Raw genomic sequence first — 121,896 nt, 5'->3', positions numbered from 1 at the left:
TGTACTTCCAGGACTGTTTTTTCCAAGTCAAGTTGTTGTCCTTTCCATCTTAGTTGTGGAGGGTGCAGCTCAGCTCCAGGTCCAGTTGCCATTGCTAGTTGCAGGGGCACAGCCCACCATCCCTTGCGGGAGTCGAACCGGCAACCTTGTGGTTGAGAGGACGCACTCCAACCAACTGAGCCATCCAGGAGGGAGCTCAGCTCAAGGTGCCATGTTCAATGTTAGCTGCAGGGGGCGCTGCCCACCATCCCTTGTGGGACTCGAGGAATTGAACCAGCAACCTTGTGGTTGAGAGCCCACTGGCCCATGTGGGAATCGAACCGGCAGCCTTCGGAGTTAGGAGCAAGGAGCTCTAACCGCCTGAGCCACCGGGCCGGCCCGTTTTTGTTTTTTTTTAACGACTGGAGTCTGGGATTCTTCTATCCTGGAATTCATGCAAAAGAGGAGCTGTGTCTCCTCCATGGCTTGCTCAGTGGACTAGAAAAGTCTGAGACTCAGAAAGAACATGACCTTTTTTATACAGCCTAAGATCCAGTGCTTCCCAATGTTTTAATGATTCGGGGGCACCAGTGAACCATTTGTACAGAAGATGCCCTTTCAAACTAATCCCCCAGCGGGAGCCTACCTAGTTCACTGCTGCAGGCTCGTGTAGTCTCACAATGGCCGGTGAACAGCTGTAAGCTGTTGCTTTACCCTTCTGCTCGGACTGAAGCGTATATACTAGCTGAACTGCTTTTCTTCTGTCATTTAATGTCTGAGGCAAGAGTATGAAATGCAGGGCAGGTAGCTGTTAGCCTCAAAGGAGCTCAATGACATGAGGAGTCTTCTGGGAAGAGGGAGAGAGCACGCATGAGAAATGAGCTTTTCCAGGCACCTCAGAAAGTTCTGTACACTGCGGGTAGCCTCATTTTTCTGAGGCGACATAGCACACAGCAGATTGAAATTTGATTTTCCTGCTGTTTCTAGATGAGGAACAATGTCTGTCTCCTAAAATAATAGTTTCCGTTTACTATCTGTGCTGTGTGTGAGGGTCATTCTAAATCTTTTATGTATCATCTCCTTTAATCCTATTGTCCTACTGTTACTATCCCTATTTAACAGATAAGGAACTGAAATGCGGGAGAGGTTAAGGGATCCAAAGATCACACTGGTGGTTCTATTAATTGGTGAAGCTAGGATCCAACTACTGGCAGTCTGCAGCCACAGACCACAGCAGTTTAACCGCTTTGGAATTCATACAGGGTCCATCATGGGGAGACAGAGTGGGTTGCGCCTCTGGACACAATGTGAGAGGATACACAAAACGTCTTAGCTAGAGCACAGTGGTTGAATGGCTCCGGGAATTAACTAGCAAATCTTGGCTGTTGATAACTTTATTCCTGATCTATGGCTGTCCCCTGGTGGTTTCCCTGGGAAACTCACAAGCCAAAGAAATCCAAGGGTCTAGTGAAATTAGTGGGATGAAATGAACTGGACCAAATAACTTATTTGCTGTATAAGCAACCCAACAAAAAACAGATAGCCTTTTGAGGTCCACATTACTCAGCTCAGTTGTAAATAGGGTTGTAATCCCTGCGACAGCTAAGAGCTGATGGACAGCACATTAACTGAAACAGGAAGCAAAATACATGCCCCATGATTATACTTGTACTTCCAAAGGAGGCAATTCTAAGATTTAATGAACTCAGCCATTACTTGCAAGATCACATTTCATTTTTAAGCTTCTAGGCTTTCCTCAAGACAGAAGGTTCCCAAGACTACTATGCTTCATGCCAACTTGTAACGTCACTCCCTGACCCCCTCCTCAATTCAGTTCCCTTGACCTTTCAAATGTTATTATTCAACTAGGTGAAGTTTGCTTTCACTGCTTATTTCAAGCATACTTGGTGGTATGAGATTATACAAAATAAAGCAAAACAAGGTCATTTTGTATAAAATAGATAGGTAAGGTCTACCAGGGCAAAAAGGGGAGAGAAGGTAGTTTCTGAAGAGTCATGTTTTTCCTGCTCTCTGGGATACGGGGCTGGGTGTCTACCTTCCATGGATCTGGGGGAGATACTCCATCTGAAAGAAGCAAGTGACCACGGCACAAATACAGAACACTGCCATCTTTTTATTTATTCAAAGGGACATTTCCAGGTACAGAAAGAAATCACAAGGTAATATTAGAAAAAAATAAAAATCAAACACCTGCTAATCAAGTGTTGCACTTAATGAAAACTACCTAAGACAGAAAAAGAGCCAGGAGATCACCACTGAGAACCAGTCACCCAGAACACCTGCCTCCACCGAAACGCTGGTACCACTGCAGAGCAGGGCACTGTTGTTGTTGCAGCGGAGCTAAAGGTGCTGTCAAGAGTCAGCAGACTTGTGGGCCAGATGCACTGAACTCAATGAGGCACTTGAAGATGTACTATGACAGCTAGAGGAATGTGGTTTGGAACCTGTCCTCCACTGCAAAGGCCGCTAACCCCAGGGCAAGTCAACCAATATCCCTAAGCAGCCTCATTTGGGTCCTGTCTGGCTGGACCCTCCTTATTCCAACAGCAAAGAACACTGAAGACAATTAAATCAATCCCTACAGTCTCTTCTTTTCCTTCAACCTTTTTACAAAAGATGTTATTACAATGGCAACAGTTCTGAGCTCTCAGGAAACAGGGTCTTAGGTGCGGTTGGAGGTTGAGACGCATGAAACAGTTGTCTAGAAATTCCTTTCATCTTATGGCACTGATTTAGTTTAAACTGGACTTCTCTTTCTCTCCCTCCACCCAGGTGCTCTCATCCCCAGATGGACATATTGGCATCAAACAGCTCTAGCTTTCAATCTGTACTGGGATTTCCCAGCAGAAGAGACATTTGCCTTTGTCATCCTGAAGTTCCCACTTCACCACCAGTTTTATCTGGAGAAAGAGAAAAAGAATTGGGAAAAATGAAAGTAGGACCTCAACTCAATCCAGAATTGCTTTAACTACGAATCCTAGATGTACACTGAAACAAACTGCCTAATTCTTGATGCTTTTCTTCTTAAATCGTACCATTATGAAAGCCGCTACAGCTGTGGGCACAGCCTGTGTCCCTGAACTTAGAAGAGTGAACCAAGTTATACCTACGATTTGGTGTCAGCACCACATACTAACCTAGCTAACTTATCAAATATAATTTCTAAAGCATTGTTTTTCCATTTTAGATCAACGGTACATACACAAAGGCTTACATGAAAAATAATTCCATGTTTAGACCATTTCTCATGTATGTGGAGATGTGATCCAGCTTTTTCCGACTGTAACCACGAAGAGCAGAGAGTAAAAAGTTAGATTCTTAGGTATAAGGAAACTTACGTGTTAGTTGGAAATGGAAATGTCAAAGCACAAAGGATGTCCAAAGACGTCTACTGTTGTATGGATAACTTCAGGAACAAGAACGCGTTGTAGTATATTGTTTCAGTTAACTTCCTTACACTGCTTGTGATAATAGTACACCTCATTAGATAGCTCTGCCTTACCTTGTTACATTCATACTATGAGCTGTCCTTTCTAATTCTTTTCCTTTGTGCATTTAAAAAAATGTCTTTATTTTTTTTTCTCAGTCACAGTTGATATTCAATATTATTTTATATTAGTTTCAGGTGTACAGCACAGTGGTTAGACATTTATATAATTTATGCAGTGACCCCACCCCCCCATTAGTCTAGTACCCACCCGGCACTATATATAGTCGTTGCAACATTATTGACTATATTCTCTATGCTGTACTTTACATCCCTTCTAATTCTTAATAAATCACTGACACTTTGCCAGTCCTTCCTTATGTGGACATTAGCTTACTTGGTATTAGTTACTACCAGTCTTTTGTACTCAGCTGTTTCTTTACAACACAACATTTGAGGGACCCAGCACAACATTTGAAGGACAACATTTGTGATACCCAGCTTTTGGCAACTTGTTTTATGAGTTTTTCAAGACAAGTACATATTAACTATTTCATGTAGTGCTTAAGTTAACATAGCTTAAGCTGTTTTTCAAATGAAACGCAATTCACTTAACAATAACTACCATATATTAAGTGCCTACTATGAATCAGGCCCTAACTTGACACTGTATAAGTAATGGAGCTCCGAGATACCCATGATTATATGCAAATTAATGTGTAAATCTACCCCTGACCTTTAGGGTCACTGACATCCCGTAAACACAGACTCCCTATGTTGGAGACTCTTTAGAACGTTCTTTACTTACTTGCTGCTTCTAGAAAATAAATGGCTAGATTGCGCCTGGTTCTATTTAATTTCCTTTCAAAAAATGTAACTCTTTTTTCTTCATGGAAAAAAGTAATCCTTTTACGTCTCCATTCTCATCAAGATTCATTTCTTTAATACAGGCCCATTCCAGCATTCTCTACCTTACAAATGTTAGGTAGAAAAAGAAGCAGGTATAGCAGAGTGAGTCAGAGGTGAAGGCAGGGGTTGGAGGGGGGTGGAGGGGAGAACGAAGAGTGGAAAAAGCTACCTCTGCTGTGGAGCTAACAAGCTACTTTGAGCTCTCTTGTTAACAGACAAACTACTTACAGCTCTCTTGTTAACAGACCAGGATTTTCTGATGACAATGCTGTAACAGCTTGAAATCCTGAACTATCTGATAACTGGCTAAAACCTTTCAACACTGCATAGGTTTTAGAGTCAGAAAACCTGGCTCTAAATCTAGGCTGCAATATTTCTTAGCTGAGTGGACTCTGTTCATATTACATAACATTGGAGGCTCAAATTTCTTCATCTGTAAAATAGGGATAATACCACCCCTGCACAGGGTGGTCATGAGAATCCAGTTAAATAGTAGATATAAAAATGGCTAACCATTAGACTATAGACAAAGAACAGGGGGACACAATGGAAAGTATCTGCCACACCTCTTGGTTCCTAACACTCCAGCTTATCTCCTTTCCCTCAGGCTTCTGCTTCTTCCTCCTAGAGATGAAGGACTCCTCTAATCTTCTCTTCTACCTCATTCCTCAGATACGTAATCTAGTCACAAGGCCTCCAGTGTCCTTAAGTCACTTACAGAGGGGTAGTCACTCTTCACTGGTAGTTTATTCAGGTAGCTGTAGGTCTTGTTTTCTTCAATGGGGCAGTTGACTCCACTCTTACAACCATCAGACTCAGGAATGGGAAAAGCAACTGGGACGCCCATCAAGATGCCATATACCAGGGCTTTGCTCCCTTGAGACTTAGTACCTGTGAGAGAGAGAGAGAGAGAGAGAGAGAGAGAAAAGAGAATCAGATAGTGGAGGAAACAGCCTATTTCCAAACTCTAAATAAAAAATTCAGATACATTCTCAAGCAATGGCATTGCTAGGATAATACGTACCTCTTAATTCCTAGGGTCTATATCTCTTTGTAGTTATGCTACAGAGCAAGTATTCACTCCAAAACCTGACAAATTACTGAATTATGGGGGGAGGAAGGAATCATTGGGGGTTGTTTTCTTTGCTCTTAACCCCACCTTGCTGTTCACTGCCTTTGTTTCTCAGGAGAATCAGAGCTACTTGGATAAATCACCTAATCTGACAAAGTAACTGATTTTTGGCAGTACACTTTCTATTTACTATTTACATCAGCTTCTGTCAAAGTGCATTGTGTATCTTAAAAAGTGTTAGGAGATTGGTTTCTTGAATTCTCCAACACTCCTGCCTAAAGGATTCCATTAGAAATTAAGAATAAAATGGAAAGCGAAGAGGGAATAAGGAGTCTACACGGACATGCCATGGATTGTAACAGTAGAGAAAGAGGCAACCTTTTAGAAACTAGGTTATTAGGTTGGTGCAAAAGTAATTGTAGTGGGCGTTGGCTCGGTGGCTCAGGCAGTTTTCTAACTCCGAAGGCTGCCGGTTTGATTCCCACATGGGCCAGTGGGCTCTCAACCAAAAGGGATGGTGGGCTCCGCCCCCTGCAACTAAGATTGAACACGGCACCTTGAGCTGAGCTGCAGCTGAGCTGCCGCTGAGCTCCCGGATGGCTCAGCTGGTTGGAGCGCATCCTCTCAACCACAAGATTGCCAGTTCGACTCCCGCAAGGGATGGTGGGCTGCGCCCCCTGCAACTAGCAACGGCAACTGGACCTGGAGCTGAGCTGCGCCCTCCACAACTAAGATTGAAAGGACAACTTGACTTGGAAAAAGTCCTGGAAGTACACACTGTTCCCCAATAAAGTCCTGTTCCCCTTCCCCAATAAAATCTTTAAAGAAAAAAAAAAGTAATTGTGGTTTTTGCAATTATTTTCAATTGCGAAAACTGCAATTACTTTTGCACCAACCTAATAGAAAGAGGCACATTTCTTGCTAAGCTCTACTCTCCATATAGCAAGATGGGTAGGAGGAATAAATATAATAAAATTAGGGTAAACAGAGTTACGAGCTGTTAGGTTATTCTGGAGATCCAGAGTATTGGCTGTTCCCTTCTTTCTGTCTGGGTTGGTGATTACTTTTGTTTAGAAGGTATTAATACTGTTTTGGTTTGGAACAATAAAGGGGCCCGGGTATCATCTCGAAGCGAAACTAACTCTACTACTTAGAGCTGTCTTTAGGCTTAAGAACAAGAGATGGCAGGAATGTTGAGATTTCTTTTTTAGACTGTCTAGTCCAGTTCTATAGGATAGAAAATGAGAGAGGGATTCTAGAAATAAAGACTTTGCATTTGTCTAGATTCCTGGGAATCTGAAGGTGATGAATGCGGTACCAGAAAGCAACAAGTTCCAATAATATTTCTTCAAGTTGAAGAAAGCTCTCAGATTTCTCTCTCTCTCTTTTTTTTTTTTTAAGGGGAACAGGACTTTATTGGGGAACAGTTTATACTTCCAGGACTTTTTTCCAAGTCAAGTTGTTGCCCTTTCAATCTTAGTTGTGGAGGGTGCAGCTCAGCTCCAGGTCCAGTTGCCGTTACTAGTTGCAGGGGGCGCAGCCCACCATCCCTTGCGGGAGTCAAGGAATTGAACTGGCAACTTTGTGGTTGAGAGCCCCGCGCTCTGACCAACTGAGCCATCCAGGAGGCAGCTCAGCTCATGGTGCAGTGTTCAATCTTAGTTGCAGGGGGCGCAGCCCACCATCCCTTGCGGGACTCGAGGAATTGAACTGGCAACCTCGTGGTTGAGAGCCCACTGGCCCATGTGGGAATCGAACTGGCAGCCTTCGGAGTTAGGAGCAAGGAGCTCTAACCGCCTGAGCCACCGGGCTGGCCCAGCTCTCAGATTTCTTGATTGCTTCTTGGGTCCCCAGTGAGTTCCCTAAACCTTACCAAGGCTAAGTATTAACTGCTCTTGTATTTTGAGGCAGAACATAGGTATTTTGCTTGAAATAACAGTATGGAGAAGTTCCAAAGTCTACAGATTTGGGGTCTGTGCTAATACTCTGCAGTCTGTAGGTAAACAGAACTGACATTTCCATAAAAGCCTACTGTGCGATATGATCCAAAATAGGAGAGAGAGAAGCCAAGCTGTCTTTTCTCACCTGTAACACATGGAAATCTCTCTCTTTGCTTAAAGGGAGTCTGGACTCTAGGAAACAGACATAGGGGAACCCCATTATGAGAAGGGTATCTAAGGGCACAGTGAAAGCTAGCTTTGCACAAGTTAGAAGAGAAGGCACAGAATTCTTGATTGCAGTTCCCCTCTCCCACATCCCTAAGCTCTTCCAATACTTGAGACTGATGTCATGCTTTAAGATGAATTTGAAGGTAACAGTCACTTTTACTCACTACTAGTGAAGGTGACATTGACGGTATAAGACTGGCTTTTCTGCAGATGGCAGGGCTGGGTGGGGCATGGGCTCACATTCACTTCCTTTATAACTCCAACCTCGGAACCTGCAAAAGAAGAAAAATGAATTGGAAAAGGAGGAAAATAAACCACCCAGGCTGTCCCTACTTAATGAGATGATGCTCTGCTCCCCCAATGAGGGTGAGCTCGTTCTCCAGGAAACTGCTTATATTTGATGGGTGAAGGGGAATTAAGGGAATTATAAAGTATACGAGGTCTGATAATTAAGTTCACGAACTCATTGCAATGATGTTGCTAACCGTTTTTTGCTATCAAAGGGATTATTCATTATGAATCTGTACCAACTGGACAGTTAACCAAGTTTACTATTTGGAAGTGCTGAAAAGGCTGCGTGAAAAAGTTAGATGACCTGAACTTCTCGCCAACAATTCATGGCTCTTGCATTTCAACAATGTACCAGCTCACACGGCACTGTCTGTGAGGGAGTTTTTAGCCAGTAAACAAATAACCGTATTGGAACACCCTCCCTACTCACCTAATCTGGCCCCCATGACTTCTTTCTTTACCCAAAGATAAAGAAAATATCAAAAGGAAGACATTTTGATGACATTCAGGACATCAAGTGTAATATGATGACAGCTCTGATGGCCATTCCTGAAAAAGAGTTCTAAAATTGCTTTGAAGAGTGGACTAGGCGCTGGCATCGGTGCACAGATTCTCAAGGGGAGCACTTTGAAGGTGACTGCAGATATTCAGCAATGAGGTATGTGGCACTTTTTCTAGGATGAGTTCGCAAACTTAATTGTCCACACATAGCCAGCTCCCCTACTCTACATCCTGGGAGAGCTATACCATGGAAAATCATCTCCACCCCTTTCCACTCCGGCACAGGATTTTAGAGCAGCACACATATGGCACAAGTCGCAGTGCTACTGTTTCCATTTGGAATCTTGAGAGTGGTTGCTCCCAAACTGTCCCCCCACTATCTTTCAATCCTGTCCTAGTATCTCTCCAAATCAGTGGTCTCCAAGCTCTGTATACCCCCACCAGTGAGAACAATTTAAGCAGGCACCTGCAATATACAGATGTACACTCGACTTTGGAAACCCGTGTTCTTCAAAATACGTATCGTTGAGGTAGGGTGGGTATCTTTTTTTAAAAAAATTTCACTTTAAATAAGGAAAAAAGTGCTATTTATTCACAATAAATGCTTGATCAAAAAAGGTTAAGTACAAATCGTTAAAAATCCTGTTATCTCATCCAGGCCCCTGAAACTGGACAGCTGAATAGGAGAGAATGCAAGTGAACTGCCTCCTACCACTGCCTGTAACAGGGTCAGCATAAGCTCTTCAACTCAGCCATCACTGTTGAGATAGACTCTGGGACCTGATGCCTGGGTTTGAAGCCTCACTGGCCGCATTACTTACTGTGTAACCAACCTCAAGGCGACATCCTGAACCACTCGGGGATACTAATAGTACCTACCTCACAGAGTAGGTGAGCTAACACACATATAGCTCTTAGGTAAGTGTTGGGAACACAGTAATGCTATACAGTAGTCCCCCTTATTTGCTTTTGGTGGTTTCAGTTACCTGCGTTTAACTGTGTTCCAAAAAAGATTAAATGGAAAACTCCAGAAATAAACAATTCATAAGTTTTAAATTGAGTAGCGTGATGAAATCTTGCAGTGTCCCACCCCATCCCGCCTAGGAGATGACTCATCCTTTTGTTCAGCTAAGCACTTAGTAACCGACTGTTCCGGTCCCCGTATTACAGTGCTTATGTTTAAGTAACTCTAACTTTATTTGATAATGGCCCCAAAGCTTAAGAGTAGTGATGCTGGCAATTCAGACATGCCAAAGAGAAGCCATAAAGTGACTCGGTTAAGTGAAACAGTATGTATGTATAGGAAAAAACTATATATATATATATATATATATATACTATCCCTGGATTCAGGCATCCACTGAACGTACCCACCTCAGATAAGAGGGGACCACTATATAAATGTTTACCATTATTGTCATTATAGCAGGATTCAGTCCATAAATTTAACCTAGAACAGCTGCTCCTGGGTGGGTTAGCACATTCTCTTTTGACACACAAGGTGGGACTCTCACCTCGAATATATTTTGTGGGTAGAAATTATGGATCCAGCTGATAGAATGGGCTCTTTGTGACTCAAAAGTAGAACACAGGAAGACAGAAAGCAACCCGCAGGTTGGCAGCACATTTTCTGCTTTGCAGTCACCAGGGTAGCCCAGTTCTGGTATGAACTGAGCAGCTCGTGTGGATGCTCTCTGCTTTCTCAGCCTGCGCCCGCTCTTAGGTGGAACAACTGAATCATAGTGAACAACACTGCTCCACTAGGTCGGTAAATATCTTGCAGTCCTTTATCCCCAGCTTGTTTCTCCATCATGGCAAAATTCTCAAACTATACAGGCAAGAATCCTCTTCTCTAAGACTCTCTCCCACTCTGTCCTATCGTCTATGGACAGGAAATAAAAAAAAAATCCAGAACTTTAAGCAACAACCTATTGAAAATCAGTGCTTATGCTAAAGCTTTCCATGTCCAGCTTCTACCTGCTTCTTTCAAGACTGGGTCACATGATCTAGTAGGAATTGAGTAAAGGGTAGTACTTGTAGCTCCTTCATCCCGTTTTTTGGTTGACAAGAGGTTCTTGGACTTCCAATGTCAGTAAATCAAACTCCTTAGCCCTAAAGTGCAAAAATTGCAAAACTAGTTTGCCTGACCCCATTTCTCACTTAAGGAAATGCCACTCCAGGGGAAAGTGGGTGTACAGTGGAACTCAAAAACTTTTGATGTGGGCACTGAAGTTTTTACATTGTATTTCCCAATTCAAAAGTAAATTGAAAATCTGTAACTGAAACTCTCCTTCCCTTAAGAAGTTCCTGCCATTGGCCTATGCCTGCTTTTTTCAAATAAGTAGAGCAGTCTCTGGATTTGGTTTCTTTAAGTTTTTTTTTTTTTTTTAAAGTTAATGTTACCATTGAAACCAAGTAGCTCAAAAACACACACTAGTTTCTTATTGCCTACTAGCTATGAGAACTTGGGCAAGGTACTCTATGTGCCTGTTTCCTCATCTGTAAAAAAGACTGTGATGGTTGAATGAGTTAATAAAATTAATACAGTGTCTTCATCCAAATGTTGGTAACTAAATTTAATGGAGGGAAAGGCAGTAATTTGAGGTAATAAAAATATCTTTCAAGTGCCAGTCTCCTAGTTGTGGAATAGCGTTTGTTAAGAATTAATAGGCTAGCAGCGTTTATTCCTTAATTAATCTATCCCCTATTTCCCATCTTCGTTTTTGTCTCAAATGAATTTTGATGACATAGTGGAAAGAGAATTTATTCCCTCATTTACTTTTAAAACAGATATTTATTGAGCAGTTACTATTCCCTGGGCACTGGCTATGGAGGAGCAAACTTATTCTGGTTCCCATTCTGCTGTGTGACTTTGCGTAAGTTACTTAACATCTCTGGAATTCAATGACTGAATATACGATCTCCAAGTCTTCTTCCAACTTACAAATTTTATAAAATCAGTTTCATGCTTCTTTCATTTATCATTATACCTCTCCACTTCAGAAAAGCATGGTTGGAACAATTCTACACACCTGACTGAACGAAATCACAATTTCTACAGCTCACCCCTGTATTTCCCAACATAGATTCCAACCACAGCGTCAAGAGGGGGCTATGTGTCACAAGCTGTGACCGGAAACACGAGTTTTATCGACAGGAGTAATCACAAAACCTCCATAGCCCAAGGGAAACGCCAACGAAATAAGTCTTGAAAAAGAGAACTGACTTTTGACTTGTCAGTAAAAGGTAAATTAAAACAGAGAACAGAGTAGGAGGGAGAGGTCATCCAAGATACAGACAAAAAAAGTTCTGCGCCTCACCCCTCACTCCCCGCGCTGCATATGGAGCTTCGGTTGTCGGCCCTACAAACTTTAGGAAACTTCAGCAAAAGGCCCACTTCCAAGAATGTCCAGGGACCCCAAACACTCGTTCCAAGGAAAGACACAAAGCTGTGAGCGGTCGAGTTTCCTCGAGGCCGGCACCTTCTTCTCTACCCCAGCCCACTCCACCAGGCATCCAAGGCTAAGCCTGGCCGCCCCCGGGATCGGCCCAACCTAGCCCCGGGTCTCAGCGCGGTGTTCTGGCGGAGGCTCCCGCAGAGGGCGCTGGGACCCCGGGCTAGTCCCGGACTCACCACAGTCCTTGAAATGCACCGGCTCTGCCAGGGCGGAGGCGCTGAGAGCCAGGAGCAGCCAAGCGGCGGCCAAGAAACGCATAGTTGCTACAGAGCTTCCAAGCGCAAGGAAGGAAGAAGCGACCGCCGTAGTCACAAGATATATGGGCAGGGGCTGGCCGGGGGTGGAGCTCAGTCAGGCGACTCGGTACCAGCAACCAAAGCAGAAGCCCCGCCCCCAACTCCTGGGAGCTTGGTTCTGCGGGATCTCGCCCGGGCGCCCCTTTCTCCGCCCATGATGTCCGCTTTGCGGGGGGGTGGGCTATGATACATCTCCACCCCGCCCCTCTCTTTAGCGCTCGGCTTTGTTGGTGCGTCCCCACTTCCGCAATGGGAGCTTTTCTAGCCAACCAAATTCCTTCTTCTCCCGCACCATCCAATAGGCGTGCCCGGAGGCGGGGTCTCTGTGGGTCCTGCCTTTTGAGGTCCAGGCGAAGAAGAGGATTGGAGCGACGCGAGGGGCGGGGTGTGTGGAGAAGATGGCGGCCGCCTGGGGCTTATCCCTAGCGGCCGCGGCGCTGAGAGCGGTCACCCCCTGGCCGAGAAGCAGGTACCAAGCCTAGAAGGGCAGCTGGGAAGTGTTAAGATTTGCGCCTCCAGGACTAAGCAGAAACTAAGGTCTGCGGGGAGGTGAGGGAGTGGCGTGAGGTTGTCCAGTTGGAGGTCATTAGGTTTGGCGTGAGCCAGTCCAGATGGGGGTCGTCAGGTTTGACTTGAGGCTGTCCAGGTGGGGGGTCGCCAGGTGCCCCTCTGCTTTGGGTTCATCCTCCTCCTTTGCGCGCGGCAGGCTCCTGGCGGCCTCCGCTGGACCGCGGGCGCATCGGGAAGCGTCGTCTTCCAGTCCCGAGGCTGGCGAAGGGCAGATTCACCTCACAGACAGCTGCGTCCAGGTAAGAGCAGCGGCGGTGCCTGGACGAGGGACGGAAATGCGGGGACCTCCTCTTGACCTACCCTTTTTGTTCCCTTTACCCGCCATTCCTGAGCCTCTCTCCCTGCATTTCAGAGGCTTCTGGAAATTACCCAAGGGTCAGAATTCCTCAGGCTGGAGGTGGAAGGAGGTGGATGCTCCGGTTTCCAATACAAATTTTCACTGGATACAGTTATCAACCCTGACGACAGGCAAGGAAAAAGGGGTGGGTCCTCAGAATGTGTATGGGGGGGGGAAGTGTCTCCAGTTTGACGTGCACTTTTATTCCAAATTTAAAAGGTTTTCTAAGGATGCTTAACACCACCCTTCTCACACAGTAGGGATACAGTGAAGATACGTTGTCTTGATTTAAAATAAGTTATAGGAGGAAAATATGTCCATAGGGTAGTTGGTAGAGAGTCAGGCTGGACTAGATTCCAGGCCTAAATCCCTAAGCATTTCCCAGTATGCATTCCATTGAATCTTTTTGCCTCAAAATCAGCACCTGTTGGAAGTAATAAGGGTGCTTCTTCTGTATTTCAGAAAACTGAGGGTGTGCACCTCTTACATCAGGGTACAGAGGGTGTCATGTTTTTGGTGTTTATGATATTCATTAATGCTTTCCTCCTGTCTTTTCAGGGTATTTGAACAGGGTGGGGCAAGAGTGGTGGTTGACTCTGATAGCTTAGCCTTCGTCAAAGGAGCCCAGGTGGACTTCAGCCAAGAACTGATCCGAAGCTCATTTCAAGTGTTGAACAATCCTCAAGCAGAGACAGGCTGCTCCTGTGGGTCATCCTTTTCTGTCAAACTTTGATGCGATGACTGGTGCCTCAGAGATTGCCACCCTTTGTACCAATTTGAGGAACCTGGGATTAGTGGAATTCTACAGGTTTCCTTCCAATCATGTTCCTCTCTCAGTTTTATTTCCCACAGTCCAGGAGTGTTGTGTTTTGCCACTGTTATTTTTAGAATGTGAAGCTTTTACTCTTGACTTAATTTCTCCTGCACAATTCTAAAGCTAAGCTTCTAGATGCTGTTACCTAAAATTTAATAATTGAAACCCAGTATAATCTGTAGAGCCTCCAAGATTCCAAAATTGGAAGTTACTTCTCTGGCATTCAGAGCTGCTTGTACATATGTATATAGCTACGTATAAAAGCTTGATTTTAAAGAAAGTCCTCATTCAGTCATGTTTTCGATCCAAGTCAGAGAATAGGTAGTTTGAACACTGGTTACTAGGCTAGAAAGGATGAGAAAGGCAAATGAAATGTTCTTATTTTCATCTCACCCTTCTTGAATGTGGTAGTTGACTTATCCTTATTTTCTGTGCAACACATTCTCTACCTCCCATTTGTTAAAGCAGATACGTTTTCCTTTCACACTCATGAATCTGCTAGATTCACAAAACCAAAAGCCCATCACTTAGAAAGCAGACTTAACTCCCACTGATAACTGAATCACTTGAAAAATAGCCTGTATACTCCGTACTCCTACAGACATTTCAGGATTCTATGATCATTTAGTGACTGACTCTTTTTAAGACATGTTGCTTCACTTACCTTATGATGTAAGATGTCTCTGGTCTCCTGTATGGCAGGAACCGGTCCCTTTGTTGGTATAGATAACTTAGAGATTTTCTTTTAGGTTGGATTACCAGATAAAGTGAAGTATGTCCAGTTAAATTTGAATTTTAGATGAGTGACATAATTTTTAGTATGTGTCCCAAATACTGCATGAAACATACTTATACTAAAAATTATTTGTTGTTTATTTGAAATTCAATTTTAACTGGGCATCCTGTGTATTTATTTGTTAAACCTGGCAAGTTTATTGTAGGGTCAGTGAAAGAAAAGCATTTTAAGTCACACATTCCAATGAATTCTAAAGTACTTGTTTGGGTATGGCACTTAAATAGGCTACAGAGCTAGAAATCGTTGTGGTATGTGTATGACAGTGCTGGACAGCCAGAATTGCACGGACACCTAAAAATGGACAAAAATACCATCACCATGGTGAGTGACTTATACACGCTAATGTTGGGGAAACCACACCCAACTTTCTTCTGAGAATTGAGCCGTAGTCTTTTGGCCTTCTGTTATAAAGCATCGAGTGGAGGGTCCGTATTTGGCAGGAGCATCCTATATAGAGAAGTGGGTAGCACTGATCATCACAGTGTAGCCCTCCCTTAAACTGTGGCCCTCAGGTCATGTCATGCAGCTCAGGCCCTAACACTGTCCAGAAACATTATTTCGGTTTTGTGTGTTTGTCTCAAGGGCAGGAAAGTACTTTTCTAGGAATCTAGCATTGATATTTATGATTACTCTTAAAATCCCTGTTTGCCATTTCTTCATAGAAATGCCACAGGGCTGCTTAAAGGAAGTTTGCTTTTAGAAGTTTTGAAATAATTATCATCTGGCTTTAATTGTAAAATAAGGTCAGGTAAATATATAAAGAGAGGGAACATTTAAGCAGTCTATGGCCAGCAGCTGTATTTAAAAATATTTTATTTTTTTTGGACTAGGTAATACATACATATGGTACAAAATTCAAAGAGACACAAAAAGGGATACAATGAAAAGTCTCCCAATCCTGGACCCATCCACCCGGTCACCCTCCCCACAAACCACCCTTATTTCTAAGAATTGAACCCATAGGCATACCCCATAGATATAATGTGAAATAACATTTGCACAAGAATATTCATTACAGCATTATTTTTAATAGCAAAAGATAGGAAACAATGGAAATGGCCATCACTAGGAGACTGATTAAATAAATTATGATTTATCCATTCAATGGAATAGTATACATTTGTAAAATAGAATGAGACAGCTCTTACGTGCAGGTATGTATTAAGTGAAAAAAAGCAAAGTGTAGAACGGCATGCAGAGTAGGCTATCTGTGTTTGTAATACAAGGAAACGTGTACATGCATGAGATATCCCTGGAAGGGCAAGCAGGAAGGTGAGGGTTGGGAGGAGGGACAACGGGAATAGCATTTAAGAAGGCGCAGAACCAGCAGGATATCCCAAGGAATGCTAAGGAGTTCTGTGAAACATGGGGTGTGAGGTGGAGTGCCAAGGTGGAGGTTAGCAGATACCCAATTCTCTCCCCTTTAGACAAATAGCAGCATATGTTACACTTTGTTATACAACCCTCCTTTTCCCCTTAATCTATTTTGGATATCAAGGCAGTTAGAGCCACTTTTTAGGGCTCTATAACACTTCTAATCTTTTGCTATTACAAATAATGCTATAATAAATAATCTCTTACATATATCATTTCACATTTGGTGAGAATGTAGCTGAAGTTTCAATTCCTAGAAGTGGAATTATGGATTCAAGGAGTAAGTGCTTTTATAATTTTGAAAGACATTGCCTTATTATCCTCTTCAGAAATTGTATCAGCTTGTACTCTTTCTCCAGGTGCTTGCCAACCAGGAGTCTTAACAAACTCCTTGATCTTTGCCAATCTGACAAAGTGTCTGGGTCTGGTTTTAACTTGCGTTTCTTTTGTTATGAATGAAGGTCAGCATACTTTCATACATTTAAGAACAATATATTTTTTATCTGCTGCAAACATCTCAACTAGTATAGTGACCTAGAGCAAATTATTTAAACTTCATGTGTCTTCATTTCCTCAGCTGTGAGTTGGTAATAAAAATAGTAAGTAGGATTGTTGGGTGATTAAATGAAATTTGTGTATAGCATTCAACACTGCCGACCTAGCACATAGCAAGCATTCAATAAGTTATTATATGGTGGCTGACAATCAGAGCAGCAGGTAGGACAGGACAGATTAAATTAAGAAAATAGTGTTCATCTCCATGTCTCCAGGGACACGGAGCCTTGTTTACTTACATTGTTATTGATAAGAGAGATACAAAGTCAGAGTGTTCCTTGTCTTAGAAGAGTAAAGAAGCTTTTCTCATTGGAACCCAATCATAGAGCTGGCAAAGGGGTAGGCACAGCCTCATTTATAATAGTTAGACTTAGCCAACATGGTAAAGAAATTTGGTTTAATATGAAACAAAAATGTGAGAGACCAGATGAACATTTCTTTATTCTATCGTGGTTCTAAACCAGCTAGCCAAGGTTGGAGTGGGTCTTGACTTGTAAACTCGGAGAAATGCCATCCAGCCATTTTATGAAGGGGAAGAGGGCAGAGGCTTCTGGGTAGAGAGGAGAAACAACAAAGGCAATCTGGCTTCCTCCAAAACATGACTACACTGCATTTCACAAGCTAGAAAATAGACCTCTTTATTTTTAGCACATCAAACTGGTGTCCACAGAAGGAGAGGCCAGGAGAGAGTTGCGTCCTGTAAGGAGCAGTATGCGTCTAATGCAGGTCTTCGGAGATGGGCCCGGCCCGTGGCAGAGCCCCTCATGCATCAGGTGCTGTACTGGGTAGGTTTTGAAGGTTTATTTGCTGGAAGCTACTGAATATTTTCTAGAGACTGTGTAAAGCCCTGGCTCCCCCTGTCCTATCAATTCCCCATACGTTTAGTATTGCCCCCTTGCTTTCTCAGGCTCCTTGCTCCCCTTCATGTCTCACACTTCAGCAAGCTGGCAACAGTCTTGCTTCTCTCAGATGAGGGTATCTCCTGCCCCTCCCTGGGGCCACAGAAGTGACTACAGGATGGAGATGTGGCAAAATCTGGTCCCGACCAGATTGAATAGCAGTGATGGTTCTTGGGGGGAGGAGGCACTGGAGTCACTCCCCAAACTTCCTCCAATCCTTTTTTGCTCCATGGATTCGGAAGGACCAGCCTCTGACTCAGTTTTGGGATCATCAGGAAGATCATCGTGGCTGGAAAGGGGTGTCTGTAGTGTGAGGCCGGAGGACCTCACATGTGTGCACAGCTTGAAGGGGTTCAGGGGTGGATGAGAGCCATCCTTTGGTACGCATCCCATAGCAAGGCCAGGACAGGACAGATGGCAAACTGGGCCTCACGGCCAGTGGCTGAAGCATTAAAGCATTTGGTGGTGGTTGAGCTGAGCGAGGGCGTGGTGGCATGGAGGCTGTGACAAGCTCACCGCCAGCACCGAAGCTGGGAGAGATGGAGGCAGGGCTGGCTGGGTGTGGGGCTGCAGGGCCTCCCGCCTGATGTCTCCCCAGCTAGGAAAACGTCCTCAAGGCCCCTGCCTGAGGCCAATTTCCAGGTAGCTGCCCACACTGACTTCTCACTGCTACTCCTTGGCGGTGCAGTGTGGGGGGCCTGCCTCAGCCACATAACCTGGGGAGCAGTGGCAGCGGTAAGAGCCCTCAGTGTTCTCGCAGTGACCGTGGGCGCAGAGCGCAGCAGGCCCGTTCAAGTCATCACACTCATTGACATCTAAGGAAGGAAAACCGAGCTGGCTGGAGCTGAAGGGCCTCCGGTCACTAAGCCCTGGCTCCCACCCTGTAGTGGAATCCTAGGGATGGCAGCCAGAGGCTGAAGTGACTGTCCCAAATGAGCAACTCGAGGACACAAATTAGGTGGTAAGGAGCCCATACTGTGCCCAGGAGAGTGGTCTGCTCCCTTGTCCCTGACGTTTTTTGGTCAGGGCACCTCCATGGAAAGGTCTTTCTAAACCCAGCATAGGCAGTCCCACTAGGGGGCAGTATGGATTTTCCAGCTATCCTAAGTTCAGACATGCATTCCTAACGTGAGCAGTGGGCCAGTCTGACCTCCACAGGGAATCATCAGGGCCAGTTTGCTTCCTGGGCATTGCCACTCTGATGCTAAACTTACCCACACAGGCCATTTGGGCCATGTCCAGCTGGAAGCCCTCAAAGCAGTCACAGGTGTAGCCCTCCTGCACGCGCACACAGCGGCCATTCTCACAGCCATTCAGGATGCCACACTCCTCTGCCTGAAGCCCTTCGAAGCCGGCCTGGTGTTCTGGTAGAAGGAAGTCAGAGAAGGAAGCTGAGGCCTTGTGCCCAATCCCTGGACGCTCACCCTCTGTTGAATTCCTGGGGTGGGGGTGGGGAGGGTCTTAAAACTCATAGAAAGATGCTAAAACAAAAGACTATTCTTAAAAAATAAGTGTGTGTCATTTTAGGTGGGTGAGACCTTTAAATGAGGCCTCCCAGGAAGGTTGGGATTCACTGCTTTTACAATGCCAGGCTCCTGAGCAGCTGAGTGTCTCTGTGCATTTTGGGTTTTGTTGTGGTTGCGGGGAAGGTGTTAAGATCTTTAGATATATAGTTTTTTGCTTTGTTTTGTTTTGTTTTTGCTGGGAGGGGTTTGACAGCGAAAGTGGATTACCCTCACTCAACACCAAGCAAAACTACCTCTTCTCTCTAAGCAGCTCCCCACCACTGAAGACCCTCTCCCGAATCTCAGTGCCATCTTGATCAGTCTGATCAGGTGGCTGTGTCCGGGGCAGGGACCTGTCCACTGCACTGATGCCAGGCCTGAGCTCCTCTTAGCATCCAAGTCCTGGGTGCTGGAGTCACTGCCCCTTACAAATCAAGTCACCACAGTGGGCTTTCAAAGTGATTAGAAATCCTTAATTCACATTTCAGGTCACAAGTTTGAACCTGTAGAGCAGGTTATTCTGCATACCCTAGGTGGTGTGGAGGGGAAAAAACAGACAGTACCCGAGGGCACCGGCTAATGGTGTCCCGTTCCTTTGTGTCCCCTGTGCTAGTTCATCAGAGGGAGTTGTTAGGGTCTGACCGGGCATTTGGAGCTGTGCCCTGAGTGACCTGTGAGAGGGCTTGGTGTGTCTTTCTCTGTCCTCACCCTGCTGGCAGCAATTAGCAGGTGGAAGAGATGGAAGTGAAACAACTTTGGTGCCCCACCTCTTCCCCATTTTTGCAGCCACACAGACCTGGATGGCTGGCCACATAGTACGGTTGGAGTTCTGAGGGCTGCAGGGGAGACTCAAGGACTGGTGTACGGTCCCCTGGGTGGCTGGCGGTGTTGTGGAAGGGCAGCTCGGGGATGGCATCCTCAGGGCCCAGGTAGTTGTAGAAGGGGGCCCCGTCTGGGCCGTAGAGGCTGTAGTGCAGGTCATCGGGCCCTGGGCCGTACTCATAGCCTGGCCGGAAGTGGACCCCGGCCTCCCGCTCTGCTTCAATCCGGGCCACGTTGCACAGCTGAGCATAAACCTCTGGCAGGGAGGAGGGAGAGAGGACGATGGGCCCAACTCCTGGGAGCTAAAGCCTGGTGAGTGATCCCCTGGCTCACTGCCCCAGGGAGAGAGGAGCCCGCTGGGACTGGTCCCCTCTGAGAGTTCCTGGCAGTGCTCCTTTCCCCACCCCATCGCCTGCCCCACTTTATCCCCAAACAATAGGGACAGAAGAGGGCCACTATGATTGCCCTACTTTCCAAATCCCCCTTCCAAGGTGAGGGCATTCCCTACCCGGGGCCTATCCCAGCTCTGCAGGTGTCTCCCCTCCCTCCAAGCAGGCACAGGCCACCCCTCTCACCAGAGTTCCTGGGGGGACACAGAGCACACTGCTGGCTCCAGGCCTCGCCATTCTGGCAGCAGCATTCCGTGTAGGTGGTGCGGTGCCCGTGTAGGGGTTGGCTGCACACATAATTGGTGACTTTTTTCCAGCAGATGTCCATATGGATGTCGTGGTCAGGTAGGTCCTCTGGTGGCACAGGCACAGAGGCACATGAGTCCCCCACCCCCGTCCTGGTCCATTCCCCCTGCTGCCGTTGCCCCGCTACCCCAGGTCCACTGACCCATGCCGTTGGTGCTATTTATGCAGCGCTGATGACTGAGGTCCAGGGTGAGGGGTGGGCTACAAAAGCAATGGAAAGAGCCTTCTGTGTTCACACACTCGCCATTCTCACAGGCCATGTCCTGGCACTCATCGTGATCTGTGGTGGCAGGAAGATGGGAGGAACATGTGGGGCAGTGCCAAGGTGGCTTGCCCACGGACCACCTTCATAGAAAGGAGTTTTCTTGTAACTGACAATGAAGAGGTAGCACCTCTTCCCTGCTTCCCCTCCCTTGCTCCAGCCCAGCCTGGAAGGTCCCTTCCGCAGGGATACTTTTCCAACAGGTCCTCACGTACAGACCCTGAGAGCCCCACAGCTCCCCTCACCTCAGACCTGCCGGCAGCGGCCCCCAGAAGGGGGACTCCCAAAAAGAACGGGGCTGGCTGGCAGGGCTGGGTGAGTGTTCAGCTGTGGGCCTAGGTCAGCTGTGGGCCCAGGGGTGGGGAGGGGCAGCGTGCGTCCTCACCCTCACACTTCCTGCGGGTGGCATCATAGTGGTAGCCAGGATTGCACAGGCAGATGTAGCCAGGCACCGTGTTGAGGCACCGGCCATTCTGGCAGAGACCAGGCCCGAACATCACACACTCATCCGCATCTGTGGGAAGGCAGAGCTGAGGTGAGGGGAAGGTGAGCAGCAGTGTAGGTGGTACTTGAGACTAGTGGCTCCGAAGCCAGGCTTGCTGGGTTCGAATCCTGGCCCTGACACTTGCTAGTTGGGTGACTTCGGGCAACTTGCTTAAATTCTCCTTGCCTCAGTTTCAACCTAAAAAATGTAGACATGACTCAACCTCTTATGGTTGTTATGAAGATTAAAATGTTAATACATATAAGGTACTTAAAGTTGTGCTTGGCACATAGCAAACACTTGAGGAAAACTACTTCATTTTCTATTATTTCCTTCTCCATCTTCAGGATTACGGCACTGAAGGGCTCACACCTAAACCACCCACTTTGAGTATGGGTTCCCCAAAGTTTCTGGCTTTGCAAGTGTGGCCAGGGAGATAAGCAGCTGCCTCTGGCCTCTGTACAGCGGCACTGCCTGCTTCCCACTCTGTCCCTGTGCCCTGTGGCTGGGTTGGTCAAGGCATCACAGTAGTTCTTGGAGGGTTCAGCCTCGGGGGAGCAGAAAAACCGAGGTGGGGTTGTCTGGACACTCCAAGGGAGCTCCGGTCAGAACTTCCAGCTAAAACTCTGGAGCTCATCAGCCCTGGGACAGAAGTGATGGAAGTGACCTAGGAGGTTGGGGCTGCATGCATAGCTCCCCTGGGGACCTCTGGAGCTCAGGTGAGTGGAGCTCCAGCTCAGATGAATGGAGTTTGGGGATCAGGGTCTGTAGGGAAGTTACCTGTGTACGTGGTCTGTCCAAACATCCAGGCCCCTTCCACAGGGATGTAGCCTTTTCCACTGGGGCAGATCTCACTGAATTCGACTGTAGGGAGGCATCCAAGCTTAGAGAGAACAGCACTCTGTCCCCATTCTCCCAGTATCACCCTGCAAAGCTGACCCTGAGAGGATCTGGGATCCTCAGGGCCCTTACCTGAGTCCTCGGCTGGGCAGACGTCACAGGCCTCTCCCCAGCTGGCACCCTGGGTGCAGCAGCATTCAGCCTTCGTGGTATTCCGGCCCAGAAGGCTAGAGCAGGGCGGCTGGCCCTTGTGCGCAGAGTAGCATTCCATGCGGATGGGGCCTGAGACGTGGTCCCCTGCGGGGGGCGCAGGGATACTCTGACCTATATATGATAGACGCCCCTTGTTATTGTGTGTTCATGGCCCTCTGGGACACCCTAGTCTTTACAAATTTCACATTTATATACCATTTTACAGTGTACAAAATGCTTTTACCTATATTATCTCACTTGATGTTCTCAACAACCCTATGAGGTGGGCATTATTATCATCAGCTCACTTTACTGATGAGGCAATTGAGGCTTCGAGAAGCTAGGTGACTTGCCACAGCCACCAGCTGGTAAGTGACCCCAGTTCCTCAGGTGCCAAAGCCCCTGCTCTTTTCAGTATACCACTCTTCCTCCACTGCAGTGGGCTGCCCCCAGGCCCTGCAATGCCACATGGGCAGCCCTCTGCCCACGCCTCTGCTTTATACTCTACCCCAGCCCCTCCCACTCTTCCTTGTTCTAGGTCCTGCTCTCTTTTCCCCAAGTTAAAGAAAGCCAGCTGAGTTCTAGTCCAGCCTGGGGTGAGAGGCTGAACCCAGCAGCTCCTGGGGGGAGTCAGAAGAGGAGAGTCTAGCTTAGCTCAGCCTCCAGGCCTTCCTTAGCCGGAGGGCTTCCAGGGGTTGGGTTGAGGATCCCTCCAAGATCCCGGGACTGGTGCCCTCAGCTGGCCTCAGAGCCTCCTGAGCCTCCTGTGGTGTCTTCACAGCCCTGCAGCCTCCTGAATATTTCCTGCCCTGGAGGAGACCCCCCTCTTGTCTTGACATTTGCTGCACTCTCAGACTCCTCGGCCTACCACACTCCTTTCCTAAGCTGCACCCCTATCCACACTGCTCCGATCTTGGCCCAGGCTCCCTCTCAGGAGCTGGAGCAGTGGAAGAGTAAGCCACAGAGCCGTTGTGCATCCTGGCTGGATAGACTATGGGGCATGCTCACCTCCAGCCACCCGCGGGCGGCAGTGCCCCTCCTGAGTGTCATACTCCTCCAGGTCGCTGGCACAGAGGCACAGGAAAGAGCCCTCCACGTTTTCACAGAGTGCCGCCCCACACACCGCCAGCATGAGCTCACACTCGTTCACGTCTGGCAGGCATAAGGACAGGCTCATGGGCGGAGGAGAAGAGGCAGCCCAGGCCCTGCCCCTGCCTCCAGCGTGGTGGGCCAATATTCATCCTCCCAAAAGGAAGAGGCTAGGTCTCAGAGGGAGAGCAGAAGTGGGTATGAGATAGCAGGAAGGAGGAACAGGTGAACAGAGGGCATGGGAAGGGAGAGAGAAGGAGAAGGGTGACAGACAAGGGCCACTAAATGGACAGAGGAGGGATTCCTCCCTGTGCACATTCTCGGAACGCGCCAGCTAACACTCTGTGGTCTCTGGAGAAGGGTGGAGCCTCCATTGATGTGCTTGCTCCCCCTGCTGGTAGGATGTGGCCACGCTTTCCCTACCAACCTGGCCAGGGTGCCAGTGGGAGGGTGAAGCTGAAATCTCCCTTCCTTGCCCACTCTAAGAGGACCCATTATGGAGCCGTGACGGCATGAACATTTCAGGAGGAGGGCTCTAAGGCTTCTACCCAGGACAGCCAACATCGGTGGAGATGGGAGAAAGGGCCTGAGGGCCTGCCGTTCCCTGGCCCACACCCAGCTAGCCCGCAGGCTTCTCACCAACGCACTCCCAGCCTGAGGATGAGGTCTCGAAGCCCTGGTCACAGAGGCAGCGGAAGGAGCCCTCGGTGTTGTCGCAGAAGCCATGGCTCCCACACACAGTGTCATTGGCACACTCGTCTATGTCTGCGGGACAGTGGAGACAAGAGTGTAGGGGGTGCTCTCACTTGCTCCCTTTATTTGCTGGGAATACTTATTTATTTGGTCTATTAACACTAAGATCTGTGAAAAGTAACTCGGAAACAGAACAAGAAAACTGTAACATTAACATTCCTCTTCAATTTTTGTGTAAGGCCTGCTGTATGGAATATATAAAAAACTTCAAAACTTCAATTGCAAACATAGTGTCCTCGGGAGAAAATAGTTGCTAGCTGGATACATGAAAGTAGGTGTCCTCAGCATTCCCACCTCTGACACTTCCTCCCGACTCACCAATGCAGTCTCCAGTCGGGGCCATGTGGAAGCCAGGCGGGCAGCCCAGAACACAGCGGTAGGAGCCAGGGCTGTTCTCACACCTCCAGGCCCCACACACGGGTGCTCCGTAGTCCTCACACTCGTCAATATCTGTCCCCAGAGCCATGAGAGGGGACAGAAGTGGCCAGGTTACTGCTCTGGCCCCACCTCTCTGCCATTACAAGGTCATGCCCACAACCACGCTGCCCTTGATCTATTCGGCATTATTGTGCTTATCTCAACCTCAGGTTCAGAGTCATTTCCCTGACCCAGCAGGGATGAATGTCTAAAAGAGAGTTCTGTGCTATTTAGGAAAGCACTGAGCCCTTAGCCTTTTGTGACACTCCTTTCCCCCACCCTCTCCTCCCTACATCAGAGCACTTTATGTTTCTTTTTATATAAATAAAACCTTCATCAAAGTGTATTACAGAAAGTTGTCTTCATAACTGTCTCCCTTGCTCAATTTCAAGATTGCCCATAACTGTCTATTTGTCCTAGCAAAAAGACATTGAACCTAGCAGGTTTTTAATAAATGTCTGTTGAATCAGTTTGGCTTTAAAAACTAGATAGTGTGCTCTGCTAGCCCGAGGATTATGATTGTCTTCATTTTTGTCATCCTCGCTCAGTCCCTTAGTCAGCAGAGGCTCAATAAATGCATTCTCCATTGGATGATTAATCTGTGGAAAGTGCTCTGCTTCCTGGAAGCTGCAGTTCTTGGTCCCAGGGAGCCGAAGACCAGGCAGGGGTCGAGGTGGTCAGAAATGGGCAGAGCCCTGTCCACCCCCCCACCCTGGTACCCTTACCCACACACTCCCCGCTCTCTGGGGAGGGCTGGAAGCCAGTTTCACACACACAGTTGAAGGAGCCCTCAGTGTTGACACAGCTCCCTCCCAAACACCGGTCTTTGACTGCACACTCGTCCACATCTAGAACAGAGACGCCTGTCAGCAGACCCAGCCATGGGTCCCTAGGGCCCTGGGCAGCTTCCTCTGGGCCCTAAGTAGCCCCCAGGGGGCCAGGGAGTGGCTCAGGGTAGGCTAGGGCTGGGAGATCTGAGGAAGAGTTCAGAGCTGGAAGCCCGAGGCCAGGCTGGGGAGGAGCCCTGGAACTAGGGCTCTGTCAAGGGGAGAAGGGTGACACTCAAAGAGCTCAGAGGGCAAGTGCCTGCTGTAGACATCATAGAGAGGCCCTGGTGCAAGGGTCCCGCCCTGACACTTGGCTCCCTCTCATCACTGTCAGCCTCCCATCTTCCTAACCACGGGTGGGACCAGGAGAATTTTATTTCAGTACTCTAGACATAGCCTCTAGCACCCCCTGCTGCTGGCAAGTGGACATGGCCACGCTGGCTTCTTACCCAGGCAGCTGGTGCCTCCCTCTGCGCTGGCAAAGCCGGGTGCGCAGAGACAGAAGAAGGACCCCTGGCTGTTGAGGCACTCGCCATGGGGTGCGCAGTACTCGTCTCCCACACACTCGTCCACATCTGCAGGGAGAAGATAGGCAGTGGGTCTCCTGGGGATGCTCCCACCTCCCCATACACTCACTTCCTCCAGTCCCTGGTGGGGTGACCTGAGCAACTCACCCTCACACACGGTGCCATTGACCAGCTGGAAACCCCGGGGACAGAGGCACTGGTAGGAGCCAGCCATGTTTTTGCACTCGCCTCCCAGGCAGCTGCTCTGGAGGTCTTCACACTCATCCACATCTGCAGAGTCACACAGGAGGAAAGAAGCTACTGGCAGCACCTCCCAAGGACAGGACGATGGGGAGGACTCCAGAGGACCTGTCACCTGCCTGAGGAGTCCGGCCCCAAGGAGCATCATCCCTTATGAAGCAGCATAGTTTGGAGGAGCTGGGGAGGGAGGCTTTGGGGAGCAAGGTGACTGCAGCTCCCTCCACTGTCGCTCCTGCTCTGCAGGCCTCCCTGCCTCTGGCCGAGCTTCTCCAGTTTCCCACACTATTCCCACCTTGGGCACACTCGGGCTTTCCCAGCCACCCTGGCTTAGGCTGGCCAAACCCCACTGCCTTTCTGGCTGAGATGGCTTAGATTTTACTGAGAAGCAATAGGAAAACAGATGAGAACCAAACCAAGGAAACAGATACAGGGAAACTGAGAAGGTAACAGAAACCAGAGTTTTCAAGTTGGCCTGCAGATTGCCTGGTATAGGCCAGTGTTTTTCAAAATACCGTCCCAGCACCCACCCTGACGAGGAACTGTTGGGGAACTTGTTAGAAAACAGATCCCAACCTCCCCTGCCCCCAAGAGAAGTTATTTAGCACATCTGGGACAGGCCCAGGAAGCTGCATGTCAGACAAACTGCCCCAGTGGTGCTGGTGCACAATGAAGCCTGTGATGCAATGGCTCATTGCCCCCTAGACCCAGATCTGCAGTCGCCTTTCCAAGTCCTGTTGTGGGAGGGCTGAGAATAAGTGTCCCAGCTAGCCACCATCCAAGCTGGACAGAGGGTCCCCTGGTCTGGGAACAGCACCTGCTGTGTCCTGGCCACTCCCTTCTGGGAGGGTGATGGCTTAGTGTCCCATATCCCATCTGTGCTCTCCTCACCTGCGGGGGGGAGGGGGGGCTCTCACCTTCACAGGTGTGGCCCAGGGGGCTGGGCCGGTAGCCCTGGTCGCAGTCCCTGCAGGAGAAGGAGCCAGCAGTGTTGGTGCAGACTCCTGAGGGGCAGACTCCCGGAAAGGCACACTCGTCCAGGTCTGGGGCAGACAGTAGTTGGTCACTCCGGGGCTTGGGAGGGCTCCCTCCACCGGGCAAGGCAGGAACCTCCCCATGCCTTTGGCCTCCCTCTCTGAGTTTATAGAACTCTCTCCAGGCCCATGGGGAAGGGCAAGCCTTGGCTGTGGAACTTCTCTAGGCCAACCCCAGCACCCTCTCCCCCGAACGCTCCTGGGGCAACTCCACTGTCAGCTTCCCTCTTGTCTCTATGACTGCCTTTTCTTTCGGTCTTCACCTCTAAACTTTGGGACTATGATAACAGAAGCTCTTCTTGGGGCCACGTCCATGTATAGGGTCCTCTAGCCTAGCCTGAAGGCCCTTCGCATCAGTCCAAAGCTAGGGGACAAACAGAGAGTTCTTGGAAGGTAAGAGGGCCTATATTCTTTGTCCCTCTCTGCCAACCCCGTCCCCAGGGTTACCTTCACAGGCAGTGCCGTCTTCATTCACCCAGTACCCACTTTCGCAGGCTGAGCAGGCAAAGGAGCCCTCAGTGTTGAGGCAAAGGCCCGTGGGGCATGAGGAGCGGCTGGAACATTCGTTGACATCTGAAACAGGCCATTGAGTTCTGTGTGGGACTCTGCAGGACAGATATGTCAGGACAGCAGGGACTGACAGGTAGGCAGGGATTGGGCAAAGGACAGGTCTTGGCAGTGATGTCTTGGGTCCACATGGTTAGGGATGCGGGGCCGGGGGTGGATTAGGAGTGTGTGCGGAGGAAGGAGATACAAGCTGGTTTGCTGTGGAGCAAGGGCGCTCCAGCATCGTCGTACCTTGGCAGCCCTTCTCATCTGAGGTGACCTCGTAGCCCTGCTCACAAGAGCATCTAAAGGAGCCCTCCAGGTTGATGCACCTTCCATGGGCACAGACCCCAGGGGTCAGACACTCATTTACATCTGTGGGAGAGAAGGCCAAGATGGTGGGCTGGCCTCCTCTCCTTCATGCAGCCCCCTTTCATCAGGCTTACAGCATCTCAATTACGAGGCCCAGGAATCACCATTCAGAGGAGCTATAGGCCACGCTGGGAAAGCCATGAGGTCATCCCCGCGCCTGACACCACCCACCTCTGCAGGGCAGGGTGCCCTCCCCACCGAGCTCACTTCAGTTAACACAGAGCATGCTGCATACATCCTAGAAAAGGGGGCCAGGTCCCCCAGCCCTGGGGCTGCTTTGGCCCACCTGAGGACACCTGCAGGAAAGTGTGCAAGACCCTTGACTCATCTTACAGTGGGTCTGAACCTCTCTGGCCCCCTCCCTGCCAACCAACTTAGAATGGTCTCATGTTCCCGGCCTAACAACCAGCTTCAATAGGTGAGTGGGCAAAGCAGAAAGAGGCCAAGCTAGGCCTGGGTACATGAGTGGCAGTGTCAAGGGCCTGGGAAATGTCTGCCCTCTCCAGGGCCTCAAAGCATCTATTCACAACTCAGTCCCTCCTGACATTCTGAACCCCTGACCCTTCTTTCTGCGGGGGCACAGGCGAAAGAACATTCCTCCTACAGCTGCCATGCAGCCCCCTGTGGAAGGAGAAGAGCACCCACTGCTTCGTCGGTGTTGTTGTTTAGACACTGCTGTTGAGACGCAGAAAAGTAGAAGACCCCTCCTCCCTGGAAACCAGATTGGGGTCTGGCTGCTACATCTCAACACCAGAGTCAGCCTCTTCCTAAGATGCTTGTCACTTCACTCTACCCAGCAGGAGCCAGCCACAGAAGCTTCTGGGACCTTGTACTATAGCTTCTGAACAGATATGGCCAAGAAGCCAAAAGGACCTGCACCCAAGCTGGTTCTGAGGGCAGAGCACCAGTAACTGAAGCTTACCCATCTCATGCCCATGGTCATCTGGGAACCTGGCCGGATCATGGAGAATAATAGCCTCCAAGACACTCCCCTCTGCCCACCTCTTTCTCTCCCTGTGTGTGGGCTCAACCAGAGGTCCCAAGGTCAGACAGTCCTCTCAAGGCCTTGGCAAGCAGTCCTCACCTACGCAGCTCCCGCTCTGGCCCCTGTAACCCTCCTCACAGGCCAGACAAGTGTAGGATCCGGGGGAGTTGACGCATTTCCCATCAGGGCAGGTGCCAGGGTGACGGCATTCGTCAATATCTGCAAAACAACATCCCTTCCCTTGGTCATCCATCCCTTGGGAACCACAGCACATGGGTGGGTCTGTGAAGAAGCAAATCCGTGACCCTGCCCTTGGTTGTGCAGAGGGAGGGATTCCAGTTTCTATACAGATGGAAACTAGGAAAAAGTGAGTGTTGTCCTGTGTTCCCAACTCCACCTTCCACCCACTGTCCTGGACAAAGATGGAAGAGAGATGGAAGAACTTTAGAAAGGGAGACACCCTGGGTGGGTGTGAGAGGATGTGGTTACCATGAGCTGTGGGAGGGTGAGCGAGCTCTACTTCATGAGCAGGATTTTTGGGAATGGCCTTCATATTTCCCTTGGAGAACTCCTGTTCCTTTACAAGTAGTGACAATTACTGGGATTGTGCATACTTGGAACAGCAGGCCCCAGAATAGATCACCAGCCGGGCAATGAAGGCATAATGGGTTTCCTTGCGCCAGAAAATAAGGACTGAGGATGACCCCCAATCTTGGATGTGGCCAAGACCAGCCCTGAGACTGATGCAGAGAGAAGGGTGAACACTGGCATGGTTTCTCTGCTGGAGGGCAGACTCTTCTTCAATCCAAGAACCATATAGGGCTCCCAGCACCCACTCTGGTGAGATCGAGGAAAGTCAACCATAAAGGATGACCTCAGTACCAACAGGACAAGCAGGGGAGGAGGGGGTCCATGGAGGGAGAGGAACAGCAGTCCTGGGACAAAGACAATAAAGAGGAGGATGGAGATCTTGTTCCCAGGAGCTGCAGGCAGGGTTCTTTTCCAATGGGACCTGGCATCTTGGGGAGTCCATATCCAAGGCACCCAGAGGACCTGGCTGAGCTAGGGAGGTCATAACACAGGGACTAAACTCTGGGTCGGGGCTGCAGGAGGACGCTGTGCTCCTCTGGCCCAGCGTTGAGGCTCCCAGTCATTACTCGTGACACACAGATCCACCAAGCTCCAGAGGAAACAGGAGGGTCTATTGTTCCTAAGTGGGTAATTGTCATTCTTTTGGAGGAAGTCGACCCAGTTATGCAGGTTCAGAGGCCCTACTGCCCAACCGGAAGACTTACTCAGCCCCATGGAGGAAAATGCAGGAGGCAGGGCCAAGGGTCAGAACACAGGCTTATTGCAAAGGGACTAAAGCCAGCAGCTGTCATTATAGAACAGAGCATGGGCCCTGTTATGGGTGGATGGTGAAAATGAGTCTCCCCTGGAGTCATTTGGTCTACATCAAAGTCCTCTGTCCCAGGGAACTGGGACCTCTCAAGACCAACACTTCACGCTGAGGGTCCAGAAGAGGAAGACATTCACAGGGCAGGTGGTTAGTCAGGTGGGTATTTGCAAAGAGATACCCAGAACTACTAGGCAATCTTAGGACGAGGTTCATCTGAGATAAGGCTCATTGGAAAGAGGGCAGCCAAGAGCCCTGAGTTGGGTTGTGGTGACACCACGCTAAACTATTCTAAGTGCTTCTGTAAAGACAGAGATGGAAAGAATGAGACAGAGATGGGGGAATGAAAGATCTAGGACTGCCAACTTTGGCCTTCCAGAAGAAAGCATCCAGTACCACATCCTGCTGACCTTGGCTGAGGTACCGGAAGGAGGCCGAGCAAAGGTATTGGGAAAGATAAGCAATCTTTGCTTCAGGGAAGCGAGACTTTGGGATGAAGAGAAGGAAAATAAGGAAGAGGCAAGGATCCTCCTCTAAGATCACGCGGAGAAAAAAAATTAGTTTTGGGGCCTCTCCTGTGGGGATCAGTTAGTGTAGGAAGGAGATTAGAATTACCAGCAGCAAAGAGCCCTGGGGTCTGTCCTCCCCCAAATGTTCTGGGCACTTATGTGGAGGTGATGCACGGAATGTCTTATGCTGGGCCTTAGGACACTTGTAGTCCTAATGCTGTTCACTAAATATTCCAGCTCTCTGCTTTGGACTAGTGCTGGCCAGTGAGCTATGGGTAGATATGCCATGTGTGATTTATGCACCAAAGCATGTAATGGTGTACAACCCTGCAGAGTGCTATTTCTTTCTTCCATGGAGACTAGCCACTTTCAAGATGTTGGCTCTTCCTTTAGCCTGGTTCTAGAGTGAGGAAATGTGGGGCAGGGCACCAGTGGACCCACGATGGACATATGGCCTTGGTCAGATATAAGTTTGCTGTATTCTGAGTCACTAAGATTAGGGCTGTTTGTTAATGCAGCATAACCTATCCTCTCCTGGCACACCATTACTGGTTTCCTTCTTCAAACCAGAGTCCCAGCCGGAGAGTATCACACGTGAGAGGTCTGTCAGCAAGTGGGAGAAGAAGAGCAGAAGATCAAAGCAGCCCTGAGCCAGGGGAGGCCTCTTCTACATAGGAGCTGCTAGCTAAACCAATCAGAAGGAGCCAGATAAAGATTTGGATGAAGTGGAGACCACTCCTGACCAGTCTGTGTTAGAGGCACTGGATCTAACCGCACCAGATATCCTGAGGCTGTTCTCCCAACCCCTTGGTGCCTGGACTGGAGCCAGAGTTTTCTGCCTGGTCTAGCACTTGATTTTTAATGTTAAGATCATGGCATGTTTTGGTAGGTTTTACCCTGGGTGTCAGGGGCAGGAGCTATCATTCTTACTTATTGCTATATTCCTGGCCCACGGCTGGGACACAGCTGGCATTCAGCCAATGTTTGCTGACCAAAGAATGAGACCATGTGATTAAAACACCACATCCTCCTCATATGAGGCTGCTGAAGAGACCCCAGAAGACCCATGGAAACAGTCACCCCAGGGACCAGCTTGCCGAGCTGCTGTCTGTACAAGGATTCTGGAGCTTCTCTACCAGCACTTCAGTCTGTGCATGAGGAAACATAAGGGCACTCGCCTCTGTACCTTGTGAGAGCACGGGGTGGGGAGGGCACTCAGTCATGGGCCAGAAGCTCAGGTCACCTTGGATATGGGGGTGGGTGTGGGGGTGGGGACAGTAAAGCCCTGGCAGCCTGCAGGAGAATCTAAGCCCTTTCCGTGGGAACCCAGATTCCTGGTACGACGGAAATGCCATTGAGACTTTGGATGGGCCGCTATCCAGACCACTCAGGCCTTTCACCAGAGATTTTGAGTTTAGTGGAGAAAGTGGTTTCTTAGTTGGAGGAAGAAAAAAGAGAGAGAGGAAATTGACCGGGTTACCAGGGTGACAGGCTGGGCCTGTGGTTACTGATGAAAATCTGGAGAAGAGTGCAGGCTGCGTCAGTCTTTCTCTCAACAGACTCAGAGTGTCTGCCCTGGGCCAGGAACAGCCTGACCTTCCAGCCCAGGTATGTCGGGAACCTTTCCTCCAGAGGGGAAGGGGACAATCCAGAAGCATGGTCTGGGGTACAGGGGGAGTCTAGATGTGAAAAGAATGGGGCCCTCAGATAGTAATACTACCCCTAGTCACTTAGGGTCTGTATGTGTGCGTTGCATGTCTTAGCTTATTCGGTCCTCACGTGAGCCTCTGAGATGCGCGTTGTGGTTGCCATTTTCAGAAATTGAGACAAGAGCCAAACCCAGGCCCGTCTCTGCCAGAGCCTGTGCTCTGAACATAGACTGGTTAGGATAAATCTGATCCTTTTAATATCCTGGTAATGTTTTGGTTCATTTCTTTTCATTTTGCTTTTCTTTTTAATGCAGTCTTATGTCAGCTTCATAACGTGACACCGAAATGAGGTAACCTGTCAGGTAGCACAATACCTGGCTCCTCGTAGACCCCCACCAAATGCTGACTCCCTTCACTCTCCATTCTCCTGGAACATACCAGGCTGTCTGCCTCTATCACACTCATGAGGAAAAGGGGTTCCGGCTCTGATCATGCTTAGGCTTCAGTTTTACAGGGGGAGCCCCAAGAGGGAAGTATTGAGAAGGGAAGGTGACATGCGGGGTGAGGGTGTGTGCAGACAGAGAGCTGTCTGTCCTGCTACCCCAGCCACCTCTCCCCGGTGCTAGGACCTTCTAGGACTCCGGACTTTGCTTCTGCAGTAGTGACATTGGGAAGAGGACTTGCCCTTCACAAGGCACACAAGCTCACTCCTCACCTCTAGGACCCTCTGAATCCAGGCAAGTCCTGTCCAGGAAAAACCTGGAGTCTGCGAGGAGGCTGGCCCCAACCTCAGGTCCAGGGCAGGATTTCTCTTCAGGAAGAGCCTTGATTTACCCTCATTTATTCTAGTCTCAGACAGTCTTGGGAGCATAGAACCCAGGCCTCTTGTAAGCATTTGACACTCCAGCCTGGCAGGAAGGTGGTAGTGGCAGAGTTGCCAGGAGGTGGCAGGTGCAAGACAGTCTGTGAGGTGACCAGTTAGCAATGTCACAGCCACTTTGGCTTAAGAAAAGGAGCAAGGATTGAGGCTCATTCATTCATTCACTCATTCATTCAACTAGCATTTGTTGGGGGTGTCCAATGCATAGACAATTATCATGGGTCATCTAAGGATATGGTCCCATCCTAAGGAGCTCACAGCCTCAAAGCTTTAGCAACAAGGCCAAGGCTAAGGCTCCAGTCACCTCGCTGATAGGCTGATTCCTTCTCTCCAAACAAGGAGAGTGCTATGACTCAAAGTGAGGGGCACGAGTGTCCAGAGGGAATGTTCCCGGGGTCTCGTGTACATAAGTTGCTTGTGTTCCCTGCTTCAGGGGACGGACAGGATGCCAAAATGTCACTGAGGGGATGGAAGGGCTCAAGAATTCCCAGACAGGTCTCTCTCCATAGGAGTGGGCTCCGCATCAAGAGGCCCAGTCAGGGACAAGCTGGAAGGGGCGTTGGGGGCAACCAGTGTGTGGGGAGGGATGAGGAGAAGGTGGCGCGGTACTCGGGTCCTTACCTTGGCAGTGTCCCTTCCTGACCATGATATAGCCCTGGTCACATCGGCAGTGGTAGGAGCCCTCCGTGTTGGTGCACCGCCCCTTGTGGCATGCCTCTGGCTGCTCACACTCGTCTATGTCTGTGAACACACACAAAAGGCCTGAGTGGAGACCAGCCCTGCAGGGGTCCTGGGGATCCCAGAGGCCGAGGAGAAGGACGCCCAAGCTGAGGCCCAGGCGAGGAAGGCATTTCGGCTGCAGCCATGAGCGGCAGGGGCTCCTATGCCAGGTCTGCGACTGACCTAGCTCAGGCCCTGGCAAACTCCTGAGTTCCTTTCTCCCAGGGAGGCTACTTTTGGGGCCCATGAGGACCCTCACAGTTGTCTTCTCACCCTTCCCGTCTTCAGGCGGTGGCCCATGATCTGAGGAGGCCAGCAACGTTTCCCTCCTGACCCCGACACATCCCCCTGGGTTGGTCTGCTCCTAGAGTTCTCAAGGGCCTTCTTAAAGTTTAGGGAGCAAAAGATGGGAACAAGCAATTTCCAGGTAAGGAAGCCCAACAGCTAACCTACGAAGAGATGCTCATACTTATTAGTAAAGTGTAACTGTTACTGTAAATATTTAACATTCAAATAATTTATATTAACCAAAGATATTACTGGAATTCTGGAGATTATAATGATTAATATTAATGAATTATATAAATTCATAAATAAAAACAAAGTAAATAATTAAAATAATGGGATCGTTTTATGAGACTGGCAACATTTAGAAAGTGGATGTTATCCTGGATGAGGCCTCATAAAGCAGCGGCCAGGCCCCACTGGGAGAAGCACTGATCGCTGACCTTGAGCTCCCTCCCTCCTCCTCTCTGTTTGGTCTGGCAGAGACATCCCGGATACCCAGGCTGGCACGCAGTGGAACCCCTTGTCTGGACCACCTGCAGGAGCCACTGCTGGTCCCGGGCCAGTATCTCCGGCTGGGCCTACAGAGAACAGTGCCTCTGGCCCACAACACCTCCAAGGCCGCGAAGCCCAGAGAAGCCCCTGGCCCACAGCCTCTTCCCTCGCTAACTCCAGCCTGTTCTGAGGACTGCTGCCTGAGTCACCTTCCTGAAAGCCAGCTGACTGCATCACCACCCTCTGCTTACAGACCTCTACTGGCTGCCACTGCCTGCGGGCCAGCGTCCAAACACTTCAGCCTGGCACTCAAGACACTTCACAACTGGCCTCAGCCCCTGCCACTTCCTCCACATACCCCACGCTCCAGTCACACTGGATTTATCATTATTCCCAGCACATGCCAGGCCTGTTCACTACTCTGCTTTCTGCAGAAATGGTTCCCTTTCCCTGGAATACCTTCTGCTGCCTCTGGTCCTTCATCCTGCACGTAAGGGAATATGTTGTTGGAAGCAAACCATGCTTTGGGACTTTGATTCTGTTTCCAGCTTTGTCAACTAGGTGTAAGGTAGCTTGGGGTTTAAATTCACCAATCTGAGCCTCAGTTTGCTAACCTATAAAATGGGGATAAGGATTTCTACTGTCTGGGGTCAGGGTGGTGAGCTTCATATAATAAAGTGCTTAGGACAGTGCTGGCATATAGTAGGTGTTCATTAAGTCATTGCTACTGTTTATTCTGTCCCAGCTCAAACACCCCCTTGGGGAAACCTTCCCATATTCTTCTATACAGAACCAGTTGCTTCCTCCCCCCACAGGGCCAATTCATGCCTTACTCATCACACTACCCCCAGAGCTTACATGGCACCTGGCACATAGATGACCAGTGCTGGAGTGCTGAGCGAATGATTCATACAAGTCTCCCATTCTTTGGTTAAGGTAGGTGGGTTTGCTTCCTCTACTCCCCTTGTCCCCACAATCAGGTGAAAGGACCTGGATGGTTTTGGTCTCTGCAGACCAGACCTTTAGGGAATTAGAACCCAAAGGCACCCTGGCAATGGGAGGAAACCCAGCTGCCTTGGCTTCCAGGACAGGCCCGTTTCTGGGCTGCCCATCCCAGAAACACACTGTGCGTCCCAAGAACAACAGTGCCATTCTCCAGGTGAAGGATCCAACTGGGTTATGAGTCTTCAGGCCCTGCTTGGAAAGTGCTGCATCATATTCTTTGTGAATGTTTGCAAAGCCGTAGGTATGGCAGTATCGGTTCTGCATATAAAGGTTTGTGTTGGAAGCATTTTTACCCAGTTGTTCATGCAGAGCTTCCCAGGGAAGTTCAAAGCCTTGCAAGCATCTTCATGCTGCCGAGGACCCATGCTCCTGTGCAAAGCCATGCTGGCTCCCCAGTCAGCCGGGTGTCCCAGACATCGTCCTCATGGCTTGCCCTCTTTACCCAAAATGAAAGCAGCTCCTTGTCACTCAGAATTCGGGAACCTGGCTTTTAGTTTTCCTCCCTAGCCGTGTCCCTGGACCCTCACGCTCTTGGCTTCAGCCACAATTCCTTGGAGTTTTTGTGAATGTTGCTGCTTTTCGGATTCCTGCCTCTCCTTCCGGTCTCAGGGTAGGTCAGCTTCCTCCCAGGTGCAGGTCAGAGCCCTGCTCCTGGTTCCCACAGCCCTTTGAACTCCCTGCACGCTGCAGCATGGTGACCGGGGGCTGTGAGTGCCTGGATCTTCTTCCACCCCAGCACGATCTGGGGGGTTCTGTGCCCATGTCAGGGGCAAGGGCTTACCTTGGCATTCCGGCGTGGTCCCGGAGGTGGCTGGCGTGTAGCCAGGGTAGCAGAGGCAGGAGTAGGAGCCCATGCTGTTGACACAGCGCCCTCTTCCTGCGCAGGGATCCCTCAGACACTCGTTGTCATCTGGGCAATGGGAGATGGGGAGGGAGGTCAGGGTGGTCTTGCTTGGGCACCTGCTAGCAAACTGCCCATGCTAAGGCTGGACTGGGCACAGTGCTGTGAGCCAAGGAGGGGATGAGGGAGCAAAGGAGGCCAGAGAGATGAAACATCTCTAAGTCTAGGAGCCACAAAGTTGGCCCATTTGGCCCATTTGGGCACCAAAGGCCCTGGCGGCTGCCCCCCTGCACCTCCTCCCTGCCCCACAGCCCCTCTCCCAGTGGCCCCACGATCACTTCCTTTTTCCTTCAAGGCACAGCGGAGGTGTCTACTCTGCACAGTAGTATTGGATGGGAGGAGGGATCAGGCCCACACGTGATGCTCTGTCTTGGTCCCAAACCTGTCCCCCAGGGATGCTCTGGTGGAGACATTTACAACGAGGGCAGGTCTCGGGCTGCTCTGCAGGCAGTGGGATGGCCAGTTTGGGTGGTGGGCTAAGCTCAGAGCTAAGGCCTCCAGGCCCCAGTTGGGGATTCCTGGGGTGGCTTTCCACTCTTCTGGAGTCTTGGAGACTCATTGGATGGTGCTTCTAGAGACTGGTCTCCCCAAGGTTAAGGTTAGCTTTGTCCAAAGTGACTGTTCCCCTCCTAAACCCACCAACCACACAGCACTGCGTGGACATTCTGCTGCCTGTTCTCTTGACTCTGTTTCCTGGCCCTGCTCCCATCCAAGCCCAGGACATGAGTAAATACCCATGCAGTAGGCCTGGCTGGGGTGCAGCCGGTAGCCGGGGTTGCAGATGCATCTGTATCCATCTGGGAGGCTCACACAGGTTCCGGGGCCACAGATGTTATTGGCTCCAGAGGCACATCTGTCAATATCTGTGGGAGACAGAGCGAAGCAGGGGTTATGGAAGAATAGGGGATTGGCAAAGGCAGTGGAGTGGGGTGGGAAGAGTTTGGGGGACAGGGCACAAGGGCCTCAAAGGAGACAGAAACCTCATCCCACTCTTAGCTGGGTCCTCCCCTATCTACGTAGTATTTTCCTTGTCATTTCCAGGTGCATTTTCCTTGTTAGACTCAGACGCCTGAGCTGAGCCCTTTCACCCAGCTCATATTGCTTGCCAGGCAGAGGGGAGACCAGAACACTCCCTAGAGCAGTGCACTGAGCCCCGAGGAGAGGTCCTCGGAGCAGGTAGTGGGATGTCTTGGTTCAGGCCTGGGAAGCCGAAACCTCCACCCACCCACACTCCGAGTGTTCCATCAGGCTGCAGGGCCCTTCTTTTGCCACAGGCAATCCAGACATACCCCTCCCCCAAGGTGGCCTCAGCCTGTGGGGTTAAGAGATCAGCGAGCCCCTAGTGTGGGCACATGTGAGCTCACACACACACAGGGGGCAGCAGTGGCAACGTGGCCTTGCTTCTCTGGAACCAAGTCCCCAGACAATGAGCCTTTGAGGAATGCGCATTCCAGAGCAAGGTGGATTTGCCAGGATCTCCCCACACGGCACCCCCTCACCACTGTAGTGGGCCAGAGGGGTGGACACAGACTTTCAGGCAGTTAAACAACCTTGAGAACTAGAACCAGTTCCTTCCTGAAAGTTGGCCGTCCCCGTGGGCAGAGGCTGCCCACTGCCAGGGTCCTCAGCCGACTCAGGCTCAGTAGCCTGGAAGAGCCAGGCTCCTGGAGGCTCTGCATGCTCCCTTTCCTCAAGAAGGACCCTCTGAGTAAGACCCTCCCCCAGGAGTCCCTTCTGTTTCTCTTCCTGGCTGGAACAGTGCTCCAGAAAGGACTCCGTGTTCACTAGGGCGCCCTGTGCTCTCTGAGGTGAGGCCGGGGGCCCTGAGCGTGGGCAGGAGTTCGCTGGAGACTGTTCATCGGGTTGAGAGGCCATGGAGTTGGCTCTGGGCAGTCACACCTCATGGGGCTGGCAGGAGGTACCTGGGGAACCCAAGGTCACCAGCACATTGGTGGGGGTGGTCACTTGCTCTGTTTCCTGGGTCTCTGTAATCCCCTGTCCAGGTTGTCCTGCAGCATCTCCTGCAGAGGGGAGAGGGAGGGTGTCTTGGCTCCGTGGCCCCCTGGCTGCCTGCCTTCCGATCTTGGACAGTATTCCATCCAGAGATGCTGGCAGGGGCCCTTCCCTTCTCTGCCGTTAGGACTCCAAGAGCCATGGGTGGAGCCTAGAACCCCTTCTGCCTCCTAGCCTCCTGAACCTTGACCTGGCTCCAAATAAAGTCAGAGCATGTGAACGCTCTAATGGGTCTTAGCGCTCATCCAGTCTCTGGCTCCATTTCACCAGCAAGGAGACGGAAACTCGCAGAAATGGCCACTTGTCTTGCTGGACACAGAGCCAAAGCCAGGTCTCCTGGTTCCCACTTCAGCATTCTTCTCTTTCTGTTTGCAAAGCACTTTATAGCTTCCAGAGCTCTGCCATGAACGTGAACATCTCATCTGCCTTGGGAGGCAGCAGGGCAGGTATTAGTGTCCGTTTGACAGTACAGGAAGCGGAAGTTCGGCTTTCTGACTTTGGAACAGCACCCTGTCTCCAACCCGAGCGACTGGCAAGCTGGGCTCTGCAGAGCCCTCACTGTTCCCAGGGGAAGATAGACCACTGGCAAAGGGCTCTGGGAACATGACCAGCCAGCTAGTGCTTTCTTCTTGGTCTCCTTTCTACGCTGAGTGACACTATGAAATGCAGGCAGAATGCTGTGTTAGGGAAATATTTGCATAGCATTACTGTTTTTCGCTGACCTCCTCAGGTGTATAGGGCTCCCAGAAAAGCATTCACATGTCGCCTCGTCATCCACGACCTCATCTGATTTGAGCTCCGTGTATCAGCTCAGGTGTACTAACTCCACTACTAGATGAAGGTCTCTCCTTCCCTCCCTTTTCTGTTTCCTGGGAGCTGCTAGGAAGAGGGACTCACCTGGGACCCAGGCAGGTACTTGGGTAACACTGGTTGTGACCTGCACAGAAATGGGAGAATGTCACTCTTGGCTCCTCTGTCACCCCTATGACACTCTTCCTTCTGCCACCCTCCCTCCTGCTTCCGGGTTTCCCATCCAAATCACTCACTCACATTTTCATGCATTCCTGGCATGGATGAATTTTTACTACATGCTGGGCATTTTGCTAGGTACTTTATGTTAACTGTTTTAATCTTCTCAACATTCCTATGATAGTAGGTTATAATGATTAAATGAGCTGTGCTCGCTTCGGCAGCACATATACTAAAATGATTAAATGAGCTGGTGTATGTCATGTGCCATCTCAGTGTCATATCACCAAGTATCATATCAATGCTGTGAGCTCAGATACAGCAACAGAAGCTCCAGACGTTCACTGCCTATCTAGGGTCATGGGGCCAGTGAGGGGAAGCCAAGACCCTAGGCCACACCCGGTGTCCCTCAGCACAGCCCACGGACAGAGGCAGATAAACGGTGGGCGCCTGGAGAAGGAGCATGGGCAGAGGATGACAGAGGAGCAGGAGCGTGGCTAGAATCTGTCAGGACACAGAAGTAGAACTTCGGTCTGGGAGGACAACATGCAGTTCTCCAGGGAGAGAAGCTCATCGGAAAAACAGTGTTGGGGGACAGTTAGGTATGTAGGTTGGAGGGGCAGGGGACAGGGAAGGGATTGGCAGACTGGAGAAAGAAGAAGCTGATTCACTCTTCTGGAATGTTTTTCTAGGAGGTCACTCAGTGTTTTACAGCAGACTCCTGGGTACAGGGAAGGGAGTGGGACCCCCCTTTCTCAGTGAGGGGGTTTCAGGCTATACACAACTAGGCCTCTACTTCCCCATGAGCCATTCTCAGAGGAGACCTTGAGATTTAAGCAAATCAAGCTCAGAAAGTGCCAAATCTGAAATTAATCCACAACTAGTTCTAGACCTCATCCACAGTGTTTGAATGACAGCCAGGACTAACAGGACACATTCCTGCTTCCCTTCTGAAGAGGGCCCCGAACCATCCCAAAGAGAGCATAGAAGCTAATTGATAAACAGGAGCTGTTGTCATGGCTTCCTTTCGGGTAAAACAAGGTGTTTGGAGTAACCCTCCCGCTTCAGCATTTCTGCAAGTAAAATCCTACATGTACTCCATCCTTCTCCCTTTCCTCCCTCACGGGACACGGCCCTGTGGCCTCAGTGGCTACCAGGTTCCACTCTCTGCCATGCTTGCCCAACTCCCTTGTGGGAGGACTCACTTACCTGGCCAGCCTGAGAGTCACCTGGGAAGGAAAGGTGAGAACATGAGCTCAGGGAGAACAATCTGGGCGCCTTCTCCCCTCCACCCACCGCCAGGGCTGGTTCAATCGTGACCTCTTGACCTTGTCCCCCACAGGTCAGCAGTGGAGAGAGCTGGGGATCTTCTTGCCTGCCTCTGCCCCTCCCGCCCCCTGGGACTGGCCACTACAGGTTCCAGAATCCCAGGTTTGGAGGGCCTATGAGGTTATTCACTTGGTGAAAGGAAACCTCCTGCTCCCTTTAAGGCTTCTGGTGACAAGAGTCCCACCCCCTCCCAGGCTAGTCCCCCATCAGTCCTAGCTGTAACCCTCCTCCTGCCAAGCCTCCCAGCCACACTGGGTCACTGCCTCTCACTCTGGGTTACAGGCCAGGGGAACAGTTCTAGGAAGGAGAAGATCTGCTGCCTGCTTGCCCCATGTCTAGTTTCCATGACGACTAAGGCTCTGTCCTGACATCTCTGTCTGTTCCAGATTCCTGGAGCAATTTTGGCCATCACTTAGTTCTCCTTGTCCTAATATATCCTTGGCCTCCTGCTCTCTGCTACCAGTAACTTGAACATGCTTTCTGCATGATTTCCCAGGACACCTGCTGGGGATGCCATAAGCCCAGTCTCTTCCAAGCTGCAGGCCTCCTGGGCCTAAGGCAGTTGAGCTGGAGTTAGTGTTTTGACTTGAAGGCCAGGGAAGGGGAGATAAAGCACTCGGAGGCCCAGCATCCACCTGCCAGCTCTTCAGGCCTTGCAGCATGCACCAGCCTCCGAAGACGCAAGGCCAGGGGCAGGGCATGGAAAGGCCTGAGCAGCTGGAGTGGCGACTGCTGCTGACCTCTCGCACCTCCACCGGCAACTTCCTGGGATGTGGGCACCTCCTAACTGCATATGGGCAAGGAAAGGGGTGAGGCTTTCCCGTCATGCCAGGCCAGGAGAGCAGGTTCTCAGGTTGGGGTGCTGCTGCTCCAAACTCCCTTTGGAGAGGAGATGCCATGCATCCAGGATAAGTACCCAGTGGCTCTTTGAGGTGCTGTAACCCAAGGGGAAGGGTAATCCCTCAGGCATCTCCCCCAGACCAAATACCCTTGTCAGGGGTGGTTCCGGCCTCCAGCCAAGTGCCAGTGGCTGCGCGGAGTGGCTGCCTCTCTGCTGTCTCGGGCAGGGTCCCATTGCTCTTCTGTCCTTGCTCCCATAAGGGCCTGGCCAGTTCCTCCTCCTCAGCTTTCCTCACCGTCAGGCGGATGTCTGAGCTCGAATAGGTGTAGCCATGGCCAGCAGGGCAGATCTCCCTGAAGGCCTCTGCAAGATCAACAGTCAGAGGACACGCTGAGAGGTGCTGTTCCTGCAGGAACCCAGCGTCACCCCTTCCCTCCCTTTGAAGGACAAAGCTACTGTGGCAGCGAGGAGGGAGGGATCCCAGGCTGGGTTAAGGAATTGAGCCAGAAGAAAGACTAGGGTCTTCTGGCTTAATGTTAGGGACCAGTGGGGAGAAATGGCCCCTGGCTTGGAGGAAGCCCCTTGATGGCCAGAGCTGAGAGGGAAACAGAGGGTTACCTGTGCCAGGCAGGGGGCATTTCTCACACTTGCTGCCCCATGCTTTGCCCACTCGGCTGCAACAGCATATCTGCTTGGTGATCCTCTGGGCCAAAGGCAGGGCACAGATGCCCGGCCCGAGCGACCTGTAGCACAGCCCCTGTTGCATGGACACGGCCTTGTCCGCTGTAACAGACACAGCAGGTGGGGATGGCAGGTAGCCAGCAGGAGAGGAAAGCATAGGAGGGAAAGCTGAGGATGGAGGCATAGCTGGTTGCATGCACTGGGATTGGCCTGGCCCAACTCTCAGTCCGGAAGTTTGGGGCCCTAACAATGCTCACAAGAATGCAGTGGAACACTTCAGCACCTCCTTATGTTACCTGTTTGAGGGTACCCTTGACTCCCATTCATGTGGAGAACCTGAGAGCAGGAAATAGGGAGGTACCTGCTTGTCTCCAGGTGCTGAGTTTACAAGTGTCGACCAAAGCCCAGCATGGGGGTGAGTGGGCAGCAGTGTTCTCTGGGGGCCATAGTCTTCTTGGGGAGATGAGACAAGGGAAGAACCAAAGGCCTGATGGGCAGCTTTGAGGACAGGGACCCTAACTTGGTCATCTTTGTAACCAAGACAGCCTACACAGCGTCTGGAGCAGGCAGCTATTCAGTAAATGCTGTTGGATCGATGGATAGATGGCTAGATCCTTGAATCAAACTCTGGTGGACCAGAGGGAGGGCAAGCTGGGCGGGGTTTCTATAATAACAATGCTACCACCATTGTCCCCTTGCTTGTAAATATTACAGACTAGTCTCTTGTAAATTAGCTCAACAGAAGAAGAGGAGGCCAGGCCTTGGTGGAAGAGACTGAAATCCTAAGAAGGCTGGACAAGGGGACGAGGTGTGGGGTGAAGAGGGCAACACTTATAGCTCAGGAACTGATGACTCTGGGGATTCCTGGTCAGGACTGAGCAGCCCAAGTTCAAATCCCTGCTTCACCATGAGCTACATGACCTCCCTGGGCTTTACCTTCTTTATGTGTGAAATAAGGTGATGATTCCATGTGTAGTAGATGCCTGTATTTCTGCCTGCCTGGCACCTATGCCCCCATATTCTGATAACAGCACCCTCATTTTACTATGGGATCCACGCCATCCCCCAGCTTTGGTCCATGTGGTGGGAGTGGAGGCTGACCCCACTTCCTGGCTGAAAACGTATAGTCCTTTCCCCTGGTCACAGCGTTGGGTCAGGGATGAGCATTGACAATTAGGCCCAGTGGTAAAAAATCAGTTTGGGGACTTTTCCTGGAGTTTTAGAAAAGAGGTGCTTTTAATTTTTCTATGTTTTAAAAAATTGAGTTTGCAAGGCTGGGAGATGTAGGCCTGGAGTGTCTGGTGGCCACTTTTCAAAGAAGAGGAAACACTAGAGCAAGACATCCTCGTGACACTGGGGGAGCCTGGATCTGGTCAAGCCCAAGGCACCCCTACTGGGTTTCCCCCAAAAGAAGACCGGGTCTTATGTTAATTTTTGCTCGGGGGAGGTCCCCATGCAGAACAATCATGCTAGAGCTTCTTTTCCAGTTAGGTCTTATTTTCAGGGAAACACGGTAGCCCTGGCCTTCCTAGTTGTGTAGATGAATTCATTATATTTGTTTACGGTGGTTTGAGTTGAGGTTCTGTCACTTGCAACCCAAAGACTCCTGACTAATAAACCTTCTTTACAGTGAGTGATACATGAGAGAATGCCTTGTCAAAGGCCATGCGCTACACAAAGGTCAGTTATCAGTCAGTCCATGAACCTGGGTGTCCAGGGGCAAACCTGCCTCCAGCTGCCACTTCCCTTGGGATATTGTATGGAAGGGCTCTGTCCTTTAGGGCAGGAGGGTAGAGGTGACCTAGCTGGGAATATCAGGAGGTGGCCCAGCCTAGAGGGACCCTTGTAGATTGCTCTACTAGCCCTGGTCAGGTGACAGGGAAGAGGGGCAAAGCTCAGAAATGAAGGGAAGAGAAACTTTGAGCCTGCCCCCCTCTTACTTACAGAGAGATGAATCATCAGAGGGGACTGGAGCGGATAACATTAGGGAGGGAGAAAAAAATAAAGAACAGCCACGGGCCATCTCTGCTTTCTTATACTAAGGGTCTCTCTTTGGCACTAATAAATATGTCACCTCAGACATTAAACACAGCTGCTTGATAAAGGAATCTTAAGTGGGGGTGGGGCTGGAGAGAAGGAAGGGCTGTACGTTCATCAGGGACTTGATTACATGTCTCTGTCACCAGGAGGTCTTCCCGAGAGTGGCCTGACATGTTCTCCCTACTCTGGGCCCACTGACTCTGTGGGTGTCCACTCCTAAGACTCTTCCTGTGTCCTCCCCCTGGAGACACACACTGGATCGACTCCTCCCTTCAAATGGGATGTTTCCTCTGGGTGGTGCTGGCGTCGTGTTCATTCTGTGATCTCCTCAGATCCAGTACCTGGCAGTTTGCAGGCTGAGGGCTTAGATAGCTTGAGGGAGCTTTGCTGAGTGGGGGTGGCTGACCTGGGCTATCACTTTGTAGGGGCCAGTGGGGACTGGTTTTATTCAGCTCTGGTCAGGTCTCCCTGCCCCAGGAAAGCCCTGTCTGGGCCATGGCGTCAGCTCTGACATGGGGGTTGGGGCTGTCAACCTGGGCCTCTCCCAGCTGGAAACCACAGAGGTCACTGGAAACAGTTGCCTGGGTGTGTACATGCGTGCGCACGCTGACACGATGCTAACATAACTTGTGACACACGTGTTCATGGGTGCCGAGACACATTCAAAACCACGAGGGACCACAGGATTATGGAAAGGCCCCGGGGCTGGGGCAGCAGTGCCATTCATGCTAGACACAGACCCCTCGAGAAAGGTCTGCAGCTAAGTGACCAGGCTGCTAAGCTCAGGCTCTAGAAGAGTCAGCCGCTGCTCGGCCAGATATTAGAGCAGAGGCAACACGTGTTCCCCCAAAGTAAATGAGGCAACAGGTAGGACAGAAATGATTAGACAAAGTAGAAAACCTCAAACTGCAAAGTCCCCAAAGAAATGCCTAAAGCCAAAAATGAAGTAGTAACTGTCTCTGTTCCAGCAGTAGGAAACAGATCCATTATTGTACATTGGGCTCAGTTCCAGCTTGAGTTTTTGACACTGGGCCCTGGGATGGGGCCTGGTGGAAATTTCTGCTCTGGGCCCAGCCCGTGGATGCCAAGGGTCTCATCTTGCCTCCCCGTGTCCCCCACCCCTGGGCCCCACCAGCACTCACACACACAGCGGCTCCTCGATGGATCCAGCATGAGGCCAGGCCTGCAGGTGCATAGGTAGCTGCCCCTGGTGTTCACGCACTCCGAGTCCTTACACAGGCCCAGGGTCAGGCACTCATTGATATCTGCAGGGATGGAGAAGATGACCAGGTGCCCGCCCCACCGAGGCCTGACTGGGGGGCGAGGCAGGGCTGGGGCAGAGATCTTCAAATACTTTCTCCAAATGAAAGGACAACAATAAGAGAGCTGTCATTTATTATGTGTGATCCCTCTCTCTGTGTCTCAGTTTCCTGATCTGTAAAATGGGGATAATAATAGTAACTACCAGATAATCATAGATAGGAGGATAAAATGAGATAAAAATTTCAAATCGCTTGGTCCTGTAACTAGTAATAATGATCATAATATTAAGAGCTCATGTTTATTGAGTTCCTATTATGTGTCAGGTACCGTGCCAAGTGCTTTACATATAACATCTCATTTAATTCTCACAATTTTATCAAGTAGGTCCATGTGTCCTCATTTTATAGGTGGGGAAACTGAGGCTCCAAGAGTCACTTGCCCAAAGTCACGCAGCTAGTAAGTGACATGCTGGGAGGCAAACAGAGGAAGCAGAGAAGGGGACATTTGGGGTTGGAAGGTGGAGAAAGTATTTTCTAGACCCTCTTATTCAGCTTTCCTTGTGAGATCTTGAAGCTTCTCTGCAGGACCCAAAGTCTGGAGAACATGTCTGCAGTGAGCTGCAGTCTGGAGGGACCCCAAAAAGAAAGAGGAGGCAGGTGCTTGGGGGCAGAGGGTTAGGAGGGTATGTCTCCAGGTCCTTCCAACTCTCCTGCCTCAGACAGGCCACCCACACGCCCCGAGACCAGGGGATGCTCACACGAGGAGCTACGTCAGCTCCCTTTGGGATCTCAAAAGTGTTTCACGCCCCAAACTTCTTTGTGCCAAGAGGAGATCCCAGCTCTCACACTCGAAGCTCCAAGAAGCCAGGGTCCCTCTTGGTGATGGCACCTTTGTGGCTGATATGGTGGCAGCAGTGATGGTGAGCATGAAAGGTGTGTGAAGGGCACCCACCTCCAGGGCCAGGAGCTCACACCTGGCAGCCCCGCATCATCAGCGCCGTCTGCTCACTCACAGGCTTTGGGGAAACTGGCACCGAGCACGGGAATGAAGGGGCTGAAAGACGACCCAACCACTCCTCGGCAGGACGCCCCACTGGAGGGAGAACTAGGAAGGGAACCTGATCCATTTGCTGCCAGACTGTGGCCAGAGTGATATGTCTACACACAAATCTGACTTGCCTCCGCTTTGCTTGAGAAGTCTCCGGGCTCCCTATCAGCTCCCAGACGGAGCCCCTACACCCTGACGTGGTATCTAAGGCCGTCCACCACATTTCTCCAAAGCCTGTGGGTGAGTAGTGGCTCTGAGGAGACCCTGGGATGCCCGTGTTATCTCCTGTCTGTACGCAGTCTCTACTCCAGCCAACCCGAATTACTCCTTTGTGTGCACTTGTTCTCTGTGTCTGGAATGCCCATCTCCCCTTTGGCTGGCCACCACTACACATTCTGTAAGTCTAGGTCAGGTATCACCTGAAGACTTCCCCGAGCCTCCAGTCTGGGAAGGGTCCCCACCATGCGATCCCATAACACCTAGCGCTTCTTTCCATCGAGAGCACTTTTCTCATGGTGTGTAATTTTTAAGTTGTCTGTCTTCGCCTGGGACAGCAGCTATGTATGAGCCATCCCTGTGTAGTAGAACCTAGCACAATGTGTGCAGTTCATAGCAACACCCCAAAATTACCCTGTGGAAGTGGGAGAGAAGAATGGAGAGAGAGGAAGGATGGTGCCTGTGAGTACAGAGTTGAGTGGGTCCCTTCACAGACAGGGAGACCAAGGCCACAGACATGGGAAGGGTAGAGGTTTCAGGGGCGTGGCCTCCTGGGGAGGTCCCCTTGGCATCATATATACTGGAGTCTCCGTAGAGGGAGAGCAAAGAGCACATTTGAGATTCTGGGAATAAGTTTAACCTTGGCAGGCTGGGAAACCTTCCAAGAGGAGAGGCCCCTGGGGACAGTTTATGTATGAACGACCTTACTGCCCGCTTCAAGGGCAAAACTACAGACATCTTCCCACATCCGCTGTCCACTAGGCCCGCAGCCCACTGCCACTCAGGGAGGCTGCCCCAGGCTGGGCTAGGGCAGAGGCCCACCCTTTTGCCTGGTCCACCTTTTCTTATCCATGGGCCAGAAATTCCCTCTAGGGCCTGGTACCCCACAGCCACCCCAGGGCTCCTTAGACTTTTTTGTCCTGAAGAAGCCTCCAGAGAGAAGGCCCTAGGAGGCCATCTGGGTCAATCCCTTGTCTCCAACCCAACTTCACCCAAAGTAAGCCGTAGAGAGCCCCCGGCTGGAAGGCCCTGCTCAGATCAGACCTATTGCCAGGCCACAGCCAACAGGGGCTCTCCACTCAGAGCCTGAGCTGCTGGGTGGCAGCCGCTTTCCCCTCAGTGAAGGCTTCAGGACCCCTCAGTCATTCTGTAGAATCCTCTGTAGTGACAAAGCCATAGCTGAACCTACTTCCTACCCCTCTGTCCCAAGGTGCCCCTGGGCCTTGTCCTTCTAGGGGCTCTCTAATGCAGAGCACCCTGGGCCTCAGCTGACCTTACAGTGCTGTCAGCCAGGCCAGCAAGGCCAGAGTCTGTGCTGTACAGTCCTTCTCTCCTCCAACTGTGCCCCCCACCCTGCTGTGGGTTGAGGCAGGGGACGCCTGAGCAGCTGAAGGTGCTTTGTTGAGGAAAGTCCACAGAGGTCCCCATCAACTTAGGCTGACTTGATTTCCCATCCTGGAGTCAAACGTCCTCCCATCCCAGGGAGATTAGCCCTGGAGATGAGTGGATGTGTGGAGACTGGGCTGGCATCCTCAGACACGGAACTACACAGCCCTAGAGAGGTACCTGGCCCAGGTCTGGGAGGGGGTGGGCGGAGATGGGGAGGAGGAGATGGGCTCAGCTCCCAGGCCCTTTCTCAGGTAAATCTATCACTATCCCCCGACTTCTTTAGGCCCCTGGAAATAGCAGTCCCCATAACTCCCCCAAACTGGGGCTTAGAGGTACCTAGTAGAGACCACTCAGGCAGCATCAACTGCTTCTCCTGTCTGGGGGCGGGTGGGGGTGTCCCTACATCATCAGATCTCTGCCGTTTCCCTTTCTCAAGCCCAGCCTTGGCCCCTGTCATCCTTACCTTGACAATGAGTGACATTTAGTCTCTTGTAGCCCTGGGGACACTCCAGATGACCATTTTCAATCACTGGGGAGGCTGAGGAGTAAAGATACAGGCAGGTCTCAGTGAGGGCCCTTGGGCTCCTCTGTCACCCATGCTGGGAACTGGGGTGCAGTCTGGATCTCCAGCCCACCCTGCAGGTGTGACGCTCCATCTCTCTCAGCTATCACCCTGGGCAGCTGTGCCTCCTTGGCTGAAATCCCTTCCCTGGTTCCCACCAGGTTACTCTTATCTCACCTTGCTCTTAAAAACGATACTAAGACATGGAAACAACCAAAATGTCCTTCGATAGATGAATGGGTAAAGAAGTTGTGGCATATATACACAATGGAATACTATTTGGCGGTAAGAAAAGATGATATAGGAACATTTGTGACAACATGGATGGATCTTGAGAGTATGATGCTAAGCGAAATAAGTCAGACAGAAAAAGCAGAGAACCATATGATTTCACTGATATGTGGTATATAAACCAAAACCAACAAGAGAACAAGACAAACAAATGAGAAACAGAAACTCATAGACACAGACAATAGTTTAGTGGTTACCAGAGGGTAAGGGGGGTGGGGGGTGGGAGATGAGGGTAAAGGGGATCAACTATATGGTGATGGAAGGAGAACTGACTCTGGGTGGTGAATGGGATTTATAGATGATGTAATACAGAATTGTACACCTGAAATCTATGTAATTTCACTAACAATTGTCACCCCAATAAATTTTAAAAAATGATACTAAGTAACTATATATCTTATAGACAGTTATATATTCTATGTCAATATAATACAATATCAATATAATACAATAATATCAATATAATGCAATATAACATATGATTGAACATGTTTTGTTATTACTTTTCTAACTTTTTCTTTCGAAGTGATTATAGATTTGTAGGAAGTTGCAAAAAATAGTACAGAGAGGCGGTGAGTCCATCACCGAGTTTCTCCTAATGGTTACATCTCATGTAACTGCAGTTGTTTTATTAGTTTTTAAACATCTGGATACAATTCACACCCTGGATCAATTTATTTTGATACTTGGTTTTAATGCTGCAGTACCTGACAGAGTAGCCTAGCTCAAGATGGAACAAGCTCCTGAGTGAATGCTCTTACAAAACCATTACATTCATTTTTCGCTCACAATCACCAACCATGTGATGCTGTTGTTGAAATCTGGCTAGTAAATTTCCATCTTCCTGGCAGTCACTTAGTTGCTCTTACAAATTCTAATTGAGTTATAAAATTCCAGCTTTCAAGTTTTTCAAGAGTGCAGATGGAGATGGTTTACAACATCCATCCCACAATGAGGAAATAGTTTTCAGTATTTTGGTGCTGATACACTTCCCGCCTTGATTTCACAACATCCCTCCTTACTTTACAGATTAAAAAAAAAAAATATTTATGTTAAATAAAACTGGGGGAAGAATCTCCATTACTTCGAAGGGCCAGAGTAGTACGGCAACCTTCTGCAACTCCAGCAGGTAACAGGACTGACAGCCGCCTGTCAGCCCAGAAAAAGGCGGCAAATGGAGAAAACCCATCTTTTTGTTTAAAACATAAAAACTCATCCTTAAGTTTGACAATTCCTTTGCCAAGGCATAGCCAGCAATTCTCAAGGGGTATAAGGGATTTTTCACAGACATTATTCCAACACAAAGTTCTAAAAGAAACCATTATACTTTAAAGGTCTTCTCTTAAAAAGTTAACTGCATGACTTCCTGTAGCAATCTGCCTTCTTCAGGCTTGGACTTCTTTGTGGCAATAGCTTGCTTATGAAGGCTGTGATAAGGGAATTCTATATCCAGTTCTCTGCATCGCCATTACCTTACCTGCTGTCATAGCCCCAGCGGCTACACTTCCAAAGTTGTGTGATAAAGTTGATTTTTATTCAAGAAGTTATTTATTGTTGAGAATATGTGTCCTTTGGCTCATCCTTTCTTTAGTGGCTGACAAAAAGATAGTTCTTCATATATTTTATTGTTGAAATAGATTCTTATAAATACCAAGAGACATGTTAGAAGTAGCTATACTTTCATCCAGTTGTACAGCCAAGTTTGAGTGTCTCCTTGTTTTTACATGTTTTTCTAATCAATACAGCGTTGATTGTCATTAGCTGCTATCTTTGGGCAGGTTTGTTAGTAATGACAGCAGATAAAACTATATTTCATATAGCCTTCTTGATCTTTGGATTCTGGGCTCTATTTTGGGTCATATCTGAGAGGCTATCAGTATTTTTACCTTGATATATGGATGATTACAGGTTAGAGGAGAAGTGTCAGCTTTGCATTTTTTAATGATTACTTGTGATTATGTTATTCGCATTATCTTGAATTCTATTACTTTGCAGGGATTTTTTCTTTTTTTTTTTTTTTTTTAGAATCACTTCTCCACTTGGTGAGTGTTGCTTTAGTTAAAACTAGACAACATAGGGCTGCCGGATGGCTCCGTTGGTTAGCGCGTGAGCTCTGAACAACAGGGTTGCTGGTTTGATTCCCACATGGGCCAGTGAGCTGCGCCCTCCACAACTACTTTGAAGACAATGAGCTGCCACTGAGCTTCTGGAGGGGTGATCAGATGGCTCAGTTGGTTAGAATGTGAGCTCTCAACAAGGTTGCCGGTTCAATTCCCGCATGGGATGGTGGGCTGTGCCCCGCAACTAAATATTGAAAACAGCGACTGGACTTGGAGCTGAGCTGCGCCCTCCACAACTAGATTGATGGACAACGACTTGGAGCTGATGGCCCTGGAGAAACACACTGTTCCTCAATATTCCCCAATTAAAAAAAAATCCAGATCTAAAATTATAAATAAAAACCTAGATAAAGTAATTGAAATATCCCATAAACCAAGCATTGTTGTATGTTTTGTGTTGTGATATGCTAGACAAATATAAGAGGCACCACCTTTTCTTGGAACCACAGTTTTCCCCGAGGACTGTCATTAGCTGCTATCTTTGGGTAAGGTTTGAATTGCCAAACATGACAGGTGACAGTCTGACATACGGAACAAAATAAGCGAGGATATAACTTAGTCTTATTTTTAAAAAATTAAGGCTTAATTTTTTTAAGATTAAAAAGATGTAAATATAAGTTGTAATATTTGTTCCTGCCATGGAGGGTTTTGCTAGGGGTTCCCATGTTTTCAACTATGGTGACCAGTCTCCAGCCTAAAAGATCACTGAGTGGGTATAAATGTGGATTCTGAAAATGCTGGCACTGAGACAGAAGGATGGGAGAGGTACTGGGAAATATGAGCAGCCCCACGCCCAGCATTTGAGCCGTACGATTCAGAGTGAGGGGTGAGGACAGGTATCACTGCCCCTGCCACTGCCACCCACACCAGGCACCCCTCTCAAGTGCTCCCAATGCAGGATTTCCCTTGTCATAGCATTAATACGCTGCTCCGTGACAGCCTGTTGTCTTGCCCATCTCCCCCAATAAAGCATAAGCTCTATGACAGCGAGGACCTTGTCTTCCTCGTCACTGCTATGTCTCTAGAGCCAAGCACGGCACATGGAACAGTACAGGAATTCAGTCAAAAGGGAATGAATAATAATAGCAAACACTAAAATGGCACTCACTAAGAGCCAGGCCCTATTATAAAGGCTTTTACATTTATTAACTAATTTCATTCTCATAACAGCTCTTGGAGGTACTTACTAATATTGTCCCCATTTTACACATGAGCAAACTGAGGCACAGAGGGGTTAGGAAACCTGCCCAAGGTCACCTAGCAGGTGGATTGAGCTGGGATTATGATCTCAGCCACCTGCTCCCAGAAGATAAATTCTGAACCATTACTTTCTACTGCCTCCAAATAAATAAATGATTGAATTTATGCAAGTCTTAGGAGTTGTCTAGGCTGAAAATCCTAGGGTCTAGAGGCCCCAGGGAGACACCTGCCCAGCAGGAAAAGTATCACCCTTCCTGGAACTCTCCCCTACCCCTTTGTCCCCCTTTTAAATAAGAGATTAGGAGAGTGAATGAAAAAAAAAAATACAAGGATACCCAGGAGGAGGCCAGAAGAACTAATCAGTTGCTGGATAAATGTGTATAACCAAAGTGCCATGCAGAATAGATAAAGGAAATGGTGAAAAACCTATACTACCCCTCATGGCCCCTCAGCCAGATCAAGGATAAAATAACAGGTTGGAAAATAGAGTGAGGAGGATTTGTGAGATCTGGAGAGAGAGAGAGTAGTTAAGCCGTGATTCCTATGGGTGCTTCAAGGAGACACTTGGGAGCTGCCAGCAACCTTGCAATTGGGACTCTTAGACCCGAGGAAGCAAAGCAGCGGCAGACGGATGTGCTGGAATCAACCGGCACCCCAAGGAGTCTGAACATCACAAAATGCCCATGACTCCTGTAGGGCAGAGACATGTAACTTTCCTGGTAAGGAAACCTGGGCCATGTGAGCCTGGAATTCAGGTCTTCTGGTCCCTGACCTGCTGCACCTCTGCCTGGGCACGTACTGGGAAGGAAGCAGAGGGCCCCTGGCTGTAGCCTGCCCCTGCCCTGCACATGCTCTCCCTTGGCTGCTGGCACTCCCAGGGAGGCCTCAACGAGGACAAACTAATTGCTGGAGACAGTTTTGGCCCCGACTCCGTGACAGAGCTTCAGGGAGGAGGAGGAGGTGGAGACACGTGTCTGGCCAGAGGGCTGTCGACTAGCCATGCCAGTTTCAATCTAATGACAGATGGCTGCAGCAGAGAGGTGTGGAAGGTCCCCTGCCACCTACCCCTCTGCCCAGAGAACACACACACACACACACACACACACACACACACACACGCTGGATGAGGGTGAGCCAGCTGGAGCTGAACCCCCCAATTTGCAAAATTCAGCGTATGCTGGAGAGAAACTTCTAGTCCCCAGAGCAGGAGAAAGAATATGGCTGCTGGGGGCAGCCAGACCTGCATCCAGTTCCTGGCTCCAGTCTGAAGCACTGTGTGACCGGGACCACATTTCTTAACCTCTCTCAGTGTTAATTTTTTCATCTGTAGACATGGGGACAGAAACTCAGTTCATGGGTTGTTGTGAAGATTAACTTTACTGAAACAATCAGTGGCAGACTGAAGCTAACACGGTGCCTGCCACAGTCCCATAAAAGCTCCCCAAGGCTCCCTCCCTTCCTCCCTTCTTCCTTTCCTCCTTCCTTCCTCCCTTCCTGCTTTCCTCCTTTCTTCCTTCCTCTCTTCCTTCCTTCCTCTCTTCCTTCCTTCCTTCCTTCCTTCCTCCCTTCCTCCCTTCCTCCCTTCCTCCCTTCCTCCCTTCTTCCTTCCTTCTTTCCTTCCTTCAACATAGTCTCAATAGCAAACTGGACTGCTGCCCCTTACTGGCTGGAGAGATTAGGGCAAGTTACTCAACCTCTCTGAGCCTCGGTTTTCTTATCAGTAAAGTGCGGATGACAATTCCTTCCTGGATGGGTTATTGTGAACACTGAACAAACATGTAAAACTCTGCACACAATGCTTGTCACGTGTTGGTAATTATCATAATGTCCATTATTCCGCATTTTCCTCCTTGGTGAAGTCCTAATGGATCCCCCCAGTAATTGTGGAAATTCCACCCAAAGATGGGCTCTGACTGCTTCCTCAGGGCAACACTAGAGCCAACGTGGGCATCTTGGTCACCACAAACAGCGACGCGGAGAGGGGTCTAGTCAGACCCCTGCCTCAGAGAGGTGCCATTCCAGCCACCCCACCCCCATCCCTCCTTGGAGTTCTCCAGGCCAAGGTGCCACATGTCAGTGACACCCCCGCTTGGGCAGGGAGGGCAAGAACTTGAGTTCAGGCAAAATTCCCAAGAGGCTTCAAGTCCCTTGGAAGAAGCTCTCAGAACATCCTCAAGTCAAAGAGACGCTGCTTTTTCCAGCCCAACAACTGGAATTCTGAAAACTCCATTTCTTTATTGCAGGAAACGGGGTGTCTCACCCAGAATTCCAGTGAAGAGGAGCCCCACCCAGCACAGCTGTCCCCCAAGCCAGGGTCCCCTAGTTCAGCGAATGCGGAGTGCACGAGAAGTGGCGCAGGAGGCAACATAGAGAGTGGTTAGAAACAGGGCCCTGGGGTCGTGCAGACCTGGGGGTTCAGACCCAATTTCCTCACCTGTAGAATGAAGACAGTAACACTAAACTCCTGGAGACATTGTTAGCATGCGAGGAGATAAGAAAGCACTCGGCCTGGCACATATGGAGCGCTCTGATTCACGATGATGATGACGATAACGGCATTGCTGCTGTGACCTGCCTCACGTTTCTCTGCTCCAATCTGGCCACATGCCCAAATCACCCTCACGTGCCCAGGGGCTGGCATCACAGACCTGTGCCTGTCACACTCCTCGTGGGCAAGGGCCATGACAAAACCAAGCTTGTTTTCTACTGAGCATTTCAAATAAATGTTCAGATATATATATAAACCTCCATTCCCCCTCCCCTTGCCCCAAATCAACTTCCTTCCCCAAGTCCTTCCACAAACCTGTTCTCAGTAGGCACCCTCCCCGTGGCGGAGCTCAGTACTGCTGGGCACACGCCATTATATTTCTGGACAGTTGCAGTTTTTAATAAGCTGTTCCTTGCCCTCAGTTTCGAGTTGAGCTCTGCTTACAGAAACACTCACACGTCAGCTTTTGCCCTCCTGAACTGCACGGAACAGGCCTACCCACTTTTCTCTGGGCCAAGTCTTTCAACACATCTCTGTTAACTCTTATGCCTGGGCTGCAGGTAGCTGTCCTGCCTATCCACTCAACCCCAATTTTGTTGGGGGGCCATTTGTCCTTCACGCACATATTATTGATGAAATACCTCCTCCTAGAGATAGGGTTAGCATATGAAATTCTGTGAAATTCTGGTCTGGGGTCCTGATTTTTGTTGTCTTCAGGCAGGCTCAGGCCTTTCCAGAATAGTCAGGGAGCTCATGGTCAGGTGAGAGAGAATCAGATACACTGTGGTGTTTGAAACCTAGCTGCACTTGTCCTAACTCTGTGCCCTCGGACAAGCTCCTCAGCTTTCTCTCAATTTCATTTTCCTCACCTGTCAAATGGGGATAAAGAGCCTTGGCTTGCAGGTTTTTGTAACAATTAAATGACGAGGGACGAGCCTAGCCTAGTGTAAACGTTCAGTAACTGGGGGCTATTATTGTCTTTAAGAGAGAAAGCTGCAGAATCCTTTGAAGGGGCAGAGCAAGAGTTACCTCTCCCTGGAGATACAGGGAGGGGCCTGGGTTCTGAGGTGAACTCCTCCTGTGCCAGGCAGATGGAAAGATGATCTCGGGCAAACAGCTGGAGCCCACCACTGCGGGCCTTGAGCTGTGTGCCAGCCCTGCCTGCCCCAGCAAAGGGGCCTTGGGGTTGACACAGCCAGTGCCAAGCCAGATGGGGCAGCGGCCAACTTTCCAGTCAACCCAGATGTCTGTCTTTCTCAGATGAAAACTCAAAAATGTAGCTTTCATCAAAGTGGCTTTTGAGAGCTGGGTTCTCTCCAGACCCTGGCAGGGGGACTTCAGAAGCTCTGAGCAGGGACCTTTGATAATGCTCGCGGGGTCAGGGAGGTCCCTCAGAGTGAAGGGAGAAGGGGGGACCATAGGCTAACCTAGACTGAGCCATCTCCCTGAGAAAGAAAGCACTAGGGAATTTTTCTAGAAGAAAAGGGATTTGTCTGTGCCATGTAATTGAGACTTCAAGATGGTCCTTTTCCATGTCAGAAATAGTAGTATTCTGCAGGGATCTTCTTTGACAGTCCAGCACAGAGCCTCAGATGCCAAAGGTGATTTAGGGAAAGCCATGAAGGCACATGGCTCCCCCATGGCTGGCTGTGTTACTCCCCTCACACTCAATTCTGCTAGACCACCCCATTGGGGACGACAAAGCCCTTTTCTGAGGGACACAGCTTCATTTTATCGGAGGAGAAATAGAGGCTCAGAGGTGCAAAGGCACCAGGGCTGAGAATGTCCTAGAATCCAGAGGTCCTGCCGGTCTGGCCCACCATTCCCAATCCCACCACAGCAGCTGGCCTTTCCTTCCGCTGACTCTTGCACAGTAGCTTGCTTGTCATGTCGACTTAAAGAAACATCCCCTGCCTGGCCCCAGGCTTGGGCGTGGAGCTAGGTGTCTGGCACCCTGTCAACACAAACAAGGCTCCCAGCTCTTGCCCCCTCTCTACACAATGCCCAGCTGCACTTTAACGTGTTTTAAATGTTTACGTTGCCCTGGTCTTTGTTATTGCGCTCTTTGGTGTGCTGGAATGCTTCACATTCCAGGGTCTGCACTGTGGTGCCCAGCTTGCCTAGATGTGCTGAACACAGTGGGGGAGAGGTGATGGGAGGGGATACCTGGGACAGGGAGGGGGGAGGACTCAGCCTGGGGTGTGCTGCAGCTCCAGGAAATGTAGCTCACTCTCTTGGTCTCACCTGCATATGCAATTTCCTTGGCTTGTTAATTAAGCTCTTCCCCATCTCTTTGACAGGCAGTACTCTAATAATTCTCAGATCTCATCCTGGATGTCACCTCCTCTAAGAAGCTTTCCCTAATCCACCAGTTCGAGCTAGGATTTCCTACCCTGCAGTGTATACAGATGTGCAGGTTGTGCACTGCACAAAAGCACGACATCTAAGGGAATCATTGGCATCCAGATTTGTATATTAATAAAGACTGTTTTGAACACATAGAAGGGAGACCTTTCTCTAATTTGCACAAAGGTGCTACAGGACCTATCAGTGTCCCTGGTTCTGCTGTCTGTTCCCACCGTATTTGGCGCCGTCTCGTCACTGCACTAGCATTCTTTTTCTGGTGCCCACTACCTGTCAGCATTGCCCCTCCCTCACTAGACTGTAAGCTTTCTCCACTGTCTGTCCAGAGCTTGCACATTAGGGGCACTTTCAAGAGTTGCTTCATCAATGTTAAGAGTTGTTGACTAAATGGAAGGTGGGATATGGAAGTCTCAAGGGTCAGCGGGGGGGGGGGGGGGGGGCGGCAGAAGAAAAGTGGCAACGACATCTCTGGCCTGCAGGGGGAGATGCTGAGCAGTTCAACGCACTCCTGGTGGGGCAGTGGGTCCATTCCCTTTTCCCTTTTTGGAGAGATACTTTCTAATAATAATATTAACCTCTACCATTTATGGATCTAACGCTAAGCACACGTATCATCTCATTTACTCTCCACAGCAGCCCTACGAAGTTGGCACTGTTACTGTCTCCATTTTGCAGATCAGAGACGGAGCAGAGAGAGGTCAGCAGGCAGAGCTGGGACTGGTATTTGGTATTTGTTAAACATTCAAGCCTGGAAGCTTAATACTACCCTTTGCTGCTTCACCAAAAATTCTATCACACTGTGAAACCGTCCACACTTATTTTTAGTTTGGAAAATATGGTCCCTGCTCCACAGCCCAGGCTGAAGTTAGCCCTGCCCCTCCCACCTTTGGGCTCCGGTTCAGGCTCCCCCCCAGCAACTCTGACTCACTGAGTCGATTGCTGACAGCAAAAGAAATATACGGCAGGGCCCAAGCCCAGGAGTGAGGCTTGGAGGTGGAAGACTGGCTGAGCGGGCAGAAGCCGTACTCAGGCACACGCAGCCTCTCAACTGCAGCAATGCCTACGAGAGCAGCACTCTGCTCACTCCTGAATTCTCAGTGCTTGGCACACACCGGGCACCCGGTGAGGACTTGCCGAGTGAGTGAATGAATGAATGAATGAATACATGTTAGGTTTTCCCACCACCCAAAAGAGGGCAGGGAACTGGATTTCCCACACCCCAAGGCCAAAGACATTCTGGGACAGACACCTAGTTGTGATTCAAACACTGGAGGCAGGAAACAGGTGAGGAGAAGGCCTGTGGTTCCCCCCAGGGAGAGAATGAGGGAAACACTAAGTCCCCAAATCGAGGCCTCTGGGCCCCTCGTACCTGGGCAGGGGGTGTATGGGAGGAGGCCCAGGGGTAGAAGAGGGCCCAGCATAGGATGGGACCCCTAAAATCTGAGCAAGAACAACTAGCAAGAGGGAGGAACCCCTCCCAGGCAGTCAGCTGGAGCAGGTAGGCCAGGCTGTACTCAGCAGAGGATCTAACCTGCCTGAGCCAGTAGAAACTTCAGCTGCCAGCCAGAAGCACCCTCAAAGCAGTTCTGGACAGGCTTCCTGCTTTACCAGCATGTTCTATCTGCCTGGCCTCTGAGACACTGGTGAGAGATGGTTGAGGATACAGCAGAGGCCAGGCCCTGGCTGAGTTTCCCCCACAACCCCAGACCCTGGCACCCAGCACTCACCTGGTCTGGGCGGGCACGGGGCACACAAGGTCACCCCCCAGAAGGCTCCCACACTGCCACAGCAGTCCTCTTGGGTAGTCAGCTCCAGCAGGGGGTTGGCACACTGGAAAAAAGGCCATGAACACCTGTCACCACTTCTATCCCTCGCTTGCTGTGCACAGAGGTATCCCAGGAAAGTCTGAGATAAGCGCTCCCTTCCCCCACACATCTTGTCAGAGGATAGCTCCACCCAAAGTCAGGTAGGAGACAGTCAGCTGATGTCCTGGAAGGAAGCAGAGAAACTCTCAGTCCACTCCACCGAGCTCTAAATTCAGGTGGTGAGGACACATCTCAGGCAAGACAAGACCTCTGTGCAGGTCTGCAAACTGCCCCCTTTCATGTCCCAGCCCGAAGACAGAGGATCCCAAAGGATGGGCTTTCCTCTGTCAAAATCCACGGCCACCCGCAATAACAACCTTCCCTGTGGGCAGGTCCAGGCTCAGGGACACCATAAGCTGAGAGGTCAGGGAGGGCTACCCCCCACCTCCTCCAGTTCCCTAACCACGGAGGAATTTCTGGAAACACCAAAATGTGACCCCCAGAAAAACCATCCTGCATCTGGCTTAGCTCTTATTCTTAGGTGCCTGGACTCAGAAAAGCTTACCCAATTTTCCATCACTGACTATGATGCTTCCAGAGGGGGATGGAGTGTCTTTCATCATTGTACCCCCAAGACTTTTGGGGTTAACCTGCATTTGCTAATTCCACGTCTCTGTGACCCCAGTCTCAGCTGAATACAAAACTCCTTCTTGCCAGATCTAACAGCCCCACTGTCCATGCACCAGGGGATCCTAGACTTAGGATTTGATGGGACCTGAGTGCCCCTCTAGAGAGGGACTCTCTGGGGTCCTCTCCTATGTCTGTCACTGACATAGGAGGCCCAGCCTCTCCACACTCAGGCAATTTTATGCCCTGAGTTTTCCTATCTGGGGAATGGGAGGCTCTGCAGACACTCACATTCAATAAGAACAAGGAGGAGAGAGAGAAGGAGAAGGGACAGAGCTGGGGAGGGCTGAGGCAGGGGCTGTGTTCTCACCTGGCCATTCACAGCACTCAGGTAGCATCGGCCCAGCAGCCCCCGAGGCCTGGGAGCTGCTGGGGGCAGCGGCCGCCGAGCCTCTCCAGACTGAGTGGGGATGCTGTTGCCGTCCCAGTAGCTGTGGCCGGGGCTGACAGGGAGCCGCAGCGAGGGCCTGGTCTCCACACTGTTCTCCTCTGGTGTCTCCTCGGCCTCGCCCCGCACGCGGGCCACCTGGTGGACCTGCACGGAGGCCTCGGGCGGGTGGTGAATGTGCACCTTCACCAAGGAGGGGTTCACAGAGGCTGGGCACAGGTGTTGGGGTCAGAGTCGGGGAAACATGGCCCCACCCTCTGAAAAGTGCCCACCAGCCCTGGGCCAGGCGGGCCACTGGCTGTGCGTCACCCCAACACTCTCCTTCCATTTCTGTACTCTGTACTGAAACCCTAGCACAAGTCCCCTGTGAGGATAGGATAAAGTGTAAACTCCTTCACTCCCTGCCTTTCAATGAAGGACCTTCATTATCAACTTCTAAACTACCTTCCTGATTCTACCTTCCCACAGTCCTGTACCGCCCTGAGCTCCAGCCCAACCAACCCTCCATGTCTTCATTCACGCCAGTGCCTCTGCAGAGGAAACCTCCCCACTCCCATCTGCCTAACCAAAGGCCACCTCCTCCACGCAGGTTTCCCTGAACACCCGGGCCTTACGAGGCTCTCCATCCCCTGACCGCCTATATTTTTTGTACCTTTTATTTGGCACTTAATAATGGAAGGCAGAGGAAATGAAACGTTTTATGATGCTGCTCTCTTTCCTGTCCATCCTCCCTCCGTTGTTCAGGTCTGTGGGTTTCTTAAAGGGAGGACCCTGTCCTTACACTCTTTGGTCTCACAGATAGCACCCAGTAGGGGGTAAGGGCAAAAATACTGATGAATTCAGATAGAAGGGCAAGGAGAACTTTAGGGAATGGAACTGGGCCTGCGGGTGGAGGAGAAGGGGGGAGGTTTGACTGAAGAAAGAAAGGCCTGTAGACAGCCTCCTGTCCCCTCCACCAGATGCCAGCACCCACCCTACCCAGTAACCCAGTGTGTCCCCAAGCCCCACACCCCAGCCCTGCACTCACCCAGCTGGTTGGAAAGAGGCAATGTGAAGGTGGACTGCTTCAAGGGACCCTCCAGTGGGCCCCTGTGGCGGGAGCCCCCCTCTGACAGCTCCCTTGCCAGCTTTGGGGTGGGCAGATGACAGAACTTCCCAGTGGAGTTGGCAGGGCACCAGCATTCGTCCCTGCCGATGCAGCGGCCTCCGTTCAGGCAGGGGATCTGGCAGAAATCTACGACATCAACCTCAAGGTGACCGGGAGTGGAAGGACATAGCAGTACCCACCATGTCACTGGTGGGTGACAGCAGAGAAGCAGTACTCCAAGTCTGCATGGCTCAGGGATCCCAGCGTGCCCTGAAAGGCAGGGACTTCCCAGGGGGCCCGGGAGTGAAGAAGGGTTGATAATAACCAGCCCCTGCCTTTCTAAACAGCCCTTTCATGTCTTTCGTTCACCCCGCAGTAACAAGGGAGACAGGGTCAGCCAGGAACCCTCATTCAAGAGAGGAAGGGACTCACAGATGCGGAAGCCAGACTTGGGGTCATGCCCGTGCCCACCCTGGCTGTACAGGGTGGTGGTGTCGCCACGCTCACAGCTGTTGGCACAGTGCCCACGGGCACAGGTCTGCTTGCAGATAGTAGGAGTGAAGACGATCTTGATCTTCTTGATTTTCTCCGTGAGGTTCAGCCCTGCAGAGAGAGGGCTTGGGTCCCGGGGGCAGGGCTGAGCGGCACAGCTGTGACCTCCAGAGGATGGTTAGAAAGGCCCATGGGACCAGGGCTGACTCCATCCCAAGGGCATGTGTTAAGTACCCACTGGATGCAAGGCCCCATATGGGGGCAGGGTATCACTTTGATAAGTTCACAGTCCATCCAGCATTTACTGAGGGACATCGGTGTACAGTCAACTAAGTGCATGTTTTATGCACAGTAACTCTCAACCCTCTTGAGTATTATTTGAGGTTGAACCATCAGAAGTTGTCATTTTTTGTAGGTTAGAATGATTGAATATTGGCAGTGTTCCTGTATCCACACTAATATTCCCATTTTACAGGTAAAGAAACAGGCTCAAAGAAGATTGGGTTGCAAGTGGTTCCACTGGGCTTTGAACCGAAGGGCAGAGATCAGAACGCAGGTCAGACCTGCTGGAGCAAAGAGTTTTCTAAGAGAAGTGGAAGAAGATAAAGCCTGAAAGAATGATTAGAGTCAGGTTTGGGGGGCGGGCAGCGGGGGCTGATTTCCAGAACGAGAATCAGTAGTGGGGAGTCACTGAAAAAGTCCAGTAAGAGATCAAAGAGGCAGTGTGTGTGTGGGGATGAATGGCCTCCCACCTGGGTGTGCAGGTGGATGGGGAGGCAAGGAAGTCACAAAAAAGCAGAGAAATAACTGTGTGTGCATATGTGTGTGTGTGTGTGTGTGTGTGAGAGAGAGAGAGAGAGAGAGAGAGAGAGAGAGAGAGAGAGAAGCTATAAACAAGTGTATATGCTGTCAGGAAAGGGCTGAGAGAGGGACTGGTTGCAGGGGGAGGACGAGGGGACGAGGGGAGGGCAAGAGATGGCCTAGCAGCCTAGCATTCCAGAGGAATCAAGAAAGGGTGTGTGTGTCTTAGACAAGAAGAGGGACACCTCCCTTTTAAGGTGACAAGAAAGGAGGTCGTCAACCATAAAAAGGAGTGAAATACTGGCATGCTATAACATGGATAAACCTCGAAAACATTATACTAAGAGAAAGAGCCAGACACAGAAGGCCATACATTGTATAATGCCCTTTATAGGAAATATCCAGCATATGCGAATCTGCCAGGAAAGGGCTGGGAGAAGGACAGGGTGGGGAGAGGGGGGAATAGGGAGTGACGGCGTCAGGGCCGTGGGATTTCTTTTTGGAGAGATGACAATGTTGTGGAATTAGATCTTGGTAGCAGTTGAGCAGAACTGTGAATATACTGCAAACCACTGACATGTACACTTTAAAATGTAATTTTATGTTGAGTGAATTTCACCTTAATTTTAAAAATGGAGAAAAACAGAAAGGAAGTCCGCGGGGGTATGGGGGGAGGTAAGGGAGCATTGTGTGTCGTGGGCGCAGAGAGGCAGGAGTTCTGTGGGAGGGGGCAGGCATGTCCATGTACTGACGGGGTGGGACCTGGGAGAGTGGAAGCAGCTTGGAGTATGAGAGAGTGTCCAGGCACACGCGGAAAGATTGTCGGCAATGACCAGAATGTGCAGAGGTGTGAATCCACGGGGATTCTCTGGGAAGCAGTGGCAGAGCCGGATGGGGCTAAGGAAGCAACTGGACAGGTTGGTCCAGGCAGGTTGGGGTTTGCAGGAAGGATGAGGTGGAATGACGGGTCCGGGGAGGTGAGGTTCATAGCGGGATATAAAGAAAGCGAAGTCCGGATGGGTGACGGGTGGGGCAGAAATGGAGCATTAATGTCTAAGGGTCTCAAAGGGTCAAAATCCTGATCAGCTGGTTTGGGACTTCTGGAGCCTGGCACAAAGCAGGAGCTCTACGACTGCTGATTGGCTGAAAGGATGAGGGACAGGTAACAACTCAGCCCCTCCGTGAGAGTGAAAAGGAAACGGAAGGTGGGGAGAAGTTCAGAGATTTAGATGCCCTGCTCTTCTAGGACCCCAAGACAGAGCATCCTTACCCCAGGGGGACGACAGGTGGTCCACATATGCTGCCCGCTGGGTGCCATCCCTCCGCTCAAGGCCTGGCCCTGCGGGCAGGGCATTGGAAGTCAGCTGGCCACTGGCAGAGGTGGCCGGGTAAAGTCGGACAGTCCGGGACAGCCCCACACTTTGCTGGGAGGTGTGGGTCTGGCTGAGCTCACTCAGGGTCCTGTGGAGACAACCATGGCGCAGGGGTTTGCACTGGGGAGCAGTGTCTCTGTGCCCTTCCTATTCAGGATGCCCACCCCATGCATGCACCAGAAGAGTGCTTTCTGTTTGGCTATCTTCTTGCCAACTCTGGGAAAATGGAAGTGCCCTACGGAAGGGGACTGAGCTAAGACAGCAGCTAGTTTAGTGGGAGTGCCTACGCTTATGTGAAATCACCAGGCTTTGGCTGGGTATTCTGGACAAGTCACTTAGCCTCTCTGGGCCTCAGGACCCTTGACTGCAAAATGAAGGTGTTAGGCTGGTCCCGTGTAGCTCTGACATGCTGAGTCTTTGATATTGTTATGGGCTAGACCCTGCTCCCAAACCGTGGCCTGTGCCTACCCCCTGCTGTTTCTTAATGCAACCCTTCATACAAATTACCTGTGGAACAGGTGCCCCACAAACACATGTTCACAGATTGATTTGGGGCGGAGCCTAGAATACTCTTTTCATTTATTTTATTGTAAATATTCAAGGAGAATAAATGAATTCATCATCCCTCACCCCCACAGAGCAAATACGTTTGCATATTTCCTTTCAACATTTGCTCCAGTATATGTTCCTACTCTATTTTCATCACCTGTAGAATCAATTCAAATTCTGACTTTTCACTTAACATTAGCTCATACTTTATACAATTCCACAATTTTTGTATTTATCATCTTAATTGCTACACAATAGTCTGTCTGAAGATGAATCACAGTTTATTCGGACAATCTCCTGTTACATATTTAGATTGTTTTTAATTTTTAACTGAACATAGTCACTCACGTGACTTTTTTCTTCTTTTACAATATTCCTTTCGTAAAGGGGGATTTATTATCCCATTCTGTTTTATTCTGTATGTTTGAAAAATTCTAATAATAAACATTTTGTAAAGGATTATTATTTTAAGATTAATTCTGTGGACTAGAATGACCTTATCAAAGGTTACAAACATTGATGGCTGTAGGTACACACGGGTGTATTGCTTTCCAAAAGAGCTGTATAAATGTGCTAGGGTGCAAGCTCACCAGCAGGCATATTATTAATATTTTCATACTTGGCTAACTGAGTAAGCATATGATGATGCTTCCATATTGCTTTTTTCCTTTCTCATTACTTCTGAGGTTGAAATGTTTTTCATACACCTATTAACCACTTGTGAAATTTTTCTGCTCATATTCTTTGATATCTTAACTATTGCAGTTATTGGCCTCATAAATTTGAACAAGTGCTTTCTGTGTTTATTATTAAGCACGTCATTCTACAAGGAAGCCTCCATTGTAAATAGTCTGGTCCCTGTCACTGCATACATGACAGTATCTGGGTATGACCATGGTGGGTATGAGCACACTGCAGACATTGAAACTGAGAGAGTAATTACGTGTTCAAGGTTATATAACACGTAAATCAGGACTCTGGGATTCCAAACCAGGGCAGCCTGACTCCTGTGCCACCCAACCAATCAGATGAGACCATGACGGAAGTTCAGCCTAGAAGCATCTGCTCAGACCTGGGATTGTTCCCCTTCCCCTAGTAGTTCCCACCTCTAGCCTCTCCCCTGGATTCCTTGCCCAAGTGGGATAAGGTCCTGGAACCCTCTCCCTCTGCCATCCCTACTCCAGTTCTGTTGGCTGCCCAGTCCATGAGCAAGCTCCCTTTTATCCTTTCCTGGAAGAATTCAAACCAGGAGAGATGTAAGAGCCCAGCCCGCTGCAGCTCTTCCCAGCCCTACTGGCCTAGGGTTTTGCTCCTGTGAGCTTCAGTGCTGCTCCTTCTTCCAGTAGCACCAGCAGCAAATCCTCATCCTGGTAGACCCCAACCATGCCTCACCCTGCTTCCCGGGTTTGGGGGCTGGAGGGGGAGAGAGGTCCTGTTAGCCACCCTAGAAGCTTTGGGAGCTGTACTGGACCAGAATCAGGAGCCCAAATCTCAGGTATCTGCTCCTCATTCCCAGGAGAAGGTCGGCACAACCAGCTGCAGCAGAAAACACAATCCTTTCAACAGCTTTCAAGGGAGCACCCGAAAGAGAGGTAGGCAAGCTGGTGGGTCAGTGGGATTCTTCTCCTGGTGTTACCAGGCTGAGGCCACGGCTCAGCTTAGTGTCAGCACCACAAAGCACCTAAGTGCTTCCTAGAGAGGTGAAGGGAGTAGCTCACATTCTGCCCAGACCACCTGGAACTTATTTTGAACTTGACCCTGACAAAGAGCTCTCCAATCTGGTCAAGATGGAAACTGAAGGGGTTCTTTCTTGGTGGTTTGTTTTCATTGTTGCTGTCATTTGTTTCTCTAACTGGAACTCAATGCTCATGGCCCCAAGATTCCTGAGTTCAAATCCCTTAAGGGCCAGTGGTTAACTGTGCAGAGAAATTTAAAAAGAGAAAAGAAAAGTAAAACAAAACAAAACAAAACACGTATTCACTAGCTGTAGATAGGACCTGGCTGTCCGGGAGAGAGAGGACAGGATTTGGGCCAGGCAGATGTCAGTTCTGCCTCTTACAAACAGGTTGGTCTTGAGCAAGTCATGTAGTTCCCCTAGCCTCAGAATCCTCATCAGTAAAAGGGAAAGAGTGATGCCTACCTCACTGAGTTGCTACGAGGACTATGAGAATCAGGGATACCATGTGGTTATTTTGCAAATATTAGTAAATGGTCACAAGTTGAGAACTATGTGAGAATTTTTTTTTTAACTGAAGTTTATTGGGGTGACAATTGTTAGTAAAGTTACATAGGTTTCAGGTGTACAATTCTGTAATACATCATCTATAAATCCCATTGTGTGTTCACCACCCAGAGTCAGTTCTCCTTCCTTCACCATATATTTGATCCCCTTTACCCTCATCTACCACCCCGCTCCCACCTTACCCTCTGGAGAATTTTTAAATCATGTGAACAAAGGAAAAAAAGTGCTAGATACAGTTCAGACAATTCCTCTCTCCAAGCCACTAAAAATTCTTTTTCATCTAAGTGGAATTAAAGACTCCCCAAAAAAACTTTTACTGGTCAAGCAAACTTATATGCAAAGGGCCAGGTACTTAATCTAGTGTCAGCACATTTTTAATAACCAGAGGAGCCTCTGAGCCCAATCCATGGTCATCAATTTCTGTGATGGAGATTTTGGGTTAAATGACAAAAATCAGAAAGTCCTGCCTGTAGAGTCTCAGAGTAAAGGAAGAAGCCCCTAGTTCTTTGATAGGCTCTACCTCTTGTACCAAAAGCTCCTTATAAGAAAACTGCTGTCTCCCTTCATAAACCCCAGCCTGTCCTTGGAGGTGGGCAGGGAAGTTCTCCAATGTGTTGAAGGCTGCGGGCCCTTGGTGGTATTTAGCTGGTTGCTTGTGCCATCACCACTTAGAAGGTCTTAGGCAGCTAGGATGGGGCGGAGATTGTGAGCTGTGGCGTTTGTAAGCCCAGTCATCTGGCCTTGTGTTATCTTTGAGCTCATTTCTCTTAAGTGAATCACAAGCCTTAAGCAAAGTCCTAGTTGCATGCCCCACCCTCGTCTTAGGTTGTGGGCATCCAAAGAAGAGTCCAGTACCACGTTTGGCTCAGGGTGGGGCTCAGGGTGGTCCAAAAAAGCAGTGCCCGCCTTAAGGACAAGAGAGTGGTGTCAAGAGAGACAAGCAAGAGCCTCGCTGAGAAAGTGACTTTCTTGGACCACAGTCCTTGGGCAAGGCTCTGTCCACTCTCTGCTTGGAAGAGGTACTTTGATTTCATCAAAGGATAGCAGTTCTCAGACTCCCCTGACATAGCATAGGATTCGCTATCTCTCTGGGATTGTTCCAGGGAAGTCCTAGCAAAGCTGCCACAACATCTAGAACATCTCTAGACTTCAGGATTTCATGGATCAGGAAAATTTAAAAATAAATTTAGAGGACCAACATAAAGTTGTCAACTTGTTATTTAGGTAAGACATTAAAATACATACACACACACATACACACACAAAACTACCAGTTATTACCACCATAATTTCATGAAAGAAAAATTATCAGTGCCCAAAATAAACATCTGAATAAGCTTAACGCTATGAAAATCTCATCACATTGACTTTATTTTCCTTGTTTCTTCATGGACCAATAAAAACTCTATCACAAACCAGCAAGGAGCCAAGGAGGAGCCACTGGACCACATGACTCACCAAGGTCTGCTCTGGCCTGAGGATTCACAGGCTCTTTCAACCAATTTGGGAAGAAACAATTTCATCCCTGCTTGCTGGGATCATCAGACCCAAGTGAAAACTTCTTAGACAGTACATCCCATAATGATGCCACTCAGCGAAATGTGATGTGCCTACACCCTGCCTAACACACTAAGGTTTTCAGGCAGCGATGAGAAGACACATGGGTGAAGGGCTTTATGCCCTCCACCCCACCACCTTTCACCCTAGCCTCACAACTCCACTGTATCTCATTTAGAAATGGGCTTCCATATGCTATTTTGTTTGATAAGTATTCCACTGCAAAAAGAACGTTTAGAAACATCACTACATCCCAGACAAGAAAAAGCTAAAGGAGTTCATCACGACCAAACCAGTAGTACAAGAAAAGGGACTTCTTTAAGATGAAGAAGAAAAAAGATAAAAAATATGAATAATAAAATGGCAATAGACTGAAAGTAAAGGGATGGAAAAAGATATTTCATGAAAATGGAAAAAAAAAAGCTGCGGTAGCAATACTTATACCAGATAAAACAGACTTTAAAACAAAGGCTATAACAAGAGACAAAGAAGGACCAGTAATTCCACTTCTGAGTATTAAACCAAAGAAACCCAAAACACGAATTCAAAAAGACATGCATCCATATGCTCATCGCAACATTTTTTACAATAGCCAAGCTATGGAAACAACTTAAGTGTCCATCAATAGATGAATGGATAAAGAAGAAGTGGTACATATATACAATGGAATATTACTCAACCATAAAAAATATGAAATCTTTCCATCTACAACATGAATGGACATAGAGGGTATTATGCCAAGTGAAATAAGTCAGAAAGAGAAAGACAGAACCATATGATTTCACTTATATGTGGAATCTAAAAAAAAATAAACTATCAAACAAAACAGAAACAAATTCATAGATACAGAGAATATTTTGATGGTTGCCAGATTGGAGGGGGGTTGGGGAATGGATTAAAAAAAGGGGAAGAGATTAAGAAGTACAAGTTGGTAGTTACAAAATAGTCATGGGAATGTAAACTACAGCATAGGGAATATAGTCAATAATATGGTAATAACTATGTACAGTGTCAGATGGGGTGATCACTTCATAAGTTATATAAATGTTTAATTACTATGTTGTACACCTGAAACTAATATAATATTGTGTGCCAACTATAATTGAAAAATAAAAAATTATTTAAAAAACCCCATTACTATAACCTGTATAGAACAGTTATAGCTACTTGGCTCAGGGCTTTAAAAGCATCATCTTATAATATGGATGGTATGCCCAATTTTGTGTTTTAAGAAAAACTTCTCTCTTCCCCCCCTCCACAGATATTTATACATGCATAGGAAAGGGCTAAAGTATCTGTAAACAGTATCTACCCCTGAGGAATGAGAGTGCTGGTGTGTGTGTAACTTTATATGTTTTTATATTTGTGAAATGTTTTCAGTAAAATTTTTTTACAGTAAACATGCATCATTTCGTAATAAAAATAAACCTCTATTTTCCCCCAGCAAGTCTATGTTACAGATGAGGAAACTAAGGCTTAGGAAAAGCATGGGAATGTGTGTCAATGACTAGAATCCAAGGTGGGCTATGGGGGGGTCGCTGACAGAGGATTAGGAATTCAGATGTAAGAAAGACTGTGACTTTTGAGATGCCCATTTAAGAGATTTGTAGGATTTTTACAGTCTAAAACGAGGAGGGAGATATTCCAGAAAGAAAAGTATCATAAGAAAATGCATGGAGGGGCAGCCAGGTGGTTCAGTTGGTTACCAGGTGGCTCAGTTGGTTAGAGCACAAGCTCTGAACAACAGGGTTGCTGGTTCATTCCCACATGGGCCAGTGAGCTGCGCCCTCCACAACTAGATTGAAGACAACAAGCCGCCACGGAGCTTCAGGAGGGGCAGCCTGATGGCTCAGGTGGCCAGATGGCTCAGTTGGTTAGAGCACGAGCTCTCAACAACAAGGTTACTGGTTCAATTCCCTCATGGGATGGTGGGCTGTGTCCCCTGAAACTAAAGATTAAAAACAGCAACTGGACTTGGAGCTGAGCTGCACCCTCCACAACTAGATTGAAGGACAACGACTTGGAGCTGATGGGCCCTGGAGAAACACACTGTTCCCCAATATTCCCCAATAAAATTTATTTTAAAAAAAAGAAAGCAAATGCATGGGGGTAACAGGCCTGGACCATATTTAAGGAAGAATAATGAGCATAGTTGGATAAAATACACAATGGAGGGAAGGGAAGGGAAAAGAGAGTAACTACCATTGAATGCCTACCTAGTAGTGGGCTTCACACTAGGCGTTTTACATAATACGTCATTTACAAGTCCAAACAACCCTATGATCAAAAACTTGTGCCTGCCCCAAACCACCTTAAACGAAGTAAAAAGATAAATGACAAAATTTGAATAATATGTACCACTCATATCATAGAGGACAAATTTCCGTAATATACAAAGAGCTCTAAGAAACTAAAAAAACAGACCCATAATCCTAAAGAAAAAATCAGCAAAGGAATATGAACAGTTCACAGAAACAAACAAAAAAAACCCCACAAATGCTTCTTAAACACATGAAAATATGCTCGACTTTTTTCATTCTAAGAGATGTGCAAATGGAAACTACTCTGAAGAGCGTTTTTTAATCCATCAGATTAGCAAAACCCCAAAAGTTTAATCAGAGACTAATTTGGTAAGATTGTGCTGAAACGGGCACTGTCCAGATGTTGTTGGTAGAAATGTAAATGTATACAGCCCTGTGGACAGCAATTTGGCAAAGTCTACCCACATCACAGTGCATCTATGCTTTGTTCCTGCAGCTCTACCTCTGAGACTAAGCTGCAGATAAACCTGCTATGGTGTGTGCTGCTGAAGCCCAGCCCAGGTCCCCTTGAAGCTGGTGCACTCTCCGTTGGCTTCTTCTGAGTCCTATAGTTAGCTGATGGCAACCGCTTGACAAGCTCCTCCCACCACCATGACCACTAAGCCAATGACTGCCTGAACCGGAAGTTCAAAAGCCCCACCCCCTTACCTCAAGGTAGGACAACTCTGCAAGCTCCACTCTCCATCAGGCCTTGGCTTGATTTCCCTGGGACCGATCCTTGCTTGGCTCTTTCCACCTTTCCATTCTGCTTCCCTCCCTCACTTTGCACTCCCCCAATAAATCACACACACACAAATCCATTTTCCAGCTCCACCTATAGGGAAATCTGACCTAAGACACTTGTAAATGTCAGAAATGATGGAATGACAAGATTATTCACAATAGCACTATTTTGTAATAGCAAAATATGTTGTAAAGAATAGAAACAACTTAAGTATCCTTCAGTAGTGGATTGGTCAAACAAACCAGGATGCATCCACAGGATGGAGTCATATGCCCTCAAAACAGAAAGAAGCATCTCCTTTACATCCATAGCAAAAGCTCTCCAGGATATACTGAAAAGTGAAAAACAGCCCAAATCTGGCCCTCTGACTGTTTTTGTACAGACTGTGACCTAACAATTTACATTTTTAAATGGTTGGAAAAAAATCAAAAGAAGAATAATATTTCATGACATGAGAAAGTGATATGAAAATCAAATTTAATTTTCCATAAATACTGCTGTGAGCGGCCGATCGACGAATGGTGACCAACTGCCTCAGCCGGGGGGGAGAGCAAGGCTCATAACACCAGCATGGGCCAGGGAGCTGTGTCCTACACAACTAGACTGAGAAACAACGGCTTGAACCAGAGTGAGGTGGGGGTAGGGGAGGCGGAAGAAAGGGGGAAAAATTTTTTCCATAAATAAAGTTAATCGGAACACAGCCACATTCATCTAATACAATTGCTTTTCCTCTGTGATGGCAGAGCTGAGTAGTCAGTCGCAGAAACCATATGTTGTTCAAAGCCTAAAATATTTACTCTTTGGCCTTTTATGGAAAAAATTTGCTGACTCCTAGTGTGGGATATGTAAACTTTGTGTAAAAATAGAGAAAATAAGGACACCTGTTGCATTTATTTGCATATTCATAAAGCAACCTTGGAAGGATGCCCTGGGAATTAGTAACAGTGGGAAGTGAGTGGATGGGGAATAAGCTAGTGCTACAATGTAGTGAATGTTTATTCTGCGCCAGGCTCAGTGCCAATAATGCAGGTGGCATGCATTATCTAATGTGGGCCTCTCCATAACCCTAAGTGTTACTCACTATCTCCACTCCATAGTCTAGAAAACAGAGCGTAGGGCGGGTGTATGCCTTGTTGAAGGCTGCAGAACTTCCAGGTGCAGAAGTGAGGCTACCAAACAGGCAGGTTAATCCTAAAGCCATCCCAGCATTTATTTCCTTACTGCCATTTTAGACGTGAGACCACTGAGGTTTTGAGGAGTTAAGAACAGCTCTGGTCCATATGGTGGAGGGCTGGAACTATCAGGGACGTGTCTTGGCTGTGCAGAATGGGCAAGGGGAGTCCCTGGAGACTTTGGAGCAGCCCACCCTCTTTCACTCATTCAAGAAGCACTTACTGAGTGCATGCCAGGCACCGAGGCCCAAGGATGCCAAAGACCCTCTTACCGTTTCTGCTGCAATGGAGACTGGGCAAAGGGACCAGCACCCCGGCAAAGGCATTAAGGCACGAGGCAGGCCACCTTCAGATGCTCATGCTCTTCAAGCCCGTCTAGGACATGATGGGATAGGCCTTTTCAAATGATTATTACTCTGGTAAAAGATTATCTAGTGGTGGATGGAGCAGAGTGGGGAGGGCTGGAGGCCAGCTGGAAGGCTTTGGCCACGTTCGAGATTACAGGGACCAAGGATGGGCCAAGAAGAAGGCATTGATTCAAAGGATATTTAAGACAGAGAGTTTCCTAATGAATGTCAACTACAATTTTATGTATATATGTATAGTTGCAAGAAGTGGAGTACAGCATTAGGAATAGAGACCGTGGAAATGTAATGGCTGCGTGCGATGTCAGAGGGGCAGTAGATGGGAGGAGGGGCGTTATCACTGTGTGAGGGATACAAATGATAAATGTTTAACTATTTAAAAAAATTAAAAAAAAAAAAAAAAAAGACAGAGAATTTCCAGCTGTGGCTTAGACAAATGGGCAGAGGGGATTCCAGGAGCCAAGATCCCAAAGGAGAAGATCTAAGAAGTAGCTTGGTGTTGGACCTGATGAGTGCTGAGTGCCTTGAGATGGGTCTCCAGATGGGTACACCCAGGAGGCAGCACTCAGGAGCCAGTGGGATGGGGTGGGGGAGTCAAGTGTAGAGGTGGTGGTTACAGGGTTAAGGAGGGATGATATCATTCAAGGAGCATGTGCAGAACAAACCATACCTCAGAGTCCCTTCCACTGCTGGACTGAGGCGTTAACTCTGCTAACACTTCCCAGTTTCAAGGGGGAAAAGTGTTAATGAACAGACTGGTCTCAGTTATGACTTATGCTCCCGTCAATTTGTCTCCAACCTTTGGCGCTTGCTACCATTTGTCTGCTAGCACATGATACAACAAATGAACAAGCTGTAAATGAATATTAATGGACAAACATGGCAACAGCCCACGGCACTTCACTTGACAGCTTGTTCTTCTCATGGATACGTGCGTGTGCCTGTAGCCGGGTTTTCATTTTGCACACAGACGATCGTCACAGTTTCTGCTAATAAAACTGTTCCCAGCTTTAATCGTGGAATTAATTACATTGTTAGTTTATGGGATTTCTTATGACTTCCAGGTGCTCTGACACCTAAAGAGTAAGAAACAGAGGAGAATAAAGAAGGGGAGAAGAAGGGGTTCTGGAGAATACCAACACTTGAGAGGCAGACAGAGGAAGAGGCTGTGAAGGCAGCTGAGAGGGAGCCACTGGGGAGGCAGGAGGGAACAGGGAGAGAGCACCCAGACTGGAGGGTATTCCCAGAGCTCCATCTCTGCTTCTGGCCTAAGGGGCAGGGTCTGTTCCTTCCTGTGACTGCAGACCCAGCTCATTACAGGTGAAAGTGCCCTGGCATCTCCCAGCTGGCTGAGTCTCCCCTGAGAATCTGGGTGCCTGCAAGGCAGGGGAAGCCCTCACAGAGCTCTGCTCCTTCTTTTCTCCGGGCTGGCCAGACCACGGTCAGATGGCCTTTGTGTGAACCCCCCAGGCACCCCAGAAAGTGTTGCCAGGCATCCTGCTCCAGCCCCTGCCACAAGCCTGCCCTGCCCCAGCAGGGAACAAGGGTGTACCCAGCCCTGGTGGGTGAAGGGGAGGGACACTGTGGCCTTGGCACAGAGCCAGAAACCTGCTAATTAAGCAGGTGAGACCCAGGCTGGGCTAAAGCAGTAGCTATCACCCTCCAGCCCCTGGGTGTCAGAGGGGCCAGCCTGGTGGGTTCCTGGGTGTTACTGTGAGGAGGGGAGGATTCGAACCCTGCCCCACTTGTCCTAGACAATAATAAGGAATATTCATTGAGCACTAATTCTGTGCTGTGTATTATTTGTTATATTTGCCTTACGTTATCTAATCTTCACAACCACCTTAGGGGCTAGGTACTGTTATTGCCCCATTTTTCATCAAAGGAAAATGAGGCACAGAGAGGTTAAAGAACTTGCCCAAGGTCGTTCATCTAGACTCGCACTGTCCAATAGAACTTTCTGTGATGATGAAATTCTCTATAGTCCATGCCACCCAATATGCTAACTACTGGTCACCTGTGGCCTTTGAACCCTTGGAAGTGCAGCTGGTGTGACTGAGCAACTGAGTTTCATGTTAACTTGAATTGAAATACCCTGTGGCTGGTGGCTACCACACTGGACAGCACAGTATGGAAAATGGAGGAGCTGGGGTTTGAACCCTGAGAGTCTATCTTGGCCTGTAACGATGTGTTTGGAAGGCTCCTCGGACTCCCGCCCCGCATTCTTTGTCCCTGGAAGGCTTCACTCATACCTCGCACACTCAGGTGCCCCTGGGTGCCCAGGTCTAGGGAAATCAGTCCCCTCCTAAATCTTCCGGTCCTGCCCCCAACTGCAGTATCTGTCATCAGGTGTTAGCAGGGCCGTGGCAGGAAAGGAGCTGGATTTCCAGAGGACAGACCCAGGACCTTGTCACAGGGAAGCAGGTTTCAGCAGGTGAGGAGGCTTCTGAAGAGCCCAGTTGACCAGTGACATTGTGGCCCCTGGAGAAGCAGGAGCTCCCTATCCCTGGAATCATGGAGCTGAGAGCCCGTGTGCCAGAGTGAAAGCTGCAGGCCGTCCTGCTCAGGGCAGGGCTCCTGGTCCATGACCTCCAGGAGGCCAGTGGGGGCGGAAACTCAGTGGGCAGTGCCTGGAGGACTCAGCCTGCCTGCCACCTGACATACTGATGTGGCATTGTCGACACCAGCACCCTCATTCCCCGGTGCCCTCCTGAACAGGCCCAAAGCTGGCCTCCCCCAAGTGTCTCAAGACTCTCCCGCTGCAGATCCTGCTATGCCCACTCGTCCAACCCCCTCGGCCTCACTGGTCAGTCCCTACTCCACGCCTTGTGTGTCTGCCTGTGAGTCACATCTCCCCTCCGAGTCTACCTCTTTCTTCGGCCACACCCAGGTCTGAGGGGTCTGGAGCTCCCGCACAGAGACCTCAGGGGATGTCCCTGCAGGGTAGGGGTGGAGAGGGGCAGAACCCTGGGAAAGTCTCTCCTGCTCAGACCACGCCCTGCTCTGCTCCAGAGGGAACACAGTATCCCTGTTTCCTTGTAGGTAAATAAAAGGCAGAGGCGGACAGGAGCTGTGTATGTCTGGGACCCGCCCCCTGCCTGCAGAGCAGCCCTGAAGTAGGTGCTGCCTCCGCCTCCCAAGGGTCCAGCTCATAGCTCTCCTCCATCCTCCAGACCCCTCACGCCTCCACTGACCGTGGGCACTTTTCCACTGGGCAGCCTGCCTGGTAGGCTGCCAGGCTGCCAAGCCCTCACCTCTCAAGACTTTTTTCTCTCTGGATGTTAGGGGAGTAGCGCAGGAAAGCCAGAGCAGCTGCCCAGGCCCTGGATCAAGCCTGGGGCACCTCAGGAGGCAGAGGTAGGAGGAGAAATTGCCCTGAGGGGCTTCTGAGGGCCCCAGGAAATGCCCCTCATTTTCTACCTAGCTTGCCCAAGTGTCAGAGTGCTGGGGCAATCACCCCTCCCTCTCCCTAGGAGAAAGGGCCCCTCCAAGAGCTCCTTTGCCTCCTTCTGGGCTCAGGGCTCCATCCAAAGAGCTGCAGCTCGGCCAGGGACACAGACCCCACCAGAGAGGAAGGGAAGAGATTAGGTCTTACTCTTCATATTCTCCATGGTGTCATCACAGCACTGGGCACACAGCTGCTGCCCCCCCCCCCCCAATATTTACCATATTGAACTTCAAACTTCTCTGTGGCCTCTCCCAACTCTCTCACCTCCCTGGAACTATCTCCTCAGCCCCGGCTGTGCCCCATTCCATAGCCGGCAGGACCAGCAGGCAGTCTGAACCTCTGTCTCCCCCAGCAAGACCTGTCAGCTGGCCGTGTGGGTGGGAAGAACCAGGGTGCCATGAATTCATCATGCAACTACTTCCACGGTGCACTTATGAGCATCTTATAGGGCGCATGGCCCCACGTGGGCACTGTGGGAATGGTGTCTTGCCTGTTGAGAGCTTATAATCTAGGTAGGGAAGCAGAGGGTGTGGGAGGCCTCGCACACCTGGTGCCTTTGTATGAATTAGAAAAGGATCCCCCTCTGGGTGGCCAGTTTACAGAAGCTGTCCCTCTTCCTTCAGGATGGCACAGCATGGTGCCAGGGTTAGGTTTTAGCCCCATTCATCAGCTGACCAGTACCCTTGTGCAGGGCATATATAGCACGCACACCCATGCACAGCAACCCTGGCACAAGACCCTGCATGTGTGCGTTTTATAACACTCCAAGAGTGGAAAAGCAGCAGGTGCCAGGAGTCTCACTGCAAGATGCCTGGGGAAGGTCTTCTGGAGGTTGTGCTATGAGCTGGAGCGAGGGGTGGGGAGGGCAGAGTCCACCCAAGGCAGAGAGAACAATGAGCCAAAGGGACCAATTCAGCAATGTGCTGGTGGTTGTGTTCAAAGAGTGAGGAAGCCTGTCTGGTTAAAGGGAAAGTGGGAGGGGCAAAGGGTAGCAACAAATAGTAGCAAATAGCTACATAGTTCGTATTATGTGTCAGGTACTATTCCAGGCACTTTACATATATTAACTAATTTAATCATCATTAAAATTAGGAAGTAGGTATTATTATTTCCTATCTCCCTTTTACTGATGAGGCACAGAGAAGCTAGGCAACTTGCCTAAGGTCACACAGCCAATGACTAACAGAGCTGGGAATCAAACACAGGTCACCTACAGATATTCTGGTTCCAGAGCCTGTACTCTAAACCTCTACACTATATGGCAGTTTGAGAACCATGCTTTGGGACTGAGCTGTAGTGCCAAGGGTCCAGCCCTTATCCTGTGGATCTAGTGCATAAAACAGAAGTCTTGAAGGAAGGTGTTTTTACCAGGAAATAACAAGGTTAAAAATGGCCTCTTAGGATGGTGATTATGTCAAAATTCCTTGGAGCTCCCCTGCCTGCCCTTATTGCCCACGCTGCTCATGTATCTCCTGTCTGGACCATTCCCAGAGGCCTTCTCAGGGTATTTGTGGCCCCAAGTGGGTGGCAGGAGTGAGACAGTGAAATCCCTGGAGCCTCAGCACTCCACATACAACCCACCTTGATCAAACAACTGCTCCACTTACTGAGCACCAGGCAGAGAATAAACATCACATAGAAAGGTCCCCCAGTGCCCTGGGAGGTAGGCCTCACCATCCCCACAGCACCGAAGCGACACTGGCAGTGGGGAGAAGGTAAGTCTCTGGCTCACATGTCTCATGAATGGCAAAACCCAGGATTCGAACCCAGGTCTACTGGAATCGAGTACTCATCGTGCTCCTTCCACCAGTGCACCCTAACTCTTGCTGCGAGTTGCTGGATGAGTTACAGAAACGCACATGAGAAAAGGAAGGGGTTGAAGAGGTGAAGCATTGAAAGGGAATGAAAATGCAAGTCAGGACCAATGGGCAGCTGGCAAGGGCTCCAGGAGATTAGAGGAGGAAGAGGAGGGAGAGGCGAGAGCTTCAGGCTGAGGAGATAGAGGTAGGACCATTTCCCAAAGCCATGGAGGACTCGGTCTATGGGTATCTCACCACCACCAAACTGACATGAGATGCCCACCTCCTGGACCCTTGACTTTTCAGCTGGGACACCTGTACCCTTCAATATACACCCCTCCCCACCACACACAGGCACACACACACGGAATTGAGCAGGTCTGCCTTATCGGATGGCAAACACAGGCCTATGGCTTCAGATGAGTTTACCCCACTCCTGGACCTGCCTGGACAAGCCCATGGTAGACAAAGGCCGCAGAGTGGCCCGGGTCAAGGATATTCTCCTCAGGGGCTGGCCAACGTCCTGGCAGCCTGCAGCCAGCCTGATCCTCCAGGGGCTGGAACTCTGCCCCAGGGCCATAAACAAAAGGAGAATTTCTATGAGAACTGGGACCCCAACCTGAGAAGTCTTCACTCAGCAATGCAGCCGTCCAAACCTACCAACTGATCATACGCAGACATTGGTTACAGGCGTTTCATTTTTTATGTTTGTTAGGCCCTTTACATTCAACGCCTCACTTGATGAGTGCAACAACTCTCTGCTATAAGAACTATCGTTCCCCATTTTACAGAAAACGGAAGCACAGAGAGGCTGTTAACCTAGCTGGGATCCCCACAAGCAGGGAATGGCTGGGGTGGAGTCTCAGGGCCTGAACTCCGTCTGACAGTCCCCACCCTGCTGTTCCTCCTTGGCCAAGACAGGAAACTTCCCCAGAACCAGAAACACCTTCACGTGGTCTGGGCAAACTCTCAGAGTGTGTAATTACCACTGCTGCTTTTCTGATAGAAACAAAAGGCTCAGATAACCCCAGAGTCTAGAGAAAATAAGAGTGGGTGTCATTCATAGAATACTTAAAAGGTACCAGGTGTATTTACATATATTAGTAAACCCTCCTGACAATTCTATAAGGTAGTGATGGTTATCCCCATCTTACAGATGAGAAACTGAGGCTCGTGAGGTTAAATCACTTGCTCTAGGCAGTATAGTTGTTAAGTGGTAGAGCTGAGATTCAAACCCAGACTTGTCTAATTATAAGATATAAATGATTTCACAATTCTTTCCTCACATACTACTGCCTGCTACAGGGACTCTGACCTTGACCCAAGAAACTGAAAAAAAAAAAAAAAAAAAAAAAAAAGAAAGAAAGAAAGAAATGAGAAATCAATTTGTTTCCCACGGGTGTGGCTTGGCTGGGGTCTCAAGAGGACACCCTCGCTCCCTCGCAGTACCAAATCTCTTGAGTGGGCTCTGATGCAATCCCCTACCCTCTGCTGGGTACACGTGGGGGACATGTTGGCTAGAGGTCAGGGGCTGAGCTCTGGGAGGAAAACGCAGTGTAGGTGACCAACTGGAAACAGAAACGTGGTAGTTCCAGAAATTTTGACTTGCAATCTTCATTTTGCAAGGAATGGGGATTTTTCTTTTCAAAAAGCACTGGACTTCCTTGAATTTTAGACCTTTCACAAATATTTTTTTAGGAGAAAAAAGAAAAAAAAAACCCACAAAATGCCTGTCGCAGCTACTCACTTCTACAGTGAATCATGGACGTAAAACCACAGCTATGTGGCTAACAAAGGAACTATGTGTTTTCACATTTTGTTGTTGGAAATCATTTAGCAATCTTCATTATGTCATCTGCAGACAGACAGACAGACAGACAGACACGCATACACACCCCTCTGGGTCTTAAGCAGCCACAGTCTTACAACCACGGTCATCAGATGACTTTGCATTTCACCCCTTTTTCCTTTCCAATCCTTTTGTGGGAAATTATCCTCCAAGGCTTAAATCTTCCGCCTTCGCCGTGCACCAGAGGTGGGGAGTGTGTGCATGCGCATGTACACAGGTGAGCTGGTGATTGAGGGAAGATGGGGAGGAATGCTGAGGTACTGACTCAGTTCCACAAGTGGAAACAAGTGTACATTTCGGAGTCCCCTTTTTATTACTGTTATCATAATACAGTTGTTTCTCAGTATCCATGGGGGATTGGCTGCAGGACACCACCACACGCGGATACCAAAATCTATGGATGCTCAAGTCTCATATAAAATGACGTAGTATTTGCATATAATCTACCCATATTCTCCCATATACTTTAAATCATCTCTAGATTACTTATAATACCTAATACAATGTAAATGCTATGTAAATGGTTGTTATACTGTATTGTTTAGGGAATGATGATAAGAAAAATAAACCTGTTCAGGACAAACCAGAGGCCTAGCTACATAGTGCCTGTCAGCAACAACGTAACATTTTTTTCTGAATATTTTCAATCCACATTTGGTTGAATTCATGGACGTGGAGCCCATGGATAGGGACGGCTGACTATACCACTTCACTTTGGTAAAGTGATTTTCACCTGGGAAACTTACGGTGCCTTTTTTGACAGTGGCAAATTAGTTAACTGGTGGCAGATTTAAACATTGCATAACTGGAAAAACTACTGGATCCATAAATCAGAAACTTCCTTTATGTTGTGGACAAGGGGTGAAACCTGATATATATTCGAAAACCTTGAGCTTAAAAGGAAAATTCACAGGGCCTGAAAAATCTCCATTATGATTTTTGAGGCATGTTCTCTCAGCACAGCTTTCCACCCACACCCCATGTCTGTCTGTCTGTCACTCTCTTCTCTCTCTCTCTCTCTCTCTCTCTCTCTCTCACACACACACACACACACACACACACACAGAGGGTGGCATTTCCTAAGCAGCCAGATTTCTGTACAAAGCAACCAGATGGGATGGAATGGACCTTCCCTGGGGCATCTGAAAAAGAACATTGACTGTCTTTCCATTCCCTTCTCGCTTCTTGCTTCATTTCCCTAAGCCTTTCCTTTCAAACAAAAAGAGTATTTAGGTCAGCTAAATGCTATGAAATGTTTGTTGTTGTTATTTTTTTAAGTTGGATGCTGGAAACTGTATACATTAATGTTGTAATGGCCCCAACAAGCTCCCATCAGTCCCCACACATGGCCATGGGGGTTGCCGCTCCAGGCTCTCACCAGGTGTCTGTAATTTTCTGAAGACACTAGATGCCATGCCTGACCCAGTTCTCTGCAGCTCCCACACCAGCCTAGCTGTCTGCACCCATCTGAGCTCACCTGCTCTGGGGGCTGTTCACAAAACGGGTCCTGGATTCTGGAGCAGGGTGGGCTTGGAATCACCCTCCCTTGGTTTCTTCATCGTGGAGTGGGGATAACAGGAGTCTCCTCCTCACAGGGTCATTGTGAGGACTGGTTACTGTGCTGGAGACCTTCCACTTGCCCCAGTCCATGTAAGACCCAGCAAGAAGCAGAGGCAGCAGAGGGAGCGGAGGTATTGATCCTGCCGCTCTCTCCCCACAGGCCACTGAGGGTGGGCAGTGGCTGTATTCTTTCACCAGAGGCCACAGCCCTATTGTGGCCTCCTCCTCTGGCAGGAGCTATTCGGGGTAACGGCTGGCCCCTGGCTCCTTTAGTCCTAGAGTGTTACGAGCTTCCCTGCACAGCTACCCCTGGGGTACCCAACATCCTTTGTTATTTGCCCTAACCCTGTCTGTGCCTTTACATATAGAGCCTTTATCAAATTGTCCCCATTGAGTGTGCCATCTGTTTCCTGCTGGAACTCCAACTGATACAGATAAGAAAGAGTATCAGCTATTGAGTATTGAGCACGTATGTGGCTCAGCACTCTATCCACTTTATTTTATTTTATTCTGACTATTTTATTTTAGCCAGCATTAGCACCATCAATTTAACTCATATAGCATCAAACGGCTGGTGAGCAACAGAATCAGATGAAAGGTCTGCCTCATGACCCATGCTTTGAACGATTATGCCATATTGCCCCCAGTATTACATTAGCTGGTGCCTGGACAGTGCTTCACAGAGTACTGCCAGCTGACTCAATAATGCTCATAGGGGTAGATTAAAATAATAACCATACCACACTCAAAAATCCCACAGTCCTTAATTCTACGGTGACATAACCCTAACCCAACCCTAACCAAACCCTAACCACAGCCCTAAGGTTAAAACCTCATTCTAACAACACACTAAAGTTTCCCTAACCACCATTCTACTGTGAAATAGGACGTCACCTCAGCCACAACCTTCGTCCCACCCAGTCCTGACCCAAACATTCACCACAGTAACCACAATTCTAGACACTTCATTAGGGTGAGGCTAGGGTCAGGGCTGGGGGGAGCTCGGGGAGTCTCCCTGCCTCTCTGCTCTCGGGTGCCTGCCCAGTGGCAGGTACAGCCCTGCACCCCACTCCACTTATACGCTGCTACTTGAACTCAACATAATTGGCCAAAAAAGGCTTGTGTGCAAAACCTCTTCCCACGTGTCACTGAGCTGGTAACTTTGGTGTGGGGAGGGCAAGGAGAGAGGAGGGCAGAATACTTAGCACAGAGCATTTAGCACAGGGAACAATGAACCCTGTGGATGGTGATGATGAAGAAGGATAATTAGAAGAGGGAGAGGCTCATAGGTTTTTCCCTCCTTTTGCTGTGGGCCGATAGGAGGTGAACAGCATGTCTCAGAGATTGTAGAGGGCTGGGGCCAGCTGGGCTGGGAGGGTGCCCCTCTCTGGTAACAAACCTAGGGAAGAGTCCTGATAATCCTCAGCTCTGGGAGACTCCTGGAAAAGAGTCATTCGGTCTTCATTCAGAGATTTTGGGGCTGCCTTGGGCCACCTTCATCCAGATGTCTACCTCCAAGCTTAAACAGGAGAGGGAGGAAGGTAAGAGGAAGCGTGCAGAAAGCAGACACCATTTCCTTGAATCTGTCTACTTGCTCTGTGTGGGGAGCAAGCGAGGTGTTAGAAGGCCCTGTGCCCTGGAAAGGGGTCAGGGCCGGGATCACCACATACAGCTGCACAGGTTGTGCACTGCACAACTGTTGGGGTACCCGTCACAGAGACTATGATGTGAAGCACACCTCTTGGTGCTGTGTCCTTCGCTAAGGTTAACTCTAAGGTTAAAACCGTGAAAAGGTGGGGAGGGAGGGCCTCAATGAGGAGTTTCTCCTGAAAGTTATCCACTCACATATGAGACACAAGCAAATACCCCAGCCCACTGTCAGAACTGCTGAATAACAATAATAACCAGCATTTACAAGGCAAGTTACAGTTCACAAAGCAACCTTTCATCCACATTGTTTTAGTTAATCCTTACAACATTCCAGTGAGGAAAGAATTATCCTTCCCATTTTACAGATAGAGACATTAAGGCTTAGTGAAGTTAAGTACCCATGATGGAGGCTGGGTAGTAGCCCAGCTTGGAAGCAAAATTGGGTCTCCTAATTCTAAGTCTTTTCAAAATAGTGTAGTCAAGGTCCTAAGGGTTGGGAAATTCCAGAAAAACCCCAGGGGGCAAGCTTGGGGCTCAGAGTTATAAAAACAATTGAGAAAAAAATAAAAAAAAAGACTAAGAAAAGAAAAAAGAAAAGGAAGGAAGGCGCTCAACTCCCAGAGGTCCCAAAAGCTTGACTCAGTCAGATTATAGGGGTTGAGTCAACCCAGCAGGGAGGCCCCACTCAGTAGCAGCTGAGGAAGTGGTGACACAGCATAAAAGATGTGGGCTGCTTAACCCCGTCGCAGCCTTGCCAAGGAGGACTTGAAGCCAGACTGTCAGGGATAGCTAAGGTCTACCCTGGTGAAAGGCATCACATGTCCTTGTCACGACCTTGGAAATAGGTAGAGGGGGAGGAAGCAAGCACATTTCACCATCGGGGATGGAACATGGCCAAGCTGAAGGCCAGCATCTGCAATCATTAACTCTGGACCTCAGAGAAGATCCATTCTATCCCTCTGATCTATAAATGGGGAAACTGAGGCCTAGAGGGAAGGCAAGGGACTCATGCTAGAAGGTTCACAAAAACTTCTCCAAGTTCTCTTAGCATGAGTTGGTCTCTCATCATGTCCCAGGGGGATACTGGAGACTGGTCTTGGGTTCAAGGGACTTGAGTAGAAGGATGGAGAGCAAACGCGAGGTCATATTGCCCAAAGGAGCAAGCAAAAGCCCAGAGCAGAAAAAGGGGGCAGGTGGAAGGTGCCCGGAGCAGGAGCCAGGTTCAGAAGGCCCAGCAAGCCTTCCAGAGTCAGGAGCTCCTGGGTTCCTAGGATAGACCCACAGCCTAGCTGCCAACCTTTGTCTTGCCTCAGTTTCCCCATCTGTAAGCCCAGACATTGCGGCAGAGAAAAACCTGTCACACACATGGGAATAGACAGGTAGGGTAAGAGATTTCACATGTATTAGACCTACTGTGTACCCTAGCAAGCACTCTGTCGGCATCATGTCAGTGAATTCTCTCAACTGCCCTATGAGATGGCATCAGTTTTTGCACTTCAGAGACAAGAAACCGATTTCATTGAGGTGATGTGACAGGCATAACTAGTTTGTGCAGGTACCAGGGTTGAAATTCAGCCTGACTCCAAAGCCCAGTGCCCTCCGACACACACACTGGGGCTGCCTCCTTGCACCTTCTCAGTGTCTCTTCTATGTCCAGCTGCCTTCTCCCCAGGGACCTAGTTTCTGATTCTGGGTTGTCAATCTCCAGGGACTACTCCTTGCCATTCTATCAGGAAGGGATGCCTGGGTCTCCCCTGCAGCGGCTCCAGGGACAGTGATCTACTGAGAGGTAGATCAGTGATTGATGTCAGCAACCCCTCACACTGGCAGAGGCCACCCTTGGAGACAGTCTCTCCCCCTCATCCCACAGGAGGCCTGGGCAAGGCCTGCAGTGAAGGGAGGCAGCAGCACTCCCAGGGGAAACCTATGGACTCAGTCTCAGCAACAGCAGATTAAAGGTCACATGTCAGGGTGGGGACGGAACAATGTTGGGGCCTCCTCTGAAGCAGCCAGTCCTGCGACCACTCACATACAGGCACACATGACATACGTGCTCAGCGGCCCAGCACTCAACCCCAAGGCTGGACTTTTAGCAGGAGTTGCACTAATGACCCTGTCCCCACAGACAAAAGCTCAGCACAGGCCTGGGTCCCAGGCTGGGCTGTAGGAGTGGGGACAAGTAACTTCACCTCTCTGTGCTTCATCAATAGAGTGGGGACCTTGGGAACCCACTGCAGGGAGTTGTGAGAATTAAACAAGATAGTGTGGGTAGAGCGCCAAACCTGTTCACTCAGCACATATTTTTCTCAGCTTGACTCTAGGCCAGTCGTATTTGAGGTGCTGAAGATGCATCAGCAAAGAAAACAGATAAAACCCCTGTCCTCCTGGACCTGCCATTTTACTGGGGTAAGAAACACAATAAATCAAAGACATAAGTAAAATATATAAGACATTATGCTATGGAGAAAAACAGGGGAGGGAGTGTTTGGGGTGTACAGTTTTAAACTGAGTAAACATGGAGGGCCCCACTGAGAAGGAAAAACCTAAAAGGGGGGAGTGTCTGGGAAGGGTGTTTGATGTGGGTTGAATTTTGTCTCCCAAAAAGATGTGTTGAAGTCCTAACCGCCGACTTGTGAATGTGATCTTATTGGGAATTAGGGTCTTTGCAGATGTAATTAGTTAGCTTTAGAGAAGGTCATACTGGATTAGGGTGGACCCTAAATCCAATGACTGGTGCCCTTATAAGAAAGACACCACCACCACCAGAGAGAGAGAGAGAGAGAGAGAGAGAGAGAGAGAGAGAGAGAGAGAGAGAGAGAGGAAGGTCATGTGACAATGGAGGAAGAGCTTAGGGTGATGCAGCTACAAGCTAAGGGACACCAAGGATTGCAAGGAGCCACCAGAGAGAGGCATGGAACAGATTCACCCTCTAACCTCTGGAAGAAACAACCCTACCAGCCCTTTGATTTTGGACTTCTGGCCTGCTGAACTGTGAGAGAATAAATTTCTGGTGTTTTAAGCCACTCAGTGTGTGGTAATTCATTATGGCAGCCCTGGGAAATTACCATAATTCTCCAGGGAGGGGTAGAGCAAGTGCAAAGGCCCTGAGGTCAAAGCATCTCTGGCATGTTTGGGGAAACACCAGTTGGCTGGTATGGCAGAAGCAGGGTGAGTGAGGGGAGTGATTTGTGAGAGTTGCGGGAGAGGTCAGAAAAGTTTTGGGGGCTAGATCATGTAGGGCCACCCCGTGACAAGCTCTTGACAAGGGGAGCTGTTATACTTCAGATGGAGGGTGCCAGCTGGAATGGGCTGCAATGTGTGGTGTGGTTGGCCCCCACGATCTTTGTCCCCTGGTGTCATGCCTTTGAACATGTTATATTAAACAGCAAAAGGAAATTATGATTGCTAACCAGCTGGCCTTAAAATAGGGATGATTCGTGTGGGCCCAATGTAATCACATAGGCCCTTAGACATGGAAGAAGGCAGAAGAGTCAGTGAGAGAGACTCAGCAGAAGAAGGAGGAAGAGGGAAGATTCAAAACATGAAGAGCTGCTGGCTTTGAAGATAGGAAGGTGGTCACAAGCCAAGGAATGTGACGGGCTTCTAGACGCCATGAATGACCCTGAGGTGACAACCAGCAAGGAAACGGGGATCTGAGTCCTACAACTGCAAGGAACTGAATCCTGCCAACCTTTGAATGAGCAAGGAAACAGAGTCTCCCCTAGAGCCTCCAGGACACCTTGACTTTAGCCTGCTGGGGCCCATGTCTGAGGTTTGACCTATAGAACTGTAGGATAATACATTTGCATTGTTTTAAGTTGCTAAATTTGTGGCAATCTGTTACGGCAGCCACACAAAACGAACACAGGGGATAAAAAGGAGAGGTCCACAGAGAGGAGGTGAACCAGAAAGAGAGAGAGACGGGATCAGGAAAAAGAAGACTGAGTCCAGTTGCCTTCTGGGGAAGCTGCCGACTGAGAACCACCACCATGGGGTCCACAGCTGCCCAGACACCTCCCTGCCACCCCCACTTGCCCTGCTCAACACTGTCCTCCAGACCCCTTGCTGCCAAAGTACTGACTAAGCCTGCTTAAGATGTCCCCAGGGCTCAGGTCCTCAGGCCAGGCCAAGGTGCAAACCCAATGGAAGTCCCTCCCATTCTGAGAAATGTCATGACACCTCCCCTCCCCACCTCCCCCATAGAGCTGGTGTGATGGTCCTGATGGAACAACAAAACCAGCCAAAGCCACCGTTGGTTCTACTGCTACATCTGCTAGTCATGGCTCCCTGAGGCTGGGGCTGGGTTCTGCCTTCTCCCCGGAGCAGCTTTGCACACACATACACACACGTGAGCTCGCACACATGCATGCACATATGCTGGTTTTCTGTCTGCCCTTTGCCACAGTTTCCTGTTCACTCAAGTCTTAATGGCAAAGAGAACCAGCCAGCTGATGGCTAACAGGTATTGAGCACTAACTGAAATCAGGCACCACACTAAGTGCTCTCCTCATAGGATCTCATTTAATCCTCCCTGCAGTCCTATCCGGTGTAGACTACTGACTCACAGAGGTTAGGATGCTGCCTAATGTCACACAGCTGATGAGTGATAAACGCAGGATCAGAACCCGGGATTGTCCAAAAGCTTAGGCTCGGACCCTCACTGCTCAAGGCGTGGTCCGTGGACCAGCAGCATTAGTACCACCTGAGAGCTGACGCTCAGCCCAGACCTGCGGAATCAGACGCTGCATGTGAAGTTCCCAGATCATTCACACGCACATTGCAGATTGAGAAGCACTGTGGTTCCAAGGCCTGCTGGTCCCAGGTGGTTGTAGCCACAATCTTCCCCAATCTCTCAAAGCCCTTCCCCAGATGCCTGGCTCTTGCTTCCAGGTGCGGAGGCCTTCTGCCCAGCCTTGGGAAACAAACCTAGACCAAGGGCTCAAAAGCACTCTCCAGGCCCCTGTAGTCAGCCCAGGATGCAGCTGTACAACATCAATCCATGTCTGGCTCTCTGTAGGGCGTCCTGCCTGCTGCCGGATGCTCTCCTGGCTCCTCCTTCTGGGACATCAGTCTCTTGGCCTCTGTCTAGTGCCGTTCTACAGACGGCCTCTGGCCATCACCAATCCCTGCAGCGTCTCCCCTCTCTGGACATTCTGCACTCCCCGCTCACTTCTAGAATGTCCCTGAGTCATGTCACCCCCTCTAGCTGGACACCAAGGGCCTGTCCAAGTTGCCATCAGGAGAGGGGCCAGCAGCTGCTTGGGAAACCTGGCTAAGCTCACAGGAAATGTCTGACACCACCAGGCAAGTGAGATTTGGCCTCCCAAAGCAAAACACAGCTGGGCCGACAGTGGACCACTCGGACTTTTCCAGATTTCATGGCATTGAGGTCCTAGGGCAGAGAGAGACTGGGCTGGCCTGGAGGCTGCAGCTCATTAAAAACATCACAGTAGCCCTTGGCCAGGAAGCCCGTGAAGCTCAAAGAGGACGGCCCTGCTGTGGGCCAGAGACCTCACCCCGGGCCTTCCTCTCCAGTGCCTCTTGCACACATAAAACCTTTGCTGGGAAATCAAAGGCTCCCATAGCTCATCCTCCTTCCCTCCCAGCCTCCTCCTCACCCCAGCATCAAGTCTCATTCATTTATTCACTACTCCTGTTGATTGAGCACCCACAGTGGACCAGGCACTGTTAGATACTAGCGCCAGTTTCATGAATGAGTAGGACACAGTCCCTGCTCTCTGGAGCTCCTGGTCCAGCGAGCAAATAAACAGACCACCCCAAGGCAGAGTAAACAGTGCTAGTGACACAGGGAGCCTCACCTCCTCTTGCACTCTGAGTAGTACCGGGGGCCATGCCCTCGGTTCCAGGGACAGGGTGAGGGTTCAATGCCAACTCGTCAGTATGGACCAAGTGACAGACTGCAAATGCAGACCGGGTACTTTCTATAAGCTAGGACTGTGGGAGGAGCTGTGGGGATATACAGAGTGCAAGACAGAGTCACTGCCTTCCAGGGCACAGGCCACACAGTCTGACAGCAGATGCAGGGCACAGACCCCCAGGGACATGTGCCACGCGTGTGCTGCAGGGGTCAGATAGCTGGGTAGATGTGATTAGGACTCAGGCTTTTTGGAGGAAGTGGGAGTGGGCTTTGGAGAATGTGAGGAGCAGGACGGGCTGGGAAGATGGGGCAGGGGATGTCAGGCATCCCGTGACTCAAGGATGCGAGAGCAGAATGACCCACTAAGCAACCGTCCCCCAACACTCACACGCATGCACATACACAGGAGATCAGTGTATTAGAAAATGAATGAATCGCACAAGCCCAAAAGAGAGCTTGCAAGGGGAAAGCCCAGATGGAAGGACTCTGCTTCCATCCTGCACCTGGCGCGTCCTGGAACAGGCACCTCTGGGGCTCTTTCAGATGCCTTCATACCACGCCCACCCACCTTGGAATGCAGTCTCAGTCAGGACCAATCAGAACAAGGCTCAGGCCCTGCCCACCCACTCACAGCCAATACCAGGCCTTTCACCTGCCCCTGTGTTGTCCACCTGGCCACTTGGCTCTGTCCCTCTGTCTGCCCCAGCATCCCAGGGCCTTGGCTGAAAGGTTTGGCTCTTCTGGTTTTGATCTTGGAGCGCCCTAGGCCTTGATCTGAGATCATCCTTCAGCTCTTCCTGCTCCTGGCTGTTTTTGGAAACTACCTGCTTGGGTGGTAGGGCCCTGGAACCTACCTTACCAAGACCCTGGTCAGCCCACCCCGCCACTTCAGAGTTGCTGGACAATCTCAAGCTCCTTTTTTTCCTCCCCTGAGCCTTCTGGCTGGGGACCTGACTCCGAGGTCAGCTTCCTCTCCCTGCTTCTCCCAGCCTCCGAGAGGGCAAATCCTTGCCCCCCTTAGTTCAGCAAGCCAAGGTTGCAACATTTCACAAAGAACTTCCTAAGTAGGAAGTAAATGGAAAAATTAACCTGAAAAACCAAAAGAAAAACATAACCCCCTAGAAATGGACCAGTTTACAAAGTTCAGATTTCCTGTCCTGAGCTAGTAAAAGTCGAGCCAGGTTGGTTGGCAAGCAAGCCAGGGAATCCTGCCCATGAACACTCCCTCTGCCCACTTTTTATTCTACTCCCTTCCCCTACATCCTTCTCTTCCCCTCCAAGGAGACAGGTCAGCACTGGGTGGTGAGTCAACTGAAGGGTTTTTTTTTTCTGGCAGAGGAGTCCTTCCTGCATCACAGAGACCACAGGCAGAGAAGGAAGAGCCATTTATAAAGGGTTTTCTATGTACCAGGCACTGTTCTAAGCACTTTCCTTATATTAACTACCCTGGTCCTTACAACAATCCCATGATGACGGCTATTATCGTTGTCCTCACCCTACTGACAAGGAACCAGAGCGGTAGGCAACTTGCCCCCGGTCACCCACCTGGGAAGTGGCAACGCCAGGATTGGAAACAAGAAAGCCCGGTCCCAGGGCGGCTGGATGGCTCAGTTGGTTAGAGCGCAAGCTCTGAATAACAGGGTTGCCGGTTCGTTCCCACATGGGCCAGTGAGCTGCGCCCTCCACAACTACATTGAAGACAATGAGCTGCCGCTGAGCTTCCGGAGGGGCGGCTGGATGGCTCAGTTCAGGGGTGTCAAAACTTTTCAACGTTTTTTACCAAGGGCCATATGTGGTAAAATACACAAACACCCGGGCCACTCACTTGAGGTGAAGTACGTATTGCCTCACCTGGTTTATTTAAGTAAATTAAATATATTTTTGGAATTTGCTGCGGGCCAACTAACAATGGATTGCGGACCGCAGTTGGTCCGCGGGCTGCAGTTTTGACACCCCTGGCTCAGTTGATTAGAGCTCGGGCTCTCAACAACAAGGTTGCCAGTTCAATTCCCACAACTAAAGATTGAAAACGGTAACTGGACTTGGAGCTGAGCTGCGCCCTCCACAACTAGACTGAAGGACAACAACTTGGAGCTGATGGGCCCTGGGGAAACACACTGTTCCCCAATATTATCCAATAAAACTAAAAAGAAAACAAAAGAAAGCCTGGTCCCAGGGACATGCCCTCCAAAGCTTTTCTCCCAGGACCCGGAGGGTAAAAATTTCACATCCCACCTCCAACCTCCCCAGTCCACCCCTGCCTGGCAAAGCCTGGGCCAACCCCAACACCCGCTCTCCTGCTCTTTACATCTCTGGCAGGGGCAGGGAAAGGGGACAAGAGGGGGAGAGTGGAAGGAAGAACAACTCTGGCCTTCTGCATCAAGTCTTCACCAAACAGTCCCGAGGAAGAAGCCCCTCCAGAGAGAGAAGGGGACTTACCTGGCCGGTGGCAGCTGTGGTGCCAGTGGCTGTGTTCTGGCCGCAGTGCTTTCTCTGGCTGCGCTGCTCCTACGCAAGTTGGGTGAACCCTCCGCTGAGCGTCGGGGTGCTGGCCTGGAGTTCTGGGGGTCAAATTCCTCCTCAGGGATGACTTCCTCACAGCGGGCTCCACGGAAGCCAGAGCGGCACACGCAGAGCTGGGGCCGGCTGCAGGAGCCCCTGTTCTGGCACGGCGGCTGGCACACAGCTGGGGAAACAGGGGGAGGTGAAGGCGGGGCCAGGCGACTCCCACCTGTCAGGAGGGCCTCCTGCCTTGTGCTGCTTGGCCTTCCTCACTCAAGCAGGAAGCTAACTGCAAGCTTCAGAGGCTCCCTGGGCCCATCCGCTCTCCCCTCCACCTACAGGCCTTAGGGTGAGGTTCGCCTGTCATCTCTGGACAACCAATCAAAGACTGAATGACCAGAGGTGTGCAGCCGCTCACACCGCCACTTCTAGCAGAACCTCCTAATATTGTGTTATGCACTTAAGAGTTTGCTTTTTGTCATCTGTCTCTCTACCAGACTGGAAGTCCCATGAGGGGAGATGTTCAGATATTTTATTTTATTCCTTCCTGTAGCCCCAGGACTTAGAGTAGAGACTGTCACAGAGTAGATTCTCAATGATGAATGAATGAATGAATGAATGAATGAGTGAATGAATGAATGAAAGAATGAACGAGTCTCTTTTATGGGAAAGGGCTTGACACTGGCCTGAAAGTCAGGGGGTTTGAGTTGTTGAGTGGGGGAGGTTCTGTCTTCCATGAGCTGTGTGATCTTGACCTCACTGAGCCTCAGTTTCCTCATGACCCACATGAGGGGTAGGCTGAGGAGGCTGTGGGGATTCTAAGGGTCTCTCAAACGCATCTTCAGCATGACAATCTCTCCTCTTCTTCCTCTTCTCAGAACAACTGCTCTGAAGCTCCCACCCTTCATAGCACGTGGTGGAACTCCTGACTGGGAACTAGAAGGATTTTGCCACCTGGGCTCTGGGTCCAGCCTAGGGGTAAAGTGGGGCTGGATCTGCTCCTCTTCAGCCAAGCCAGCACTGGCCACAGGGCCCATGACTGCTCTCTTCACTGCATTTCATCACCTTTCAAAATCTGGAGCCACCTCCAGTGACCAGCAGCCAAGGGAGAGTCACAGGCAGGAACACACATTAGAGAGTGGGGCCCTGCCCACCTCTCCTAGGGCCTTCCCTGGGGGACAGGTAGGAACCCAGGAGAGCACGGGACCCTCTAAATCCAGTGTCTCTTCCATCTGTCACTCATTCATTCAACAAATATTTGCTGAGCGCTTATGGTGTGCTAGGCACGAGGGACAAAGTCTTTGCCCACGTGGAGCTTGCAGGCGAGTGGGGAGGACCAAGAAACAAAGAAAACAACAGCATAATGTTGTTTCAGGCAGTATCATGGGCTGTGAAGACAATTAAACATGTGATGGAGTCGTTTGTGCCCAACCAGGCATTTCAGATGGGGTGGTCAGGGCAGGCCTCTCTGAAGAGTGAGATGTGACTGGTACAAAGGAGGTGGATGGACAGACATCTGGTCAGACTCTTCCAGGCAGAGGCATAGGCAAGTGCAAAACTCTGGAGGCTGCAAGGAACATGGCATTTTCCAGGAGGTGCTAGAGGCCCAGGGAGGCGGGGGTCTGGTGACAGAATGGGAGACTATGTGAGGTCTGCGAGGGAATCAGAGGCAGATGATGCAGCCCCCACCTCACTACCTACCAGGCCCCTGGCACCACCGCCAGACACAAGCCCTGCAGGCAAACCAGGACCAGCAAACACTGGGGAAGGAGGTGTGCCCAGGCCAGATCTCCGCCCTGGCTTATTTTAGGCAGGAAGTAGAAAGGGAAGGCCTGAATGGTTTCCCACGTGGATCACAAGTGCTGCATCACTTGTAGTCCCTCAAACCCACGCCTCTCTGCTGACAGAGACTCAAAGCCTGGCACGGGTGACAGGAAGGTCATGTCCTTTCTCCCAGTCTAGGTGTCGCTTCCTCTTCTCAGTGGGTGGTCCTAGACCGTAAGAAGGTCACCAATCTAGCTTCCATCCTTCCCCTATTAGGCCCTGAGGATGGCCCACCCTTGACTTTAACAATACGATCTTCCATTATCTAAAACTAAAACCCAAGGTCCCAAATCCCTGGGCCTCACGGTGACTCGCTTACTTTTGGTTCTGCCTTATCTGCTAATACATTCCACAAACATTTTGTGAGCACCTTCTCTTGGTCAGACTGGGCGCCACGGGCTGCAGAGACAAGAGTCGTCCCCGCATGGCAGAAGCTCTGCCCAGAGGTGGGCTCTCATAACCACAGAAGCGCCTTGCCATGTGGGGGCTTAGGTCCTCAGTGCAGACCAGTGTTGGCAAGCTTTGGTGGGTACAATGAACAGCTCATGGAAAATGGGTGGTTGGGGGGCACTATAGTATGGCATTTATATACGAGTATGCATGTAACATCATGGTAAATAAAAATTCTAAAATGTTTCCAAACCAGCCAGATTTTTTTGGCGGAAAAACCTGCTTGGGAAGATAACCTTTCTGGATCAACCATTTACAAACCTGTGCAGAGGCCAGATCTGCTAAGAAAGATTTTCCAGCAAGTTTTGGGGTTTCAGAGGTGTTGAGCCAGCCCTCATTGATTTCATTTGTATCCGCTCTTACGTTGTTTTCACAAGTCTCAGCAAGAAGTGACTTCCTCACTAAAGTGGTGAAGTGTTTTGTTCTGAGCTGAACTTTAGCATTATGGGATTGGAAAAGAAACTCCTCTTCTCTCTCCATTCCCCCAAAAGCCACCTTCAAATGGTGGCTCCAAGTGCCTGCCTGTGCAAGGGTACGTTCTTAGGACAATTTTTACTAGTCTGTCATAAAATGAGAAAAATAAAAAGTTTTCTATAATGCTATTTATTTCCACTTCAAAAGTGTCTTTTATTTTGAGATTGTCTTTTCTACCTGGTGGGTGTTAAAATGTTCTTTTTTAATTAAAGGTGATGGCAAATGGTAGTTTGTTTCTCTAACATCCTCACTTGGCAAAATGGAAAGCTGGCTACTATATTTTGATGCATCAGATGTTTTCAGATCTTTTACTGGTGCAAGTTTGGGACCCTTTTGGGAAGGAGGGGGCGATAGTAGTCCTGTGTCCTTTTGTTTAAAGGAGACTGGAGCAAAAACATTCCTCTGTCAAATGAGCTCCGATTTCAAAACTGAAGTATCTGAAAAGAAATCAGCCATCTCAGAATGCCTGATGGCAGGGGCTGTTGCATAAAGCAAAGAACGAAAAGCTGAGGGTCCAGGAGAGACAGTTCCATGCAATGCTACGAGAATTCTAAGAGAGAAAATTCTCAAATGTGGAGGGCGAGGAAGTTTTTATGTTTTACTCTTGGAGCCTCATCCCATCCATTTTACCTCAACAGCAAAGAGTATGCCTTATAGCTGAGAAATTACCCCAGGATGGGGTATGTGGCTTTAATGAATCTTCGTTGATTGATTATTGGTCAAGGGTTATCAAGCATGATGTCACGATGCCCATGTTTAGCCATAGAGGAGACACCCTGGCTTCTCCCTTTTGAAGGCTGGCATCCTCAGACAACCAGAAGGTGATGCTGTTACCAGCTTCCCTGTGCCCGTTTGCCAATGCCAGTCTTTAGCCATTCATAATTTGGGCTCCTCCTGAACCCTTTCTTTTCCACACTCCCCTGGCACTCTCTTCCTCACTGCGGACTGGGCATGTGGAAAGTTTCAGCTTTGGGAGTTCAGCTCTGTGAGTTAGCAGGATGCCAAAAAGAGAGGGGAATAAAAAGAAAACTCTCAAAATTGCTTTGAAAGTAAGAAATAGAAGGCATTGTTCCTCCAACCCCCTGCCTCCTGGCTGTGCCCCTTCTACCATCACTCTGCTCCAAAACCGTCAAGCAGAGGTTTGCTCAGATTTTCCACACAAAACCCCCACCTTTGGGAGGAGCCCAAACTTGGAATGGGCAGGCCTAGGGGAGATTCTGGAAACAGCTCCCACTATGCGGGCTGCTCCTACCATCCGCTCAGAGTCTCTGTGATCAGCCACTTGGTAGCAGAAAGAACATGGCATCGGGAATCAGGATTTTGTTTGACTTCAGCTTAGCCACATCCCAGCTGCGCGACCTTGGGCACATCTCATCTCATTGAGATGTCTCAACCAGTGCCTCAGTTATCTCATCCATAAAGTGGGTCTGATCATTCCTGCCTCAAAGAGTTGTTGTAAGTCTCAACAGAGATCATGGATGTGGAAGAACTTTTTACTCTCTAAAGCTGTGCTGTCCAATAGTCTAATGCTATAGCCATGAGCTATATGTGGCTATTTACGATGAAACGGGTTACTGTTTAATAAAATGTAAAATTCAGTTCCTCAGTTGCACTAGCCACATTTCAAGGATTCAATAGCCACATGTGACTCATGGCTACCATGTTGAACAGGAAGACATAGGACATGCCCATCATCACAGAAAGTTCTATTGGACAGCACTGCAAAGCTTAGAAAAAACACCTACCATAACCCCAATGGCAGAGGCTGCCATGACCCTTTTCCCAGAGAAAGGCAATGTCCACACAGGCTCCGGTTAGAAAGATGGACCAAGCCCTGTGGTGCAGAGACAAGGCTGCTTTCCCGGCATTCAGTACAGCCCCTCTCTACCTCCAGTCTCTCAGCCCCCAAGGAGGTCTTTTGTCATCAGCTGTCTCTCCTGGGCCCCAGAGATACCTCCTCCCTCCACTTATAACCCATTAGGTAAGGCATTGACTTTAGGGTGGGCCCTTTAAGTCTGTGCCCTCCTCTGAGGCCTCCAGTGCCATCCCTTCTTGTCCGGAAGATGATCCCAGCTCGAGATCAGACTCTGGACCCAGCACCCCCACCCCTGAAGCTCAGCAGCTCCCCCATGAAACCTCCATCTTTCCTAAAATTGGTGTCAGTGGGACACTAAGAACCTACCCCCTGAGCTACCCACATCCTCCCTCAGGACGGGGCCGAAGCCCTTCCACACCCAGAGGGCTTTGCAGACAGTAGTCTTCTACCCACCTCAGTCCTTCCCTGGGCGCCCCACCTTTGACCCCGACCTAGAGACCTCAGTTTGCCAGTGGAATTCACTTATTGGAGGAGGGGTTCATCTGTTGTCCTGAGCTGTTTCTTCCCAGCCTGGACCTTTGGTTTCCACAGAAAGGGGACCCTGATGACAGAGATCCCTAAAGCCAAGGAAATCCTTGTCTGGCCCCCACACACCTTTAGAATCCACCCGGGGTCTTGTCCTTTCCAGACCCCAGTTCTGCCCAGGGTCTCTGTCCCGAGGCCCCAACCTCAGGCCTGAGCCCCAGGTTACGGGAGAAGTCAGGTCCTTAAGGACTCACCCTGCTCCCCCTACAGCTATGCTGGGGCTGCATCTCCGATGGCTAGAAACAGCACTGGGGCTCAGGGGCCGGCCAAGCGCCCAGCTCCAAAATAGCAGTTGTGTTCACATAAAAGCCTCTAATGAGAGAAAGATGCCGTTCTTGGCCCCTCGCATGTTCTCTGCAGACGCTGTCTGGCAGGCGGAGTGGGCCTCTACTGTTTGGCGGAGGGAGGGGAGGAAGGGGAGGTGTGAGTCAGACCTTGGCCTTCAGCCCGTCAGCATGGACCGCCCTGCTAATTGCATTAACAAATGCCTCAGTGCTGGGCCAATTGGGGGCCTGGGCCAGGGGGCAGCCTCAATTCCCACGGGCTCCAGCAGGCATGAAGAGGGGGACCACGGGCAAGACTGTGGCCCAGGGTTCAGGCCTGGGTTTGCCTCTAGCTCCTGCTCCTAAGCAAAAGAGTCACCACCCACCCTGTCACAGCCCCAAGGACCTTCCTTGTCTGGGAGGAGGCAGGACTTGGGAGGCCTTACTGCCGGATGGGTCCCTGGAGATGAACCAAGGATGGGATGGGGTCCTGGGGCAGCCCCCATCCGGGATGAGCCCGGGCACCAGTCTTTCCCAGGGGAGCAGCTCCAGGTCTTGGGAGACAGCTCTAAGGCTGACTGGAGCCATCCAAGCCCTTCTGCAGCAGTACAAGCTTGGGAGGGCTGGAGGACATCATTCTGCTTACAACTCAACCAACGCCAGGGCAGAAGCACGGAGAAGAGAGCTGCTCTGAATTCCAACTGCATGACCTTGGGCAAGTTTCTTCACTTCTGTGAGCTTCAGTGTCCTCGTCTAGAAAATGACTGTGCATCCTATAGATACTGCTTGCCTAGGATGGTAAACAAGACAGACATGTCTTCTTCTTCACGGAGTTTCCAACTTAGACAGACTGTCAAGTGTCACAAGAAGTGAACAAGCAAGAGGAACAGAAATCGGGATATGAGTTATGGTGAAAACAGTCGAGGGGTTGAGATCCAGAGTAACAAGGCTGGTGGGGGTAGCTCTAGACTGAGTGGTTATGGGGAGCTCCTCTGAGGAGGGAAGCTTGAAACAGAGACTGGAAAGATGACAAGGAGCCAGCCTCATAAAGAGAGGAGGGAAAGCAAACAGAGAGAGTGGCATGTGCGACAGCCCGGAGGCTGACATTCCAGGAGCCCAGGCTGGATTGGGTGAGGGAGGGGGTGAGTGCTGAGAGAAGAGGCTGGATACACTACAGCAGGAAGGTGTAGACAGGGATGTGTTATAATCTAATTTATGGAGAAAGAGCTGGAGGGTAAGGGGGACAGCAGATGAGCTGTCAGCCAGTGGCTGCTGTCACACAAGAGAGGATGCTTGAGCCTTGGACTAGAGGAGACGCAGGGGAAGGAGGGAGAAGCAGACAGTTTCCCCAGAAAGTTAGTAAGTAAAACGGGGCCGTGACAGATTAGCCATAAAGCCCGAGGGAGAGGAAATTGTCCTGGAGGGCCCCCAGGTGTCTGGCTCCAGCATTCAGGTAGATGGGGATGCTTTTAATAGGGTAGGTAAGACCTGGGTGGGTTGTTGGCTCAGAGGGAAGGAAACCACGAGCTCGTTTTGGACAAGCTGAGGTGGGGATGTCTGCGAGGCCTCAAGAGCAGATGTCGAGTAGGCAGTGGGACGAAGGAGTCTGGAGGTCGGAGGAGAGGTCTGGCTGAAGATATACATAAATCGGGGCGTCGTCAGCCCAGAGACGATGTTTACATCCATGGGAATGCATTAGGTCATTCCAGGAGCGGTGCAGCGAGAAAGAACAGAAGAGGACCCAGGACTCGTTCTGGGAAGCCACATGTCGTTGTTGGGTAGAGGAAAGACAGCAGCAGGAGGGACCCGGACAGAGAGTCCACGACGGCCACTCACAGGGTGAAGGGGTTGGAAGTGTTTAGTGTGGTCCCTGGCAGACAGAGCATTGCTCTACTCGTATTATTGCTGCATGTTAATTGTCTGGCGTGGTGCCTACTGGTGCTCAGTAACAGGGTGGCAATGAATGCTTGGCTTGCCTCCCATGCCCCCCCTTCACATAGGGGATTTGGGAAATCTGGGGAAAGTCCTGGGGCAGCCCAACATTAAGACATTGGGTAGAAAAGGAGAAGCCAGCTACGGAGGCAAGAAGAGGCAGCTGGGGACGAGTGGAGGAAACTACCAGGTCCCCCATGGAATCATACACACACTCAGTCCCTTAACAAACACATGTCAAGAAGATAGAGAAGGCTCACACTGCGCTGCTATGGACAGGTCACAGTCCCCGGCCTCAGGGGGCACCTGGGTAAGAACAGCTCCTAAATTAGGGGGCATGGACCTACTCACCAGAAAGACCTAAGGCGCCTGTAGGTGGCAGTGGTGGTGGGGAGATGGATGGCCTCTTGCTGGGACTGCACCCTGCGTGTCAGCTGGGTCATGTGATTTTCCCCCTTCGCCACCTCCCTCCTTCCTCTACACCACTCTCATGGACTCCTGAGGCTCACAGGATGGTCATGCAGGGATGAGCCATGCAGAGGCTCCAGCTTCTGTCTCTTGGTGGTTCCTAACCAGTGAAGAACCTGCAAATCATACCCCTGCCCTGACCTGTTTCCCTAACATTTCTTCAGCACTTACCATTACGAGGCCCTGGGCTAATTTCTTCTCATGTATCTCTTCTCTTCAGTGTTACAACTAACACAGGTACTATTCTCATCCCCATTCGACATAGGGAAAAACTGCGGTTGAGAGTAGCCAAGCAGTTGCCTGAGATCACCATGCTAGTAAGTGATGCAGCAAGGGTTTGAACCCAGGGAATCTGGCTCCAAAGTTGGGGCTCTTACCCCCCTGGCCATAGTCTTTCCCTTTGGGGTGGGGTCACTACAGGGCTGGGATAAGTGGCTCAGGGAAGCTCCCTCAGGGAAGCCAAGGAGAAGACCAGATCAGGAGCGATGGAGCCCTCGTAGCACTGAGATATGAACCAGAATGAAAGCTACGCAGAGGCTCTGGACCAAGAAGACATGAGCAAATTCCCAGGACCTCCTGAGGGTCTCTGAACATGTAGGGAAGTTCCCGGCAGGACTGACAGACCTGGGGTCGCAGACACAGACCTGGGACAGGCCCTGTATTATTCGGTCCACACTTACTGAGCCTTTTACTTTGTATTCAATGAACACTTGCCACGTACTGTGCAGCATGTGGGGGGAGGGGGCCGGGAGATACAGTCCCTGCCCTCAGATCAAAGCCTAATGTGGGGAGAGCACATAGAACATAGCAGGTCTTGAACTGAACCTTCACCTGCATCATCTCTTTGTCTCCTGCACCTCTGTGAGGAGACACTAACATTAGCCGCATTTTACAGGAGAGGAAACTGAGGCACAGAGAGCTTAAGCATTTTGCCGTAGCCACGTAGTTAACTGGTGGAGCCGGCAATACAGTCTCCTGGATCTAGAATAAGACAACAGCCAAACTTCCAGGCTCTGCTATAAGACTGGGACAAATAGTTGCCCTCATCTGTAAATGGAATAAAGATAAAATCTAACTTATAGGGTGGTTGTGAGGATTAAAAATTAATAATATAAAGTCCTGACCCCCTGTAAGAGCTACTGAGTAATATCTTTGTTAATCCTCAAAAACAGCTCTATACAGTAGATTGTTATACCCACCGTATGGCTGAGGCTGCATGTCTAGAAGAGGACCAGTCACTTGCCTGAGGACACAGGGCTGGGATTCAAGCCTATGACTCCTTGAATCTGTCACCAGAATCCAAAGCACATGCTCTGAAGCTTGCGCCTTCCTGCTGGGGGTTGGGGGTATGTAGTCCACCTAGCCCCCTCCCCAACAGCTGCAGGGACTCCCTCTGGCCTCTCCAGAGCAGCCGCAGTGTCTGTGCAGTTAGGTGGAGACAAATTCAAAGAATTCTTCAAATCATCTTCTCCAGGGTGAGCCTCAGAAGCCCCCAAAGCCTGTGTGTGTATACTGGGGTGGTGATAGGGGTGAGTCAGTATGGACAGACTGGACAGTTTTCCAAAAGCCCTAACTGTAAACAGGACCCCATCACCCCACCCTCTCCAGTCCTCAGCTGAGCGGGCCGGGCAGGTCCCAGTCCGCTGTCTCCACAAATGCATAAACACATACATGGTGTGGCAGAGCTGGCAAAGCCACAGAAGGAAAGGCAGATACCAAGACGAGAGGAAGAGATGAGGGCCCCGCTCAAGACCCTGCCAAGGTGGAGGGAGGAGCTGTGCTCCAATAATGGCCACCTGTGGACATAGTGACTCCCCAAGGTCCAGTGACTGGCAAGGGTGAAGGAAGGGGCCTGTCAGGGAGATGGTCTGTATGTACCAGCAACCTAGGATTCTGTGAGAGGAGGCAAGAGGAGGCCAGGGGGTAGCCCAGGGGCAAGGGCTCCTCACTCCCTGAGCATGGACATTGGGTTGGACCCACAGATATCTGGAGAGACCAGGAGATGGACTGAGTCACCACATGGTTCTGGGACTAGACTTCGTTCTTGGCAACTGGGAGGATGTCACACACCCATCGTGGTCAACCCTCCTCTCCTGCTGGCCGAGGAGTCACCCCATATGTGTGAAACTGCTCGGACAGAGTCATGAGCATTCCCGGGCATTGCCAGTCTTGGCGCCAGCCAAGAGGGCAGCTGTGGGGAGGGGAGAGGGAGACACAAACCATTGGGGGAAGCAGGAGAGCCAGCTGACAGGGTGCAGAGCCAAGAGCCCCACATTCTACAGATCTCGGGACCCAGACCTTCAAGGCCAATGCCCCACAGCCTACGTGGTTCTTGTTAGGCTCATTAGCAGCAAGACAGCAACAAGCAAACAGCACAGGCCTCGCTAATTAGTACACAGACCTTCCGTAGGCAAACTGACTTCAAGTAGAAAAGCCTGACGCCCACTGGCAATTCCTCCAGGAGAGCTGCCAGCCTGCATGCGTGGGTCAGGGGACGACCAGGGGAGCAGCAGGGCAAGAGGGCCAGGGAGAGAAATAACAGGGTGAGGACCCCCAGGTTGGAGTGGGTATTGGCAGCCCCAGGCTAGGGCACTAGAATGCACACACACGTTGGTTCTGACAATCTGCAGACTCACCCAACCTCGAGTTTCCAGTGTCGAAACTCCAGTTTGGCAGAGACTAACACTGCAAAATCACGTGCAAGTTAGGAAGCTGAGACGCAAGGCCTGTGCCCAGACTCCTTGGGCAGCTGGTGAGAAGCCCACCCCCTCTGAAACCACCCTGTTCCAACTTCAATTCAAACCTCAGCCACACTCTGCTCAGCTTGCTAGAACTTACCAACGCCCCTCCCCTTCCCCAACCCCAAATCCCTTCCCAGGCCTCCAGAGTCTCCCAAGGCCCTGCTACTCAAAGTGGGGTCCCTGAAACCAGCAGGAACAGCATCCCCTGGGAGCTTGTTAGAAGTAGAGACTGTCCAGCCCCATCCCGAACCTGCTGAATCAGAATCTACACTTTAATAAGATCCCGGAGGATTCAGGGGAACATTCAAATTTGAGTAGGGCCCCCAGGGCAGATCTTCCTATGATTGATGCCAAACTGTTCAGTGTCTTCAGCGCTGGCAAGAATCACCTAGGGTGCTTAAAAAAAACACCAGTGCCCAGGTCCCAGCCCGAGCGCTTCTGTTGAGCATAAAACCACCTGACTCCCCACATCCCTGGCTTCTCTTTCCCAGGGGAGTCACTGATTTTGAGTCACAGATCCTCCTCTCACGAGCTGTGTGACCTTGTGCAAGTCACTACCTCTCTGAGGTTCACTGTCTTCATCTTTAAAATTATGAAACGTCCCTCCGTCACTCTTCCCCCAGCCACAGAGGGCCTGTCCTCTGACGGCCCCCACTAATTCAGGGTTCCTGAGAAGGAAAGAATTTTCAGGCAGTAGATATGCTTTGCTGTTTGTTTTGTAGTTTGGGATTTTGATTTCTTGAATGGGAGAGCCTTCGAGAGACCGAAGATTCTGCCTGAGCTTCATTATCACACTGGGAGAGGTCAGGGCCAGGAGGTGTGAGGCAGAGCTGAGAGCTTGGGAAGCCAAAATCCCCATCGCCTCAGGACTGGAAGCAGCCCATCTCTCTACCTCGTCCCCATCCTGTCCCCCTCTTGGGGGGTGTCAGACCAGAGATGAGGGCCTCCATCAGGGCTGGGAGCAACACAGATTTTGTCACGCACCTGGAAACCCGCAGACTGCAAAGGGCCCGGGGGCTTGTCCTTGGGCAGGAAGGGTTGCTGGTGAGACTGAGGCTTTGCAGCCAGGATACAGTCTGGCAGAAGGTAGTGGCAGTTCCAGGAGGGACAGTCAGGGGAGCTCTTGGAGCTGTCATACAGAACTGAGGAGCTGACAAGGGCTACAAAGGGGCCCCGGGTGTGAGAGAGAAAGGCCCAAGGGGCTCCCTAAAACCCCCATATCTGTTATCACCTGTGGGGATTCCAAACTCCAGAAGGCCCAGCCTCAGTTGGTGTTGGAAGAGAACAAAGCCTCGGAGAGAAGAACACAGGGTTCTGGAGTCAGACTGCCTGGATCCAGCCCCGCCCCAGCACTTGGGGTAGAATATCCTTGGCCATGTTTCCCAACTAACATGAGCCTCAGTATCCTCATCTGTAAGTGGGGACGATCAGTGAATACTCATGTTATAGGATTATTGAGAGACTTAGCTAAGATATGTATGTGAAGAGCTTAGCACAGTGTTGGGCACATAGTGAATCCTCAGCTGTTAGCTAGTGGTGTAGTAGCAGCAGCAGCAGCAGCAGAAATGGTAGTATTAGTAGTAATGGTAGTAGCAGTTATAATGGGAGTAGAAGTAGTAATAGTAGTAATTGTAGTAACAGTAGTAATGAAAGTAATAGTAGAAACAGTAGCAGTAATGGTAGTAGTAGGTGGTCGTGGTACTAATAATGGTAGTACTATTATTAGTAGTGTGGTAGTAGCAGTAATGGTACTAGCAGCAGTAGTACTAGTAATGGTAGTGATGGTGGTGGTGGTAGCAGTAGTGGTGAGACTATGACTGCTAGTAGTAGTAGTAATAATAATAATGGTGGTGGTGGTAGTAGTAGTAGTACACTGTCATCCTCAGTTCACAGATATAGAACGTGAGGCCCAGAAAGTACGGTAAGGCAACTGACAGCAGGATACAGTTGTTAAGAAGAGAGACCCTGGAGTCAAGTTACCTGAATTTAAATCCTGCCATTTCTAGGTCATGTGACTTGTCTATGCCTCAATGTCCTCATCTGCCAAATAGGCTATGTAAGTGCACATTGCGTAAAGTGAGTATTGCATGGGTATTGGCTCTTTCATCGTTACTGCCTCCGACACCATCAGTGGAGGCTTGGGCATAGAGCCCCTGGCCCCTCCTTCCTTACTTTTTGGTTTCCACGTAACTAAGATGAGTGGTCTCTCTATTCCTCTATCGGGGCCAGCCAGCCAGGCTTCAGAGCAGTCCAAAGAAGGCTGTGCCAGACACGGAATCAGAGCCTCAACTGACCATCCTGGCAGGATGCCTGACAGAGGCCAGGACCAGCGGGGCCAGAACAGAGGTGGATTTCCATAGCACACACTGTGAACGGTGCCCCTGGAAATGCGCGACGCAGAGGCTCTGGGCCAGCCACATTCTACAGACCACAAGAGCATGTGGGCACCTAAGGGACCCTGCAGGCAGAACAAGCGGGGTGCCAACACAGTGGGGCAGCAGGCTGGGAATGCCAGGAGCTTTAAAAACAGGAGAGCTGATTGTATTTGAGAAGGTGTTTTCAGTTGGAGGCATTTTTAAATCTCCTCCCTCCCACAGTACATTGCCTCCACTGTGGAGAGAAGCTGCATCCTCAGGAGACAGACTAGGGAAGACACTTTCGCTCCAGGTTCTGGAGTCCCCATGCCCAGCCCACTCTGAAGGAGGGAGAAGGAGAAGGGTAGATGGGGTGGAGGCACTCACGTTTGATACAGTGGTTGGTGCTGTTTGCTGTGGTCCACCCTGGGCAGCACTGTCCCCCACACACGTTCCTCCTGTGGAGTCACCAAAACAGGGTCAGGCATAAGGACGCTCAGACAGGACTATTCCCAGGGCCCCTCTGAATGGTCCAGCTCTCTCACAGGCAAAACCTAGGACGACACTGCCAGGCTGGGCAGACTGTCCCCCTTATCTTTGGGATCCTGCAAATCTAATAGGAAATCCTGACTCACCATTCTCTGCAGGATCTTGGGAAACCTCACTCTCTCCATCTGTACAATACCACAGAAAACACCTGCCTGATTGGGTTGTCGTGAAGATTAAACGAGATAGGGATACATAGCACCTGACACGAGCAAGCACTTCACTAGGACAACAACGACCGTGAACACGAAGATGATCAAAAAGCAAGTTCAGAGAGGTTCAGTCACTTGCCAAGGCTAAACAATAAGTGAGTGCCAGAGCTGGATTTAAACTTGACTTGGCCCAACTCTAAGTCATGCTCTAACTCTACATTGCCTCTCACCAGAAGATAAACACCATGGTTCTTGCCCAACAGATGATGACAATCCAAGGGCAGCTAGAAGACACATAAAACTGTCTTAAGGACATACATATGCATCAGCTGCCAACACATGCACACTGGGAGGAGCCTTAGCCCTTGGGCAGGCTGGTGCGTGGTAAGACTGAGCATGGGGCCCTAGAATTTCTATTTAAGAGGGGTTGATAAGGTGGCAAGCTGGTAGGAAGATGGGGCTGGAGACTTGGGGTAAGCCGCCTCTGCATAAGGAGCACACTGTTTTAACTTTGGCGGGCTGATGGGACTTACTTTCTGGGGGAGAGTCCTTCTTCCATCTACACTTCAGTGCTGGCACTGAGGGCACCCACAGGAGTCACTGACCTGCGGCAATGGCTGGGGCACTCACACAACTCGCCCAAACTCTTCTTTCAGGTGTCTGGTGAGGCCCCCTGCCGACCAGCAGCTGTCACCAGCCCTGACTCTCAATCTAAAGACCCAAATGCTTGGACCTCGGTGACTTCCCTAGAAAGGCTCTTCCTGGAGAAGACCTCTGGGGGCCTGACTCCTGCTCAGCCTGGGCGGGGTGCTGGCCTCGTGGACCCCATCATTAGCATCGGAAATGATCTACAAGCACTCACTGAAACTCAGGGTGAGTGGGTGGCAGAGGGACATAGGAGAGTCAGGGTAAAGAACAGAGCAGGGGCTGTTCCTGTGACCTCTGTGGCCAGCATGGTGAGCATCTGGTCCCACTTAGGAGTTTGTTTGACATTTGAGTGGACCCCAAAGTTTGTGTGGTTTTGGAGCCTTACAAAATATTCAAAATAAATTCCTGCAGCTGGAAAAAGCTTAGGCTCATTCCTGACCCTTTGGCCCAACGTTGTGGGGAGCTGCCTCCCAAGGAGCTCCCAGAATGTCCCCCTAGTCAAGAGCTGCGCCATTCCAGCCACCTCAAAGCCTCTCGGAACTGCTGCCTTCAGCCGCTTCCTGGTACCTGGACAGCCTCCTGTCCATCAGGGCACAAGCACTGGGTTCTGGGAAGGGGCTTCACCTCACACCCAGGGTTTCTGAGTGTGTGCCCTGGTGGAAGGGGGAACGGCTCATCCATTTGCAAGTCACGGCCCTTGTGGTGGTGACAAGGCCTCTCAGAGACCTGAGAGGTCTTGAAAGGAAACAGAGTGCGTGCCCTGGGAGTTTTCTAGGGCCTGAGGGGCCAGCCTGCCTGAGCGATCATTGCATGGAGCCCAGCCCAAGGAGGCCCCCTGAGCTGGCTGTCACCTCAGATGCCTTTAGGATGGTTTTGCAGCTGACTGTAGGAGGACAGTAGCTAGGCTAGGCCTGCCTTGCCTGCCTGCCAATGGTGGAGCTGAGGACAGGCAGGTGGGGGGCAGGCTGAGCCTGGAAGGGCACTCACGAGGGATTCAGGCTCTCAGCGAAGTCCTCGGAGGATCCTTTCTAGGCCAGTATAGAGTCTTGGGTAGAGGCCCAGGGATGTGGCCAGCGGGGAGATGACCATTCAGTGGGCTCTGGCTAGCTGGCAAGAGTAAATGAGCCTGACTAGCTGGAGTATATGACTCAGGGCTTCTGACTTCCTGGGAGGAACCACTCAGAGACCATGCTAAGTGGTAGCACCAAACTTCCAGGTGACACCACTTAGCAAACATTAGCCCAATATGCAGCTTCATTGCCCAATCCTCGAGGACACTTCTGGCTAACAGCCTGGGATGGTCACTGTTCCACCTGGGACAGATCTGATCATACCGATCCTTTGTTTAAAACCTCCCATGGCTCTCTGCTGGCCTCTACAAAGCTGACCAGGCCTCCACCTGCCTGTGTAGTTTAATTAACATCATCACCCCTCCCTCATCTCCATGACCATCCACAACCAAGGCAGCGAGCCTCCAAGGACACATTTTGTCACCCCCCCAGGTGCACTCTATGTGGTCACATTTTGATGCCTTTGCTTCAGCTGCTCTCTGCCTAGAATACTTTCCCTCTCTTCCTTGACAATCAAAATCCTTTGCACACTCCAAAACTTACAGATCAAATGCTACCTCCTTTGTATAAAACCTCCCCTAACAGTTACTACCCAGCCTTCTCCATTCTCCATCTCCTGTGATCTTTTAGTTGTTGGCTGTGTGGGTCGCTGTCTTGACTATCTTGAGGGTTCTTTCTTTTTCTTTTAATTTTTAAAGATTAATTTCAAGGGGTACAAAACAACACAATGATGAGACATTTACACCCCTCACAAAGTGATAACCCCACCAAGTCTACTTATTATACATCTGACATCGTGCATGGATATTACAATACCATAGCCTATATTCCCTATGCTGTACTTTATATCCCATGGCTATATATATATATATATATATATATATATATATATATATATATATATATATATTTTAAATTATATATAATTATAGTTGACAGCCAATATTATTTTATATTAGTTTAAGTGTACAGTGCAGTAGTTAGGCATTTATATGATCTATGACGTGATCCCCTGATAAGTCCAGTAGCGATCTGACACCCTACATAGTCTTCACGACATTATTGACTATACCCCCCATACTGTATTTCATATCCCTGTGACTATTTTGTGACGACCAGTTCCTACCTCTGAATGCCTTCACCTTCTCACCCATCCCCCAACACCCTTCCCATCTGGCAACCACCAGTTTGTTCTCTGTATCTATGAGTCTATTTCTGTTTTGTTTGCTCATTTATTCTGTTCTTTAGATTCCACATACAAGTAAGATCATGTGGCATTTGTCTTTCTCAGTCTGACTTATTTCACTTAGCATAATATCCTCTAGGTCCATTCACGTTGTTGCAAATGGTAAGATCCATTCTTTTTTATGGCAGAGTAATACTCCATGGCACAAATGTACCACAATTTCTTTATGCAATCATCTATTGATGGGCATTCCAGTTGTTTCTATATCTTGGCTACTGTGAACGGCACTGCAGTAAACATAAGGGTGCATATATTTTTTCACATTAGTGTTTTGGATTTATTTGGATAAATACTTAGGAATGGAATTTCTAGATTATAAGGTTGTTCTATTTTTCATTTTTTGAGGAACCTCCATACTGTTTTCCATAGTGGCTGCACCAACCGGCAATCCCACCAGCAGCGCACGGGTTTTCTCCTCATCCTCACCAACACTTGTTCTTTGTTTTGAAGGTTTTTTCACATTCCTCTTTGTGCCTCTAGCGTCTAACACAGTGCCTCACACATGGGGTACACTTAATACTTCTTTGTTTCACTTAATCCAGTGCTTCCCAAAAAGTGGATGAGCAACACTGAGGGCAGGAAAATGGGTTTTGGGTTTCCACAAACACAGCATTCAACAATGCTGAGTCAACTGGTGAGCAAGTGATTCTCATTTCTAGCCTTATGAGATCAGTGAAAAAAAGTCTGTTTGAGGTTGAGTCTTCAAGCCAGGTCCTTTCCCCACCACTAGCCAGTCTCCCTTTTCAATAGGGAGCACGCAGGACTGAGTTTCCTAAGATAAAGGTGTGTGACTAGAATTTGAGAACATTTTGTTTTCATTTCAATTTTCCTACACTTACCTTCTCTTCATGACCAGTAGTTCTATTTTCAACTTATGATAGTGACACAAAGTTTCCTTGAATATGAATTTATTTATGTAGAAAAATGAGTCAAGCACTGTTTGTAACAGCAAAAAAAAAAAAAAAAAATTAACTAATTTAAATGTCCAAAAACAGGAGGATGAAAAAATAAACTGTGGTATATTCAGACAGTGGCATAATATACAACAGTTTAAATGAATAAACTTGGATTAATTTATTAACATGGTTAAATCTCAAAAATAGAATGAGGAGGAGGAGGAAAGACAACTTGTAAAAAAGGATAATACAGTATGGTATCACTTATCTATGTTTAAAATATGTAAAACAAATTATGTATTTTATGGGTGCATGCATCTGTAGTAATAGTTTAAAAACATACTTTGGAATCATAAGTAAATTTAGGGTAGTGGTTGACTCTGGGGAAAGAAGGAGGCAAATTTATAGAGGAAATCTCAACTAAAGAAATCAGAAGCAAAATATGCCAAAATATTAAGGTTTGATAAAGCTGGATTGTGAGTTATCTTATATCCAATACATTTTGTATGTTTGTACGAAACTTCATAATATAAAATACTGTAAAATAAACAAAACACAAAATCCTGTTGACTTAACAGTACATACATTTAAAGAACAATAATAGAGCAAGAGGGAAAAGACAGAGGAAAATGTGAAGATGGTATGCCTTGAAGCTAGTTCAAGAAACCCTGACTATTGTGAAGCAATGGCTTAAAAAGTCCCCTGTAGACTGTAAATTTCATTCGTGCAGGAACTGTGTCTGCTCTGGTTCGTTGTGTGCAATAAGTCCCCACTACATTGTCAGTTCCATGAGCAGAGAGGCTGTGTTCACCACTGTGATATCCCCTCCCTCTAGCACAGTGCCTGGCATAGGAGGCCCTCCAAACACTTGTTGAATGAATATAGAATCCCCAGCAGTGTTGATGTAATTCCCAACTTCACCAGCAGGTGGCACTTGGTCATTGGCCCTGAGCAACCCACAAGGCAATTGCCAGAGAGGTCAGCCTGGCCAAGAGCCAGGAGCCAGAATGGACCTGGGTAGAGGAAGCCCATTAACAAGATTGCCAATCAGCCCCTTCCCTGTTGACTTGGAGTGGCTGGCTGGAATGCTAGAGGAACCTGCCCTTTATCAAAGTTGCAGAAAAAGAAAAAAAATCTGGAGAAGGAGCCAAACCCAGCATGTGAGATGATATGTGTACCTGCATATGGCAGGTGCTTGTGGGTGGAACTTGTGCACATCTATCAGCCTTATTGTGACAATCTGCTTTGCTCATCATCACCTCATTTCACGACTTCTAATAGTGCTCTCTGCCACCCCCCCACTCTGCTATCCCACCTTCCCCCAACCCCCACCTAAATGCCTATGGTTTCAGCTCCTGCATGACCTGGCCTACTCTATGCCTCCAGCCTCACCCCCATGGCTCGCTACACACAGGTGCAGTCCTGCCCCAGAGCAATGCCACCAGTGAGAAGCTCTTGTCTTTGGGCAGTGCTATAACTCTAGGCCTCACCCCTGCCACCTCCTCTATGCTTCTTCACATGCTGCCCGTTGAGTGCCAGGGGGTCCAGCTCACAGGGCCTCCTTCTGCTCTGAGCTCCTAAGCCACAACTGTCCCGTTCCTTCAGGCTTACCATGAAGCTTCCGGTACTAGAAAGCACATTCACTGGTACATATCTGTCCACTTCTCTAACTTGGTTTTAAGTGATTGAGTTCCTCTCCTGGCAGGAGCAATGCCTTTACCTCTGGGACCCATCCACCATCCCATGCTCTGCACACTCGCTCTTAAGATGCATGTATTCACTTGCACAGGCCAGGAAAGGAAAAAAGTGAGACATGGCAAGTGCTCCATTAACACTTGTTTGCTGATTCTATGTGTAAGTGGCTTGGCAGTACATGGGTCTACTCTCTGCCTGCTTTAAGCTGGACCTTCTATGGGCAGCAGGGAGTTCATTCACTCGTTCAACAGTTACTTTACGTGCATCACCTACATGCAGGCACTCTTCTAGGCACTGGTAACACAGCAATGAACAAAACAAAGCCTCTGCATTCAGAGAACTTACATTAGCATGTGCTGGGAGACCAGACCATAAACACAGAAACAAAAACAGAAATATAATATGTCAGATGGGAATAAGTGCTATGAAGAAGCTATATAGAGCAGGGTGAAGGGAGAAAGAGGGTGGGGCAGGAGTAGTCTGCGAAGGCCTCTCTGGGTAGACATCTGAATGAAGCAGTGAGTCCTGCTGAGTGTGGGAGAAGAGTGCTGCAGCCAAGGAAAACAGGAATGGAAAGGCCGTAAGAGTGTCCTGGGGAGTGGAACTGGTGTGCACCAGGACTAAACCATACTGGTAAATCAAGCCCAAGCCAAGAGGGCTGCCAGGTTCCTTCCCAGCCTCCCGGATAGTGCCCCCACCCAATCGGGCACTTCCTGGGGCTCCTGTGCCGTCCATGCTGCCATTCCTGAGAAACCCGGCAAGGCTGAGCGCCCTGCAGCCAGGGTGATCCCGACTGGGGGACTGGGGGCACTGGGGAGCCTGCCCACGCTGCCAGGATGCCCCAGCGGGGCAAGGGGTGTTGCCCCAGGAGAGGGGAAAAAATCAATTGCAGGGTTGGGGAGAGGCTTAGCCCTGCAAAGTGCTCCAGTCACGCTGACATCTATCTGCACAGACGGACACACAGATCCACTCCCCCGTGTAACTACTGTGTGGCAGCCACACCGGGGGCAAGTTTCCAGCCCAAAGTGCCCTCGAGCCTACCTGCGCCCATTCCCACGTCCAACAATCCGTGTGCCCAGGCCAACCTGCGCCCCAACCAAAACATTTCCCCCCCATGCACAGGCTTCGCTGCCAGCTCCCTTCCCAGAGATGCATCTGCCTTCGCACTTTGGAGCCTCCGACATCCTCCACCTACCCGCCTTCTGTGCCCACTGAACCTCCTCTGGGCCTCAAGTGCCCGGAACGCCCACCCTGCTGTCCCCTCCCGCCTCCTTCTCGGACCCCAGCAGCACAGCCGGCGTCCACGGGCACCGGTAAGCCGAAAGCGGACGAATGCAGAGGCGCATTAGGAAAGGATTTAACGTCAGGTCTCGGAAAGCTGGTACGAAAAGGTGAGGATGTTATTTCTCTTTCCCCTAAACTCTTCGAAAGTGGTCTCGGTGCTGTTTCCCTGCAGTACTGAGGCCAGAGGGAGGAAGGCCAGAGCCCAGCACCCTCTCCTCTCGCCTGCATAGCCCTCCAGTAATGAGTGCACAGCCCTAGCCCCAGCCCTCGCTTCCCCCAGCCCCCATTTCCCTCCCTAGTGCTCACCCCGTGAGCCGCCCTCGTGGCGGGGTTAGGGGCGCAGCCCGGGTTCGCTGCAGGGTCCCGAGGCGCGGGAGAGCCGGGGCGGCCCGGGCCCGGGGTGCAGGCTGCTGCTGGCCCAGCGGACTGCTTCTCCAGGTCTGCACAGGTGGCTGGACTCGCCGCAGCTGTTGCGCACGGGGCGGTCTCCTGGCCTCCGCCTTGCCGGGCCTCCTGGGGCTCCCCCAGCCGGGTTGGGTCTGCTCCGCGGGCGGTGAGCCCGGGACGGGCGCGTCCTGCTCCCGGAACAGGCTGTACACCTTGGCTGCAGCCGCTGCAGGGTGGCTGCCCCCGGGGCGCCACAGCCGAGTCAAGTCCCTGCCAGCCGGCTCGTATCGTCCTACCCGATCCCTCTGAGCATGACCCATACCCATAAAGAGAGCCAGGGTGAGAGGCAGGAAGCTCCTCCAGGGGTTCCGCAGGGCGCGCCCAGGGTAGGCGGCGGTGGTCGGCGGCTTCATGGCTCTGGGGGCCTCTGGAGAGCAGTGCGCGTGGGGAACAGTGTTGGGGGTGGCAGTCGGTGCGCGAGGCGACCCGCAGGCTGCGCTCGGGTCCCCTCCTGGCGGCCCGCTTCTCCTCGTCTAGGGGGCCCCGAGTCAGACTGCGGGCCAGGCTCTCCCCGGGTTGAGGGCTGGACGGCGGGAGCTGCCTGGGGCTGCAAGCCCTGCGCCTGGGGTCCACGCTGGGTCTCCAGCTGGGCGCGCACCGCGGCTACACCTTCGCGCCTTCTCCGCGTAGCTGTAGCCTTCTGAAGGGGAACCAGAGGGCTTTATTTTTGGAAACCTCTCCGTGTTTTTTCGTCTCTTTTATCCACACCATGCCCCCTCCTCGGAGGGACAGCTCAGCCCCCTCATTACGGGAGAGGGAGAGAGGAATTCCAGCAACACCCACTTTGGCACCGGGAAGCGAGCGGGCGGCGAGGGGGGTTAACCCGTGAGGAGCTGGGGACCGCGCAGGGTGGACCCGAGGGCTGGGAACGGAGACCCCGCCTGCTGGGACAACGGCACCTGAGCCACCTTTGTCCTGTCCTGGGCAAGCACGAACTGCTGACCTGTCCCGAATATATCTCCCGCCCCTGACCTCAGGGACAAACTACGGGTTGGATGACCAAGTCTGCAGCCTCGAAGGTCTGAAGGAGGCCAGGAGCGGTACCAAGAACGGTGTGACAGAGACAGGACCCTAGGGATCGGCGTCTGGCTCTTTCGCTTCCCGCTCCGGCCACTGGGGCGTCCGCCTGGCGTGCCGGCTAGCGCTGGGACAGCGCGGGGGTGCTCTGGAAGGTCGCCTGGTCGCGGGAGCGCTGGAAGGTCGCCTGGGGGCGCGCGCCCTCTAGTGGAATTGGCCGCGTCCTTGGCCATCCTGCAGCCTGTAGACAGACCTGCGGCTGCCAGCCGCCCTCGATCCCTCATCTCAGTCCCCTTCCTGTTGCATCAGAGTCCTGCCTGAGGAGGAGATGGCGGATCCTGGAAAAGGTGTCTTCTTTTTCACCCAGGCATAGACCTGGAGGATCTGGAACAAGGTCACTCAAGGGGACAGAGTGTGTCCAAGAGGGGAATTAAATCTTTCCTCAGGCTCAGAGGCCCATCACTTCCTCAGGAATTTCCACAAGGAGGATGAGATTTGCCTCTGATTGATCGGGTGCTCACATCTTGTGTTGGCAGTGAGGGGGCAGGGGTGCAAGAATGTCAATTGCCACCCATCAGAGTACCCCCAACGATCAGCTCAATTCACGTCCATGGCCCCCTGCCGTAAAGCCTAAAGACTCAGCAACCATGGCTGCCTCTGGTGCATTTCTGTAGCCTATTGTTTCCTAGAGAGACAGAGCAGGCAGGAGGGCAACAGTTTACAACTTCTCACACTACACAAAGGACAGGCACAGTTAATATCTAATGTTGGAACATAGCCTCAACTCCTGACCTTGTCCTACAAAGCCCTGTATGACTGGCCCTCTCTCTGACCTGTTTCACCTCTTGCAGGAGCACTCACCACTGTGCTGTAGCTGCACTGACCTCTCTGCTCCTTGAACAAGCCAAGTTAATGCCCACTTCCCTCTCCCTGGAACGCTTATCTCCAAGATGTTTATAGGACTAGCTCCTCATCGTTTCTCCTCTCAGCTCAAATATCACCTCCTGGAGTGGCTATCCCTGACCACCCAATGCAGACATCCCTCTCGCTCCCAAGTCACCACTTTCTAACACATACCCTGTTTTACCTTCATGGCTCTGATGACTTGTTGAAATTACTTATTTGCTTACTTGTATAACTGATGTATTGGATGGGCTGAACCTGAAGACATCAGGTCTTCAGGATAATCAGGAAACAGCTGTATTCCCCCCCCCCCCCACACTGCCTTCAACCATAGTGTGGTGAATTTCCTTTCCCTACTCTCAATCTCAGAGTCTTTGGCTGGCCCTTCCCTATCAGTCATAAGAACAGTCTCATTTCTATAATTAAGACCAATTTTCAGGCGCTAAAAAATCTGGTCCTGTCCAAATCAAATCCCCATCCAATTTAATCAATTGTAAATCCAATTTAATACGCCTCCCTGCCTGCCATGGGACTCTCCCCTGGCTTGAGATCCTGTAGTAGATTGTGGTCTGGTTTTCTGACCTCTCTTTTCTGCTGTGGCTCCTCTGTGTCAGGTTTGGGGGAGAGGTGTTAGAGGAAAACTGGCAAAGTCTTATGTGGCAGGTGCCCACGGCTGGCAGGTGCCAAATGCTGGCTCTTTCATGGGCACATATGTGGGTTCCTGGGAGGCTTTCTGCAGGGCCTCCACCCTGCACTGCTATAGCAGAACACTCTCTGGCCACCTTCTTGAAGACGGCCATATCCCCTGCCCCTCATGGACTTTTCCATCCACGCCAGCGAACTGATGGTGAGTTGGCTGTGCCTCACTTCATAGAAGCCATTCCAGTTAGGCTCCATAGTCAGAATTCTCCAGACAGGAAATGCCCACAAGTCTCTTCATCTATGTGCATCTCCAGTTCCTAAAGAGAAATGTTGGGTTTCCCCAAGAACTTCCTTGCTGTGCTTTGTTGCTTTGGGGTGCTTGCAGTTTCCAGCAACTCAGCCAGCATCAGTGGAGGAAGAGTTATGGGGAGTCGTGCTAGGGTCCTCTTCTTGGGGGCCCCCAATCTCTCTGGCTCCCTTTATTTGGTTTACACTGGGGAGTACCCTCAGGGGAAACCTCAGCCCTGCCTACTAATGCAGCAGTTCTCTACATCAATACTTTCTTCAATCCCTTTCATTTGTGACTGGTGTTGAGGGATGTGGCTTGATAGTTGTTGAGCCGTTTCTGCCACGAGTAAAGTGTGTCGTACTTCTCTTTGGAATGTGAGAATCTTTAGTCCTTATTGTTCTACCCTGCGTCTTCAGCAGAAATTCGAAGACCATACAAAAAATGCTGTTCAACAACTGAAAAAAATCATTATTGTCTGACTTCCCAAGCCACAATGATAGCTCTGAAGGAATAAATATCTCGTCTACCTGGCTCGCCGCTGTTTCCCCAGAACCTAGAACAGTGCTTGACTCTAATAGACAGCCAAGAAATATGAGTTCGGTGAATGGCTAACAGAATGAATGACAGACCAATCCCACAAAGTAGGGAGGGCTGGTATTATGAGACCCATTTTAAGAGAGAAAAACTGAGTTCCTGGTGGTAATTACTGGTCCAAATTCATGTGCTTACTGCCTCGAGGGATCTCCTTGAATTCTGTGCCTTGCATTTTGGGATGAATGCCATTTCGCTTCCCAGAATGCTCCATTCTCTCCCTGAGACACTGCTCCTTCACAACTATGGGAAAGCCTCAGCTCCACACTTCCCTCTCCCTGCCCAGTTGTCCACCCAACTCTTTAGTCCCTGGCTCCCTTCCTCTCCCAACTACCTGCCTGTTCCTTCAGGAGCTCCCCTCTCCATCCCTCAGTGCTCACCTCAGCTCCCCATGAGCCTCCCAAGGCCAGAAACCTTGGCATCATCTTTGTCCCTGAGCTATTTTTTCCTCCCGTGTGTCCAAGTCATTATTACTGCTCCGTCTCCTCTGTCTGCACTCCTGGAAGTCTGCCGCCCATTCAGCCTCTCACCGCTTGGCCTCAGCCAAAGCCTCAGGCAGACACACTTCCCTCACCACAAGGCGCCCCTCCTACTCCTTGGTGAGTACAAGTGGTCCTTGGAAATTCCCATCTCGTTGTCCTGGGAGCCCACAACCTGGCTGATCTACTTGAAAGATGGCGTCTCCTAGTCCCCCATCCCAGCGCCCTCCTCCTCTCCTGCCTTCCACTTACTGCCCATCACTCCCTTTCCCTGTGACTATTGGGATTTGTTGGTGCAGCTCTTTAGATCTCCAATCCCATAGACTCTTGAGGTTTTTCTTTCTTTTTTGAAGCTGCCAAAATGTATGGAACTCAACTATGGTTCAGACACTGTGCTAAGAAGCATGCTACGTAAATTGGCCCATGTAATCGAATAAAGGCGGCATTATTATTCCCATATATACAAAGGAAGAAACTGAGGCTGGGAAAGCGACTGGCTTGCCCAAGATCACACAGCTGATGAGTAGCGGCTGCAGGATTCAAACTTTGGTCCATTCCCACCTGTGCCCAAGTCATTAAAACTGCACCGCCTTGCCTTACCCCGTGGACTGGTGACTCCATAGCCCTCCTCACAATTGAAGTGGCATCTTTCCCAACCACCTCTGCTGCTGTCGCCACCCAAGTACCTTGACTGCACATTCCCAATGCTTTTTCCCTGCCTGCTAGCCCACAACTCAAGCCCCTGGGAAGATGGAGTTATCAGAACTTTCTGTCCCCCTCTACCCTCCCTGCCCGTAAGAGAAGGGAGCTCACTGTTTCCAGCATGGCCCTTGACTCATCATGTGTCACTTCCTTACCTCCTGATCCCAGTTTCCCTTTTAATGAGGCACAGAATGCTGCTAAGCCTATTCACCCATCTCTTGGGTCTGGGGAGGGAAATCTCCCCTGGAAAGCCTTGCAGAGAGACTCCCAAGGGGTTGATAAAAAGATTGCAGTGGGGAAAGTTTTGCCAGGACACACACCACAAGCAGGGATGGCCGTCTGCTGGACACGCAGGGCAACCTAATTGCTTTCTCATGTCTTGCTGGAATAATGCTGGTGGCCAGAAAGCTACCAGAACCTGAACTAGTTTGGTAAATAAGGACCAAAAGCAAGGACTGCATTTCTGCTTCCTTTGCTGAGACCCAGACTTCTGACAGAATTCCAGGGATTTTTCTTCCTTGGAAGTGACTGGACCTCCAGCCCTGAATTCCTCTCCCCAGGAGAGCTTGTTCCCTTGCTCAGAACAAATAACATATTTCCTGGTTAATCAGTGGGCAGAATAGCTGAAGAAAGGTTGATTGGGCCCCAGCCTTCCAGATGGGAGCAGCTCAGGGGCTGGGATATCCTTCCTGGTCCAGATGCTGGGCAGCTGAGACCCCTGCCCTGTGCGGCTTCAACCTCCAGTTTGGAAGGTGGAGGCTGTATGAAGAGGTCCCAGCTCCCTCCTACATGAGGATTTCAAGGCCCGCAGAGCCTGCCAAGACCAGTCCACCTCAGACACCGAGGCCTGGCATCCCCCCAGAACTCACAGCCACCCTGCCCTGGACTGCTGGGGCCGTCTCCTCCCATGAGCGTGAATGTTTCTGTCTTGTGTGAGCGGAGCTCAGTTTTCGGCTCTACATGGCTTCTATTTGCTCATCTGAAAATGGAGATAATGGTGCTCTTCTTGCCACCCCCACCTTCAGGGCAAATTAGATAACCAGCCCCATGTAGCCTGTGATGAGAGGGCATCAGTTACTGCTCCTCCATTTACCAGCTGATACTTCTCGAGTGCTTAAAATATACCAGGCACTATGCTAAGTGTTTTACAGATATTTTCTCATTTCATCCTCATGGTAAGCTTACAAAGAAAGTGTTATTAGTTTATCATGTAGCAGGTGAAGAAATGAAGGCTCAGAGAGGTGAAATGACTTGCCCACAATCACAAGGCTAGTAAGTAGCTACGCTGAGATTCCCTCCTGGTTTGTCTGGTTCCAGACAGTAAACCACGGCCAGCTTCCAGAGTAGCATTTCTCTGGAAACGCAATTCTGCCTGCAGTGCTCTGGGAAACAGAAGCGTTCACAGCTGTTTGTGGTGTGGTGGGGGTGCTGATGGCCACATGGAATTGCTGTCACAAATTAGCCCCCACCGGTCACATCTCACTCTCCTCGGGCCTATTTACAGCTGGGGTCCACTTTGGGTCAAGGGCAGACAAAGCCATCATGGTGAGTTTCAGTGAATCTGATTCCCACTCACCAAAGAGAAGGCAGGAAATCAAATTTGCCTTATATCAAGTCATTTTCAATTGCTGGGTAAGGCTCATCTCAACCCTCAGCTTTTCTCTTTGGAAAAGAGGTGTGACATAAATAGAGCGTCTATGTGGCCCTGTGAGGTAGGCATGGTAATTGCCATTTCACAAACCCATGAAGTCTCATGCTCAAGGTCATAGAGCTAGGAGTCGAGCCAGGATTCAACTAAAAAGTCTGAACGGCTCCAAAGTCCGTGCTGTTTCCACTACAGCACACTGCACTCGCTCCAGGATGTCCTGCAATGATGTGAAATGGGCAGCTCTTCAAAATAACTGATTTCACTTAGCTTCCCTTCATTTCCAGTCTCTGATACGAGGGTGGGCTGATCTGAAAGCTCTGCGCATTTAGCTAAAGCTCAAACAACATTTCCTACTTACCTCCGGCTAGAGTGGAATCTCCTTGAACTCCTGGGGGCTGAAGCATAACTTCTCCCCAAGTAGAATCTTGAAGACCTGAACAGGAAAACAATATGAGCAGTCTGGAAAGCCTCCTTCCTTTAAATCCCCCCCCCCCCCCCCGGAAGATCACAGAGGCTTCAGGTACTCTACTGGGGGTGGGAGTGGGGGGGTGGGGAGAGCTGTATTTGGATTGGGAGGAATCACATACTGTATTATCCTTTCAGAAACTCCAGGGAGAAAGCCCTGTGGGCTGATGGATGGTGGAGACCTATCCCAGCTCTGGAATGGCGGTGCCGGAATTAGAGCACAAGGAGAGCAGGAAACAACTTCCTTGTCACTGGAATCTCCCAGCTACTTCCCTTGGCTGTCATTGGAGTCTTCCTAAGAAACATTGTGCCTACCTTGGTTTCTTGCTGGCACCCAATGTCATCCCTCACAACCCAAAGGATAGAGGTGATGGGGACAGAAACAGGGGCAGCTGTAGGGTCTTTCTTAGATTAAGCTCTTCCTGACAGGCCTGTCAGTGACCTCCCGCTTACTCTTCCTCCTCAAGGCAAAGAAAGGGGATGATACCTTCTGCCATCATCTCCTGACCTCCATTTTCCCCTGGATCATATGTCCTGAGAGAATGGGGACACTCGATGAGGTTTGCCCTGGTGCCTCCCACTACTCTCACTAGGACCTCAAACCCTTAGGGACAGGCCCAGAACCTAAAACTCCCCAGTACAGGGCACAGACGAGGGAGGGTAGGTGAAGCCTGGTCCCAGCCGGTCTGCATGACTCATTCCCTGTTTCCGTCCACTCTGGTCTGAGTGCCTTGGCCCAGGGGCCTCCAGAAGGTTGTAACACAGGCTGGCCCTTTGCCCATCGGGGCTCAGCAGACAAAAATTAAAGACCTCACTCCTCAGGAACTCACACAGACAGCAGAGGCATGCTCTGTGCTCTGCCTCTCCAGACCAGACCTCAGGCCGGAGGAGGTTGCTGGCCAAGAGGGAAAGGAAAGGCGTCTCCGCTCTTCCTCCACCTCGGAACCCCCATAGCCAGTCGTGAAGCCCTGCCCCTTGCACACTTTCTTCTCACTCCTCCTTGGGTCTTTGCCTAAAGATGGTGCCGCTATGGGCACATTCTCAGCTCCACCCCACTCCTCCCCACCTGTGCCTGGAGACAGCAGTGAAGGAGAAACAGACTTGTAAACAACCATCACACTCATACATGGTCTGGCAGCACAGGTCAAGGCAGTCAGTTCGGACAGGGTCAGATCATGGCAAGGAGCACTGATCTGGGTCTGAGCTGCATGTGCCCCTGGGGTCTTACTCCCTTTCCCTCCCAGGACCTCAGTTTCCTCATCTATGGAAAGAGAGGATGTTACTGGATGAACTCAGATTTACTGTCAACATTAAGGCTTTGATTTGAGAAGCAGAGAGACAAGGGGTGGGTGTAGATCCAAGAACTACAGGAGGAACCTCCCTGAACAATCAGCCAGCCCATTCCTTCAATTGATAATTGAGGAAACTGAGATCCCAAAGGTTTGTCCAAGGCCACGTGACTGGTTGTTGGCAGCACCAGTACTGGAACCTGGGTCTCCTGACTCCTAGGCCTCTCAGCTCTTTCTCTTTCAATTCCCCCCAGGAAGCTGGGAGCCAGTTGGCCGTCTTGGCCAGGGAAGCCACGAGTGGCTGTGCATGTCAGCAGCAGGGCCTCAGAGCCTGGGAACATCTCTGACAGGGTAGGTGCAAGTGCCAAAGCCGCTGGTGGAGAGGGATGGGGTTGGGGGCCAGGAAGGGTGTATTAGAGATAAGCTGTCAGCGTCTCTGCTCTTCCAATTGGCACGAAGAAACAGAGAAGGGTCCCTGGTGATGGAGGGGAAACAGTCTCCATTTGTGATTGAACCATTGCTCCATGGAGGACTGGTATCTCTCTATTTCTCTCTCTCTGTCTCTGTCTGTCTCTGTCTCTCTCTCACACACACACACACACACACACTGTCTGCCCCTGCTTAGCTGCTGAGACCTGCCACCCACAGCCTTGTTCTCATAACGTATATTTATCCTCTCAGGTGCACTATTTGGTGGGGCCTAGGATTTCTTTTGCTGCCCAAGATGCCTCTAGGCACCTGCCTATGTTCTAATGCTCAGGCTTTTTGGCTGGGAACATGATGTCCTCCATTCCATAAACTGTTTTTTGAGCACCTACTATGTGCCAGGCCCTGTGCCAGGTGCTGAGAATGGGTAGGATATCCTCACTGCCTCTGTGATGGTAAGTGTTTCAAGGGGGGAATTAACAGAGTCTTTCGGGATCACTGAAGTACTGCCAACCATGCAAGGTGGGGTTTGGCTAGGGAACATTTCTCAGAGTTCTGACTTTGACTGAATACAGAGGCTAAGGAAGAGTTCACTGTG

General features: G+C 50.0%; 3 protein-coding genes and 1 long non-coding RNA gene across 6 annotated transcripts; 2 read left to right on the top strand and 2 right to left on the bottom strand.

Annotated features, from left to right (window-relative positions):
* Positions 1–2,093: 2,093 nt before the first annotated feature.
* Positions 2,094–12,333, bottom strand: NPC2 (NPC intracellular cholesterol transporter 2). Its single transcript, XM_019733681.2, has 4 exons — positions 12,003–12,333; positions 7,741–7,848; positions 5,055–5,227; positions 2,094–2,900 (listed from the first exon to the last, which is right to left on the bottom strand). The coding sequence occupies exons 1-4, from the start codon at positions 12,082–12,084 to the stop codon at positions 2,814–2,816; spliced, it is 450 nt and encodes a 149-aa protein (XP_019589240.1). The 5' UTR covers positions 12,085–12,333; the 3' UTR covers positions 2,094–2,813.
* A 107-nt stretch (positions 12,334–12,440) lies between these two features.
* ISCA2 (iron-sulfur cluster assembly 2) lies at positions 12,441–14,123 on the top strand. Of its 2 annotated transcripts, none has more exons than XM_019733551.2 (4): positions 12,441–12,591; positions 12,829–12,931; positions 13,045–13,160; positions 13,588–14,123. In XM_019733551.2, exons 1-4 carry the CDS (start codon positions 12,521–12,523, stop codon positions 13,760–13,762), a joined length of 465 nt encoding a protein of 154 aa, XP_019589110.2. In that variant the 5' UTR covers positions 12,441–12,520; the 3' UTR covers positions 13,763–14,123. The 2 variants fall into 2 exon arrangements, with proteins under 2 accessions (XP_019589110.2, XP_074183312.1); XM_074327211.1 differs by having other exon boundaries at positions 13,045–13,174.
* A 1,312-nt stretch (positions 14,124–15,435) lies between these two features.
* LTBP2 (latent transforming growth factor beta binding protein 2) lies at positions 15,436–113,851 on the bottom strand. Of its 2 annotated transcripts, XM_074327209.1 has the most exons (36): positions 112,707–113,851; positions 105,251–105,321; positions 91,894–92,140; positions 64,238–64,428; positions 62,107–62,277; positions 61,615–61,821; positions 60,510–60,796; positions 59,435–59,537; positions 49,146–49,220; positions 45,910–46,032; positions 42,665–42,829; positions 42,194–42,409; positions 41,086–41,105; positions 39,805–39,844; positions 38,817–38,915; positions 37,629–37,757; positions 36,775–36,903; positions 34,110–34,229; positions 29,154–29,273; positions 27,950–28,072; positions 27,599–27,724; positions 27,035–27,160; positions 26,028–26,150; positions 25,803–25,928; positions 25,252–25,374; positions 24,428–24,559; positions 23,996–24,121; positions 23,276–23,419; positions 22,208–22,399; positions 22,016–22,099; positions 21,137–21,265; positions 20,632–20,769; positions 20,370–20,537; positions 19,769–20,050; positions 18,682–18,831; positions 15,436–18,282 (listed from the first exon to the last, which is right to left on the bottom strand). In XM_074327209.1, exons 1-36 carry the CDS (start codon positions 113,198–113,200, stop codon positions 18,137–18,139), a joined length of 5,445 nt encoding a protein of 1,814 aa, XP_074183310.1. In that variant the 5' UTR covers positions 113,201–113,851; the 3' UTR covers positions 15,436–18,136. The 2 variants fall into 2 exon arrangements, with proteins under 2 accessions (XP_074183310.1, XP_074183311.1); XM_074327210.1 differs by lacking the exon at positions 38,817–38,915.
* LOC109448339 (uncharacterized) lies at positions 32,274–35,701 on the top strand. Its single transcript, XR_002137500.2, has 3 exons — positions 32,274–32,567; positions 34,497–34,635; positions 34,977–35,701. It is a non-coding gene; the product is annotated as an uncharacterized LOC109448339 (long non-coding RNA).
* Positions 113,852–121,896: the final 8,045 nt, after the last annotated feature.

Source organism: Rhinolophus sinicus, linkage group LG03, assembly GCF_036562045.2.
Source record: "Rhinolophus sinicus isolate RSC01 linkage group LG03, ASM3656204v1, whole genome shotgun sequence".
Taxonomy (NCBI): domain Eukaryota; kingdom Metazoa; phylum Chordata; class Mammalia; order Chiroptera; family Rhinolophidae; genus Rhinolophus; species Rhinolophus sinicus.
Note: the sequence above shows the minus strand (reverse complement) of the source record. Positions and strands in the feature narration are given on the sequence as shown.

Coding starts and splice junctions, on each gene's coding strand:
- LTBP2 (XM_074327209.1), bottom strand. CDS start 113,200: ATGAAGCCGCCGACCACCGCCGCCTACCCTGGGCGCGCCCTGCGGAAC. Junction 92,141..105,250: donor CACCAACCACTGTATCAAAC/GTGAGTGCCTCC, acceptor CTGTTTCCCCAG/CTGTGTGCCAGCCGCCGTGC. Junction 46,033..49,145: donor AAATGTCACTCATTGTCAAG/GTAAGGATGACA, acceptor CCATCCCTGCAG/ATATCAATGAGTGCCTGACC.
- ISCA2 (XM_019733551.2), top strand. CDS start 12,521: ATGGCGGCCGCCTGGGGCTTATCCCTAGCGGCCGCGGCGCTGAGAGCG. Junction 12,932..13,044: donor TCACAGACAGCTGCGTCCAG/GTAAGAGCAGCG, acceptor CCTGCATTTCAG/AGGCTTCTGGAAATTACCCA. Junction 13,161..13,587: donor GTTATCAACCCTGACGACAG/GCAAGGAAAAAG, acceptor CTGTCTTTTCAG/GGTATTTGAACAGGGTGGGG.
- NPC2 (XM_019733681.2), bottom strand. CDS start 12,084: ATGCGTTTCTTGGCCGCCGCTTGGCTGCTCCTGGCTCTCAGCGCCTCC. Junction 5,228..7,740: donor CAATGTCACCTTCACTAGTA/GTGAGTAAAAGT, acceptor TCTCTCTCACAG/GTACTAAGTCTCAAGGGAGC. Junction 2,901..5,054: donor TGAAGAGTGACTACCCCTCT/GTAAGTGACTTA, acceptor CTCTTTCTCCAG/ATAAAACTGGTGGTGAAGTG.